This window comes from Cynocephalus volans, chromosome 10 (genome assembly GCF_027409185.1).
Source record: "Cynocephalus volans isolate mCynVol1 chromosome 10, mCynVol1.pri, whole genome shotgun sequence".
NCBI lineage: Eukaryota > Metazoa > Chordata > Mammalia > Dermoptera > Cynocephalidae > Cynocephalus > Cynocephalus volans.
The window spans coordinates 4,199,093-4,315,196 of record NC_084469.1 but is presented as its reverse complement, the minus strand read 5'-3'; the positions used below and the strand labels follow the sequence as shown (position 1 = coordinate 4,315,196).

General features: G+C 38.5%; 5 protein-coding genes across 7 annotated transcripts; all 5 read right to left on the bottom strand.

The window, feature by feature from the left end:
* Nucleotides 1-10,985: 10,985 nt before the first annotated feature.
* On the bottom strand, nt 10,986-16,802 carry KRT25 (keratin 25). The gene is made up of 8 exons (XM_063109667.1): nt 16,297-16,802; nt 15,929-16,011; nt 15,237-15,393; nt 12,900-13,061; nt 12,692-12,817; nt 12,103-12,320; nt 11,694-11,761; nt 10,986-11,346 (listed from the first exon to the last, which is right to left on the bottom strand). The coding sequence occupies exons 1-8, from the start codon at nt 16,723-16,725 to the stop codon at nt 11,237-11,239; spliced, it is 1,353 nt and encodes a 450-aa protein (XP_062965737.1). The 5' UTR covers nt 16,726-16,802; the 3' UTR covers nt 10,986-11,236.
* Nucleotides 16,803-21,712: 4,910 nt separating this feature from the next.
* Nucleotides 21,713-26,640, bottom strand: KRT26 (keratin 26). 2 transcript variants are annotated; one of them, XM_063110886.1, is made up of 8 exons: nt 26,200-26,640; nt 25,684-25,766; nt 25,120-25,276; nt 24,828-24,989; nt 24,617-24,742; nt 24,059-24,276; nt 22,494-22,561; nt 21,713-21,864 (listed from the first exon to the last, which is right to left on the bottom strand). In XM_063110886.1, the coding sequence occupies exons 1-8, from the start codon at nt 26,638-26,640 to the stop codon at nt 21,713-21,715; spliced, it is 1,407 nt and encodes a 468-aa protein (XP_062966956.1). The 2 variants fall into 2 exon arrangements, with proteins under 2 accessions (XP_062966956.1, XP_062966957.1); XM_063110887.1 differs by having other exon boundaries at nt 22,503-22,561.
* A 4,659-nt stretch (nt 26,641-31,299) lies between these two features.
* KRT27 (keratin 27) lies at nt 31,300-35,704 on the bottom strand. Its single transcript, XM_063109665.1, has 8 exons — nt 35,273-35,704; nt 34,724-34,806; nt 34,197-34,353; nt 33,769-33,930; nt 33,561-33,686; nt 32,002-32,219; nt 31,741-31,790; nt 31,300-31,624 (listed from the first exon to the last, which is right to left on the bottom strand). Exons 1-8 carry the CDS (start codon nt 35,702-35,704, stop codon nt 31,488-31,490), a joined length of 1,365 nt encoding a protein of 454 aa, XP_062965735.1. The 3' UTR covers nt 31,300-31,487.
* An 11,761-nt stretch (nt 35,705-47,465) lies between these two features.
* KRT28 (keratin 28) lies at nt 47,466-55,840 on the bottom strand. The gene is made up of 8 exons (XM_063110273.1): nt 55,391-55,840; nt 54,749-54,831; nt 54,057-54,213; nt 51,937-52,098; nt 51,732-51,857; nt 48,677-48,894; nt 47,961-48,016; nt 47,466-47,683 (listed from the first exon to the last, which is right to left on the bottom strand). Exons 1-8 carry the CDS (start codon nt 55,838-55,840, stop codon nt 47,541-47,543), a joined length of 1,395 nt encoding a protein of 464 aa, XP_062966343.1. The 3' UTR covers nt 47,466-47,540.
* Nucleotides 55,841-75,611: 19,771 nt separating this feature from the next.
* KRT10 (keratin 10) lies at nt 75,612-80,135 on the bottom strand. Of its 2 annotated transcripts, none has more exons than XM_063109750.1 (8): nt 79,489-80,135; nt 78,574-78,656; nt 78,045-78,201; nt 77,798-77,959; nt 77,582-77,707; nt 77,045-77,262; nt 76,315-76,679; nt 75,612-75,991 (listed from the first exon to the last, which is right to left on the bottom strand). In XM_063109750.1, exons 1-8 carry the CDS (start codon nt 80,092-80,094, stop codon nt 75,885-75,887), a joined length of 1,824 nt encoding a protein of 607 aa, XP_062965820.1. In that variant the 5' UTR covers nt 80,095-80,135; the 3' UTR covers nt 75,612-75,884. The 2 variants fall into 2 exon arrangements, with proteins under 2 accessions (XP_062965820.1, XP_062965821.1); XM_063109751.1 differs by having other exon boundaries at nt 75,902-75,991; nt 76,335-76,679.
* Nucleotides 80,136-116,104: the final 35,969 nt, after the last annotated feature.

Here is a 116,104-nt window from a genome sequence, read left to right as displayed (position 1 = left end):
ACGTGGTGGTAAGTCTCCTGGGGACAGTCATCGCATATGGCCACCTGCACTGATGGTCTCTGAGAGGGTGTCCTTGTCCGCCTTGATGAGATCCTAGCCTGAAAGGGGTCACACCTAAAAATATGAAGTTTGTGGGTAAAGAACATGGATATTCCAGTTTTTAGGATCCCTTGCACACGAAATTCAGTGTTGCTGCCTCAAATTCTGTCTCTTTGTGGTGGTTTAAAAATTGTCATTAGTTATTTTATATTTTGTAATATTTTATTTTTTGGGGGAAGATAAAGCCTCTGTGTGTGTGTGTGTGTGTGTGTGTGTGTGTGTGTGTGTGTGTGTGTGCGTGCGTGCGTGTGTGCGTGCGTGCGTGTCTGTGTGTGTGTGCGTGTGCGTGTGTGTGCGTGTGCGTGTGTGTGCGTGTGCGTGCGTGCGTGCGTGCGTGTGTGTGCGTGCGTGTGCGTGTGTGTGTGTGCGTGTGCGTGTGTGTGTGTGAGTTTTAGCTGTGACACAGACAGATAGAATAAAGCAGTTTTTAAAAATTAAAATTATAATCCTTTTTTATGAGTAATATTTTCTTACCTTTTACTCTAATTCCCCTAACTTTGCTTTCAGATGTTCCTTGTGAAACAAGTTTGGTGAAAGTTATAATTAAGCAAAACTTCCCATGAAATCTAGCAATTTTCCTATGACTCTCTGACAATCACACTGGTTTCAATAACCCAGAATCGTTTGGTTTTGGTCTTGGTGAATTCTTCTTAATGAAGTAAATATACTTTACTTTCTGTTCATTTGACATTAATCAGTGGCATAAAATTAAACATTTTAAGCCCACATTGAAGAAAAGATGTTACATCTGTTAGTTTCTATGCCTGCCCACGTTTTAAAAACATTTTATATATAATCGCTTTTTGTAGAATGAGTTTCAAGGTGTGGAGTTTTTTGAAATCCTTGCCAAGTTCAGGACAGAGTATTGGATGGGAAGAGCATTGGGCTAGCAGTTTGGAGACCTGGGCTCATGTTCTGTACTGTCACTTAATTGCTTTGTGACCTAAAACAAGACAGGTAACATCTCTGATCTTGATCTTGATCTTTAAATGGTCATCATACTTGTATTGTAGATTTTGTGAAGATCAGATTTTGTTCTGTCTGTATATTAAAATCCTAAAATAATATGTAAGCATCAAGTATAATCATCATTAAATTATGTCAGTGTTTGTTTTCTTGAATTTCATCTCTTGACTTTAAGAAAAAGGTGGGGGGTGCAGAGAGGAGTGGATTTTATGTCTTGGTTGATGAATCTTTATGTTATATTTAATGGAATAAAAACAGAGACACTTTCTTATAAGTGTGAGGCTCAAAGGGCCATGCATTCAGTGTAAGCATGATCTAGAAATAAACTCACTCTACTGCCAAGGAACTGCAAGGAAACGTTTCCTGTCTCAACCACTGGCATAAAGGGAAGAGGAAAAACTTACCTCTGAGAACATATAGTTACAAGCCAAACTTCAGACAGGTTCGTAGCCAAAATTCACACTATCTGGCTATTCTAAAATAACTTTAATCTGAGAATTTACTTTAAGAGAGTCCCTAACCACTGGTACCTCCCAGGGAGCCTAACAGAAGCAAAAGCAAATTCTCTTTGGATAAACTCATCAAGATCCTAGGCCTAAAGGATTCTCGTAAATAATATCCTAAGAAAAAAATGGCTGTTAATAATCAAAAATCACTGAACACAGGGGAACAAGGTACCATGAGAAAGAACCAATAGAAACAATTCTAAAATATATAATATGAAAAATGATTAATATATTTAAAGAAATGAAAGAAAACTTTGAAACATGGGCAGAAAAAAAAAAAAACTATACAGAATGGCTAAAGAGATATTAAAAAGAACCAAATGTCAACTTCTAGGTATAAAGAAGAAATGAAATTTAAAATATCAATGCCTACATTCAATAGTAGATTAGACACAGTGAGAGAGAGAATTAGTAAATTGTAAACTGTAGTGAAGAAATTATCCAGACTTCAGCACAGAGAGAAAAAGTTAGAAAAAATTAGATAGATAGATGTTAGATAGAAATATGGATGGATAGATAGACAGATAGGTATAAATATACAAGATTAAGAGACATGAAGGATAAAATGAGACAGCACCATAAAAATGCCATAAAAATTTGAACAACCTACTCTCTGAAAAGTAAATCCATATATTTAATAAACATATGTAATATACTTAACTTCGTTCAGTAATCAGGGTAATGCAAGTTAAAATTACAATGAGATTCCATTTCACACTCTCCAACTTGGTATCAAAAAGTTTTACTGTATCAGGAATGGATGGAGATGTGGAGCAACAGAATCTTGAATACTTTGTGAGGTCATAGATATAATTACTTTGAAAATTTGTTTGATTTATCTAATAAAGTTGGGTATGTACATATTCTATGCAAAGGACTGAACATTTATGTCTCTGAAAAATTCATATGTTGAAAGTAACCTCCAAGGTATTGGGAGGTGAGGTCTTTGGGAGGTAATCAGGTCATGAGTGTGGAGCTCTCATGATTGGAATTAGTGCCCTGATAAAATTATAGAGACCCCAGAGAGCTAGCTCAACCCTTCCACTAATGTGAGGACATAGCGAGAAGCTATGTAGGGGCCACCTAGAGTCACCTCATTAGTCACCTCCTATCACCCATGAAATTACAAGGGTTTTAGGATCTCTGTACCAGGAACAGGGGACAAAGACCAAATATTTATTTCTTGTTATGCCCACAGCAGGTAGTACAGAAAACTCAAGACAGTGCTGGCATCTGGGCACTAATAGGGGAGATGCCGTTGGGGAAAAGCAACAAGAGCTCTAAGATACAGGACTGTCTTGTAATTATTATTTAAAATACACAGATAATTTTTTAATCTTTTGCATGTAAGAGATTATACAGTAAAATAAGTTTTTTAAACCGATGCTAAGAAAGATGCCAAAAGTTTAAGTAAAGGAAATGACTAGATGACTAGAAAATAACAACGCTGTTGAGAAAAGTAGCAAATCAAAAGCGGATGTCAATGGACTGGGAGGGCAGCGAGTTTCATCTGGAAAATGGGTGTTAAAGTGAGGACAGTGGGTAAATTTCCTAACAGCAAGAGAAAGAAGCAGGGCAGGAAGGGAGGTTTGGGAATCCACAGGGGAGAGGTAACCACTGAGCTCCTGAAAGTAGATAAGAAGAAAGGACTCTGCAGAAGGTCGAGACCAGAGGTCAGGAATACACTGATCAGTGAAGAAGGAAGATGAATTAGAAAAGAGGGTCAGGGGACCCCAGGAGGGACCAGAGCTCCTTACGTCAGGAAGCAGCACCACGCATTCCCAGAACACACAATGCACCCTCGGTAAATGTGTGCAGAGAAGTCATTCCCTGCCAAAGAGAAAATGCTTTTTGACTTTATGGCCCTTGGGTTTCATGCTGCTGTTCCCATTTATTTATTTAATAACAATAGAAGATCTTCTTTAATAACAAGAATTTTCTCAGCAATAAGACTCTCCTTCAGTTATAATACGATTTCACTGGGAAAGCATTCTTGAAATGTAGTAAAAATTACGTTATAGAGAGACGACAACTTTCCAGAGACGTTTTCAGAGCTGCCACTAGTACAGCACAGCCGGTCTGTCAATAGTGTTCCCCAGTGAAGCTGTTTACCGTCTTCTGCCACCGGGACTGCCATCACGGCCTCGTTGTTGGTGCACTACAGGATTTACCCACAGCAATTATGAGGATTTTCAGGCATTTACATTGATGTCTTAGCAGATAAGGTCTTACTGCATGGAGAAACCAGATCGAATGAAATTGCACCTGTGTGTTACCTAGGCTTAAAGTTGTAGCCACACAGACCTGCATAGTCAATGAAATTGGTGGAGGTATATTCAGGTATGGGAATAATCTAAGAGGAAGGAAGAGGAGGGCATTGGAATTGATATTTAACAGTCTTCACCTTATCTCTGCAAACATCTCTGATTTGTTCTTTTAAAACAAATATCACTAGGCCATTTGGAGAGTGCTCACAAGTATCAACTGAAAACTTGCAGCTGGTGCATTCACATTTTTTGTGTTAAGGAATTCCCACTTGGTCTCATTTCTCTTTTAATCTTTGAAGAGGAATGTCGATAGGTCAGTCTGAGAAAAGACAATACTGTTGTTTGTTATTCATTGATTTTGTCAAAAAATATCAGTGAAGTGCCCACTGCCATCACAGGACTGGAGATCTACGGGAATCCAGACAAACCCACTCTCCGCTTTCACGGAGCTTACTTACTAATGGAGCGAGACAGGGCATAGGCAAGTGAACTAACCACAGGACATGAGATGCTGCTAAGTCCTTAAAGACAATAAACAGAGTGATAGTTTGGGGGCTGTATTAAAATTATACCCTGTATTTAATTTAGAGATATGACTGAATGAGGACACAGAGAAACCAATTCCATGGAAAGATTTTTATGACTTACATTTCCCGAGAGGAGGGGGCATATCAGCCCGCGTGGGGAGCACCAGTGTCAGCCAGGAGGCAGAAAGGAGTGAGGGGAAAGACTGACCAGAGCCTTTACTGGGCTTTCCACTGGAGAAGCAAGGCAGGGCACAATAAACCGCTTAAGATTACTAGTTTGAATAATTCCAGTGGGCTTTGGTCGGTAGGGGCGGTCTCTAGTAGCTGACCCTGGGATGATTTAGCGCAGGGCAAATATTGGCTTGGTGTGTGAGTGTTAGACAAGGAGACTCAGTATGGTTGGTTTACATAGAAAAGACATGTTCCTGGCTGAGCCCTTTGCTACCTGTAAGAATTGGCTAGCGCTTGGGGGGAAGGGGGGACATCTCTCCCCAGCCAGCAAGCTTTTTAAGATGTCAAAACACCAAAACACACAGGAAATAAAAAAAAAAAAAAAAAAAAAACGAGATTAATACAGGGGCAGGCTGGCTCCTGGAGTAGGGTGGTCGTCAAAGTCTTCTCAGAGGGGGTGACATTTGGACTGAGGTCCAAATGACATGAAGGAGCCCATCGTGGGAAGCTCTGCAGGCCGCTTGTGCAAAGATCCCCACACCAGCAGGAAAAGGTTGGTATATTACAGAAACAGAAGCATGGCCAGTGAGCAAAGAAGAGGGAGGGTCACCTGAGGTCATAGAGGAATCTGGACTTGTTCAGCAGGAAGCCATGGGCAGATTCAGACCACAGAGTGCCATGATGCTGGAAAAATCATTCTGGTTGCAGCGTGGAGAATGTAGGAGGGCAGGAGTGGGAGGCAGGAGGCTCTGGGAATCACCTCATGAGAGCTGGGGGAGGTGTGGCCTGGCTGTGGAGTCTCCTATGCATTCTCCTGTGGGGAGTCCTCCCAGAACACCTGCCCCATAGCACCTCTGGTCCATACCCTCAACTCTGTGTGTTGCACTTGCCCATTTACCCATTTATCTCATGACGTGGCTGACTATAAGCTCTTGAGAGCAGGGCTGTTTCTAACACCTCTGAATCCTTAGTGCCTGGTACAGTACCCGACTCAGAGCCGAATGAATAAATGATGTGACTCAGGCTTGTACCAAAAACAAATTCAAAGCTGCACCTAAGACCTAAAAGGAATTTAAACAATTAGTCACTGAAACTTTTAAATGCCAAAATAAAGTTGGGTCACTCCACCCTGTACCTCACTTAGCCTAATAAATATCCAAAGGCATTTATTAAAATTAGTGCAAGAGAATCAGATAATCAATCTCCATACCCTCCAGCCACCCCCCTCAACAAAACAAAACAAAAAGAGAGAGAGAGAGGATCAGATAATCAACTGGAGAATTGAATCATCGGTACTAGTTTTTCTGAGATAATTTAGGCAAAGATTTTATCCAAAATCTGTATTATAAAAGAAAACCTTTCCATTATAATGTGGCCAAACTGCAAAGAATGATTGCTTCAGTAATACTGTAAAGCAGTGATTCTCATTTCTGTTCAATTCAATGTGTGTCACCTTTGGGATTAACATGGAAACAGCATGCCAGCCCCACCAGGAATTCTGATATGCACTCCCCTCCTGGTCTGGTTGAAAATGTTATTACAGAAGGTTGCCTGTAAGGTGCCCGGCCCACACTCCACCCCCTAAACTGAGTGCCCAGGAAAGGAGGTGCCCTTTTCAAATTTGTAAAAAGTTACAGGAAGGGCTACAGAGGTACTGATACAAGTCATTAAAATATCAAAATATCTCAAAGGGCTGATAAGTAGCCACTGCCCAGAGCCCCCCTGAATTCTCTCAACTATGGTCCTTGCCCGTGACCCGCTTCCCACCATCCAGTGACTAAACACGCCAGGCACAGCAGAGGGCCTTCAGGATCCCACTGCAGACTTACCAGCTACTGGAGTTCATTGGACTCATCAGTGACCATGCCATACAATTGTTAAATATTTTGAATATCACACCTGGTTTTATCCATTTTCCTTTGCTTTTTTTCTTGTCTGCATGTTAGAAAAGCTTTCAGCAACCATTGGTAGGCACAGGAGTGGTCTGGTGGGTGCACATAGAACTATGTTCTACAGTTTCAGGTGATCAATTTTCAGGGCATGAGGCAGTGACCAGGGGCAGGAGTCTTGTGATGATTCAGAATAGAGCTGAGTGGTTCTGGCCTCACTGGCAGGTCAGGGCACCGTGACTTGGACCTTTTCCTCTAATTCGTCTAATTAGGGAATCAAATGAACATATCAAACTAAAGAAAAGTATAGTCACTAACTTACTTGCTAGAGAAGGCAGCATTGAAGAGTGTTCAGGGAGCAAGCCCTGACCTGTCTGATTTCAAAACAACTTCTACTTCTTTCTAGCTGTGTTTTCTTGGACAAATTATCTAACTGCTCTGTCTCTCGATTTCCTCACCTGAAAAATGGGGATAATGATAATGCCTACTTCAGAGGGATATCAAATATCCAATCTATGCACTTGGTAGAGTGTCTGGTTCACATGAAGCCCTCAATAAATGTAGCTGGTATGATAAAGAAGAAATAAAAATTAAAAATTAATTCCATGTTATCAGAGAACTTTAAAGATACTGGAGAGCTTAGAGACTATCTAGTCCACACCAAGTTTGCCCATGAGGGGACTGAGGCCTCATGAGATGAAGTGACTGACCCCAAGTTACCCCTGGTACTCAGAACCTCTTAAAGGTGAATGATAATTCTCCCTCCTTTACCATAAGGCTTAGGTAATGAATTGAATAAATCAGCCAAATAAAGCAACAGTATTTAGGAGAAAATGACCTAATTCCAATGAATGTGTTGCCAAAATGGCAAGTCTACAAAGAAAAGAGAGAGAGCACTGCTCCTAATCCTATCCTTTGTGATATTTATGCCCATGGGAATGTGGTGCCCAGCAGGGCCAAGAAGTTCCTGCTCAGGTGGGAGGTACGACCTGGCAAGGTGGGTAACGTGCTTGAACTTGTGTTGAGGGCAGGAAGTGGCTGCAAGCTTTCCAGAAAGGGGAGTGGAACGTAACTGCCTTGGTTCTTGAGGACCCTCACCCACTGGATGTGGAAAGGGGTATATGAGAGTACTTCAAAAAGTTTGTGAAAAAATAGAATTAAAAGATAATATGAGTGTTTCCACGAACTATCTGAAGTACCCTCATATTTATACACAGCACTGAGAGAACATGGCTCTATTTTTTAAATGATCAATTTAAAGGATTTAGTAACTTTGAAATACAACACCAAGTCCTCAGTCTCCACCAGTATACAGGATCAGTGTAGTCTTCACATTTCTATACTAACTTAATTTGCATAGTTCTTTAGTCTCCACCTATAAAACTACACACAGAACTTCCAGCTGCTAGCCTTTTCCACTATAATTTAATGCTCTGCATTAGGCCATTGATACTTGCAGGTTTCATGATAGGCTACAATTACTTGGAGGTTATCATCTGTAAAGGAAGAAGGGAAATACCTCTCCCCCTCTTCTCCAAGCTCTGTTCTGTACAGGTGTGTCCGAGGCCCCCAAGACTACCTTCAGTTTCAATGATTCACTAGAAGGACTCACAGAATTCAGAAAAGCTATTAAACCCATGGTTATGGTTTATTACAGTGAAAGGGTACAGATTAAAATCAGTAAAGGCAAAAGGCACGTAGGCTGAGTCCAAGAGAGACCAGGCACCAGCTTCCAATTGTCCTTTTACATGGAGTCATACAAAACAGCATTTTATTCTCTGCAACGATGCATGACCAGATGTATTGCCAACCAGAGAAGCTCACGCAAACCTTAGTATCTCAGGTTTTGATTGGAGGTCAGTCTCCTATGCATGGAGCGCCCACTGATTCCCCTCAGTTACTCCATCTCCAGCCCTCGCAGAGGTCAAACTGATATAGCATAGTCCAAGGACTCCACCATAAATCACGTTGTTAGTATAAACTCTCTGGCAAGGCCCAAGGCCCCAGGTATACTAAGACACTTTCATTGGGCAGGATATTCAAGGCTTAGAGCTCATCTCCCAAGACCTGGTAAGGACTAAACCTTTCTTTGGTATGTGCAGGTCCAAGCTTGCTGAGTTAACCCTTTCCTGCAAAAGGGGTCTCCCCACAGGGCCCAAAGATAGTACAGAGTTCAGCTTCAGCACGTTTGTCACCCACTACTCCTACCCCAACTGCCAGGACAAATGAGCCCACACTCAAGACCTCCACAACGCTTGGATATCCAGATCTGTCATCAAGTGTAGCTCACGACAGAGTCCATCTTCCTCAGAGGATGAGTTCTCTCTTAGAGACCTTCTTTAATACTTAGCACCTGTCAGGTCCCTACCAATTCTCTGCACACACATGTATGCAAAGCCCAATCATTCCCTCAGCCCCTACATAAAGCAGAGGATAAAAGCAATTATTTCTGGATATACCTCAATCTCCATTTAAGATCACAGAGATTTAACAGTGTTTTCAGTATTTTCAACATGTTGCTGAAGCTTCTAGGCCTAGGAATGCACGAAGAAAAAAATGAGGGAGGATTTTCTTAATAAAAATTTTTTTCTATGCTACTTTTATTTTTTTTTATTTTAACATTTACTTTTACATATTTGTAGGGTACAGCATGTTTCGATACATGCATATACTACACAATGATTCACTTAAGGTAGATAACGTAGTTTTGAACCTGTTAGTCCACCCCTTCTCCTCCCTCCCACTTTTCTTCCCTCCCTGCCTCTGGTAACCATTTTTCCACTCTCTACTTCTATGAGAACCACTTTTTTTTAAGGTTCCACATATAAGTGAGATCATGTGGCATTTGTCGTTCTTTATCTTTCTGTGCCTGACTTACTTCATGTAGCATGATGGTTTCCAGTTCTATCCACATTGCTGCAAATGACAGGATATCATTTCATTAGCTGAAAAGTATTTTTTTTATGCATTCATCCATTGAGGGGCATTTAGGCTGATTCCATCTCTTGGCTATTGTGAATAGTGTTGTGATGAACATGGGAGTGCAGGTGTCTTTCTGATATATTGATTTCATTTCCTTTGGGTATATACCCAGTAGTGGGATGGCTGGGTCATAAGGTAGGTCTATTTTTAGTTCTCTGAGGAACCTCCATACTGTTTTCCACAATGGCTGGACCAGTTTATGTTCCCACCAACAATGTAGGAAGGTTCCCTTTTCTCTACATCCTTGTCAGTATTTGTTACTCTGTCTTATTCTAACTGGGGTGAGATGATATCTAATTGTGGTTATAATTTGCATTTTCCTGATTATTAGTGATTTTGAGCATTTTTTCATGTTCTTGTTGGTCATACGTATGCCTTCTTTTGAGAAATGTTTGTTCGGGTCCTTTATCCATTTTTAAAATTTGGGTTATTTGTTTTCTTTTACTGTTGAGTTGTCTGAGTTCCTCATATATTCTGGATACTAGCTCTTTGTCTGATGTGTAGTTTGTAAACACTTTCTCCCATTCTGTAGATTGTGTCTTTACTTTGTTGAATGTGTCTCTTGCTGTGCAGAGGCTTTTCAGTTTGATGCAGTCATGAGGGTGTATTTAATGATAGGTGGGAATAGTGTAAATCACTTCAGCATTTAGACTATTACAAAATATTTTTCCAAAGTGGTTTTCTTTGAGATTGCAATGTTTTTGTTTCACATAATCTGATGGGGGACAGAAATTAGGTATTTTGGCTCTAGTGACCTCTGGCTAAAATTGCATCAGAGATGACAATAAAATTAATTCAGAGATAATTACAGTGCCCTTAAAAGACTCTATCATCTCTTCTGCTTCATATTTTCACATGGAGGCTAAAACAAATTTTCATAAAAGTACCACGGTATGGATAATCGATCCATAGAAGACTGAGAGTCAACTAAGTATCTAGGAGAAATATTTGATCTGAGGAAATTATGTTTTTAGTTAATCTAATTTATTTCCCTTTATTAGAGATGAATCCAGTGGCTAAGAGAGTTATACAAGTGACTCCATTACTATAACTTGGATTTTAAACCAGAGCTTTTGCTAACTTCTCTTAGATTTAGAATATTTTAAAATAAATATATCCAAAAGGGAAATGAGATTTGAAAATTAATCATTATAAATACGGAGCACTAAAAAATAAGAGTTAACATTCATTGAGCCATTACCCCATAACGGTACTTTACAATAATTTATTGGCTTAATCTTTACAATAACCATTTGAGAGAAGTAATTTTATCATCCCCATTTTATAGACCAAGAGCTTGAAATGCATACATTTTAGCTATTATAAAAGAGAACAGGCTTGTTATTATGTCAAAGTATGGTAGATGAGGGATTTAAGTGGAAATATTTTTATTCCTTCTGAATTTGTCTCATTTTGAATTATTGGGAGAGCCTCATGAAAATCTAGTGGGAAATCTGTTAATTATTTTTTTTAAAAAAGTTTTCATATAAATTAAATGCTGTCAGGTGTTCATATATCTGTAGCACAGTCACAAATATTTTAAATATAAAACAACATCGCTAGTGATAACTTGCTAAAGAATAAGGTTTATTGAATACAAAGAATTGACAACAGATTTCTACAAGGTAATCAAATGAGTCATCATATTTGTATGTGACATTCTTCCCGATGAACAGGGAGATACTGCTATTGATTGCTGAGAAAGAGAAAGTAACAGAAAGACAACAGGACAGACATTTTTCCTAGACTTGCTAAGTTTTTCAGGACTGATATCTAATGCCTTTTCTTCTCTGAGGGAATTTGGCATATGTTTTCTGTTGTGTCTCAATTTAATTGCTTTGAGATTTCTCTTCCAGGGAGTGGAGCCTGGTGGTAAGTATTTTGCTGCGTTGATCTACCTCCTCAAGAACTTTCTTAACCACTATGGGTTTGGCTGAATCTGAAAATTAAAATTTAAAAAGAGATGTAGGGAGCTAAAAATAGATGAATAAGAAATTATATCAATTAAAGGAATAATAGGGTTTTTATATAGGATGAACTATGCAGTAAGCACAAATACTTAGACTCATATTTGGTGAATTTTGATTGCTTGGTTAGGTGAAAACATGGTGACATGTTACTTTGTTTAAAATTAGCACACATCACTAAAGTTAGACATCTAGCACACACTGATACTACTACAAATCTTTATTATATCTATTCTTACTAAGGCATGGTAATACAGAGAAAAGCTGTGCATTGAAAATGAAGTAGTATAGCATAACAACAGGATTTCATTTTAATTACCTTTGACTTGATTTCCCACGTTTCCAGATCCATATTCCTTAGACTTGTAACCTCCAGACTTACAAGCCCTGTGAAAACAGCACAAAAGAGTGGTTTAGAGCGCATCCCTTCAATTCTAGATTCACCATGAGGTTTTCTTTAGCTCTTTGGCGAGAACAGACTCAGTGGTTGAAACTACTCTGCTTTAGCATTAAGAAAAGATATTTTTAATGTTCACCATAAACACAGGGCTTGTTGCGTTTTGGTTTCGTAAGGTATTGCTCATTTGTATCTTGGCAGTAGAGTGTGATGCTTAACATGTAGCACTCGTATTAAACGCACCCACATTAGTTCACGTTCACTTTCTAGGGATCTAAGTTTCAAGCAGATTTTAGTATTTTACATCTTTTCTGTAAATTATTTGACCTACCCATCGTCTCCTCCTATGAGGAGGCAGTAGGTCTCAATTTCTTTCTCCAGGTGGACCTTGATGTCGAGGAGCTGCTCGTACTCGAGTTTCTGGCCCTCGGTCTCGGTTCTGACCTGGTGCAGCTGCTCCTCCAGGGCCCCGATCTGAGCCTGGATCTGCGCCAGCTGCGTGCAGTAGTTGCCCTCGGTCTCTGTCAAGGAGCACTCCAGGGAGTGTTTCTGCCGGGAAACCATAAAAAGAGCCTGAGACAGGCATACCCATTTGCGGAAACTTCTTTGATATATTATTTTCTCCTCTTGTTAACTTTACCTTTAATTGTTTTACATTTCACATTGACACGTAGTTAAAGTGACTCTATGACACTGCTTTAAATGAGCAAATCTTTCTTTTTGGTAGACTAGATCTAAAGACATTGGTGTTGCTGCTTTAGCTATTTATTATATATGCAACCCTATTCTTTCCTTACGTTTTAAGACAATTAAAAACATATAAGTGGACATATTTTCAATACTGTTAAGGGCTTTAAAATCAACTGGCAGATATTTAAAATGATAACCTGGGAGATGTTAAGAAATTGTCCTTTTCATACCGTGGCTAAGAGGGACTGAAGTTCAATCTCCAGGGTTTGAAGCGTGCGCTTCATCTCGGTCAGCTCGTTCCGGGCTGAGGCTGTGGCTCCCACGTCCTCGGAGATCTGCTGCTGCAGCGAAGCGCTCTGAAAGTCAGGAACCGTGTTAGGCCGCCGTTTCCTGCATCCGCACCCAGGACCAGGTGAGCGCCCCCTAGCGTGGCTTCACCTTTTCGTTGAACCAGGCCTCGGCGTCCCTGCGGTTCTGCTCGGCCAGGGCCTCGTACTCGGCTCGCATGTTGTTGAGCAGAACCGTGAGGTCCACGCCGGGGGCCGCGTTCATCTCCACGTTCACGTTGCCTCCAGCCGCGCACTGCAGAACCTGCATCTCCTGGAGGCGGGAAAGTTCAGCTCAGCTACGCCGGAATCTCACAGAAAGTCTAGAAGCTAAGCTTTGGAAGGATTCTTAGAGTTCCTTTGGTTTCCCCCTTCCCTCACATTTTGTATTTTCTGTCCAGTTGACTTAACTCTCAAAGGTAAACTCACTCCCTGCCTCACTCTGCAAGAATTTTAATTGCTCCAGAGCTCTTAATCACTGCCCGCTAAACTCCAGTTACTACAACTCCAACTCATCGGTTTTAGTTCTGCTACTCTGAAAAAGTCTTAATTTCTTTTCCACATGAAAGTCCTTAAAGTCTTGAAAATGAATTGTCCTCGATCTCTAATTCTACTTGTTTATAGTGTAAATGTCTCCACCTTTGTGAACCGGTCTTAATTCCACTAGAGACCTGTTTTGATGCATTCTCAACTCAGCTACATCTTGACACAGACAGAATGAACATGGTCCAAAGGCTGTTTGAAAAGTTCCGAACAAGTCAAAAGATGATAAATAAATGTGTGTGTGTGTGTGTGTGTGTGTGTGTGTGTGTGTGTACCTTCCAGGAAAGAGCATTATCCTCTACAGAACCCCAGCTGTCTATTAAGCATACACAGGGACATTACAGTATCAAGTTGGACTTTGGAGTCAGACATATCTCTGTGTGAGTTCTGTTTCTGCCCTATAGTAGCTGTGTGAATTTGGCAAAGTGGCTTAACCTCTTTAACTTTTGATTCACTTGTCTGAAAATTGAGGATCATTAAAAATCCTTCTCTGGGTTGTTAAAAATGTGAAAGAAGTAATAATAATAAGACTTAATCACTCTATCTGGTATATAAATGCTAAACAAATGCTGGTTAATATGATTGTTATCATCATGAAAGCTGGAATCTATTTTGCAGTCAAAGTCTACACATTATTCTGTATGAGCTGCATGCTGTTAGGGTAAAGTGAGTCAATTCCAAGTTTGTGGATGGCAGGCATCACTGCTAAGACAGTGTAAATTGAAATAACACAGACCAGCTTATGTCTCTGCTGCAGAAAATTTCCTCTCTACCTATGGATTGGGTTTTTTTTTTTTTTTTTGTATCTTTGATACCAGTCAATGGATTAGTCTTAATGATGGTAATGTAGGCTTTCTTTCCACCCTGCAGCAAATCCCTCAGGCTATTCTAGCATTCTTTCCTCTCTGATGGGCCCTATATATTCTTTATCTCCAGATGTGGTTTTTACTTCTGAGGATTTAGTGAAAACTTCCTCAGTTCAAGCAGAAAAAGAAAAAAATAAAAAAGATATATATGGGTTGGCTCGTAAATGAGGCATTGCAAAAATCAATTATTGCTTTCAGTTCACCGAGAACTTATTAACTACCATGGGCTATAACCCAACTTGAACCCATATAACCAAATAAATGTTATTATTCAAGTAGTTATATTTATAAGACAGCCTTATGACTAATCAAGTAGCATTCCTGGTTTCCTTAGCTTGATCTCCTGCTTTAAGTATTTGACTTGACTGTGGAAATCTTTTGGCTGTTTAAAAATATCACATTTTCAAAGGATAAAGATTTTTTCCCTTTTTAGAAAGCAGTGGCTCTGGAAGCAGTCCCGAAGATGTAATGGCTACATGATGCAATTTTGAATCTAGCTCCCAACAGCGACCACTTTGAAAGTATACTATTTGCTTGGAAGTGTAAATTCTGGTATAACAGCTTAATTTTAGCCTCATTATCTTTATAGCTATACCTATTAAAAATATGTATTAATGTTAAGTATGTATACTTAATGTGTGTATGAAGTAAATGTTTTAATGTTTTAAATCTGCCACTGTAACATAGAAACTTAGATCTAGTTTTCTTAGGGTGTCCTTAATGTATACTTATTTTATCTAATTAGATATAATCTCCTAAGAGGACCATTTTTACTTAGCTATAATTACATAGCCAAAGCTCTTATAACCCTGATGGGTCTGAAAAGCGTGATTCCCTTTTTTTCCCGTGGGAAACTTGATAAGAGAACAAGGGTGCATCTGTACAAATAACTTGACACTTATAAGACAAGTTGACCCTCATGTCTGTCTGACAATGGGTCTTCAGCACCAACTTCTTATTTAAGAGGTTAAGTACGTGATCTCCTGGTAGGTGGACAGTGTCTGCAGAGGGACAGCAAAATGCATATGGTCAGCTCTTACCTCCTTATGGTTCTTTTTAAGGTAAGTCATCTCTTCACTCAGGGTTTCGTACTGAATCTCTAGGTCCGTTCTGCACAAAGTTATCTCATCCAAAACTCTGCGTAATCCATTGACATCAGCCTCCACACTTTGATGAAGAGCCAGCTCGTTTTCATACCTTAAAGAGTGTTAATGATTTTCCAATTTGTCACGTGGTTGGGGACATAATCACCAATCAATGATAAATGCTAGAATTCTGGAATTTTGAAGTGGCAGAGTTAGCCACAAGAGACATTTTCAAAGTTTATTTTGTAATCATTATTATTTTTACTTATTTTAACAGGTACTTGTACATATTTGTGGGGTACAATGTGTTGTTCAATACATGCATATATTGCACAATAATTCAGTTAGGGTAGATAGCATAGTTTTGTACCCATTAGTCCACCACTCCTCCTCATTATTATTTTTATTTTGAGGTATTTGACAGAAAAAAACTAGGGTATTGGGCACTAGTTTTATAGCAATTTACACTTCATATGTAATAGCCAAAGTATGAAAAGCTATATAACATTCTGTTTACTTTACATCCAAGTGGTTTACAGTTTTGGAATAGGAATTGGTAATATTTAATGAAGGGATTAAAAAATAAATTCTATTTAATGCTTTGCATTAATTGCCATGAATTCTTTTCACTCTGGGAGTCTACTTACTTTAGTCTGAAGTCATCAGCTGTCAATCTCGCATTATCAATCTGTAGAACAGCATTAGCATTGCTGGTAGTGGAAACAACGATCTAGAAATAGGGAGTTTGATTTTTTAAAGACAATTTAAAAAACAAACAAAAACTGTTTGTTTTTATTTAGATTAGGAAATGGAAATGATCCAAATTAATATAGTAACATTTTTACCATGAAGTTAACCAACTAAATCCACTTATCCTCATTTCCAATGCTAAATTAAAATCCCCTTTAAGAAATTAGAAGTAGGAGTGATAAATGTTTTTTGAATTCAGTGAGAAAGGAAAAGAAAATTTAGAAACAAAAGTATGTAAAAATGATTGTAAAATGTAATTTCTTACCTTATTTTTAAGATCATCGATTATTGGGAAATATCTACTATAGTCGTGATCAAGACCACGGCAAGAGCCAGGCCCAAATTTCTCATACCAGCCCTTGATCTTCTGCTCAAGGTCTGCATTTGCCTCCTCCAGAGCTCGCACATTCTCCAGGTAGGACGCCAGACGGTCATTGAGGTTCTGCATGGTCACCTTCTCATTGCCGGAAAGGAGGCCCCCCTCATTCACAGTAAAGCCAGCACAGGGGTTGCCTCCCCCTGCATTTCCTCCAGATGAGCTGCCACCGAAGGCACAAGAGAAGCCACTTCCAATTCCAGATATGCCACAGACATTTCCAGCCCCAAAGCTAGCTCCCCCGCTAGATAGCCTGAGTGATCCTGTGGTGGGACGGGGACAGGACCTCCTGGATCCACTGGAAAGTCGAAGAGACATGGTTTCAGGGCAAGCGCGGTGCAGAATTGTATTCGTGAAAGCCAGAATGTAGTGCCTTCTCTTCTCAGCTGTTTTGTTTGGCCTTTTATAGACAATTCCCAAGTGTGGATGAAATTCTGCCTACATGAAGTAAAACATGGCTTGCCAGTCTCAGCAAGTTAGCATAATTGGATGATTTTTTCTAATTAGTAACTAAGTTTGCTGGGCTCCTTTCTGTAGGAGGACAGTTGCCCTCAGGTTGGTGGTTATCTGAGAAATGGGTCTGGGTGGAGCAATGTCAGGTTCATTATTACATTTTACAATTGTGAGTGAGTCACTCTTCACTTCCATCCTTAGAAGATAAACCTCATTAGTCCATTACAGAATAAAAATTTAGCATCATGGTTTTGGGCTATTATGCCAAGGCAGGTTTTGATGTTTCTCAGACATTTTCTGCTTTTATTTTCACAATTCTTTCCACATAAGTAGAGAATAGGACGGTAGTCATTATTTTCCCAACCTTGTCCTTTAATCACCAGGCTTTATTTTATTTTATTTTTAAAATTCCTCTTGCCACTGTTTCTGATGGGCAGTTAATGTCCATTTTGACCGACGTGCATTATATTTTGTTGACACTTACTTATGATTGGGCTAGTTGTCATCTCTTATCCATTTCGGTAATTAGAAACACACCCATAATTGCTGTTGTGTTTTGTGGGGGTTTGGAAGGATATTAACTTATTTCCTGACCTTGCAAAATTTGAAGCAAACCTGGAAGGAACTATTTCATTTGTGTTTACTTCGTTGTGGTTTAGCTCAAGTGAAAGTCATAAGTAAGCTAACTGTTTACTGGGTGTGGATTCATGTAGATTTATCCAAAACCCTAAATACTATAGAAATGTTAAAAATTGACAAAAATTGTGTACATTTATGGTGTATAACATGATATTTTGATATATGTATACATTGTGGAATGGCTAAATCGAACTAAGTAACATATGCATTACCTCACATGCTTTTTTTTGGTGGGGAGACTATTTAATCTACTCTTTTAGCAATTTTCAAGTATACGATATATTGTTATTAATTGTAGTCACCATGTTGTACAATATGAACTTATCCCTGCTGTCTAACTGAAATTTTGTATCCTTTTACCAACATCTCCCCAATGCATTTCACTGATGATTAGTGATATTGAGCATTTTTTTCATGTACCTGTTGGCCATTTGTATGTCTTCTTTTGAGAACGCCTTTTAAATTGGCTTATTTATTTTCTTGTTATTGAGTTGCTTGAGTTCCTTTATCAGATATGTTGTTCACAATATTTCAATTAAATAGTTTCATTCATGTTGCTGAAAATGACAGGATTTCCTTCTTTTTTTTTTTTAAGTTGAGTAGTATTGCATTGTGTATATATATCACATTTTCTTTATCCATTCATCTATGGATGAACACTTAGTTTGATGCCCTATCTTGGCTATTGTGAATAATGCTGCAATGAACATGGGAATGCAGATTTCTCTTCAACATACTGGTTTCATTTCCTTTGGATATATACCCAGTAGTGGGATTGCTGGGTGGTATGGTAGTTCTATTTTTAAATTTTTGAGGAAGCTCCATACTATCTTGCATAATGGCTGTACTAATTTACATTCCCACCAGCAGTATATGAGGGTTTCCTTTCTCCACATCCTCTCCAACACTTATCTCTTGTCTTTTTTTTATAATAGCCATCCTAACAGGTGTGAGGTGATATCTCATAGCAATCTTAATTTGCATTTCCCTGAAAGTTAGTGATTTTGAGCATTTTTCTATATACTCATTGGCTATTTGCATGTCTTCTTTTGAGAAGTGTCTTTTAAATCAGATTATTTGTTTTCTTGCTATTGACTTGTTTGAGTTTTTCTTAATATATTTTGGATATTAATCCTTTATTAGATGTGTGCTTCACAATGTTTTCTCCCAGTCTGTGAATTGTCTCTTCATGTTTTCCTTTGCTGTGTGGAAGATTTTTAGTTTGATGCAGTCCTATTTGTCTATTTTTGCTTTTGTTGCCTGTGTTTTTGGGGTAAAATAAAAAAATCTTTGCCCAGACCAATGTCAAGAAGTTTTCTCCCTATATTTTCTTCTAGTAGTTTTACAGTTTCAGGTCTTATGATTAAGTGTTTAATCTATTTTAAGTTAATTTTTGTATATTGGGTGAGATAAGGGCCCAACTTCACTCCTCTGCAGGTGGATATCCAGTTTTCCCAGCACCATTTATTGAAGAGACTTCCCTTTCCCAATTGTGTGTTCTTGACACCTTTTTTCAAAAATAAATTTACCAGAAGTGCTCGGATTTATGTCTGGGATCTCTATTCTGTTCCATTGGTCTATGTGTCTGTTTTTGTGCCAGTACCATGATACTTTGATTACTATGAATTAGTAGATTTTGAAATCAGGTAGTGTGATGCCTCCAACTTTGGTCTTTTTGCTCAAGGTCTTTTGTGGTTACATATGAATTTTAGGTTTGCTTTTTCTGTTTATGTGAAAAATGTCATTAGAATTTTGATAGGGATTGCACTGAATTTGCAGATCACTTTGGGTGATATGGACATTTTAACAATTAATTCTTCACATCCATGAACATGGGATATCTTTCCATTTATTTGTTACCTCAATTTCTTTCATCAATGTTTTATAGTTTTCAGTGTATACATGTGGATTCATTTTTATCTTGTCTTTAGTTTTCCAATTGGTAGTTCACAATTAAGGATGTCCAATAAATGTTTTTGGGATCTATCACATATTGGTAACAGTATTTTACTTTTTAAAATTTTTGTTTTTTGCAAATACTCACTTTTTGGAAACAAGGAAGAGTACTCAAGTTTTCTAGCCTTCATTTCAAGGAGTACGGTTGTTTGTTAAAAGAATGCATTTTGGAATTACAGTTTATGCTTGTATTAAGTATAAATCTGTCTTATCTAGATAGACAAGTCTATTTATATGCTTAAGTAGGAAAGGGTAGATACAGAAAAATGGAAGTTAAATTGTTCTTGGAAAGAACAATAATTTTATTGGGAATGAAAAGGAATGACTAGTATTGGTGATCACAAGAGAAAGAGGGTCCAACCCTGTGTTTGTAAGATGATGATTTAGCCAAGTGTTTTGAGAGAGCTGAGGATGCAGCTCTAGTCTTCCAATTTTTGTGAAATAGAGCCTCTGACTGACCCTACTAGTCAGAATGAAAGAGTAATGAAGCATAATGAGGGAAACTATAGCCCAAGGGAGGGTGGCATCCAGTGACCAGGACTTAATCAATATGGGGGCAGAGGAGGGAGGTGCTGGGAGAGGAGCTAGAAGTGAACAGCTGCCAGAGAGATAAAGACCATGGGTATATTGTGGGCACCCTGTACTAGAAGTCATGCTCCTAGTTGTGTCATTGATGATTATGCACAAGAGTCTGCCTGATTGTGGTCCCTCTTGGGTGGCAATGGAATCTTAGTATGAAAACAGAATGTGCTTGAGTGAAATTCCTATGCTGATTTTGTTCTGTTCAGTGCGCTCTGGTCTCCACTGTGGAGAGGGCGATCTGGATTTGAAGCTAGGTCCCATTATACATCAGTTGTGTAGCCCTGGGGAAATTCCTTCATCTCTTTGAATATGTTTTCTCATATAGAAAATAAATATTACACCTACCTCATAGCCTTTATGAAGATTAAATTGGTTAACGCATGAAAAGAAAGTTAAAACACACTCAATAAATGTCAGATATTGTCACTTTAGTTCTGCAATTGAAAGGTCTTCTAACTTGACTTGATCCAACTCCATACCATTGAAATTATAACCTCCATCACCACAGTGGTGGCCATTCATCACAAGAAGACCCCAGCAAAGGAAATTTTCAGCTGTATTCATATCTCAAGAAACTATCTCCAGGCTGAGGTCAACTACCTTGTGTGGAAGCAGGAAATAATGGCAATCGAGATTATCTTTGAGACTTGGAGATGCAACTTCAGTAAGCCCAGCACCCTGAGATGGTATAGTTCAATGTTTATGGGCCATTCCGAATTCCACATTTTCTATGTACCAGTTGTCCGGTCATGCAAGTTGGAAATCCAGGTTATTGCAGAGCTCCCTGCCTCATTTAACACAAACTGAAAAAACTTTGTTAGCCTAGAATTTTGCTGCTCTTCAGCCCCTCGTGGACTTTCCAAAATAATTTGGTAAGGACGTCAGGCAGAATCTTGTGTGTAGGAGGATATGAGCAAGATTTAGAACTACCCGCAGTAGTAGCAGTGCTAAATTTGCTTAGTCATCACTATGGTGGGGGAAGAGAGATACATGTGCTATAAGATGGAAAAACAGTTATCCGGATTCAAATTCAACAAACTAACATTTGCTGATTATCCATGCAGGCTAGGCATTGTAAGAGTGAACAAATCCTAATAATCAATGGTATAATCTTCCTTTACTTCCACAGAAGCCCAAACCCAAAGAGATCAAGTCATTTACATAGTTAATATGGGACAGATTAGGGACCAGAGATTAGGGCTAGTGCTCTTTCCTATTTGCCCTGTTATTAATTGAGGTAAATATGACTGTGAAGCGAAGCACATTATCTTATTAGTATGTCCTTAATACTGTCACATTGAGATCAACCGTAAAAATAAAAAAGAACCGGATTTATAAAAAACAACTTGCAGCAGAATTTTTTAATGAAATGGCAAAAAGTTCTCCAAATAAAAACATAAACTAGGGACAGAGCAAGATTTTTGCTTTTCTTGAAAAAGATTACATACAAAGAACATGAGAAAAGAAAGGGAAGGAAAACAAAATCTAGAACTTTTATTTTTAAGAAGAGAAATGAATAATTTTTTGGAAAAGCAGGCTTTTTTGGTAAATGATTTATTCCTCATTATGGTGCTTTATTTATTTATTCTCTTTTGGCAACTGGCGGTAGGAGATCTGAACCCATGGCCTTGGTGTTATAAGTCTGTGCTATAACCAGCTAACCGGCCAGCCCCCGCTACGGTGCTTTAGAAGGCACTCGTTGCTCCATTGTAATGTTGCTTATTTTAGAGGATTTCTCTTCTACTGAGTGAACCCTCAGTGAAAGGACGTTGCCAAGTTGATCCAGCTCGTCAACCACTGTTTTGACAACAGTTTCTTCTGTTGATTCTAAAATAAAATCAATGAAAGTTTAGAGATCATTCTTAGCAGGTTGAAAGGTATTTAGTCATAATGGGTTTTTTTGAAAAAATGCTTTTTAAAAATGGTTTTTGCACGTTTGTGGTAAATTGAGATATAATACTGTTTGACATCAAGGCTTACTTAGCAAGACCCTGGACTTTCTTATATTTACCACTGTTTTTTTTTTTTTTTAGAGCAATGGGCCTTTGAAAACATAAATGAAACATGGATTAAAACAACCGAAGTGTCAGGCAAATATAGGCCTAAAGCAAGTAGTGTCGTCTTCTTTTAAGTAACCAACTTGCCTTATTTTTGTGTTTAAAGTAAAGTAGCTCTTTTATCAAAACGTTGAAACGGTGAAAAATAACACATTCCAGGTAAGAAAAGATGCTGGGGGATTGATTCCTCATTTCATTTCAGTGATTTCATTATTTAATCACATCTGTTCTATAGGAATACAAAATACAAATATTGAAAACTGTCATAATGACCCCTCATCCCTTCGTTCACTGGAACTAAACTTAGAAACAAATTTTATTTAGTTAACTAATGAGTGACTTATTTAATACAGCTGCTGGAGTTTAAAAGAGTTACATCAAGTAAGAAACCTTCTGTACCTTTGACACGATTTCCAGTATTTACAGGTCTAGATCCTGTTGATTTATAACACGTGGATTTGCTTTTTCTGTGAAAAGACGAGTAAATTACTGCACTTTTTTCTTTCATTAAGGAGCTCATAAATAATTATAATTTGGGAATAAAAGATTTGGAGTCTAGTTTCAGTAAGATTCAAATTCCTCTTATGAGAGTTTTGGTTATCTATTGCTGCCTAATAAACCTAATAAACTGGAATGATCTTTTTAAAAAACAAAACAAAGGCCGGCCCGATGGCTCGCTCGGGGGAGTGCAGCGCTGGTAGTGCCAAGGCCGCAGGTTCAGATCCTATATAGGGATGGCCGGTGTGCGCGCTGGCTGAGCACTGAGGTGAAGGTTTTGATCCCCTTACTGGTCAGGAAAAAAACAAAACAAAACAGAAAATTCCTCTTATGTTTGAGGGACATTAGTAAGCTTTTCATAACTTCGACATAGTCAAAGAGGAGATTAAATGTATGTTTCTGATCAGAAATTTCCTCATGGCCAGATATTATCTGTTTCATCTAGCAACAGGGGGACTCCAAGTTCTCATTTTGACTTTTCAGTTAACTGGCCAGTGAACATGTTTGGAGTGCCTGCTGTGAAGAAGGAGCTGGGCTAGGTGCTGTAGAAAGTATAGAGCTAAGACACAGCAGTTTATACTGTTGGAAATAAAGTATACTCATGTAAAAAGTTATCTGTAAAAGGTGCAGTAACTAAAGTGGAAAGTGAAGGAGGTAATAAGTACTCTGTTCTGAGGAGGGAGCAATCACTGTTGGATTCCTGTAAGAACAGTCTGTAGAGGGCTGACCCTGGCCTTGGAGGATGCATACTACTACATGAGTAGATGTTACCTCCGCATGGTGTGACCACGAGCAAACATTTAGTAAAAGCCACTGATTACCGAGTGCCTGTTGTGTGTAAGGCAGTCACAAGCACCTTACCTACAAAGTGAGACACTATCGTTAGGAGTAATCAAGAGTATGGTGTTGGTGTTATCATAGTTTCACCAATGAGGAAACTGGAGTTTAAAGGGGTTAAACAATGTGCTCAAATTCACCCACTGTGTGATTCACACCCAGCTGTGGCTCTTGGCTAACAAACTATGGTGCCTCTCCAGTCAAATCTTTCTGTATCTTCATTGCTCGTCTTTAATACAGGGTGCACGTGGGATAAACTAGTGAAGTAATAATAAGACAGAGTAAATTATTATAAGAAATGTGCTTAATCTCTAAGTCACAGAAAACAATTTTTCTCTTGGATCAGAGTACTGGAATTGTTAAATATTTTATATTTAAATGATTTTTATATTATTATACCTACAAATATTGTGAAAAGAATAGTAAATTATTGCACTTTTTCTTTCATTAGGAATTCAATGATATACATTCCTGAATGTACATTATTTTCACTTCACTTGAATGCAATAATGTTCATTCCTGAGGATATATATGGGTGTGATCTAGAGTGAGAAATTCTAGGATACAATATTGGTATACAGTATAGTGAGAAAACCTAGTTGATGTGAGGTCCACAAGTTAATATTTACCTTCCTTCTCCGTCTAGTAAGTAGCAATAAGTTTCAATTTCTTTTTCTAAAAATATTTTGATATCGAGAAGCTGATCATACTCCAGCTTCTGGCCTTCTGTTTCCGTTCGAATTTGTTGCAGTTGTTCCTCTACTGCCCCAATTTGATCCTGGATTTGCTGAAGTTGAATGCAGTAATTTCCTTCAGTCTCGGACAAGGAGCTTTCGTAGGAATGTTTCTGGAAGAACAAAGTAAGGCTTGAAAATGTCAAAGAGGAAAGGCATATTTATATTTTAAACATTCTCAAGGTGGAAAGAAATATTTGTACAAGGTCTAAACATCTTCAATTGAAAAACAACATTAGCAAGATCTAAAAAAATTTTTCTCCCCATTGAAAAAAGTCATTTTTTCAAGTTTTGGGATTGGTGAGTCAGAAGTAATGTTTATGGATGGAATTCTTGAGGCTTACTAAATTCATATTTCTAGTTATATGTAATCACGTCTATGTATGTTTTTATATATGCATTTACTTATACACGGGCACACACATATTCAATTCAGTGGTGATTCCTCCTTACCATAGCCATGAGGGACTGAAGTTCTATTTCGAGGCTTTGCAGGTTGCGTTTCAGGTCTGTCAGCTCACTTCTGGCTGCGGTGGCTGCTCCTTCATCGTCAGAAATCTGTTGTTGCAGCGATGCACTCTGAAGCATAATTGTCAGAAGGGTTAGTGTTCAGCTTGATCGTCTACTGAACAAGCCCGTCATGTGTCATTTGTCCCAGATGTACCTTCTTGTTAAACCAGGCCTCAGCATCTTTGCGGTTCTGCTCGGCCAAGTCCTCATACTCGGCCCTCATGCTGTTCAACAGAACAGTTAGGTCCACTCCTGGGGCTACGTTCATCTCCACATTCACATTTCCCCCAGCTGTACATTGCAGAACCTCCATTTCCTGGAAAAGGGATTGGTATTCATCCTCAAGGGAGGGTTTTGATTGATATTCACACCCTGCTATGAAATAAACAGTGAACTTGAAGGAGGAAATTGGGCATTGTATTAAGCCATTCTGCAGGCTTCCTTACCTCCTTGTGATTTTTTTTGAGGTATATCAGTTCCTCACTGAGAGTCTCACACTGTATCTCCAGGTCAGTTGAACAAAGGGTCAATTCATCCAACACTCTGCGAAGAACGTTGGTGTCAGCCTCAACGCTCTGGTGCAGAGCAAGCTCATTTTCATACCTTAAAGGTTATTAAAGTGCTTGAGAATTGCAATCAGAGGCACAGCACAACTTTTAAAGACATTTTATATGCTGAAAATTATAATGTTCTGTACACACTTCTGACGCTTCTTGCAATGGCAAACGGTTAAAACAGTGTGAGATAACTATTGATTTATGAATATTATTTTGGAAGAGTTATTTCTTCAGGATTGATTTCTATCATCTAATGTGCTTAACAGTTAAAAAATATTTCTAGATTAAAAAGCATTTACAATAGCTCTTTTTATAGGGGCATATTTAATTCAGTTTCTTCATTGATCTAGTCTGGCTTTATAAAAACATTTTGGTTTTAAAAACAAAAGACGAGTTCTTTAATCAACTGTAATATTTTTACCTTTATTAATATAATCAATTATTTTCACCTACTTCAGCCTGAAGTCATCAGCGGTCAGTCTGGCATTGTCATTTTGTAGAACAACGCTGGCATTAGAGGTGGTCACAGAAATAACCTAAATAGGGTAGATTGTGCAAAATGTTAAGTACCAAAAAGTCAAAGGAGCCTCCAGATTTCAGTGTGATTCTAAATCTTCTTAACCTGTCAAACATATGTGTCAGTATCATTTTTTCTGTATTAAAGGAATGTGGATTTTCTTCAGATAACAAATTTCCAGAGCTTTGGAGTCACATAGATTCTTTTATTACTCATGATCAAAAGGTATGAGCTAAACCTAAGAACAACAGAGTGGTTATATCTAATTTGAAACTATTTCTCTTTCATTGTTTAATTCTACAAATTTTTATGGCCAGGCACCTTGCTTAGCATTGGGAATACAGAGTGAATAAATTCTATATCACATAAATTTGTTAAGCCTGTTTTATATTTTCTCTTCTTTATGTACACCCAAAGTCTGTAGTAAAAGTATGAAAATTCATTTTTCTTACCTGCCTTTTAAGATCTTCAATGACTGAGAAATATCTACTGTCATCGTGATTGTGTCCCCGGCAAGAACCAGGCCCATATTTCTCATACCAGCCCTTGATCTTTTGCTCTAGGCCTGTGTTTGCTTCCTCCAGAGCTCTCACGTGGTCCAGGTAGGATGCCAGGCGGTCGTTGAGGTTCTGCATGGTCAACTTTTCATTCCCAGAGAAGAGGCTATGCTCATTTCCAAGAAAACCAGCACAGACACCACTTCCCAACCCTCCACCACCATTGCAGAAGCTTCCTCCAGAAGAAACATTCCCAAGAGTACAAGAAAAACTGCTTCCTGCCCCTGACCGAACACACATATTCCCAGCTGCAAAGCCTATTCCTCCACCAGACAGCCTAACAGACTCAGCTCGCGAGCAGATCCTCCTGGATCCACTAGAAAATTGAAGAGACATGGCGACAGCACAGCCGAGCGACCCTTCCCAGAGAGGAGCAAAGCCAAAGAGTTTAGCTCCATTGGCCTTTTATAGGATTCAGTGGGTTATTTCAGCCTTAACTATGCCAATCTGTAGTAAAATATTGCTCGCATCCTAATTGTTGTTTTTCATAATTGGGGGATTTTTAATAGTGTCCAGTCTGTAGATGGAAAGGTGCCCCAAGGATATTTTTTATATATGAAAAAAGTGCCAGGTGCAGTAATGTCAAATCATAGCCTCCAAGGTCAAAATTAAATATGAGTAAATGTACATCTTTTTGACCTCTGGAGTACAGTCTAGTTCTCTGCCCCTATATAAAAAATAATAATTCAAATGAGAAATATCTACTGCTTTTGTCCTGCAAATGCTCATAGACTACCTCTATTATTTCCAGTTTATCAAGTGTTTTCTTTCTTATTGAAATGAGAGATTTTCAAAATCTAGTGATCTTTTAGTAGTGGGAGTTTTTAAATTGATTTTTTTAAAAATAGAAAACAGATAATAAAAGTCCTGTAGTAAGTTGCTTATCAATATCATTAAAATTCATAAATATGTGGTGTTGATGGAGAATTATTTATATTGAAATTTCTTGGTTTGATACAGGGGCAGAATATCAATTCCACTAACTTCTGAATCTCCAAATTTTTCACTTCCCTACCTCAAAAATAGTTTATTGCCTTATAGTGTAAATATATGAATTTAAGGCATTATAAATTATTTAGAGAAGTGAGCTTCATATTGATCAGTGGGGGGTAAAATATATGAAGGAGAGAGATGTTTTCATGGCTACTTAGGAAACTGACACTTATGGCATTCTAGATGGAAAATTAGTTGTCATAGGGAAGAAAACTTTTTATTCTCTTGCATTGATGTTCATGGGAAGTTATACAGTCTTATTGTGCTCCATTTCCCTACTAGGCAAATGAAATGATAACACTGAGCAGTCTCAGATGAATGCTGAGCTGCTCCGATAATGAGTGACTACAAGACAGTCTGAAGGGCATGGACATTTTGTAAATGTTAATTATTTAAATTATTATAATAAAGTGGACATGTCAGACAGGATCAGGTCTCTGTCACTCGTAATAGTACAAATTGATTCGGTTGACTGATTGCAGGTTTGGTTTTGAAACAGTAATTTTTTTTCTGAATGAAATTTTTCAATGTTCTGAATATTGTATACTCTGAAAAACATAAAACATTCTTGTCACTAGAAGATATGAGATATTTGATGGCCTGGAATGCATGGATGTTTTTGATCAAAATGTTTAGAACAGCAGGGCCGGCCCCGTGGCTCACTTGGGAGAGTGTGGGGCTGGTAGCGCAGAGGCCGCGGGTTCAGATCCTGTATAGGGATGGCCGGTGCGCTCACTGGCTGAGCGTGGTGCAGACCACACCGTGCCGAGGGTTGCGATCCCCCTACCAGTCAAAAAGAAAAAAAATGTTTAGAACAGTACATGATAAGTTAAGAGATATGGCTCATATTCAGAGACTTATTACTGATTTTGTTGTAACCCAGCCAAATATTTAATCTTTTGTCCTGTTTCCCATGAATAAAACAAGAAAAATAGAATATATTGTCATTGTAATAGTTTATAAGGCTTGAGTTTCTTTGATAAGAGATATTACCACACTGCAAAGTATTATTAACATAATCTATTTATCTCTAGATATTTTATAAATACTACTTAACTTATCTCCTGTGAAATAAGTTAAGCATACATATATTATTAGAACTGTTTTGGAGATGAGTCGGCTCTGAAGCAAAGTGGCAACACAGATCACAAAGTAATTGTATATCAAAGCAAGACTGGAATGTATGATGCTTAACTCCATCTCGAAACGTTGTTGCCTATTTACTCATATGGGCAAGTCTCTTGAGTTCTCTTAATCATAGATTTACCCTAAACTAATACCCACTATAAAAGTTTAGATATGCTTTAGTCCTTTCTGCAAGTTGGGGATAGATTTAAGAAATTCTCTGGACCACTTCTATCTATATATTTCCTCCCCGAGAGTGGTTTTATTCATGGTAAAAAACTGGTATTGAGCAGTATATCATTAACCATGTCTTGACGATCTACTAGGTATTAGGGCATTACATAATATGCATATTGTAGGTATCCAAAATAATTGAATGGAACTAAACTTTAAGTTATGCAGTGGTAATGTCTCCTCATTTCAGAATGAAGTCTTTCATTACGTTATCTTATTGTAATGATCATATGCTAATTTCCCCCCGATAAATTTATTGGTTAGTTTCAAATATGCTGTTATTTAAAATTCACAGTCTATATTTCTATTAGCCAAGTTTAGAAAACCATTTTTCTTGAGCACGAATGAGGTTTGTTTTGTCACTAGATTCCTAGTGTTTTTCTGAGAATCAGATTCGGTGTGCTAATTCCTCCCACAAAATGGCTTCCCTAGTGTGTTTGGGAAGGAGACTGATGGTTCTGCTAATCTCATGCACTTAGTTTCTTTATCCCTTCTCTTGCTAGAAGAAAGGTGGAGTCATAGGGTTCTCACTAGGGTGGTATTATGTCATGGTTAAGCACACAGACTCTGAGACATACTGCCAGAATTAGCATTCCAGCACCTCCCGTGGTTAGCTGTGTGACCTTGGGCTGATGACTCAACTGCTCTCTGTCTCAGTTTCCTTATCTATAAAACGAGGATGATGACAGTATCTTCACACAGGGTTGTTGTGAGGATTAAATGATGCTTAGAACAGAGCCTAGCACATAGTAAGTGCTGGTTATCAATTACTGTTGATTCTTTCCTGGAAGTTACGTGAAAAGTCCTGAATATGGCCTGGTTCTAGCAGAAAGAGTTGATTCAAACTGGTTCTAGTAAAAAGAGTTTGGTCCCTGAGTTATGACGAGTTGGTGGTCAGGCATCTCAATTACTGAATAAGTCTAAGTACGTAAAATTTTTTTTGAAAAATTCAAAGACAATTTCTTAGAGCAGTTTTAAGTTCAAAATTGAGAGGAAGATACAGAGATTTCCTACACACCCCCTTCTCCCACACCTGCACAGCCTCCCTCCTTATTAACATACCCCACCAGAGTGGTACATTTCTTACAACTACATTGATGAACCTACATTGACACATCATAATCACCCCAGATCCATAGTTTTCATTAGGGTTCACTGTTGTTGCACATTCTTTGAGTTTGGGCAAATGTATAATGGTACATATTCACCCTTTTTGTATACAGAGTATTTTTACTGCCTAAAATTCCCCTGTGCTCTGCCTATTCATTCCTCCCCCAACACACAACCCCTGACAACCACTGATCTTTTTAGTCTCCATAGTTTTGCCCTTTTCAGAATGTCATACAGCTGGAATCATACAATATCTGGCCTTTTCAGATTGGCTTCGTTCACTTGGTAGTATACATTTAAAGGTCCTTCATGCTTTTTCATGGCTTGATAGCTCATTTCTTTTTAGCTGTAAATGATATTCCACTGCCTAGATGTAACACAGTTTATTTATTCATTCACCTTCTGCAGGACATTCCAGTTGCTTCCAAGGTTTGGCAATTATGAATAAAGCTGCTACAAACATCTAGTGCAGGTTTTTATGCAGACGTGAGTTTTCAACTCCTTTGGGCAAAGGAGTAAAGGATCCAGAGATTCTCAGATTGTGTGGTATGAGTATGTTTAGTTTTGTAAGAAGCTTCCAAACTGTCTTCCAAGGAGGGCATAAGCTAACTACTCTTGATTAAGGAACTATTTGGAAAGATGTTTTCTTCTCCTAATTTTGGTGTAAGGGTACGTGATGTGAGAATGGGTTAATCAGAAAGTTAAGCAGGAAGGAAGTATTTGCTTTAGGTTTACCCGGGTATTATTAAATGCACGTGGGAAAGAGAGGAATGAAGACAGCTTGAAGGTGATTGTAGTTAAACTGTGAACTAGTTCTGCAGAGTGTATGTACAGTGCTGGTTCCAGAGAAGAGCAGGCTGGTTCTGTTATGGGGTTGCTGTGCAGAAGCCCAATTCTCTCACCTTCAAATAAGCCTAAGGAGGTTTTCTGCTGAATTTGCACCCTCTGCAGCCCCCACGAAGGCTTGAACCACAGTTAGAGAAATAACTTCATTCATGGTAAGAGCTGAATATTTTTTCACTGAAAGTAATATTTGACTTGAGAGACACATTGCTCTGCAGTCGTAGATGGCAAAAACTAAGTACAGTACTTGTGAATCCCCGTCCTCATGGTGGAGTGATTAAGATGATGAATCAGATACCCTCTGCTTATGCTTGTCCCAACATCTCTTTCTTTTCCATTCTACTTTCGAATATTACCATGTATAGTATTTCCTTTATTTTTAGGATGTCTCCAATTCTTCAATTCCTTATTTCCACTTCTGTGAGCATTTTGAACTCAGGGATTGGATTTTATTAACTGTTTTATCCTCATTACCTGGCACTTAGTGTATGCTCAGTAAGTATTTATTGAAGGGTGGAAGGAAGACTAAATTTTACAGAGACGTAAAAAAAGACTCCAACTAATTTACATGTTAAATGTATTCCTAACTTGTGAAGACTATTGACTTAAACAGAAGAAATTAAAGACAAAATTCAGCCCCCATTGGAGGGTATTATTTAAAATTCAAGCATTGATCAGAACCGGGGAAGATGATTTGCCACAGGAAGAACTTTTATTGAAACATCACCATAGAGAAAGCCAAGGAAATATTACTACTCTAAAAACAGCTTGTCTTAATTCCCCGGAAGAAAAGCAGAAAAATAAGAGGGCCCTTCCTTAGGAAACTAGTTTCAATTAGGCATTGTAATTCAAGGGCCATTCTTTTCGGGTGCTTGAGTTCAGGAAGGCACCTTCTGTTCACTCTTGCTGATTTTGGTGGATTTTTCTTCCACAGTTTGAACTCTGGACGAGAGAACTTTGCCACGAGGATCAATTTCTTCAACAACTGTTTTAACGATGGTGGTTTTAGATGAATCTAAAATGACAGTTATGAACAGGTAGAATTTATCAAATTCATAAAAGGGAAATAATTAACTCATCATCGAAACATATGCAAATAAACATTGAATGCTTAACACAGCTTTGGTTTACCTTTTATCTGATTTCCTGGTCCTTTGTAGCCTTTTGATTTAGAACAAGAGCTATAAAAATATAGAGAGTTTACATTAATTATTTCACTCTGTTTGCTGAGGAAACTGAAAGACAAGGATTTAAGGTGAGAGTTCATTGAATTGTGAAGTAACACTAGAAGGGCTTTTATCCACACCAGATCTGGATCATCGTTTGTACTTTATTTCAAATAATCTTAATAACCTTAAAATAAATTGTTTCATCCATGGAAGCAGCACTCACCCATCATCTCCATCTATCAGGCGGCAGTAGGTCTCAATTTCTTTCTCCAGGTGGACCTTGATGTCGAGGAGCTGCTCGTACTCGAGTTTCTGGCCCTCCGTCTCGGTTCTGACCTGGTGCAGCTGCTCCTCCAGGGCCCCGATCTGAGCCTGGATCTGCGCCAGCTGCGTGCAGTAGTTGCCCTCGGTCTCTGTCAAGGAGCACTCCAGGGAGTGTTTCTGTGGTTTGGTGAGACACAGTTTAGTTGAAAATGTCACAGAATTGTTTTAGAATAAGCCAGAGCACTTAAAAGATAGTTAAGAGAGTTATCCTGACGTAAAGCAAATAATCACATTTATCCAAAAGATTCCATTTGTTCAATATTAATTGTTGCCTTTATTAGATGTCATACTGTTTTTCTATTTGAGGATGATGCAGTGGGTGGTGGATGTTACTCTTGTGCCCCGAAGTGTTAGAAAAGATGAAATTGTTTCTTCCTAGAGCACAGTCTAAGATCCCTCCCCAACCCCAATAGAACCTACACTCGAAGGGTCTGACACAATTTACCACTTTCCCGAGGAATAAAATTCCCCTACACTTTGCAACCTCATTTCTAATCACGTGACAGACTGTAGCTCTTGTATTAAAAAATAATCTTATAGTCAATTACATAAACTTTCCATGAGTAGAATGAACCAAAGAAGAGAATTGCCTTTTTAGGCTTTAAATAGTTTGATTCACTGGCTTGTGAATCCAGATGGGTTTACATAGATCCACAGAGGGAATTACTTGCTGTAATTTTACACAGAATGAAGATGGGTGTCTTACCCTTTCATCTTCAAGTATTTTTATATAAAGTCCATTTGTTTTATATGCATTCATAGACCCTTTTGTGGCTAAACTCCGGAGGTTTACTAGCCATAGTGGGAAAAGTATAGGTTCGGGAGTTAGAAAATTTGGAGAGAAGTCCTCGTTCCTTCGTATCCGAGTGTGGGATTCTGGGAATTGCTTAACTTCTTCGAATCTCAGATTCTCTTTTTGGAAACAATGACATGAGTTATAAAGTCTGTCCTGCCCATGCCTGGGGTTATGTGTGGGTGAATATGCCAGGCAAACCTTTAATGGAAAAGGTTATTACTATCATTACACGTGTTTAGGTTTATAGTCAACCTTCATGCCTCTACCTTGCTTCTTGTTTATGTCACTTAAAAAGGAACTTATAATTAAGTGGCCAAAAGGAATGCTAGATGAAGACTCTAGGAGGGATGCAAATGTATTTTTGTCCTCCACTGACAGTAGTTTTTGATCTTTTGACCTGGGAGGGAAGATTCAGGGTAAAAATTATTTTCTTTGTTGAGTACCTCAAAACAATTGTATTTGCTAACCGGTAAAGTTTCACAATTATTAGCATCTAGGTATGATTTTCAGGCAGAGGATTCTAATTTGCAAAATGCAAATGCGTCTTGCGTCAAACATAGAACTTACTGGATAAAAACTAAAATAAGTAATATCTGGAAGAAAATTCTCTTTACATTTTTTCTCAGTTTCGAAAACAAATCTGTTTTGTACTTTTCGGTTACCGTTGCTAAGAGGGACTGAAGTTCAATCTCCAGGGTTTGAAGGGTACGTTTCATCTCAGTGAGTTCATTCCGAGCTGAGGTAGTGGCGCCAGCGTCATCAGAGATCTGCTGCTGCAGCGAAGCGCTCTGAAAGTCAGGAACCAGGTTAGGCCGCCGTTTCCTGCGTCCGCACCCAGGACCAGGTGAGCGCCCCCTAGCGTGGCTTCACCTTTTCGTTGAACCAGGCCTCCGCGTCCCTGCGGTTCTGCTCCGCCAGGGCCTCGTACTCTGCTCGCATGTTGTTGAGCAGAACCGTGAGGTCCACGCCGGGGGCCGCGTTCATCTCCACGTTCACGTTGCCTCCAGCTGCACACTGCAGAGCCTTCATTTCCTGAAAGGGATTTGTTTAACTGAATTAGGGTCTGAATATTTTTAAAGGAGCCAGCCAGACAGGATCTATATGGTTAGAAACTTTTTAAGGGGTTTGCTTCTTTTGAGAGGGATGAATAGAAATATTTCAAACATTCTAAGCCATACACAGAAATTGCCAAGTTCCTTCTTGAATGTTAATTTAAGATATGATACTTATCACCTGAAATGGGTTTTAAATTTTGGGAGGGTGGTGGGTTGTGAAAGTCAAGGAGGTAGAGCCTCTACCTCCTGGTGATTCTTCTTGAGGTAAGCCAGCTCCTCGTTCAGAGCTTCTAGCTGGATCTCCAGGTCCGTTCTGCACAAGGTCAACTCATCCAGGACTCTGCGCAAACCGTTGATATCTGCATCAACGCTCTGGTGCAGGGCCAATTCATTTTCAAACCTTAGAAAAACATTTGATAGTTCTATCATTAGTCATCAGACATTAGTCACAGCACTTTTTAGGTCATCGTAAAACTCAAACTAAGCTTTGAAGTAAAACTGTTAAAAATAACACCTGAAACTTCAGTTAGATCACCCATAATGCAATAAATACGTTTCTTTGAAGCAAGGGAATGGGAATACTCAAAATTCTCTTTCATATGACCTTGACAGTCATTTGTGTTAGTCTCCACATTTCCCAAGTAAAATGTTATTCAGCTAGTCATTCTAATATGCATTTGGTTTAAAACAAAGAAATGAATAAACAAAACCAAGGGATTGAGCCAACCTCAAATAGCCTAAATAAAAGAGGAAAATGTAGCCCTACTTACTTTAGTCGGAAGTCATCAGCTGTCAGTCTCGCATTATCATTTTGCAGGACAATATTGGCATTAACTGTAGTTGCAGAAATTATCTGATAAATGGAGAGTTAATTAAGAGTGAGTAAATATTTTAAAAAATTCAAATTTCCTTGAAATAAAGTAACCTTTTACATTATAGCAATATTTGTGGCATCTGTCTCTAATAAGAAAATGATTCTTTTGAAAATGGGAAATTTAAGTATGGCTGCTTTTATTCCCCACCAATAAAAAAACTCTTTCTGTGGGAAAGCTTATAAATATATAGCTGGAGACATTAGGATTTTTTTTTTGATATTTTAATATTACTAAAAGCATACATGAATACCCAATACCAGATAATGGGTGGGCCATGCTCAAAGATTAGAATTTTAATATGTTATTTTTAATATTGATAATGAACTACCAAAATTTAGAAGCTGAGAGCAAAGCCCTGTTGTTGGGATAGATTATACATCTGTGTGTACGTGTGTGGCTAAATGCTCTCATGAATGTTAACGCTCATGACATTGTGTTTCTTACCTGGTTCCTAAGGTCATCAATTATTGGGAAGAATCTGCTGTAATCATGATCAAGACCGCGGCAAGAGCCAGGTCCAAATTTCTCATACCACCCCTTGATCTTCTGCTCCAAGTCAGCATTGGCTTCCTCTAGGGCTCGAACATTCTCCAGATAGGAGGCCAGGCGGTCGTTGAGGTTCTGCATGGTCACCTTCTCATTGCCAGAGAGGAGTCCGTGTTCATTCCCAGTGAAGGCAGCACAAGAAGCACTTGCCCCGCCGTAGCCTCCTGCAGATGAGCTGCCCCCAAAGGCACAAGAGAAGCCACTTCCAATGCCCGGCACACCGCATGCATTTCCAGCCCCAAAGCCTGCTCCCCCACTAGAGAGCCTCAAAGAGCCCGCTCCCCCACAAGAACCAAGCCGTCTGGATGCAGAAGAAAAGCGCACAGACATGGTGGCCAGACTGGACTGTTTCCTCCTGGAATGATGCTGTAGTGACGAATGTCCTGTTCAAACAGTTTAGTTTGCCTTTATATACACATTATTAGGGTGTTTCATGACAAACTTAGCTACTCATAGCAAGATGTTTGCCACCTCACTGTGAATTATCCATAATTGGGTGTTTTTTTTTTTTTTTTTTTTTTTTTAATGAATGCCTTTACCCTACTGTGTTCATCTTTGTAGGTGGATAGTTACCTTGGGGTTATTTGTTATCTCTGGAATTGTTCAGGGTGGAGTATTATCAAGATTATTATAGTGATGCATTTCAAATTTAGTATGAGTAACCCTTCCTGTGTTCCAGGCTTCAGAATTATAAAATTCCTATAAGAATAAAAAAGTGTGGTAGATGAATTTCTCTTTTCCTTGTCCAAACCAACAACATTGCATTTTCTCCAGCAAGTGAAGCATCATAGTCATAGTTTTCTATCAGATACATTGAAAATAATTTCAAGACCACGGGCCGTGGTACCAGAAGAAGGAAGCCAGGTCCTAAATGAAAATTGAGGAATTAAATGGAATCTTCTTTGGAGACAGAAAGTCTTCCCTCGAACTTTATCCTTCTTGAATTGTCATTTCATCTGTACTGGTTTTCTGTCTGAGCTCTATTGCTAACCAGGTTAAGTAAGGGAATTGGTTAACCTCTCTGGGCCTTAGTTTCTTCATCTGGAAAATGAGAGGACTCGATTATGGCCTCTGTGTTCTCTTTCTATCTCGAAATGTCTCGTATTCTATTTTTAGAATACTTTTGTGCATTTTCTTCCCCCACTTTTAACCTCCTACTTATTCCTGATTTTGGTCCCACCACTTTACTGAAATTAATCTCTCAAAGGTTGCTAATCACTGCACAACTCCAACCCAACTGTTGTTTCTTCTATTTATTTTCCTGTACCCTCTTGGCCATGTTTGCTGTTGACCACCTCAGTCTGATGGAGGTTCAGACAGATCCTTTCTGAGAATTCCTTTACATCTCTGGCTTGCCTTTTCTCTCCCATTCACAGCTTCTGTGCTCTAAATTTCGTCATTTCTTGTGGTTTTCTGGTTGGCATTTAAGACTCTTCTTAACATAGGTCTTATCTCTCTGATGTTTCCATTCTTTTATTTTACTACTCCCCTCTTTCCCGCTTTGTCTTTTTCTTGGTGTTCTTTCCTCCTGGTTTGTTTTCTTCTTAAAATTAAAAATTATAAAAAATTATTTGAGCTCATTCATTTGCCAAGAACTGACATCACTTTCAATCATATAGGTTGAAAATGAAATGGGTAAAAATGTGAATTTTCTTGACCTAATAAGTGAGTTTGCAGAAAAGAAATCAAGAAAAATTTTGACAATCAAGAAATTATATTATTAAAGTATTATAATTGATTGTATTACATAGAATTATAACACCAAAAGATTTTTTTACAGTGTGTAAGTTTATGTTGTTATACATGTATCAATATTATCCCGATTGCATGTTATAAGTAATAAGATATTTTTAAAAGAAAAAGATTTATATTTTAGTATTTCTAAGTGAACTTTTTCCTGACTTTTGAACAAGGGGTCCCACATTTTTACTTTGCAATGGGTTCCACAGATTATGTAGCCATCCCCGATTGTAGAGTCCTACAGAAAAGACCTCCAAATGCAGATATTTGAGTGTTCCCCACAAAAGGAAAGTCACCACACAACCACCCTGGAATGAAATACAGACACTCACACACAGAATCTGAAAATATTTAAGGCCTTGCTCTTGAAAATGAATGGAATTTCAAAGATTACCATACATTGAAAAACACCCCAACACGAAAGACAGAGATTCAAAGAAACAACCAAAAAATAGCACTCGAGGGAAATAGAGATGATACAGGAAGCTGAAGAAAACTTTACAAAAGAAATTGCATACCCTTAGAAGTAACAAAAATATTGCATATTCAAAACGTGGGTAGAATATCATTAAAACTGAACAGTAAGTACAAGAAAGAGCCCTGAGAATGAAAAATTAACTTTCACAATAAAACTTCAATAGATGAATTGGAAAATAAATATAAAAACTCCCAAAAAGTAGAACAAAAAGGTAAAAAGATAGATAAAAGAAAATATTAGAAAATTACAGGCTTGGTCCAAGAAGAATAGCATTAAATGGTCTTCCAGAAAGAGAGAAGGAGGAAATGATTAAGAAATTATTTTATAAACATATTCTAAAGTGCTGCTCAGAACTAAAGAACCGAGCTTCTAAATTCATAGAGACCACCAAGAACCATGAACAATAAATGGAAAACAACTGCAGGGTGGCATGTCCACGGGATATTCCAGAGAACCATGGAGGAAAAGGGAACATTTAATATGTTAGGAGAAGGGGCTAGCTGGTTGCTCAGTTGTTAGAGTGCTGTGTTGATAACACCAAGGTCAAGGGTTAAGATCCCTTATTGGCAAGTGGACAAAAACCAACCAACCAACCAAACAAAAAACCAAAACAGGAGACAAAACAACACATATCCAATGATAGGGATGCCATGATTCTAATGAAGAATACCTTCAAAATGCTAACCAAAAATGATGTCCAACCTAAAATTTTCTACTTTAGCAATCACAAGGGAGGGTGAAATAAAAATATTTTCAGACATAAAAAGTCTCAAGAAATTTGCTTCCCTTGTGCACGTTGTCAGGAAGCCATTAGAAAGAAAAGCTTAAGATGATCCAGGAGGTGGGGTTGCAATGTGAGTGCATTGAGTGAATGTTCCCGAATGACAGCTGGGTAGCGGGTTTAAAAGACAAATAGCTCATCCCGAATAGAAGGATGGGAGATTCTGAAAGGGAAGTCTTTGCAGGGCTACACAAAAATGATTGCTTCATGATTTTAATTATGTAAGAAAGAGGCATGAGAGATAAGATACATAGAAAACCAGATTAATACAATATTAGAAAAATACTGCTTGCCTAAGGAAAAACAGTTGTACAAGGAAGCATAATTAGTGTAGACTCATACCACTTGACACAACAATAAACAATATTTTGTTTATAAACAACTTAGTCATAATGATGAAAATATTGAACATTGATTTACTCAAATCTTATGGTATAGCTACATAAGGAAGAAGGCGAAGGTGGGAAAGGACAAATTCTCAACTTCCTTTCTAGAGAACAATATATAATGTCTCAAATTGATAAATCAAAAAATATTGAACAAGACATACTATTTTAAAATATAGAGAAAAAGATGACAAGAAACAACTAAAAGAGGTTTAAGTGGTTGCCTGTAGAAAGCAGGACTTAAGGTGAAAGTAGATAGGGAGCAAGAGACTGTGCTGTTTTACGTTTTGGCTTTAAAGCAAAGTGCATTTATTACTTTAATAAAAAGTAAAAATCAATTTAAAAATAACCAAGGAAAAGTCCCAAAGGTACATTAGAGTTTTCATTGTAAAATTTACAAATCAAACTGATACAAAATCCAATTTAAAAACAGACTCCCGGTTTTTTTTTTTTGGTGGCTGGCTGGTGCGGGAATCTGGACCCTTGACCTTGATGTTAGAACACTGTGCTCTGCCCAACTGAGCTAACCGGTCAGCCTTGATATTTTTATGACTAGCAATTATACAAGACTAGATACTTTGAGTGTCCTTCCACCACAAAATATCCTAATGCTAGATAAATTACAGTAAATGTACTTTTAAATTCATTGCTAAGTTCAAAAGAAAATAAAGGAAGTCATAAAAAAGAAGGAACAAAAACCAAAAAGCTGAAATATGAGTGGTGAGTAAACACAGACACTCGAGCTGTCCTGGAAATATGCTCAAACCAGAAACAGATCTTCTGGTTAAGAGCCCCACTGAGGAATAAGATTTAGAGCCGACCCAGTGTCAAAACTGAACTTGAGACCCTGTTTAAAGCTGTACACTCCGAAAGCCTATATATTCAGTAGAAAAGATGAGTTAGGAAAATCTGCATGCTGGCTAAGTGGACGAACTAGAAAATCACTCTGTCACTGATGGCACTGAGTAAAAAATTCAATAATACTAATATTATTGGTATTTGATAATGACATAGAGTCATGGCCCTGCTCTTATACAGTCTTGTAATTTGAATTTATACCTGCTCAGTCTGAGAAACCCCAATCCAAGAAATTAATTTAAAATGTTTTGAGTTGGTATTGCTGCATAGTACCCAGGAGGAAGCATCTCAGTCCTGGCCCTGCAGGAGTCCCCAAGTTGAATTTCAACCAATAAGCTCATAATAAAATAAAGTAAACATGTGAAGAAACAAATAACATATGGCTAAGAGTCAACACTAACTACAGACTGTAGAATAGGACATAAAAGATCATGAGCGATAAAATTACAAGAAAGTACATACAAAAAAAGTGTGTTTTAGTGTTTAGGAAGTGAAAGAGAGAACTGAAAGTGTTGCAAATGAATAAGTGACTAAAATACTTGGAACGGGGTACTTTGTAAGAAAATGAAATTTATTGCCTACAGTTTCTGAGGCTGAGAAGTCCAAAGTCCAGAGAAAACATCTGGTGAAGGTCCTGGTGGTGATGACAGTGACCCAGAGTCTCACATGGCAGAAAATAGCAGAGTAGAGAGAGACTAACCTCTCGTGTGCTCTTCTTTTAAAGCCCTTTAAAAGAAGACCAGGTAAATTTTAAAAATTCTTCTTCTTTCCAAGAAGACCAGGTAAATTTAAAAAATAAATTAAAAATACAACTAAAATTGAAAATTTAGCTGACATATTAAACAACAGATAAGACATAACTGAGAAGAAAATAAGTAAACTGTGGGAAAGAGAAGGATATTATTCTAGGTGTGTGTGTGTGTCGAAAGAGAGAGAGAGAAAGAAAGGATTTAAACTGTGGGAGAGAGATTAAGAGATGCTGCAGATTGATTGAATTGTGTCCCCAAAGTTCATATATTAGAAGCTTAATTCCCACTGTACCTGTTGAGGGTGGGAAATCCTACTACAAATTGAAAGGTGGTGCCTTGAAGAGGTGATTAAATTGTAGGAACAGGCTACAGTGAACGGATTAATAATGGAGGTCGGGGCGTGGTTCTGAGGATTTTAAAAGAGCACATGAGAGGTTAGTCTCTTTCTGCTCTGCCACTTTTTGCCATGTGAGACCCCTGTGTCACTGCTGCCACCACCAGGACTCTCACCAGATGTGTTCCCTGAACTTTGGACTTCTCAGCCTCAGAAACTGTAGGCAATAAATTTCATTTTCTTACAAAGTACCCAGTTCCAAGTATTTTGTTATAAGCAACAGAAACAGACTAATACAGAGAAATAGATGACCCTGAAGAAGTTTCAACACACCTTTCGCTGGAATTCCCATAGGCAGAACAAAGAGAATGGGGCAGAGGATAAGAATTTTCTAGAATGAATTGGAACCATCAGCCCTCCAATGTAAGAGGCACAGAGAATTAAAATTCTGCTTCTAGTCACATCACAGTGATGCTGCAGAAGACCAAAGACAAGGAGAAGATCTTCAAGCAGCCAGAGAGAAAGCAGAGATCATCTACAAAAGAACCGCAATTACAGCATCAGTAGCTTCCCACTAGCAACAGTGGAAACCAGAAGACACTGGGATAATCTCTACAAAATACTGAGAAGAAATAATTATCAAATTAAAACTGAATATCAAGCAAAACTATCAAGAATAGGCATGAATTTCGGGAAATAATGGCAATAGTGGTAGAAATTTTGAATCCTCACATAAAAATCCTACAGAACAGTCATATCACAAAACCAAAGACCCATTCACAACATTTACAACAAACCCAAGTGGCAGTGTATCGCCATGAATCCTAACATAAAAGCTGGTGGAACAAACTACCATTAACCCAAAGACCTGCATGTTATAACACTTCTGTGGAAAGAAGAGGGATTCCAGAAGCATCTGAAGAGTTTGATTATAAGAGAATCCCAAAAGAGCCAACTGAAAATAATAGCAGGTAAAGATGGGGAGTTTTGCTCATCCAATAGGGGGTGAGTGAAAAGAGTCCTGCACAAGGTCAGAAGGGAATGGAGAAGTCTAGACCTTGTGAATTGTCAGGACTGACCAGCCATGGTTCCCTCCCAGGAGAGTACCCCACAATAAGGAGAAACTGCTGGGAGAAGGATCAGAGTTAAGCAGGATGGGATCACAGAGACAAGGAAACAGAGGGTCTAGATCCACGTGGGGGAGGGGAAGAGACAAGAAATTTCAGAAATCAGGCACCATATTTTATTTTATTTATTTATTTATTTTTTAAATTAATTTATTTTTTTAATTTTGTCGATATACATTGTGGCTGATTATTGCTCCCCATCACCAAAACCTCCCTCCCTTCTCCCTCCCCCCTCCCCCCCAACAATGTCCTTTCTGTTTGCTTGTCGTATCAACTTCAAATAATTGTGGTTGTTATATCTTCTCCCCCCGCCCCGGTTTGTGTGTGTGTGTGTGTGTGTGTGTGTGTGAATTTATATATTAATTTTTAGCTCCCACCAATAAGTGAGAACATGTGGTATTTCTCTTTCTGTGCCTGACTTGTTTCACTTAATACAATTCTCTCAAGGTCCATCCATGTTGTTGCAAATGGCAGTATTTCATTCGTTTTTATAGCTGAGTAGTATTGCATTGTGTAGATGTACCACATTTTCCGTATCCACTCATCCGATGATGGGCATTTGGGCTGGTTCCAACTCTTGGCTATTGTAAAGAGAGGCACCATATTTTTGAATCCCAGATAAAAACAAGAGCAAAAGGAGCTCCATGAAGTTAAAAAAGATATTTGGAATTATACCTCATTCTAGAGGTTAAGGAATATGAATTTCCAATAAAAAGGAGCAAAAGGAAAGGATTGAGGTAAAATCCTACAAAATGTTAATAGGCAAAAGTAAGAAAATGAGGAGCATGCCAGAAATAAAGCCCACGAAACAGATTAACATATAACCTACTATTTCAAAGTGACTTAAAATCATTAAAAATGACAGACCAAAAAAAAAAAAAAAAAAAAAAAAAAAAAAAAAACCAAACCAAAAACCAACCAACCAACCAACAAACAAAAAACCCCAACATAAACCAGAATTAGAAATACTTAGAAGCCAGGTGACAGAACTTAGGAAAGGATTAGAAGTAAAAGAAAAATCTCCCACTGAACTGAGTAAGATACAATCACAGGAAATGAGAAGTTTAAGGGAAAGCAGTCCCCAGAGAAAAGACATATTCTAGAAATACACACTCCTGAATTAAAATATTAGCTAATACAACTCAATAGTATATTAAATAAAAAATAATATCCCAAGAGAGTTATTTACAGGAAGTGAGGATGGCTTAATATTGTATGGAGCAGATAAAAATGTCATATGACAAGAGTCATATGATCATCTGAAAAGTACTAAAAGAAAACATTTGTAGTTTTGTTTATGATGTTGGTTTGATTAAAAAAACCTTTCTCAGCAGTTATAAAACTCAGAACCTATGTATGATGGAAATTTTTAAATAAATATAACAGTGAATTAAAAATTTCTGTATGATGTTCAAAAAATCAAAAGATAAATATAAATATTAAAACATTTGCAATGCCCAACAACAAGTGATAATTTACTTCCATTGTGAAAAGCCCCCACATATATTGGATGTTCACTAAAAGAAGGTATAGCAGTTTGTGATTTCCACTTTAATAACCACTCTAGAGCAGTGGCTGGATTCTTTCTCCTTCGGATGGAGACTGATTCCTTGGAAGTACCTTCAATGTAGAAACTCACTACAGCAAAAAGCAGCATGAACCTTCAAGGACTGAGGGAGAACATGCAACTATTTAAGAGAACTCCTAAAGAACTCAAGAGTCCTAGAATTCTGCAGAGCAAGGGAAAATCACACAAGGACAGATTCAAGACCCTAAAGCCTGGGAATTGGATATTTCCTTCAATCTTGCAAACTCAACAGAACTTAAAGGAAACTCATCCAGAATTTAATTTTACATCCATTCCTTTGTTGAATGGATACAACAAGGAATTTTGGCTTATTTCTTAGGCAAGATGTGGTGAATTAGAATTATTTGCTTTCCTTCTTAATCTTTTCACATCAACAGCACCCTTACCACGAAGTGAAGTGCTGTAATGGGCCTTGCCATGGAAAACAGATCACCATAAAGACAGTGTTTTCTAAAATCAATATGTTATGAGCATACCTGACAAGCAGGGCTGACTCCATGGGCATGAGACCTGTGCAGTTGCTGGAGGTCTCATGTTTAGAGGGGCTCTGTACTTGGTTTAATACTCTTCTATTGCCATCTTGAAATTCTTAGTAATTTTATCTTTGAGCCTATGTCTTGTAAGTGAATTCCGATGGGACCGTGGGGCATGTGAATGGGCAGAGGAGAATGTGAGATATGTTTGTCTGCAGTTGTCCCTTACTGCCTCAGTGGTATATAGTGTATGCAGTGCCCATGTGCACAGCATTCTGGTAGACCCATCATGTGCAAGAGTCCCAGGAGACTCAGAGTACACAGTAAGTATGTTATGTCTATGACGGAGTAAGCCAAGCTTTCCACTCAAACCAGAAGTTGCTTGGAATGTAGACAGAAGGCACCATTGTTCTAAGAAACACGCATGACCAAGGATCCCTATCATATACTTACTCGTGCTACTTTCTTGTATTAACCAACCACTTTATGCTGAAAATAATGGCATAAAAAGATAGGGCTACCCATAGTTTCTTTTCCTTTCAGTCTTTTCTTGCTCATCAGTCAGCCAAAGGTAGAAAGTGTTTGTAGGATGAGTGAATATGAAGAAATGAAATAAAAACAGTGGAGTGTGTTTTGTGCAGTGTTTCCACTGTTTGATAAGAACAAAATATATATGTATGAATGAGCTACAAAATATGAACTTTGTAATTTCAGTGATTCTACATAAAAGTTCTTATATTTGGATTTAAAACTGACATTGCATGATATAAAAATTAACAGTATATCTTCCTTTGAGAAATGCCCTATTTAGCTCCTTTGACCATTTTTTAATTGGGTTATTATTATTATTTTTTTTGCTGTAAAGTTGTTTGAGTTCCTTGTATATTCTGGATATTAATCCTTCATCAGATGTATATTTTGCAATTATTTTTTCCCACTGTGTTGGTTGTCTTTTCACTCTGTTGATTGTTTCTTTTGCTGTGCAGAAGCTTCTTAGTTTGATATAATCCCATTTGTTTATTTTTCTTTTGGTTGCCTGTGCTTTTGGGGTCATATTCATGAAGTCTTCCCCACTCCTACTTCCTGGAGTGTTCCCCCTATGTTTTCTTTAAGGAGTTTTATTGTTTCAGGTTGTATATTTAATTCTTTAATCCATTTTGAGTTGATTTTGGTATATGGTGAGAGGTATGGGTCTAGTTTCATTCTCCTACATATGAATATCCAGTTTTCCCAGCACCATTTGCTGAAGAGGAAGTCTTTTCCCCAGTGTGTAGACTTGGTGTCTTTGTCAAAGATCAGATGGCTGTAGGTGTATGGGTTGATTTCTGGGTTCTCTACGAATGGCCAACAGACACATGAAAAAATGCTCAACATCACTCAGCATTCAGAAAATGCAAATCAAAACCATTTTGAGATACCATCTCACTCTAGTTAGGATGGCCATTATCCAAAAGACTGAGAATGATAACTGCTGGTGAGGTTGTGGAGAAAAAGGAACTCTCATACACTGTTGGTGGGACTGCAAAATGGTGCAGCCTTTATGGAAAATGGTATGGAGGTTCCTCAAACAATTACAGATAGATCTACCATATGACCCAGCTATCCCACTGCTGGGAATATACGCAGAGGAATGGAAATCATCATGCTGAAGGGATACCTGTACTCCAATGTTTATTGCAGCACTATTTACAATAGCCAAGAGTTGGAACCAGCCCAAATGTAACCATCAGATGAGTGGATAAGGAAACTGTGGTATATCTACACAATGGAATACTACTCTTCTATAAAAAAGAATGAAATACTACCATTTGCAAGAACATGGATGGACTTAGAGAAAATTATATTAAGTGATACAAGTCAGGCACAGAAAGAGAAATACCACATGTTCTCATTTATTTGTGGGAGTTAAAAATAAATGAATAATTAAATATACAAACAAATAAAGCATGTGTGTGTGTCGGGGGGAAGAAGACATAACAATCACAACAATTCCTTGAACTTGTTAAGACAAGTGAACAGATATAATGTAGTGGGGGAGGGAGGGGAGAGAGGGACGGGGGAAAGAGAGGCAGGTAAAGGGACATGAAAACCAACTGTACGTATATTGAGAAGTTAAAAAAAGATATATACTCAACAGTAAAAAAAAATTAATAGTAAAATTTATGCCAATAACTTAAAATTTTAATTTTTAAAATTTAGAATGACATTAAATGGCAATAAACAAACAAACAAACACCCCCACCCACACCCCCAAACAAAACTACAAAAACGTAGGACAAGCTGAGAGTGCAACTGCAGAAGAAAGGAAAATGCTCTATATTTTAGTACCTTTAATGACACATTTTTCCTGATTTTTGAACAAGGGACCCCACATTTTCATTTTGCACTGGGTCCTGCAAATTATATAGCTGGTCCTGTACATTGTACATTTGGGAAGTTATTTCCCCATGAATTTCTAATATTTGCTTCATTTGATGACTTCTGGCTTAAGATTTTGTAAATTTCCCATTCTTCACCACTTCTTGAACTTCTACGTGACTGTTGGGTTGTTGGGTTGAATTCCTGCTCTCACTGGAGCTTTTTGTTGTAATCAGGCTGTATACTACAGAAATAAAAGAACTGCTTTTCTTTTAGGCAATTTAATATTTGTTGGGAATCCTTATCATAAATTTTGATCTAGAAAGATAGAAAGATACAGTAACCATAATGTTCATCCATCTCATGAGATTTTAAGTTCTAGAACAGGTGTTGGTGGGTTAAATCTGGCCTGCCTTGTGTTTTTGTACAGCTCACAAGCTAAGAATGGTTTTTACATTTTTACATGGTTGAAGAAAATCATAAAATAATAATGTTTTATGATGTGAAATTATTTGCAGTTAAAATTCTAGTGTCCGTAAACAAAGTTTTATTGGAACACAGTCTTGCTCACTGGTTTATCTATTTCTATGGCTGCTTTCTGCTTTAATGGCTGAGTTTAGTATTTGAAATAGAGACCATATGGCCTGCATTGCCTAAAATATTTACTATCTAGGCCTTCACAGAAAAAACTTCCAACCCCTTGTCTGGAAAAAAAGTCATTAATAGCGGGCTCATTACTGTGGATCTTTCGAGATTCTGTTTAAATGAAAAATGATATCCTGGGATGTATCCAGATCCCCACAAGAGTTTGAGATAGGTACTTGGTAAAATACCGGAATGTGCTATCTAGCAGTTAGACTTTTCAGTGACAGGAGAATTTCTGACATTTTCCAGATAACTTGCCCATGCAGACATGGTGGGATATAAAGATTATGCCTAGTGAATGTCTAATATTTAAATGCTCTGTGGTGATATTGACTATTATTTAAAACTGAAGTGAAAGGCAATTAAAATATATTCCATAAATGTCTCCCTATGAAATAGATGTAGAAAAAAATAAATCACAAATAATTATTTATTGGTCATCAGTGAATAGAAATGGGTACACATCAACTTTTTTTTATTTATTTGACAACAAATACCCAATATCCTGTAATAGTTAACTAAGAAAACAGGTATTTTTACTAAGCAACTTATCTTTAAGAGTAGAAAGTGTTTTTATTCTCCCTGACATTTAGAATAATGTAGTCGTGCAGGATCCTTTCCCAAATTATTCTTTTCTCAAAAAAGACAACTAGAAGGGAACCCTTTGTTCTGTCTTGCCATTGGTTATTTTAGATGTCTTTTCTTCAATGGACTGAACCCTCGATGAAACAACTTTACCACGCTGATCTATCTCTTCAACCACCGTCTTTACCAGTGTGGTTTTGGATAAATCTAGAAATAAAACACATGTGAATATGTACATATATATTCAACCTAAAAGATTGGACGACAAAGAATTCCATTGCTGGTTGTATTATGCACATTTTTGGTGAGAGAGTAAGTATAGATTTATATTAATAGTTTGGGATAGCTTTTTATCCACTCAAAATAATACTTTCAATTCAGAGCACTTAAGTTAAAATTACTTAAATACTGATTATAGCCACAGTGTATGACTCATTAAGGTGATAGTATTTGCTGCAATAGAAATAGAACTAGATTTTATTACCTTTAGATGAATTTCCTGAGCTTCCTGACCCAAAGCCCTTTGATTTGGAGCATGAACTGTAAAAAACAAAAAGCAGAAAAACAACAAAACAAAACAAAACAGTTTATCCTTTCATATTCCTGTTTACTATTCTTAAGAAATATTCATTGAATCAATGAACTTAAGTGAGCTTTGTATGCCAAAAACAGATCTTAGTTTTCTATAGAGGAAAATATTAAGATTTTTGTGTGCAGGAGCTGAAAATATTAAGATTTTTGTGTGCAGAAGCTGAAAATAATTAAATGTTATCTAAAGAGAGACTACGAAAAAAACCCCACCTTGTTTCCATTTGATTTTTTTTAACCCAATAATTTAAAATTTAAGGATCCTGGGGGTTTTGTATCGAGTACATTTAGCTCAGGGCAGCAGTGATATGAGGAATGAATTGAAAGAAGAATAAAAAGTTGGGTGGGAGAGTCGGGGGAGTCTTGAAATCAACAGTGATTAACATGGACAGGAAATGGGAACTTCTGCAGGACAAACTGGAGTCATCCAAGGCAGATGAGGGGACGCTGTGATGTACAGAGCAAGGAAGAGATGACAGCAGTGGCAAGAGATGGACGTGCTCTTCTACAGTGGGAATAAAAAAGAAAAGGCTTGGAGGTGTGGAAGGTAATGAGCAGTGCATGGCTGTAGTTTAAAAGACAAAAACTGAAATTTCAGGTGGTTTTCCTTACTTGCCATCTCCATCTATCAGGCGGCAGTAGGTCTCAATTTCTTTCTCCAGGTGGACCTTGATGTCGAGGAGCTGCTCGTACTCGAGTTTCTGGCCCTCGGTCTCGGTTCTGACCTGGTGCAGCTGCTCCTCCAGGGCCCCGATCTGAGCCTGGATCTGCGCCAGCTGCGTGCAGTAGTTGCCCTCGGTCTCTGTCCAGGAGCACTCCAGGGAGTGTTTCTGAGGACATCAAAGGTGCCATAACAAGGGATGAATCCACTCTGAGGACCATATAGACCAGTGTTTCTCAGCAACAGGCAGAACTGCTCCCTAAGCAGGTTTCGGAAATTTGTGAGGCTTATCACAGTCAAATGGGAAGGGGAGGAGGAGACAAGGCTGGCATTTACCTGGTGGGGGCGAAGCGTGCTGGATTACCTGACATGGGATAAATGACCCTTTTCCCACAGGACTTTTGTCTGTTCCACTGGACATTCATGATATTTAGGTAATAGTTCCTATTATGACATATGCATATACTAAAGCAATTATTTTGGGGTAGCACAATAAGAAATCAATATGGGAAAACTTATATTTTGAAATTACATATTTATTTTTGGGTCGTTTGTTGTTTTCTGTCTTATTCTGTTCCTGTCCCCACAGATCTACTCCACGACGGTTCTGAGGCCTTTTGCACTACTATTTCTTTTTCTAATCCATCTTCAATTTTCTGCCACCCCCAAAAGGCCTTTTATTAAAGCACTTGAGATAGAATGAATGCCTTAATAGGGGTAAGGTTTCAAGACAAGAGATGATATCTCATAAGACAGCACAGGTCATTATTTTGACACTGTTCTTATGAATATTTTACTTCCTCTCTTCTATTGCCGTAGTCTGTAATTTGTCTTGTCATGTGAACCCTGCTTCAATTAAGGTAATTTTCCTCCTTCCCTTATCATATATAGTCTAGGCAGTTATTACTTTTTCTCCTGATATTAGTTATTATCTGAGTGTTCACCCCCACTTCCACTCTTTCATTTTCCTTTTCTTCTTGTATGTAGCAACTCTTGATCTTACATTGTTGAAATGAAATGTTTATTAAAAGAAGATGTGAGCCTCTGTCTCTTTCATTATGTTTTCTAAGACCCAAATATTTACAGAGTAAATACATTTTATTTTAAAATACCTTCCTTTTTATTTTATTGCAGTTATAGCATTATACTTTTTAATAATTTTATTGCAGTTAAAGCATTATACTTTTTAATAATTTTGTATATTGCTTAATATATTACCTGTTGATTTCATTCTAGGAATGCAAAAAGGGAGTTATAAAATATTCATCATAACAGGCAGACATTGGGTCTAATGAAGCTGGGAACTTAAGACTGACTTAGAGCAACTGACTTAGCTGACAGGTGCATTGTGTGGAGAAGGCTGGGTTTTGTGGGAGCATTTGAGTGGAAGGTGATCAGGACGGTAACGGGGAGTGTGTGGCAACAAGTAGCAAGATGTCAGTGAGGTGTGTGCTTGGCAGTTCAAAACTTTAATTTCCCCTCTAACGAGTCCTCATAGGGTCCTCCTTTTGAAGATTGCTAATAATCTTATAAGTCAGAGGGGACAACATCTCTATTGCACAGCCTTTCACTGTGAAGCTGGTTTGTCGATGAGGACGTAGAACAGGATGAACTTGGAAGTCTGTATACTAGAGGAAGCAAACACGTGCATGTTCGTATATTCAGACTACTCCCAACTTACAAATGACTTGTGCTCTAACTATACAAAACTGAACTCATCTTAAGACAAAAGAATCTCAGGCATGGAAGTTAGGTTCTATGCCACCGTTATTCTATAATTCAGTTATGTTATGTGTTAAAGGGCTTTTTTTGTGTGTGGATCATCTTAATGAGCCCAAACTATAATACTACTGGCTGCAACGTCATTGCTTCTATGTGAAAATGCTTAAAATTCTGATCTGGGAACTCAGGAATTTATTTCCTTCAACATAGCTCACAGATAGAGGGAGGATTCACTCACAGGGCTACTGTAGTAAGAACAGGGTCCTCAGGGCTCTGGTTTCAGGGAAGAAGGGAATGTGGAAGAGAGGAGGGTTCCAGGAGCCCAAAGTGGCAGGGAGGGTCTCGGTACAGCTAGCAGCAGTGATGAAGGAAATAGAGACATACTGGTTAAGCTGGGGTCAGTCAGTGGTAAAAACAAGGCTTCCAGATAAATACCACATAGCAAGAAAGCACTGCACCTTTTTAGGGTGTCTAAATCAAAAGAACCTTCCTATTGTTTTGAGCCTAATCCTTCTCGGCTCCCTGCACTCATTTGTATATTAAATGTTCTTTTTGTGTGTTACAACCTGGTGTCCTCAAGGAGCATGAAACCTCTTGTGAGGACAGGAAATCCTTAGGCCATGTGTGTGCCTTAATTCTCAAAATCAGGCCTTTTGGGTGCTCCCAGCTCACACCCAGAAGGGAAGCTGCTTTTAGTCCTGAGCTGTCTCCATGGTAAGCTTTGAAGTAATCCAGGTGTGCTAAACTGTGCGGAGGTGGCTGTATGCCCCACTGTATGGGTTGTGTCCTCTGGGGTGGAACCGCTGCCCTGGACACTGGGGATGAAGAGACTGACAGTGTCCCTGTGGAGTTTATGTGTACCCTCTCTTCCTCTGCCTGGTGAGAAGCACAAGGTGACTTTTCACACGTCTTCATCAATATTAGGAGATGTTGGTGTGACCTAGCTCAGCCCCCTGTGGTCGCGTGACCGTAGACTTGCCACTTGATTTTTCAGGTGGAGCCACACTGCTGCGGCTTGCTCTGCGGTGCTGACACGGACTACCCTAAGGAAGGAACTATGTGGAATGTTGGTTATTTGCCTGAAACGAGCACGGAGCACCGGCCAGGAAGGAAATCCTCCGTGATGTCAAGGAGGAGGAAAACTCCTGTCTCTCCGAGTCTCTCTGGGTCTGTCTTTCCTGCTCTCTTCCACTCTCTCTGTTAAGTACTTGCAGGGAAAGCTATACAACAGGGAAGATGAGAAGGGTTTCTCTTTGGCTTTGCAGAACCGCAAATCTCACCTACCGTTGCCAGGCGGGACTGCAGTTCAATCTCCAAGGTCTGCAAGGTGCGCTTCATCTCGGTCAGCTCGTTCCTGGCGGAGGTGGCCGCGCCGGCGTCGCTGGAGATCTGCTGCTGCAGAGTGGCGCTCTGCAAGGAGGCGCGGAGGGGTTAGACGGGATCGGTACCTGCCACGGTGCGGTGCACAGGCTGGCGGGGGGCACCTCACCTTTTCGTTGAACCAGGCCTCGGCGTCCCTGCGGTTCTGCTCGGCCAGGGCCTCGTACTCGGCTCGCATGTTGTTGAGCAGAACCGTGAGGTCCACGCCGGGGGCCGCGTTCATCTCCACGTTCACGTTGCCTCCAGCCGCGCACTGTAGAACCTGCATCTCCTGGAGGGAAACACGAGTGTGACTCTAGGGGCATTGCATGTTCACACGCAGTCCGAGAAGAGTTTTCAAAGGTGATACTCTGCGTCTCGGTTGTGATCAATTGTATGTTGTGTGGCACAAAAAATTGTAATTGACTTATTCCATCCATGTTCATGCCAATTACCTAATTATTTAATTAGTTATTTGCTCATTAGAACCACCACCACCACCACCACCAGAAACAGTTACAGCAAGCAAGAGAAGTTTTCTATTCTTTTGAATAAGATGGGGCTATAAAGACCAGAGAGTTATTCAACGCATAGTTATTTACTAAATGTCAGTTGATGAGAATAGAGCAGTGGAAAAAACAAATAAAAATCCCTTCCCCCATGAGCTTTTATCTTAGGGACCACAGCTATCATTTATTGCGTGATTAGTCGATGTCAGGCACTGTTCCAAACACGTTACATAGATTAACTCATTCAAGCCTTTTAACATCTCTTGTGTGGTAGGTGCTATTACTAGATTGGGAAACTGAGACACAGACAGGTAAAGGAACACGCTTCAATTACGTGGTACTGGAAAGGGCAGGGATTTGAATGTGGGCTTTGAACGTGGCACTGTGGTTCCAGAGCGTCTGCTGTCAGCAGCTACACCCCACAGCCTTTCTGTTCTGGGATATACCCGGGTCAAATAGTTAACCTGTCTGACCACGTCACAGAAGGGATTTGTGGACAAATAAGCGTATCAATGACCTGACTTTATTTCTTTAGATAGCTGATCTTTTTTCATTTTAATAGCTTTTGAGCAATTGGTATCTCTGCTTTCTTAAACTTCTCTTTTTCTGAGCCCAGATCAGTGACTTTCCACGGTCCACCAAGAGTGAACGATTTACGTCGCCCAAGGAATCTTAAGTAAGATTCATGTGAAGAAAAATTCTTGCTGCTACAAAAGTTTGAAAATTGAATTGCTCGGCGTTACCGCTAGGGGCACTGGTCACAGGGAGTAAATACCACACTCTCAGGGGAAGTTGAGATGTGAGTGGCTTTTTGCCTTTACTCTCAGCGCATTCAAAGCTACCTTCTTGTAGTTGGTGCATCTTCTTTCAGGGGGACAGTGAATCGTGCTGTGATCCCTGCCTTACCCTGCATGCCCCCCGCCGGCTGCGCTGCTGAGGTTGCCGTTTCTTCCCTTCTTTCCCTGGGCCTGTTTCCCTTCTTGACATTCTCTCCAAGCAGGACGGCTCTTCACTCTCCAGCTGGGACTCTCTGGTGGGCTGACTCCGCAGCGCTCTGCTGAGACTCTTCCCTCTCTAATTTCTTTTCTGTTTTAATTTTTTTCTTTTCTAATTTTCTTTTTCTTTCCCTTTTCCATAATTTTCTCATTTGGGGGAAGGAGATCTTTTGTTTTAGCCTATTCAAACCAAAAATCAGGTACTTCCTGTCACAGGGTGTTTTATAAAATTTGCAATTACTTTTGGGACAATCTCCCCCCCACCCCCTCCACGGGATTGAAGCTGCCTGGTATTCCGTGTCAAATAATGGGTTTATGATTATGCAGGGTTCAACATTAAAGTTAACCCAGGCTCATTAAGTGGAGAAAAACATCAAATCTTTTCCTAGTCAGAGAGCTCTTTTGTGACACGATTGACCTCAAAATAGACCTATATGAATGAAAGAAATAATCTAGTAGAAAGAAAGATGATTGTATTCATGCAAAAGTAATCCATTATTTTCAAATGCATAGACCATTGTATCGGCCTAAGAATGGAAAAATACCGATCAAATTATTAATATTTATTACCTTGGGGATAGGATTAGAAGGGCAGAGTGGGAGAAATGAAATTTTTTCTTTATATCCTTTGACATAAATGAATCATTGCAATCAGCATGAATAACTACTGTAATGTTTACTCCTCCTCTCCCAAGTATTTAAGACGTACAGAATTGTGATTTGACAAGAAGTAAAGCTTCTCCTACCTCTTCGTGGTTCTTCTTGAGATACGTTATTTCCTCACTCAGGGACTCATACTGCAGCTCCTGGTCGGTCCTGCACAGGGTCAGCTCATCCAGGACTCGCCGTAATCCGTGGATGTCTGCCTCTACGTTTTGGTGAACGGCAAGCTCGTTTTCATACCTTGGGGGTCATTTAAATAAGTTTTAGTGCAAGTTAGTCTATCTCAAGAAATGGAAAAATAAAACCAATTGATTTAAACTGAAAATTAGAAATTGAATTAGGATTCTAAATATTATAAAAATATACAAAGAAAGCCCTCCCCCATTTCCCCCACTGAGTTCTATGCAGGATAATTGTCAGTTATTTTTATCACAAATCCCAGTAGCATATGTCAATTAATTAAAAATATGCAATTTTAGAATTTTATCTTAGTTAATATTTTTACTTAGTCAACAAATACTTACTGAGCATTTACTGTGTTTGGCACTCTTCTAGAATTCTAGACAGGCTTAGAAATGCATTGATATTTTCTCCCAATAATGTAATAAAAATGTATAAATTGTAAATCTAGTTGATTGTAGTATTACAACCTAAATAAGTTGCTTTCTGCAATCTTTTAGATTATAGTTTATTCTACTTGGGATAAAACTGAAATTTTATTTAACAAATTAAATAGAAAACTTTTTCTAGAGCTTAATTATTTTCTATCACTTACTTTAGCCGGAAATCATCGACAGCCAGTCTAGCATTATCAATCTGCAGAATGACATTAGCATTGGCAGTAGTAGTAGAGATAATCTAGAAGAAATCAAAAGGGCAAACACAGCAAATAAGTTTGCTTTTATAACTTATTCTTTAAGAAAATAAAAAGTGATACACCATTAATCTTTTGCATAAAAATCTTACTTCCTATGTAATAATGAAAATACTTAAAATTTAATTTTTAAAAATTAGAGATATAGTTTTATGTATCCTCATTTAGTTATTTAACTTTCAGAATGTAATTTTTTCTTATCTCTGAATATATTTCAGAATAAGCAATGAGACTAATAACGTTTTAACTACATTGAAATCTGTGAATCCTAGTGCTTATTTTAGACTTTTTTTTTTGGCAACTGATTGGCATAGGGATCAAAACCTACACCTTGGTGTTATCAGCACCATGCTCTAACCAACTGAGCTCACTGGCCAGCCCCTGTCTATTTTTGAGTAATAGGAAAAATTATTTATCAAAATGCATAATAAATAAATGCATGCAAGTTACAGATAACAGTCATGAAGAGTTTCTTGTATGTCTTTTGCCAGGTATTTCTTAGTTTTAAATACTTTAAATAGTTCCAAATTTGTGATTTCTCACCTTATTCTTAAGATCTTCAATTGTTAGGTGATATCTGCTATAGTCATGATCAAGTCCACGGCAAGATCCAGGTCCATATTTTTCATACCATCCCTTGATTTTTCTCTCTAATTCAGCATTCGCCTCCTCCAGAGCTCGCACGTTATCCAGGTAGGATGCCAAGCGATCATTAAGATTTTGCATGGTTACCTTCTCATTCCCAGAGAGGAGTCCCCCTTCACTTCCAGCAAAGCCAAGACAAACAGCATTTCCAAGGGCACTACCAGCATGGCTCCCACTGGGAACATTGACCAAGCCCCCTCCCAAGGCACAGGAAAATCCACTTCCAGCAACAGAGCTTCCACGTGCATTGCTGCCTGCAAAGCCTGAGCTTCCATTGGGTGGTCTGACAGATCCAGTTCCAGACCGTAAACAGACATGCCTGGATCCACCAGCAAACTGGAGAGACATAGTGTTATGAGAAACACTTGCTTTGTCTGTAGGTAGCTGTAATATCAAAGAAGAACAGAATATCATGTGCCATAGGTTTCTTTGGGCTTTTATATACGATTACTGGGGTGTTTCTATTTGAGTTGTGTATGCCAAAAGAAAAATGGCATCATTTAGATTAGCATAAAATTATGTATAATTGGGTGATTTAAAAAAATAATTAATGTCTGACATCCCTGGGTATTGCTTCGGGATATTTGTTATCTTAAGTATAATAGGGTTTGTTTTATATTAGGTTGATTATTTTAACTTCTAATTTTGAGTGAGTAATCCTTTGCTTTCATCCAGACCCTAGAAATATAGCATCAATGTCTGGCACAGGGTATTATCAGATTTTAAAAGTTAAGTAAAATTACGATAGGGTACCATCAGGTAGGGTCTCAATTACCACTGAGGTGTATAAAAGACTATTAATTATAGAAACAGACATTTTATCCAATTAGAGCAAAAAACCCCGTGTTATTTAAGAAGATATGCTCCTGGTAACTTCTCTGTTGTTACCATGATTATTACATCTATTTGTTACCTTGAACAGTGACACAAATATTGACTTATTCCTTTACTTAAAATGTATGACTACTATGGCTAGTGCTCTATGCTAAATGCAAAAATGAAAGACATGGTTTTAAATAAATGTAGAAATTGAAAAAGATATGATTGCAATCTTTAAGAAATCTACTGTCAGTTCCAGACAGGGCTGGATCACGTGTAGCCTTCTGTGCTAGTCTAAAGAGTTTGGAATAAATCCTCAGTAAAAAACAAGGGACAACATAATCAGGTTGAAATGAAACAAGAAGGCCAATTACAAGGTTAGAACAATTGTCCATGTGGGAAGGAAGAAGGCACTGGGGATGGAGAAAAGGTGGAGTTGAGAGGATATGGTAATTGATTAAATTTGGAGAGTAAGGAAGAAGGTAATGGAGATAGGGAAAATAGGAGGGGGAAGATACTGAGTTTAGTTGTGGACAAACTGGATTTGAGGGGTTGGTGGAATGTCCCAGATGAAGATGATTCACAGGAAGTGCGAATGTTTAGAATAAGTCAACCAAACTGTGAAAATACCCGACTAGCAATGATTAAAGGCATTATCAGGAAGAACTGAGGGTCCAGCTCTCATTTGTCATGACATTCAACTGCATATTTGAAAGTAGTCCTAGTGCAGGAATAGAGAGGGTGGTGATCAGACTGAAGTGGGTTTTGAGATTTCAAGACAAGTTCAGAAGAAGGAAAAAGTGGCAAAGAAGTTTCTGGTGCTCTAGACAAAACCATTGAGGTAATGGACCATATGATCACATAGAAAGAAAAAAGCAAAACCAGAGGAACAGATAGATAAAGGAAAAAAACCAGAGATTGAGTGATTGGGCATCTTTATGAGGCGATGGAGCAGGCAGAATGTGAGGAGGAGATTGGGAAAGGGAGATGGATTTAATTTGGATAGTCGCAACCGGAGTTTAGAGTTTTCAAGTAGGTACAGTCCCAGGTGTTGGAAAAGTCCAGAGAATAGATATGGGTGGGCCCAACAGTCACTGGAATAAAAGGTCAGTGGTGGATAGATCTGAAAGTCGTTGGAGTAAGAGGTCAGGAACTATTAGATTATGATGTTAAATGGGTCATTCATATAGGTTTGGAGTCTCTTGTGAGGGCAGGCAATGGGAGAGAAGTGGACTGTAAGCCAGGTACCAACGTCCTTGGATGATGGGATGGGGGAAGTTGTATGGTGAGGGGCAACTGGATGGCATTTGCCTCAAAAGAGGAGTTTTAGCATGAGAGCTAAGTGGTAAAAAGCTGGATGTAGCTTTGGGGATCTGAGAGTACAGGCAGTTCCTTGAAATCCATATATTAGGTGTGTGGAAGTGGGAGTGGAAAGGCATATGGAGGGTGAAGAGAGAGGAGGGAGAGGAGATGAGAATGGAAAAATGTGAGAGAGAAGGTAGAAGTGGGGAGAGAAATGGGAATAGAGTTGGGGACGAACGACAAGTTTCCAGCAGAAAAAGTTGCTAGGACAGTTCAGCAGAAAGGTACCTTAGATGGTTAATGCTATAAAAATTATATTTTCAGGGCTGAGCCCATGGCACACTCAGGAGAGTGGGTGCTGGGAGCGCAGCGACGCTCCCACCGTGGGTTCGGATCCTATATAGGAATAGCCGGTGTGCTCACTGGCTGAGTGCCGGTCACGAAAAAGACAAAAGAAAAAAAAATTATATTTTCAATTGAATTCCTTTACAGAGAGGCCTGCAGGAAAGGTTAGTAGGGTAGTTGCCAGAAAGAGTTTCTACCTCACACATTTGTTGAGAAACTAAGTGAGATCATTTTGGCACAGTGTCTGGCAAGTGGGAAACTTTCAATGAATGGCAGCTATTATTGCTATTACTATTGTTGTTACTAACTGGGTGTGTGTGTGGAGGGGACTGGGAAGGTCAAGCTGAAAGAGAAGGAGAGAGGGACAGGGAGAGTCCTCCCCTTGGGGTCATAGCTGAGGAGGGTGGGAGTGAATATGGTGGAGAGGACAGGAGGAAGGAGGGATGAGAGGGGCTTGATTTCAGGTGCAGGTGGGGAACACAGGTCTCAGGTTGGTTTGCCACCGGGACGGTCAGGGGTATCCCTTGGAACTGAGCCTGAAGCCTGGTCAGCTCATGCTGTGGTCAGCAATGGCAAGGCCTTTCAAAGTATTTTCTGGGCAAAGTTGTAGGATGTTTATAAGGTTGCAAAGAACCCTAGGCGTCACTTAATTCAGCCTCTTTATTCGGCAGATGATGCAACTGAGACCCAGAAATGTTAAACAATTTGCTCAGAGTCATAAGACACATACCAGGTGAAAACTTGGCCTATGTTCACGATGGCCGGAGGTCCTGGGATCATCAGCATATTTCAGATGTAATTAATTACTCTATGGTGAGCGTTAATATGAGCACCTACTTTATGTATTGCCATCCACAGTCTTAACATGTATGAATTGTAGAATTGTTCTTTTAATTGACTTGTTAAAATTGAAATATGAAAGAATTGTAAACGTCATCAGTGCCTGATTATTACTTAATTCCGAATAATAATTAGACAATTACTTGGTGTAATGTGTCTGCATCTTTCATATGAAAATAAAATATTTCGAAAATAACTTTTGACAACAAAAAAGAAAACAACAATGTGTTGTATACTTGAAAACTGCTAAGAGAATAGATTTTAAGTATTGTCACCACAAAAATATAATAAATAACACCCTGAAACAATAAAACTTCTTAAAGAAAACATAGGAGAAACACTTCAGGAAATAGGACTGGACACAGACTTCATGAATATGACCCCAAAAGCACGGGCAACCAAAGGAAAAATAAACAAATGGGATTATATCAAACTAAAAAGCTTCTGCACAGCAAAAGAAACAAGTAACAGAGTTAAAAGACAGCCAACAGAGTGGGAGAAAATATTTGCAAAATATACATCTGACAAAGGATTAATATCGAGAATATATAAGGAACTCAAACAACTTTACAAGAAGAAAACAAGCAACCCAATTAAAAAATGGGCAAAAGAGCTAAGTAGGCATTTCTCTAAGGAAGATATACAAATGGCCAACAGACATATGAAAAAATGCTCAACATCACTCAGCATCCGGGAAATGCAAATCAAAACCACATTGAGATACCATCTAACCCCAGTTAGGATGGCTAAAATCCAAAAGACTCTGAACGATAAATGCTGGCGAGGTTGCGGAGAAAAAGGAACTCTCATACATTGTTGGTGGGACTGCAAAATGGTGCAGCCTCTATGGAAAATGGTATGGAGGTTCCTCAAACAATTGCAGATAGATCTACCATACGACCCAGCTATCCCACTGCTGGGAATATACCCAGAGGAATGGAAATCATCAAGTCGAAGGTATACCTGTTCCCCAATGTTCATCGCAGCACTCTTTACAATAGCCAACAGTTGGAACCAGCCCAAATGTCCATCATCAGATGAGTGGATACGGAAAATGTGGTACATCTACACAATGGAATACTACTCAGCTATAAAAACGAATGAAATACTGCCATTTGCAACAACATGGATGGACCTTGAGAGAATTATATTAAGTGAAACAAGTCAGGCACAGAAAGAGAAATACCACATGTTCTCACTTATTGGTGAGAGCTAAAAATTAATATATAATTCACACACACACACACACACACACACACACACACACACACACACACACACACAAAAGAAAAAACCGGGGGGGGGGGGGAGGAAGAAGGTGTAACAACCACAATTACTTGAAGTTGATACGACAAGCAAACAGAAAGGACATTGTTGGGGGGGTGGGGGGGAGGGAGAAGGGAGGGAGGTTTTGGTGATGGGGAGCAATAATCAGCCACAATGTATATCGACATAATAAAATTAAAAAAAAAATAAATATGTGAGGTAATGCGTATGTTAATTAGTTTGATTTAGCCATTCCACAGTGCACGCGTATTCCAAAACATCATGTTGTAACCATAAATATATAAAATTTTACTTGTCAATTAAAAAAATTAAAGGAGCATTAAAAAAAAGAAAACAAGTTGCTTCTTTAAAAGGCATAACCTTATGTAACTTGATTCTCCTTTCAGTCAGCCTGTCATTACCCGGTGATCTCACGTTGCTGACCACACTTTTCCTGCCTTCTATTTCCTCCAGGGGGCAGGGCTCCTCTTCAAATGGGTATTGCTGCTCAGATGCAGGGGACTGAACCTCCATTCCAGCCTGGGTCTCACGTGGAGTTGATTAAACCCCTCATAAGAGGCAACTTCCACATTTATCTTCTTGAAGTTCTTGAGCATTATGAGTACAAAGACAAGATTTCCTTACATTTTGGTGGTGCTTTACAGCTTCCAAAGGGATTACTTGTATATTAATGATCTCAATTGAAGCTTACAGTGAAGCTGGGAATTAGGAAGAAAGAGATTTCCTTTCTCCCTTTTATTTTTTTATATTTTTATATTTTTATTTTTGGCAGCTGGCCAGTACAGGGATCAGACCCTGGACCTTGGTGTTATCAGAACCATGCTCTAACCAACTGAGTGAACCAGCCAGCTCCTCTCCCTTTTGAAGATGAGGAAACTGAGGAAAAGGACTGTTGAAGGATACACAGTATGAAATTGGGCAATCAAGTCCAGACTGGGTCTTGTGACTCAGTGTGGTGGTCCTTTCAGTATATATAATTATCTTAGGGTCAGGTAAAAAAACAAAAAAAGAAGCAATGCAAGACTCTCTTTAATGAGGAGCATGAACATATTTCTTACAAAATTCTTTTCAGAATTTCAAGTTAATAGCAAAATGAAACTTTTGGCTATAGTCATGCTGCCTATCAGGCATCATTCATTTATTCACTTGTTCATTCGAGAAATATTTAATGAGAACCTAGTATGTGCCAGGCGCTGTGCTAGTAGCAAGTGATAAAGAGGGTAAAAAATAGATGCCTTCCCAACTCTCATGGAACTTAACGTTTAGTGGGGATTGGGCCTTAAGTAAATAATCATAAAATTATAAATTGTGTTAAAAATTATGGGGGGGAGGAACATGGAACTATTAGGGGAGGACCTAATTTAGATTGGGGCAATCCTTCTGAAGAAATGATATTAAGCGAATACCTGAAAGATAAAAAATGATTTCCAGGTAAGGGGGTGGAGGGGCATTCTGGGACGGGAAGAGAATATAAATGAAATGTTTATTTTTATCCTGAGGAGAGAAGAATTGTGGTAAACTGGAAGAAGAAGCAGTATTGCTGGTGGTGAGTGTGCAGGGAGAAGGGACAGCAGGGGGCAGCCCATGAAGAGACTCACTGGGCCAGGCTGGGGATTCTGAATTTGATCTGAGCATAAAGGGAGACCACTGAGAGGTTTAAGCAGAGGAGTGATTTTAGAAAGGCCATTCTGGCTGCCACATGAAAATGGGTGGGAGGGGAGGAGAGGGGGTGTGGGGAAATCATTAGAAAGCCAGTTGCAGTTGAGACATTAAGGTGACTTGAGTTAGGGTAGTGAAGATAGAAGTGGATGGGATTGGGATAATTTCGAAGATAGGCTCGATAGCATCTCGTAACGACTACCTGTGGTAAGGATGGAGGGACAGGAAGAGAGAAGAATCAAAGATGATTCCTGTGGTAGGCAAAACAAGGCCCCCCCAAAGACGTCCATGTTCTAGTCTCTAGAACCCATGAATACATTACTTTACATGGCAAAAGGAACTTTACAGATGTGATTACATTGAGGATATTGGGATAGGAAGATTATCCTAGATTATCTGGGTGGGCCCAATGTCATCATAAGGATCCTTAAGAGGGACGCAGGAGTGTCAGAGTCAGAATATGTGATTGGACAACGGAAGCAGAGACAGAGATTGGAGGATGCTATGCTGCTGGCTCTGAAGATGAAGGATGGGGCTATGAGCCGAGGAATGCAGGTGGCCTCTAGAAGATAGAAAAGGCAAGGAAATGGACTCTCACCAGGTGACGAGTGATGGTGCTAGCATTTGAATACAGGCAGCTTGCAACTGTGTTTGTTTCCACTGTGTTGTGTTGTCTTCTGGGATTGTGTCACCATTATCAATAGCAGTACTTTCAATAATACTATTGATCAGAAATAAAGATTCTGTAGAGATTTTGTTATATGAATCACAGTTGTGAAGTTGGGTACCTCAGTGTATATTTTTAACTATACCCCTAGGTTTTCTAGAATGATTTTCTTACCTTTTTAAATTATTCAGTTTCTGCCATCCTCCAAGACTTTGTTCAAGAGCCACATCTTCTAGCAAATCTTCCCCAACACCTCGTTCTGATTTGGGTGCCATGGTGCCTTGTCCATGATCTTGAGCCCCAGACATATACAGCTACTACAGCATCTATCATGGGGAATGGCTATGTCTTATTTAACTTTTTATCTCTGGGGCCAAGCATGTAGCCTGACAAATGGTGCTCAATCATGTTTGTTGGATGAATGAATAAATGTGATCCACTAAATTAAAGTCCCAGGGACTCCGAATCTCTTTCCCTCTTCTGGCAGGGTCATGGGGATAATTGTTCTGTAAAGGTTTCCCTGACGGTTCTCAGTTATTGACTTGGTTCTGCAGCTTTGTCCTTTTTCTGACACAGCTATTTCTGCTACACCTTTTTGCTGCTCTTCGCATATATTCATGACGGGGAGGGTTCTCATTGTACCAGTGTTTACAGATTTTGTTGGACTCCTGTAGGGAACTTTTCATTTCAGTCTTTTCCTTCTCTTTTGATCCCTGGAAAACAGGGAGGGAAATAGCCCCAGTAAATGAATGGAAAGACATTTGAGTGACACTACCCAGATTTGCACTTAGAAGGTGTCCTCACTGGTTATGATCCAGTGTCTTAGTCCCCTAAAATCACCTACGTGGGGGGAGTTGCTGTTAACTGGAGAGGGGCGTTCTTCCCGAAGGTTGGAGACAGCATTAACAGAGATGGATATTTACCATGAAAGACGTTCTGAAGATGGAGAACTAGCAAAGTTCCTGGCACATGGGAGACCCTGGATGACATGAATGCTCTCTCCCTTTTTTGTTTTTTTAACCCCAGCTTCTCTGGATCTGTCCTGAGAGGTCTTGTAGGCCATTTACTCACTTGCAGGTGAGTCACTCATTTTGTCACTCACTTAATTAATATTTATTGAGCCTTAACTATTTGTGTGCTTGTAACTTTCTAGATGTTGAGTTTGCAGTGACGATTAAGGCAGATATGGTCCCCATTTCCTTGGGATTACAATCTACTTTACAAAAGGACGGCCCAAAGGATTCCAGGGGAAACACATGCTGACAAGGTTTTTCTAACGGGAGCTCTTGATACACAAGGAATGAAAGCCTAGTTCTCAATCTCTATGGAGGGTGACTGCCCTCAGGGCATGTTTTGTGCATGTGTGTGTGTGTGTCTACACAGGTGTGCATGCATGTGTGGTCATTGTAACGACAGGGGCCATTGCTGGCATTTGGGGAGTCAGGGATGCTAGATATTTTGAAATGCATCATACAGCTCTGCATGTCAAGGAATTGTCCTGTGTTCCACATGACTTTTGAATCTCCTATGTGGACATTCATAAAAGTGAAAAACCTGTTTATAATTATCTGAGTCTGGGAACTAATTCTAGTTTATGTAAAAACACAAGAATTTTTTTTTGCAGTTATTACGTAACTGCTCTATAAATCAAGGGAGTGTTTTATTTTATTTTGTCTTAAATTTGATTGAGTTGTTTGAAAACCTGCATCACCAACAGCATTGCTACTGATTATATTTGAGCCAGCAATGGGCTCATGTTTTATCAGTCTTTCTTCATTCGCACCTTTTGCATTTACCTTGATTTCACATGTAGGTACGATCATCTGACTACTTCATTATTCTGGTACAGTCATGCTCAAATAGTTCCATATCGAAATGCAAATATTTTTTATTATAAGTAAATTTACTTCTGTTTTTCTTTTACCTTTACCATTAACCTATCTACACAGCATATATTATATTTATAACCATTGATGACATAAACTTTGTACACATTGTTTCTATATGTGATATATATATATATATATACAAAAGATATATGTGATATATATATTAAATACATGAGATATCTATAGTACCCAGTCCTGATTATGCTTATACTAGGATAACCTGTGTGTTGGAAAGTTATATTATCTATGAATTTCATTTCTGGATAGTAAAGGGGGTGAATAAAAATATTTGTTTCAAAAAAAGAACCTTAAGTCAGAACCGCTGGCTCAGTATAGGAAGGGGCAGGTTTGGGTATGATGGAGCACTCTTCTCCAAGTGGGATGTGAACCTCTGTGAGGTGCAGGGCAACCCATTTGGTTGTAGGAAGAGGATGTAGAACTTCTATTTAAGTTTTTATCTCAGAAAATAAGTATTAAATGAAGCTTTCCCCACATTTATAGGAATGACACTGGCACTCTGACTTTATCTGTATGTCAGTCTCTCATCTCAATCAGCTTGAGAGATATTCTGAGAAAAGAATGGGTACCTCACTATGTGGAGAAGTGGATAGTGACATCATTTATCTGCTTTCAGTGCATTGAGACATTGCAGTTTATGCATGTGTAGTCGAACGTATTTTAAAATTGTTTTTGCTGCTTTTAACAAACCCTTCAGACAAGTGCAAAGAAACAGCAGTTGGAAGTTGATAGAATCATGCAAGCATGAATGAATAACAAAAAATGGAAGCGCTGATATTTTCACTTGTATTAAGAGTTCTTTATTGGCCACATTATTGGGTAAAATAAAATACAATAAACATTATGATATTTTTCAAAAAGTTCTTGGAAAAATAGAATTAAAAAACAGTATGAATATTTCCACAAACTTTTTGAAGATCCCTCGTATTATATTCCACAAGAGATCAGCTGATAAAATTTGCAGTTTTCAAGAAGATTATTTTAAATGTGAATCTGTGTCTACTGTCTTTGCCTTAAATATATGTTGTGCATTGAGCTGATGGTACATATATTTACATGTATTTATATATAATTTTAAAATAAGTAAATATATACATCTTGGGAGTGTGTACCTAAAATGTTTTTACTGATGGGAATCTGCAATAAAAAATATCTGGAAATTATTGCTGTGAAGGAAGGAGCTCTAGGCTTGAAATCAGAAATCCTGGATTCAAGACAGCTCTGCCACCTGCTGTCTGTGAGGACTTGGGGAAGTCATTAAGTATTTCTGAGCTCCACAAATGTGTCATGGTTGTTTTGAAGGTGATTTCCACAAGGAGGTGTAAAGTATTGAGAGCTGTAAAGATCTACGCACACACAAAGTGTTATTGTTCTATATCACATCTTGATAACAGAAGTGAAGACTTACTCACTTTGGTATGTCCTTACCACATAACACAGTATCCTACACATGGGGATAATTAGATATATAATTCTAAACAGTATTTATGAACATTGGAGTCTTGTAACTGTCTAAATGCTTTACCCTAATTAGAAGAGTGTAAATTCCATTGTGACTATTTCATATCTCCCCTCTTAACATAGTTTCCACAAATAAGTACTGTAAAGCAGATGTCCTTCCTTGCAAAGATGTGACATCTTGGTCTTTGTCACCACTTTTGAGGAAGGTAATCACCTCTACTGACAAGGCAGATGGAAAAGCTGTGAAATGATAGGAGTTTTAATATGACTGTGTATGTAGATGCCTTGTAGACATTTCAGAAGGCACAGGTTACTGAGATTAATCTCAATTGTACAGGGAGTACCATTGCATTTCAAAGCTCCATAGCAACCTGGGCTTACTTCTCTGTAGTGCTTTCTACCTGTTGTCTGTGTAGTTGTCAATTTCTACTACTTATAGGCTCTTTGAGGGCAAGGATTGTGTTTCATTCATTATTTTGTCCTCATTGCCTGGCATGGTGCCTGACACTACTGAATGAATGATCAGTCAATAAATATTTGAATATGTACTGTGAGCTAAGGTCTGTGATAGGAGTTGGGTTAATTATATCAATTACAGTTATTTTTTAAAAAGGCATAAAGACAATGGGTGGGTTTGCAAAGAAGTGGGTGAAAGGGAATGGGTGATGGGCAGTAGTGAGAGTGTTATTTCATTCTTTTTCCAAAGAGACAAGCTGGAAGATGAACATTTGGTTGGAGAAAGACCTTAACAGGGAGGTCACCATGGAGCATGGATGGGTGAGGATATACCTAAGTGAGAGGAGACATTACTATGAGTCTTCATATGTCTTTTGGCTTGCCATCAAGTAACATTTACCTACCAACTCCCTTTGTCTCTTCCCACCGTAAGCAAGCCAGTTGTCCAAACATTACTCATCCACGTTCCCAAGCCAACTACCAAAACAAAATTCCAGGAGAACAAGGAGGAGGAGTTCTAAAGTTTGTGTGCTATGACACTTCTATGTTTTCTTTCTAATAACAGGCTACACAGTACAGACAGGCTATGGTTTAGCTTTAATTAATCTCTAGGTTTTGTAGATTAAGTATAACTCTTGAAATATGTTCAGTAAGAAAATTATTACCTGTGCTATATTCTCTGTTATAAAGAAGTTTTCATGCTCTACAGTCCAAGGCTTATTTTTTGGAGCCAAAATACAGTAGAAACTAACCACACTAGAAAAATGAAAAGCTAAATGTTCAGTTACTTTTTAAAAATTTTCGCTTTTTATAAAGTCAGGTTTATTGAGGTTTAATGTACATAAAGTGAAATTTACCCTTTTTTACTGTACAGTTCTATTAATTTTGACAAACAAATTCAGTTGTGTAATGGCCATCAGAAACAAGACACAGAATATTTCCCTTATTATAAAAAGTTCTCCTATGCCCCTTTGGGGTAAATACTCTCCTTTACCCTCTGGTAACCTTTGATCTGTTTTCTAGCCCTCCAGTTTGATCTTTTCTAGGATGCCATATAAATGAGATATAGCATATAGCCTTTTGAGTCTGGCTTCTTTCACTTAGCATAATATTTTTAAGTTTTAAGCATGTGGAATAGTTTGTTTCTTTTGTAGTATTTCATGTATGGATGCACCATATATATTTTTTCCATTTACCAGTTTATAGGCATTTGGGTTGTTTTCAGGTTTGGTGGTTATGAATAAAAGTGCCCCAAACATTCCTTGTAGGTCTTTGTGCAGACATACCTGTTCATTTCTCTTGGGTAAAAGTCTCTTACTGGGATTGCTGGGTAGTATGGTAAGTATATGTTTAACATTATGAGAAACAGCCCACCTACAATGTTGCACTCCCACCAACAATATCTAGGAGTTCCAATTGATCCACCTCCTTGCTTATACTTGGAATTGTCAGTTAAATTTGTTTTTCAGTCCTAATAGTTACATAGCATCTAATTATGTTTTAAATTTATGCTTTTCTAACGACTAATGATGTGGAGCATCTTTTTTATGTGCTCATTTGACATTCATCTCTCTTCTTTGATGAAGTGTCAGTTCAAATCTTTGGTCCATTTTTTTTATTGGGTTGTTTGTTTCCCAATTATTGAGTTGGTGGAGTTGTTTGTATTTATATTCTCGATGCCAGTCCTTTATAAGATTTGTGTTTTGAAAATATGTTCTCCCTGTCTACGGCTTGTCTTTTTCTTTTCTTTTATTTTGGCAGCTAGCCGATATGGTCTTTTTAGTTTTGAAATGGTAACTTTCAAAGAGCAGTTTTTAATTTTGGTGGAGTCCAGTTTATTACCATTACCTCGGGAGTGCGTTCTCCTCCCTTGGGTGATCTTTCTCTTGTCTTTCTTTCACGGTCTCTTTGCCCTTCTGTCATGGGATGCCTTTCTCCATGTGATGACACAGCAAGAAGGTCCTCACCAGATGCTGGCTCCTTGATTTTGGACTTAGCCTCAGAATTGTGAGCCGATTAATTTCTGTTCATTACAAATCACCCAGTGTTGAGTATTCTGTTACAGCAGCACAAAATGGACTAAGACAGGGATTATAGTACTTAAAAACAAGTACTGAGAAGAAAATCTAAGAGTTGGGTGCCATTCCGTAATAAATATCTCCATGCTCACATCATGCTAGCATGCTGAAATTGTTGTAAAAATAACAATACATCCATTATTTCTCATCTGAGGCTCAGAAACCACAATCCATATTCTCATGACATTCCTGTGGGGCAGCTCATGTTGTTCTTATAAACTACGTGACTATAAGACCTGCTTTAGGGAAAGTCAGATCAGGTGGTGTGTATCTAGCTGGCCGTCTATTAGATGGAGAACTAAACACTTCATCTAAGCAAAGCAGCATATTTGTTATGCTCATCTACCTTATCTCTTAGAAAATTAACAAACTGAGGCTTGAAAAGTTAGTTGTCTAAAGTTTTTGTGTTACTCTTGAGAATACTATTAAAAAATTCTAGCTTACAAGAGCCTCGTTCCATTTCCATTATGTGAGAGGAAACAAATTAAGAAAAAACAAAACAAAAACAACAACAACAACAACAAAAAACTTACTGAAGCACCATTTGGCATCTGGTTTCAAAACTTTTACTTTCACTTTCAGTAGAAAAAGGGCTTTAAATTACACCCAGGAAAGGAAAGGAAACCCAGAAAGAAACTCAGCATAATACTACAATAGGAGCTGGGTAGACAGAGAAGGTGCATCTTTGTCCAGAAAGCATAGAACCTGTAGCATTTTTCATCTCTTCACTACAAATAATTGGCTCCTTGAGAAACTTATTTAATCAAAATTATCATCTTCATTATTTTAGAAAAAGAAGTAATAAAATCTGCCACCATTTTGGATTTGGGCTTGGTCTTGGAAGCTCAAATCTTCCAGAGATAAGTTATTGGTACTACTGTATTTTGTTTTCCTGCTATTGGTTCTCCATTCCTTCCTCTTTCCTTCCAATATTTAAAGAGCACGTACTACCCTGCCAACACCCTGATTTTAGACTTCTAGCCTCCAGAACTGTAAGACTCTTCTAAGAAGATGAAAAGGCAAGCAATAGACTTGTAGAATATTTTGCAAACCACACATCTGACAAAGACCTTATATCTAGGAAAAACTCTCAAAACTCACCAGTAAAATACAAACAAACAATTTAATGGGCAAAATACATAACACATGTTTCACCAAAGAGGAGATACAGATGGCAAGTAACTACATGAAGAGATATTCAACATCATTTTCTATTACAGAAATGCAAATTAAAGCCTAAGTGAGATATCATTTCATACCCACTAGAAAAAAACTGACATTACCAAATGCTGGTGCGAATGTGGAGAAACCTGATCTCTCATTCATTGCTGGTGGCAGTATAAAATGGTACAGCCATTCTGGATAACAGTTTGGCAGTTTCTTATAAAACTAAACGTGCACCTATCATATAACCTAGCAATTATATTCTTGGACATTTATCCCAGAGAAGTGAAAACTTACACTCATACAAAAACTTGAATGCAGACATTCAGTCTCAAAAGGTTACATACTATGTGATTACACTTATGTAACATTCTTAAAATGAGAAAACTATAGAGATGGAGAACAGATTAGTGGTTGCCAGGGGCCAGGGACAGGGAGGGGGATATAGAGGCATAGATGTGCATACAAAGATGTAGCATGAAGGAATTTTTTGCAATTATGGAACATTTCTGGATCTTGATTGTGGTGGTGGTTACATAAATCTATACATGGGGTACATAGTCACACTCACATACATACAGATGCAGATTAGGAAAAATGATAGTGACATACCAATGTCCATTTCCTATTTTAAATATTGTATTCTAGTTATATGCCACTATTTAGGAGAGCTGGGTTAAGGATACACGGACTCTACTTTTTTAAAGAACTTCCTATGAGTCTATAATTGTTTCAAAATAAAAAGAGAAAAGGTGATTCTATAAAATATTTTTCTGCTTTTCTTTGACTACTTTTATGGGTGTTTAAAATATTAATTTGGACTTCTTTTTGGTATGTTTGTTAGGGATTTCATAGTTTACCATTTATTGAATAAGCCTTACTTTCCCACTATTTTGAGATCCTCCTTTTATTACTATTAATGTGCACATATCTGTGAGTTGTTTCCTGAACTCTTAATTCCAGAGATTCATTAATTTAAATTCTGTGCTTCAGTTCCCTCATCTGTAAAGTGGGATAACAATAGTATGTATTTCATCGAGTTCATTCCTTCAACAAATATATTGTTGGTGCCTAACCCATGCCAGTCACTGTTCTAGTTTCTTGGGATACATGAGTGGACAAACCAGTCAACGATCCTTGTCTTTCTGGAGTGTATCTTCTAGCAGTGGAAAACAATAAATAATAATAATTACATTGAACTCATATAGTAAGTTGGAAACTGTGCTATGAAAAAAGAAAAAGGGGAGCATGTAGGGCAGTCAAGAGGACTGGGGGTAAATTTTTAAATAAGGGGACAGGGTAGGTCTCAAAGAGAAAGTGACCATTGTACAAAGGCTTGAAGGAGGTAAGGAAGCCAGACCCATGTCTATCTTAGTGAAGAATATGCCAACCAAAGGGAACACCAAAAGAGAAATGGAGAGACATTAAAGGGTTTTGATCAAATGAGCGATAGAAGACTTACCTTAAAAAAAAAACAACTGTGGTTCTATGTTGAAAATAAATGATAGGATGGTTGTTAAGATGAGTTCATATGCATATTACACACACTGGGTCAATCTGTCTATCTACCATTAATTTACTGAAAACAATGCCTGACATATATTAAGCATGATTTAAAGGCTATAATTATTTTCATTGTCACTACCAGCAGCAGCAGCAATTTTTATACAAGTGCCAAATTATTTTGTTACTTCAATAGCTTTATAGTAAGCAACATGTACAGTTTCATTATCAGATTGAAGGGAGAACCTTGGGAAAATTGGATGAACTCTTAAGATTAGGCAAACTTATAAAACTGAGTTCCTAAATTGAAAGTACAGACACCTGTGAAGTCTGTACTCAGATACCCCATTCGCTTTTATTCTTACAACTGTTCAATTTATCAAGATGTATTCTGGTGCTGTCTTGTTTTATATTCTTTCCTCCAAATTTCTTAATTTACAGAACCTTACAGAGTCTCTATAGGTCAAAACTTTTAATGAGAGTTCTTCTTCCAAAAGGGTCATTATCTTGGTTATGGTTCAGCTCACCTTTGAACCCATTTATTCATGCTTTCTCAAGCATTTCTCTTGAGACAACTTATTCTGAGTAGAATAAGTTGCTTAAAAAGCTTTAGTATGTGACTTACGGAGGTACTTCAAAAAGGTCCTGGAAGAATAGAATTGTAAGATAATATGAATCTTTCCGTAACTTTTTAAAGTTAAGTTTTTCTTTACTAAAATCTTGAAGGAGAAAACTATTTTCAGAACGCTACCCCAATTCTTTTCTGAGATACTCTTCAATATTTATACCAATTTGCAATAATTCCCTCTGTTTCTCTTTTTAAAGTTATTTTTTAGCATATTCATCATTACAAATCACAATCTTTCCCCATGCCCACCACCTGACCTATCACTCCCCAACCCCCCCTCCCTCCCCCTCCCAAGTCTAGTATTCTTAGCTTTGTTCTCTCCTTCTGAGTTCCTTATGTATTCTGGATATTAATCCCTTGTCAGATGTAGTTTGCAAGTATTTTCTCCCATTCTGTAGGTTGTTTTTCTGCTCTATTGATTGTTTCCTTTGCTGTGCAGAAGCCTTTTAGTTTGATATAATCCCATTCATTAATTTTTTTCTTTTGTTGCTTGTGCTTTTGGGGTCTTATTCATAAACTTTTGCCAAGTCCTATTTCCTGGAGTGTTTACCTTATGTTTTCTTTTAGTAATTTTTTGGTTTTGGATCTTATATTTAAGTCTTTAATCTATTTTGATTTGATTTTGGTATATAGTGAGAGGTACAGGTCCAGTTTCATTTTTCTGCATATGGATGTCCAATTTTCCCAGCATCATTTATTGAAGAGGCAGTCTTTTCCCCAATGTACATTCCTGTTGCCTGTGTCGAAGATGAGTTGGCTGTAAGTGTGTGGGTTGATTCCTGGGTTTTCTATTCTGTTCCATTGATCTTAGTGTCTGTTTTTATGCTAGTACCATGCTGTTTTGAATACAATAGCTTTATAATATAATTTGAAGTTAGGAAGCATTATGCCTCCAGCTTTATAATTCTTGCTCAGGATTGCTTTGACTATTTGAGGTCTTTTGTTGTTCCATATGAATGTTAGGATTGCTTTATCTGGTCCTTCCCACATACTTTCATAAACCTCTTGCTATATTTTATTGGACCTCTGGTTCACAGGACTAGATGAGTCATAAACCTTTGTGATACACTCTCACCATTGTTCCCACTGACTGGAATTTAGTTTTTCAGTCCTAGGACAGCAACATGACCTTGTTCACTACCTCTTGGAAGACTGTGTTAATAATCACCTACCCTAGTAATTTATAGTGATGCTCATGTATATCTTTGGAGAAACTATGTTGTTTAGTCAATGGGCATATTTCTTTGAGGATGAATAGAATACTGTTTCTTCAGTACCTACCATATGGTAGGCATTTTTCTAAGTGCTTTATAGGTATTGACTTACTTTAAGCACAACTATCGCATTCTTTATCCTTATAGTATAGATAAGAAAACTAAGACTCCAACAGGTTAAAGTAACTTGTCCAAAGTTACATAATTTTTAAATGCCAGTATCAGGATCTAAAGTCCAGGGATCACTGACTTTGAAATACATGCTTATAACCATGAAAAACGCTTTCCCTAATTCTCACTCTCAAGATGCAATCTAGGTGGAAAATACTGGATGCACCCTATTTAGTTAACCTTAGCCAAGTTACTGCCCTGATAAAGGTAACCCTAACAAAGCTACTTCTCTACTCCTACATAAAATATCAAGCTACCATGAACATCAAGGTCAGGGTACAAATCTCTAAGGCCTTTAACAGCATGAGAGAACATCTTTGCAGAGACAAACTTTTGCTGTTATAGTATGATTCCATGGGTGCCAAATTGGCCCTGCCAGTCTCATTGGGCACTATCCTGCTGAAATAGCAGGATTCTTCAACAACTTTAGGACCTATGAGAATGCATACAGGATTTTTTTTGGTTAATAGCTACATGACAAATCTATGTAGTAAAAATAGTGACCTTTGCTATTTGTTATCTTTTTTATAATGTTATTTTTTTTTTGCTATAAATACCAATGTCCTTGTTAAAATCAAGTTGTTCATTTAGAAAGATTGTCTTTATTAAACCATAATATCAGAGTCCAGTCAAGGAAGCAGTACACTATCAGAGATAAAGCAGTTACTTTATCAGAGAGAATTTGATATAGACAATTATTTAAGGAAGTATTGGAAGATTGAATAGGTAAGAAGAAAGTACCACTATGTATTCAGACTTTTTAGGAATGAAGGTTTGGGTCATCACTCAACCAGATAAAGAACTCTGACCAGTGGAGATCCTGTTTGGGGGGGAAGAGGGCAGAATGGGTAGAAGAGACAAAGCTTAATAGTAAGTATGACTATCTCATAATAACTGATGGAGTTTGGATATGTTGCCCCCCCAAAGCTCATTGTCAAAATCTGATCCCTAATGTAGCAGTGTTGGGAGCTGTTTGGGTCATTGGGGTGGATTTCTCATGAACGGATTAATGCCCTCCCTGGGGAAGGAGTAGTGTGTGAGTTCTCATTCTACTAGTTCCTGTGAGAGCTTGTTGTTTAAAGGACCCTGGCACCTCCCTCTCACTCTCTTGCTTCCTCTTGCCATGTGATCTCCCATCTGCTGGCTGCCTGTCACCTTTCTCCATGTGTAGAAGCAGCCTGAGGCCTGTGCCAGATTCAGCTGTCCCAGAATTGTGAGACGAATAAACCTCTTTTGTTTATAAGCTACCCAGTCTCAGGTATTCTGTTACAGCAACACAAAAATGGACTAATACAATAACATATTTGTGTTTGTCTCAAATCAGTGTTTTGAATATGAAAACATTTATTTCTTCAGAATGAGAAGAATGGCCATCTCAGCTTATGAATAATATAATAGGTCCCAGGGACTTGGTTAACTTTATTAGATAAATATTATGAAAGATAGTGTTTCTGAATAGCAGCCAGTATAGGACTATATACACAGTAGGAGCTCTGAGTCCTTAACTAGCAACACTGCATGTTGGGCCTTCAACAGTGCACCTTAGAAGACTGGCCCCCAAGAAGGGTGGCTGGTGCAAATATGCACATATAAAGGGGGATGTGAACTAAAGTAGAGAGCCTCTGGGCTATGGTAATACTTGGTGCCAAGTAGGTTATGGAGCCCTGTCAATAGGGAAGACCATTATCATTGAAATAAGGCTCCTGTCATCAATTTGGGGTACAAAGGGAAGACTCTACACAGTAGAGGGAGTTCCAAACAAATAGCATGGGGATCAGGGCTCTTATTCTGGAGACAACTGAAGCAAAATACTGAGAATACTGAGGGAGGCTGCTGCTTCGTGGACATGGGGAATCCAGCAACCCACCAGGGAACACAAGGCAGTCTTAAGCACATATTAACTCCAGCCCTGCACCCTCCCCTCTTGCTCCTCATGGTACCCCTAGCAGAGTATTAAGTAATGTCAGTTGGGTTCTTATTGGCTGAGGGATGTGATTGGGCTGATGACCCTGAGAGTACCAAGTCCTTATCACTAATCACTGGACAGGGTTTGGGAAGACAGAAACCTAGTGGTGCCCCTTTGCTTACACTGGCATCACCATATGGTGACAGTCCTTCTTACGTTCATCTGATGGACACCAACTAAGTATGTTGGGAGAGAGATGATTTTACATGGCTGGTAAATGTTGGAAGATATTTCAAGGTGTAGAGCAACTGGGAAGAAGTAATACAGTAGTTGGAAGAAAATAAGGGCAGGCAAATATGAGAAGTCAGGTAATCAGAAAGTATGAAATTTCCAGTTAGTTTTATTTTTGGGGTCTTATTGGAGATATTTCAAAATTTCTAGGATTTAAAGCCAGAGAGCCAGGGGCTTTCCACATATTGTGTATCTTTAAGAAAGAGTAAGATGGGGTCTCATGGACTTTTTCAGTCAGTGAGGTCACTTACATTGGTCTAAACATACCTACAAAATTAAAAATCTTACTCAGAAGAATCATGACAGTAATTCCATCTTCAGAATTTCTTGATAAATCAACCTTCAAATGCTATAGTTTACTAATCTTTAATTAAAAAAGTATTATCTAACTTAAGTAAAGATAAATTCTGACAAATTTGGATAGTTTGCATCAGTAAGAAAGTTTATTGAAATTCATTAGTAAATGAGAATAGAAAGTTTTTCTTTTTCTTTTCTTTTTTCCATTAAAGAACACTTTCTGGCAAAGTGAAAAGAAATACAGAAACCACGAAACACCTTTTAGACACCTTATTTTCAAGGAGTGAACCTATTTCTATAGACCATTAAGACTCAAGAGTTTTCTTGGGGATTTTGTTTTCCACGCATCTGTATATAATGGCCTGTGTGAAGGGAGACTCTTTCCTCTTGAGGTAACTTAGTAGTAGTGTTTCTTGGTTTCTGATTCAACCATAGATGAAAGGACTCTACCATCAGGTGCCACCTCTTCAATAATTGTCTTGATTAATCTGGTTTTGCTAGTATCTGTGTGAATAACGAAAAAAAAATCAGAATTTAGACCAAGCAATTTGTAGGGGTCCTTACTAATTACCAAACAAATATTTTAAAAAAACAAATACATTAAACTTTTTAAAGAGAAGAAAATTCAACTTTTTTACGTTGTTAAAAAAAAACCCCAAGCAATTAAGTTATGGCATTTCGATCATGCCATTTTTCCTTCGAAATTGGTCTCAAGGGTACAGTTCGTTAAAACATGCAAATAGAAACCCTAAGATTTTAATTTTTAAACAGCTCTAGAGCTTAAAAAGCAACTAAAGCGTTTCAGAAAGTTAAAACTAATTGATTACCCCAGCTAGTTTCTGCTGACCTGGGTCCCTTAGATGAGGACTCTCCAGCGGACCCGGAAGACGAGGACTTGTAGCCGCCGCCGCCGCTGGAGCTTCCGCCGCCGCCGCCGGAACTGCCGCCGTAGCCGCCGCCGCCACCGGAACTGCCGCCGTAGCTTCCGCCGCCGCCACCGGAACTGCCGCCGTAGCTTCCGCCGCCGCCGCCGGAACTGCCGCCGTAGCTTCCGCCGCCGCCGCCCCCGGAACTGCCGCCGTAGCTGCCGCCGCCGCCGGAACTGCCGCCGTAGCCTCCGCCGCCACCGGAACTCCCGCCGTAGCCGCCGCCGCCACCGGAACTGCCGCCGCCGTAGGATCCGCCTCTGGAACTGAACGGAGTGAGGGTTACGTTCGGTTGCCTCTAACATTGGAAGACGGCGGGTCGCTTTCCAAATTATAGTTACTTTAGAAAATAAACAAATCTTGTTCTGAGAAAAATCAGCCCTGCCAAGTATGTATTTTATAACCCAGCCTTTAAAAACGATCTTACGAATACACACCCCTAAGAACCATTCTTGGATCAAATTCGTGAGACGGCGAGACTGTGGGTGCACACGCCTTTTTCTGGACTCTGCCTCCTCCCGCCTGCCCCCTTCCTCCCGTCCTCCGGCATGTCCTTGGGATGTGGATAAGCCTTGCTATCCGGAATACTGAATAAAAGCAACTGAGATGATTTTTCCAATTTTAAATTTACCTTCCCTCTCCTTCTAGCAGGCTGCGGTAGGTTTGAATTTCATTCTCCAGTCGGATCTTGATATCCAGAAGTTGTTCGTATTCAGTATTCTGGCACTCGGTCTCAGCTCGGATCTGTTGCAGCTGCTCCTCCAGAGAGGAGATCTGGCCCTGAATCTGTGAGAGCTGCACGCAGTAGCGACCTTCTGTTTCTGCCAAGGAGGCTTCCAGGGACTGTTTCTGATAAGAGGATTTGATCGTGGTTTAGCGATCTCATCATTCAATTGAGTATAGTAAAGCTCATTTAATTATTTAATAAGACAGCATATCGAAGAATAAGGAAAATGAACAGAATTTGTGTTTTATGTTTAATGGCAGCATTTCAATTTCAGCACTTCTAGATCAATGCTAATAGTACTTTTCCTCCATTAACGTAGAGCTCCAGTTTTATTTCTACTTTCTTACCCCCAACTGCATTTTCCTCTTGTGTAGCATATTCTTATGTGAACATGAAACTTAGTATGATAAAGGTGAAGTCGTTTCATGAGAGTTAACGTACCAGGGCCAGCTGGGACTGTAGTTCTATCTCCAGACCTTGTATGGTGCGTCTCAGTTCAGTAATCTCAGTTTTATGGCTGGACATTTGTTCAATGTTACTGTCAATTTCTGTAGTCAATTCCTTGCTCTAGAGTATTAAAAACAAGAGAGAAGATAAGAAAATTCTGAAATGATAACAAACCGCCATGGGTTTCACTGTGAGGGAAGATTAATTTACCTTTTCATTGAACCAGGCTTCAGCATCTTTGCGGTTCTGTTCAGCAAGTTGTTCATATTGGCTTCTCATGTTATTCAGAAGTTGAGTCAGATCAACACCTGGGGCAGCATTCATTTCCACATTCACATCACCAGTGGACACATTCTGAAGATCTTTCATTTCCTGTTTGAGGAACAAAGATTTCATGACTGCACCACGACCACAGTGAACTCTTTTTTGTCTAAGAGAATTATAACTTTTGTGTCACCTCCTCATGGTTCTTCTTCAGGTAGGCCAGCTCTTCAGTCAGGCTCTCGATCTGCATCTCCAGGTCAGCCTTGGTCAGGGTCAGCTCGTCCAGCACCCTGCGCAGGCCGTTGATGTCGGCCTCCACACTCTGGCGCAGGGCTACCTCATTCTCATACCTGAAACATGTGTGATAAAACTACTGGATATAACTTATATAACAGAGGTGTACTTGGGCAGAGACTGTTTAAAAAGCAAATATAGAGTTGATTTTATATCATGGCAACATTTACCATATGATAATTCACATAGTGATATTAGTGGTTCTTTAATGCAGAGAAGTTTAGCAGATACTTTAAAATGCATTCTCTTCCTTTAATATTGCCTGACAGAAAATATTGAAATTGAAAATTTCTCAGACAACTCCAATACTATACTGACTTTTGACGAACTTAGGAAACTGTAAATGCTATTGTGGGCATCCAAAGTCATTATTAAAAACAACTGATGTATTTGTTATGATAGTATTGTACTGCATTCACTCAGCTTACTTCAGCCTGAAGTCATCAGCTGCCAGCCTGGCATTGTCGATCTGAAGCAGGACATTGGCATTATCAGTTGTTAGGTTGAACACCTGGAGGGAGAGGCACAGTTATTTAAAAAGAGGTCAGATGCATAGATGAACTGCCTTTTTATGTTGTTTTTATAGGGGCATAGATCATTTTTATGTTCTCTTACAAAATCTTGGGGGGTTATTTTAAATATGAAATATTGCAGGCTTACCTATATATTTAAATTTGAATCATTTTGTTCTCTTGAAGTTTCTATACTCTTCTATTTCTTTCATCCCTTTGTAAAAACTAACTGGAATTATACAGATGTCTTCCTGCATATGTGTCTCCTCCTTTGTACTCTGTGTTTTCCATGTATTTCAGCTAAACTTTGATTGACTCACACCGGTATTTAACTTGTTATAACTACTTATAAGTAAGTATACTTTGAACTGGTACACAGTAGGTACAGTTCACAGATTCTCTAGAGGCAAGCAGTATCCCATTTCCATACTGGAGAATTCATGTTTCTTGCAGTATTGGTACTGAATAGGGCTTATTTGTTATCAGTCTGAATAATCTTTTGTTCTTATTTGCTTAATACTGTTTTCAGTTCTTACATTTGTAAATGATCGAGCGTATTTTAACTATGCACATATTATATGCTCATTTAAAACCTAAAAAATTCTCAGTAATCTGTCATCCTATAAGACAGACAACACCCATGCTGGATGAAAGTTGTCTTGATCATACCTTCACAAATATTTGCCTTTGATGAGACTGAGTTATTTTTGGAAGGAAGAATGTAACATAGGTAAGCAGTGAATTGCCACACTGTTCTTAATTTAAGATTCATCTGTCTGGATTATATTGATAAGAAACAGGCTTAACGTTGGTTTTAAAAATGCCCCTTACCTGGTTTTTAAGGTCCTCAATAGTTTGGTAGTATTTGCCGTAGTCACGAGGCTCTCGCCGGCCTGTGTTGCCATGCTTTTCATACCACTCCTTAATTTTGCCTTCTAGCTCATAGTTTGATTCTTCCAGAGCCCGAACTTTGTCCAAGTAGGAAGCCAGGCGGTCATTCAGATTTTGCATGGTTACTTTTTCATTTCCGGATAGAAGGCCGCCATCTCCTCCAAATCCACCACCAAAACCTCCAAAGCTGCCTCCACCAAAGCTGCCCCCACCAAAGCTGCCTCCTCCAAAGCTGCCTCCTCCGAAGCCGCCTCCTCCATAGCCGCCTCCTCCATAGCCCATACCAAAGCTGCTGCTCCCATAGCCTCCACCAAAGCTACCTCCACCAAAACCTCCTCCTAATCCTCCATAGCCACCTGATGAGCCCCCAAAGCAGCCCCCACCAGAACTCCCGCGGCTAAAAGAGCCACCACTGTAGCCCCCTGAGCTAAATCCTCCACCAAGGGAGCCTTTGCTGCTCGAAATTCTGTGGGATGATCCTCCTCCTCCCCCCCCTCCACTGCGGGAGGAAGAGTATTGCTTGCTTGAGCTGTATCGAACAGACATGGTGATGCTGTTTAGCCCAGGGAGTGGCTGCTACCAAGGACAGTGACAGGCCTTTATATACTGAGAGGGTGTGTCCCACTTGCGTTAGGGTTTGCTTACTTGCATGGTTTTCTTTTTGCCAACTTAGCATCTTTGGTTTATGATTGCATAAATTATCTTCTCTAATAACCAATCTCAATATGTATGGTTTTGAATTTGCCCTAAGAACAAACAGGAGGTTTGCTATGTTGAAACTGAAAATAGGTGGAGTTCAGATGAGCATATGTTTCTTTATGCTTTTCACTTTTTGAAGAACATTGAGCAACTGTTAAAATTTATTTTTCTCAGCACTAATTCAGGTTGCACAGAATGTTTGCAAAGTTTGTAAAAAAAAAGAATTTTAGCTACAAAATTATAGTTAAAATAATACTTTTCACATTCATGTTTTAAGCAGTTTTCATTGGAGCAATAAATAGCATAAAGCCTGCCAGAATCACGCATAATAAGGATTTTGTAGAAAACTGTAAGCAACTAAAAAGAAAATAAATAACTTATGGTAAACCATTTAGTGTTCAAAAGTTGCCATATGAAAAAAGTTAAAGCCTTAAATGCACAATTTAAGAAATTGTGTGTGTTTGTGTTTGTGTGTTTGTAGGGAATCTTTTAATTTATTTGCAGAATGCGAGCATATTGATATTTTGCCTAGGAAATTGGAAGTGAGTAATGATTGAGGATTCTTTTAACTTAATGATGGCATTATTTTTAACATTAAAAAAATCATAAAGTCATCCTGTATTATTTTGCACTTTTAAACTTATTGTAATTAAGGTTTATGTGAAGACTGTGATGCAGAAATTCTTAGCACAAGATGTGAAGAATTAACTCTAGTATTTTACACTAAGTTCTGATTAAGTAAAAAGGGAGAATTTCGATATGTTATGATTGTAAGTAAAAATTTGCTTGCGAGAATATAAATCCAGATTAGAGAGTGATATTTGCCCCCAGCATTATGAACTAGACTGTGTATATATGTTCCCGTGCTAGGTTCTGGTTCTCATTAAAAAAAAAAGCACACAATGCCTTGGATATACTGTGCACAGAATTTGGTATAACGGTTTGTCTAGTGACATTGTTATTGCTTAAAAAATGAATATGAATATATTCACATACATTTTACAATTATGTAGTGCTATTTGTAATACTGTGATTTTAAAATCTCTTGAGCAAGCTGCTGGCATAGGGATAGGAGTTCTTATATCTAATTTATAGAAGACAAAGTTGAAGCTGAGAAAGTTTATGATTTTTCCTAAAGATATATACATGGTTGAACTGTGATTAGAAACTTGGTCTTTTGACTCCTGGCTTTTGACTCTTTCTTACTTACATGTATATGTGGTGTCTGCTCTGGTGGATTTGGTTTGGTAGAACTGAGTCCCTCTAATTCTCACCATGAACTTCTCCACATGGGAAAAAGTAAAGCAAAAAGAGCTGGGAGCATGAAACTATCGAAAAGGTAGAGAATTAACACACACTCTTCCATTAGTAATTGCCTTTTCAAATTAAATTTATAGCTGTGCATTCCAGTTTATGAAAACTATAGAAATAGTTTCTGCAGGGAAAGGGAGTGTGGTTGGAATCATTAATGAAGTGTTGTTTGTTAGAATGGAGGTTACTACCCAACAAATTGCAGCTCTCCCAACTTGTTAGCACATGCAGATAGGGCAATAGTTAAAAGAAAAAAAGAAACTAACCATGGGACTTGATTCTTGATAAAGATAACATACAGTAAAGGAAGGCTATGATAAATCAGAATAGAAAAAAAAGATTGCAGTAGGTTCAGAGAAGCCTTGATATTAACGAAATCTATTTGGAAAGAAAAAATTTCATTAGAGATTTAGATTGATTTTACCCATAAATATCACAAATTTTGGATCTTGAACCTACCAGTTTTGCTTCAGTATTAGCCTTTAATTCCTCCTTCCCCCTCATCCCCCCCCTCCACTAGAAAATATAAAAATCTCTATCAGTTTTCAGTTAGTTAACAAGTGGTGTAAGGAGATCTCTGTTACAATCATGTTAAGCCAAAGAATATGTGAAAGGAAACCTTTGCATAAAAGTACATGGGAACACATACAAGTGTGGAGGCCTTCTAATATTGTAGCATTTAATTTAAGCTCCCTTTAATGTTATTACCAAAGATTACCTATTAAATTGTATGATCTAGAAATTGATTTGTCTTTATTTGCACTGTCATTTGTTGAAATCAGCCTTTGGCATCAGTGAAATTACTGAGGTGCCAAAATAATTCTAGAGCTAAATTGGATGAAAATTTATGATTCTAGTCCTGACACCATTTATATTTGATTGCTATAATCAATCCTCTGTAACTGTAATTTCATTGTTCACAGTTTTTATTGTGTCTCTATGTAAATCATATTGGTAGGTGTTTAAAAGATAGAAAGATGAATGAGATTCAGTTCCTGTCCTGAAGGATCTCACCAGTTGGTGTAATCTAATTGAGGAGACATGACATGTACTGTCAATTTAAGTGCTATGTAAATGGTAAATGATGGTGGGGGTGGGGTCTGGGGAGGAATTAACATCTCCTGAACATCTGTTATGTTCTAGATTGTTTATTTTCCTTTAATTGTCCCCCAGATTATCTACAATATTTATTATTTACCTAGTTTTATAGCTGAAAAAACTAAGCCTTTGAAAGTTTTAGGAATTTGCCCATAGTTTTATAGCTAGTTTATTCTAGAACCTGGCTACAAAGATGATTGTTTTCATGACACTTAACTAGCACTGTAAGACTAATTTAGAGCAAAGGGTCATGTTGGAATGTGATCATCTGACAAGGTTTCATGATGCAGGTGGAATTTAAGCTGAGTCTTGCAAAGGATTGGTAGGATTTTTCCATGCATGCAACAGCACAGAGAGGACTGTTCTGGGAAGTGGGGACTATGAAAATGCCAAACGGGTGGAGACTCTAAATGGACCAGTTTAGCTGGAACAGATTGTCTGTATTTATTTATTTATTCATTCCTCTAACAGGTTTTATTGAACACCTGCAATATGACCTGGGGATACATAGGCAACTAAGATACAATTCCTGCTCTTCATGGACTTTACAGTCTAGTTGGAGTGGCAAACAAACATACCCACAAATCAGGGTTAATGAGATGAGCATAGGGTAATCAAGGCTACTTTGAGGCATGGACAGTGTGCTGGGGGAGTGCAGAGAGGGGTTCTAGCAATCTGGTGAATGTGTGTGTAGGTTGTGAGCACACATTGGAGGAACGGTGAAGTCAAGTTTTGGGGAGAAGATGAGTTTGGTTTAAGATGTGTGAATTTCAAGTAATACCAGGATATTCATGTAAAAAATGTCTTCCAGCAGTTAGACATTAAACTGCAATTAAGGAGAAAGGTAAGAGCATCAGACTTTGGGGGTAACTAGGATCCCTATGGGAAGAAATTTAGAAAGCCATGAACAGAAGGGCTAATCCTGTGCACTGCAGGGGTTGGGAAGGAGTGGAGCTAGAGAATAATACTGAAAAGGAGAACACCTAGGACTGGAGAAAGGGGAAAGAGGATTATCAAAACCAAGGGAGGAGAGAACCTAGATAAGGTGAGGTGGTCACCAGAGAGAGGTCAAGGAGAAAGTGAATTGAAGAAAGCAATCAGAAATCATTGACATCCTTCCAAAGGGCAGGTTTAATAGAGTAGTGGTGGGGCAATTCAATATTGGAATTGATGACTTTGATTGTGGTGTTTTATTTTCATGTGGTTTAGTCTATCAGTTTCTTCTTTAATTGCTTCTGGATTTTGAGCCATGGTTAGGATGGGTATAGGTGTTATTCTCATGGGAGTAACTTGGCTGGGGCTCTGGCAGCATGTATTGATTCAGCTTTGTTATCGGTTTTACTTGTCTCCCTGTTGGGATTTGAATCTTTCCTATTTCTTCCTTATTTTGTTTCAAGTAAAATTGTTTTTTGAAGTTACTAGCTGAAAATCTATTTGCAAGTTTCTTCCTCTGATTGAGTAATTAATAAATAATTTAGGTAGTTTCAGAAGGATGAATCTGGTAATGCAGGTTATATCTCAAGATGACAAGGTTGATGAGCTAAATGTTTAGAATTTTCTATTGTTTATCACATAACGTTTGAGAGTCAGGCATTTTCTTTTTCTTTTTTTTCAATCTTGCAAAGGTTTTAACCATTATTACCTTAGTCTATTTTAAATGATTCTATGTACAAGCAAATTAGCATTTATACTTGTACCTTCCTTTACAAAGAAAGAGTTTCTGTGGAGTTATGTGCAGTGAGCATCCAGAAAACACTCTAGGAAAATGCATTTATCCACCTCTCAGTCTTGATCCATTATAAAGGAAAGCTTGGGGGTGCACAGCGCCTGGCTTTTCATAAGGACAGAGGATGGCAGCCTTCACGAAGATGCTTCATGCCACAGAGAAGCAGGGGAGAACCTTTGAGGCTGCAGTGTCTTTCTTTCTATTTCCAAGGCTTAATCCTGCCACTGAGAGAGGCAAGTAAAAGCTAAAGGAAAGTGGAAAGAGAAATAGAAAATGGAGAACCTGTGCTTTTTATATGTACCCTTTATGCTAAGGTTTCACACTTAATGGGGGGGGGGTCCTAAGGGCTGGGGAATGAGGCTCACTCTGAACTACTTTCCCCACCTCCTCCTTACTGTTCGTAAGGTAAGAAAGGAGGTAGATAAAGAGGAGAAAAAAAAATTTTTTTTTTCTGGATTAGCATTCTGGGAACTATGATTTTTACTCCCTATCCTGCTCTGGGACACTCATTTCTACTATCTCAAAGAGCGAAAGGCAGAGAAACATATTCGTCAACAAGTTGAAAACCAAACACCTTTGGGGCTTGTAGGTTATCTGGGACCCATTTCTCCTTTCCTTTTTTTTTTTAAGCTAAAAGGGAAATTCATTTAATGTGAGTACATTAATAAAGAAGAAAGATCTCAAGTCAACGAACACCTTTGCATCTTAAGAAACTAGAAAATGAAGAGCAAACTAAGCCCAGGCCTAGCAAAGAAAGCAAATAATAAAAATTTAGCATAGATAAAAGAAATAGAAAATAGAAAAAGAAAATAGAGAAAATCAATGAAACCAAAAGTTGGTACTTTGATGAGATCCACAAAATTGACAAACCTTTACCTAGATGGACTAAGAAAAATGAAAAGACTCAACTAAAATCAGAAATAAAAGAGGGGTCATTACAACAAAATTTACAGAAATCAAAAGGGTTATAAGAGAATACAATGAATAATTATTGATCAACAAATTAGATCATCTAGATGAAATGAATAAATTCCGAGAAACATGCCACCTACCAGGACTGAATTATGAAAAAAAAAAGGGAGTTTGAACTGAACACAGAGTTTGAACTGCGCTAGTAAGATGAATGATTATCGTTTTTCGGATTTCTGACGCAGGACTCCCTTGAGGATTTCTTGCAGGGCTGGTTGTATGGTGGCGAACTCCTGCAGTTTTTGTTTGTCTGAAAAATACACTATTTCTCCCTTCAGAAATTCACATTTCTGAAGGATAGCCTTGCTGGGTATAGTGTCCTTGGCTGGCAGTTTTTTCTATTAGTATTTTGAATACATCATCCCATTTTCTTCTGGCCTGTAGAGTTTGGAGAAGTCCGCTGTTAGTCTGATAGTGGCTCCCTAATAGGTGACTTGATGCTTTCCTGTTGCTTCTTTTAAGATTCTCTCTTCGTCTTTGGCTTTGACGGTTTGACTATAATGTGTCTTGGACAGGATCTTTTTTGGCTGAATCTTTTTGGGGATCCCTGAGCCTCCTGAATCTCCATGTTCATGTCTCTCCCTATACCTGGGAAATTTCCCATTATTATTTCATTGAATAGGTTTTCCATGCCTTTTCCTTTCTCCTCCCCTTCTGGAATACCCATGAATCAAATGTTTGTGCACTTAAGGTTGTCTGCTAGCTCTTTTAGATTTTCTTCATTTTTAAAAATTCTTATTTCCTTTTTTTTTGTCCAACTGGGTTATTTTGAGAAGACTATCTTCATGATCAGAAATTCTTTCTTTTGCTTGTTCTATCCTGCTGCTTAAGCTCTCAGTTGTGTTTTTAATTTCATTGAGTGAATCTCAGTTCCATGAGTTCTGCTACATTCTTTTTTAAGGTATTAATATCTTTGTAAATTTCTTCCTTCATATCCCGAATTTTTTTTTTGTTTCATTATGTTGTCTAATTGAGTCTTCTCATATCTCAGTGAGTTTCCTTAAGATTGTTGCTTAGGATTACTTTTCAGTCATTTCAAGGGTTTCCCGTTCTCTAGGGTCTGGTATTTGAGAATTACTGTATCCTTTTGGTGATGTCATATTTTCTTGGATTTTCATATTTTGGTGTCTTTACATTGATGTTGTGTCATGTTGTAGAGCAGTTGCTTCTTCTTTTATGCCGGAGTGGGCTTTGAGGAGAGAGATGTCCTCTTCTTTTTCCAGTCTTTTTGTGGCAGCCATGGCTATGGTGGGCCACCCACGTGGAAGTGGTGCTTTCAGTGTGCTCCTTGCCTGTTTCTGGGTGGGGAATGCTACCTTTGGCTCCTGCCTTGGACCCCAGGCATGCTCTGTGTCTTGCCTGCTTCTGGGTGGAGGGGGCTGCCTTCAGCCCCTGCCTAGGACCCTGGGCATGCTCTGTTTCTTGCCTGCCTCCCAGACATTTTCTTTTTGAATGTTCTGTGCCTTTGTGATTTGTACCCACAGAGTCAAAGCATAGTGGAAAGTTGTACAATTGATTGATGGATTTGGTATCCCCCACCCAGATAGCTGAGTAGTTAGGACAATGAAGGTATTAATAAGGTCCATGTCTTCTCATTGGCAAACTTCTAAAATTCAGGGATCTAAAATCTGCAGATACTCCTATATCATACAGTTTTCCCTGAAACTTTTGGGATTGTGCTGTGATGGAAGCCACCAAAATATGAAAACTGCTTGAAGGCTTTTGAGGGCAGTGTAGCGATTAAGTGAGTGGGCTCAGGAGTCAGACTGCTGGGGTGACAATCTAGGCTCCACCACTTACTAACTGTGTGACTTTGTCTTAGTTTCCTCCTCTCTAATGTAGGAATAATAATTTTGCTTACCCTATAGAGTTGTAGTGGGAGTCAAATGAGTTAATAAATATAAAGCACTTAGAACAGAAAGAGAAAAGTGGGAGCTAAAAGAAGAAAGATACAACAATCACAATAAGTTGTTGAACTTTCAAAAGTAGAGAACAGAACCGAGGCCACCAGAGGTGAAAAAGGGGGAGGAAGAGGGGGTCTTAGGGAGAAATTGGTAAAGAGCCACAAAAAATGATTACGTTGTGTGATGTTGAATATACTAATTATCCTGATTTGAGCATAACATATTGCACACAAGTATTGATATTCAAAGCTGTACCTCACAGATGTGTACAATCAATTATGTTTCAATAAAAATTTATGTTACAAAGAAAGAAGAACAATGGCTGGCATACTTAGAATAAGCACTTAATAAACTTTTGTTATTGTTATTATTGTTATTGTGCTGTCTGTTTCTCAGAGCCTAAACCACTGTCCACCCCACAGTAGGCCTGCAAAATGCAAATGAATGAAAAGATAGGGCTAGAAGTTGGAAAATGGCTAGTGAGGAGGAGAAAATGGTTGGGGAGGACAGTAGTGTGGGGGAAAGGTGTTCAGTCTGGTAACTTTGTGGTAAACCATGTGATATTTTGCTTTCATTTTTGACTTCATTCTTTTATCTCCTGCATCCACCAGGGCACTAATTTTGTCACTTTTTCTTTGTCACCTCTGATGTATTTGTTTCTTTCTGTCTAGTTCTACCGCAGCCACCTTAATTTGGGCTTTCACCCCATCTCTCATGGATTACTTCGCCAGCTTCTGAAGTGGTTTTTTTTGGCTTAGCACTATGTCAATTAAGATCTATTCTGTTCACTGTGGCAAGATTAATGTTCTTGAAACAGCATTGTCATCACTTTGTCAGTATACTCAAGCCTCTTGTGGATGGATTACGTCTTTTCTGCCCTTTACTTTTTCTTGCCCTACTCTATCTGTCCAGCCTCATGCTCCCCACGGTGAGAAAGGGTGGTGGACTGGAAGGGGTTCTGCCTTCTCCTCACAAAGCAATTATGCGGCCTTGGGCAGGACACTCAGCCTTTCTGTGTCTTGGTTTACTGCTCCATAAAATATGAACAATAATAATATTAAATATTAGAATATGGTTAATAATGATCCACAATCCAATTAAAAAATATGTGTTAGCATTTTCTTAAAAAATCCTTTAATTACTTAATCCCTTAAGCAGGGATTTCTTTTTACTCTTGGCAAAGACTGTGCTTTGTTCCATTTTAAGGCCTTTGTTGCTCTTGGCTTGGAATGCCCTTCTTCCACGTTGCTGCTTAATCACATCGTTCTACCCCAACTCCAGACTCTGGCCTAAGTGCCGTCTCCTTCATGAGACCTCCCACCATTAGTCTCACATTTCCTGGGTTGTACTACGTAGCATTTTATACTATGTGGTGGTATACTGGCCTCCTCATTGTTGTTCCCGTTTAAGGTTTCTTTGGAGAGGGAGGGTGTCTTGTACTCTTGCTGTACCTGGTACTCATTGTTCTCTGAGTGTTTTCACGTCACCTCAGTGCCTTTTCCCACTTTCTTGTCTTTGCCTTTATTTTGTTCTTTAAACTCTTGTCCCATATGTTTTGGCAATAGTGCAAGTTGAAAATTTAAATAAAGACTGGTTGAAGACAACTAATTTAATCTTGCTTTAAAGGAAATTTTGATATTTTTAGATGTGAGAATGTTGTGTAAGAACATCTAAGATTCTGCATAGGAATTTTAAGATATCTTAAAGTAAAATAAAGATATATACCATAGGATAGATATACTTTATATATATTAAGAAAATATTCTGCCCCTTACTTTTTCCTGTTCATTAAAGGTCATTTTTTTTCTTGGATTTTGGATCTGTTGAGATTATCTTGATACTAGTAAACTGCTGAAATATACCTGTAGTTCTATTCTAAAATTTAAATTTTTTCTTTTCATATTAGGAGAATTGGCAATTCTAGTTGATTTTATGGCTAGCTAGCTTATGAGTGTGATGTAATTTAAGAATTAAATATAACATGATTTAGCCTTTAAATTTCGTTAATGTATCATAGATTTCTTTTTGGTCAAATTAACTTCATTCTGTGAAAGACAATTTTGCTCATTGTGAATTAGCTGCATGATGAGGAGAATTGATTGATGAAGAACAGAAAATAGAAACATAATATTATTTTTAGTTTTGATAAGAAATAATAAAGCTATGGGCTGGTGGGTTAGCCCAGTTGGTTAGACCATTGTTTTATAACACTGAGGTCAAGTGTTCGGATCCCCATACTCACTGGTTGCCAGTAAAAAAAAAAAAAAAAAAAAAAAAAAAAGAAAAGGGTAAAGCTGAAAGTAGCAAGCAAACCAACTAACCTCTACAGACCCCAATCTTAAAATATTGAAACTGAACATTGTCAGTTCAGTGGCATTTCCCCCCCACTCATAAATCCAAGAAAATTCCTTTAGGTCCAGTTGTGGTTGTTTATCCAAATTGATCATTTCAAAGGTGGTTGGATTTCAGAGTAAATAACTTTATTATTGGGTATAACTTATTAATTTTTGCTTAGGGAGTCTGGGCAGATCTAAACAGAATAGAGAAAATTGTAGATTAGAAATTGTAACACACAGATGTTAGAGTATATAGTGAAAGCAGTAATTTTCCCACTCTAATGATTTTAAGTGAATGTATGTAATGTGCTTACATTAAAAAAAGTCTTATGAAGCTAAATTAATCTCTTAATTTTATTGTTTAGAGATTTTTAAAATACTTGATTTTTAAAAATCAAACGACCTTGGCACAAACTGTTCTCTCTATTAAAAAAAGATAAAAATCAAACAGCTGGTCAGTTTCATAAAAATTTGAGTTCTTTTTCTGAATCACTTTTGGGGGGTGGTTAAAAATGGCAGAGGAATTGATTTAAATAATTATTTACATGCAACACAAAATATCAACAGATAAAATTTATTATAACCATTCTATGGCCTCCCTCCTCAAGGTTGAAGGTTGATCATGCCCAAAGAACTTTAATTTCTTAGATTAAGCCCATTAAACAAATAGGCAAATAACATTAGCAAAGTCTGTCTTAAGAGAGAGTTTATAGAACTTGTTGAGACTTTTCTAAGTTCCAGGGTCAGTGCTAAGCACTTTACCTGTATTTTTGTCTCATCAAATCCTGACAGCAACTTTATGGAGTAGCTTTTATTTTACCAAAGAAATTAAGTAGCTTGCCCAAAATTATTTAATAAAGGGGCTTTGCGTACAGATCTATGTTCAGTTACTCCTCGAGTAACTTAAACTCTCTTGCAGTGCACCAAAATTGTATTGTCCAGTTTTGTGACTTGGAAAATTAACCAGAACATAAAGGATTGTATTTTCTTTCTCCAACTGGACAAGTCTTCTATATTATCCTTATTTTTGTAATGAAAAAATAGACTAATTTGAAAAGAAGAAGTACTAATGGGGCAAGATTTCCTGCCCTTGAAGAGGTCAGACTTGTAGGTCTTGTCTGTATCAGTCTAGTCTCTGCTCTAACATTTTAAGGGTTCCTCTTGCTTGGGTTTCTGGGGGTTCCAAACTCTTTGGCAGGATTGTCCTCAGCCCTAGACCTCATTGAAATGACAAATCACAGCAATTAGCCACCATGCATAATTGAGGTGTTAATCCTTTTATAATACTGGCTTTTCCAGATGGAGCTAACATCCATTATGGAGATTAACTACTTTTCATGAGGTTTTTTACTCTAAGTCTTGGGGGTTTTTACTCTAAGTCAATGATGAGCACATGATATATACCTGAATTGATTCAATAGTAGACAATGACGTGGAGGGGTTCTGTTGCTTTGGAATTTTCCAACTTCTATAGATTCAAACGCTAGCCAACTTTTTGTTGTCTCTCCCAAATATTTCCCATATTGATCATTTTGGTTAAAATGTGGAGTTATTTAGAATTTTCTCATATTAAAGCTTAGATAAAATGAGTAGATATTTATAGAGCTGTAAGATGTATTTTTTTTTTCTTGACATCTGGAATATAAATGCTGCAATCTAAATATGATCTAGTTAGTAGAATTCTTTCTTTATAACTTTCTTTTTCTTTATCTTTTTACAAAACTATCCAAGGATGAAGACCGCACAACCTATACTAGATAACTGTATTGCAACAGTCCATCATATTGATAGCCATCAAGTCGCTCTAAGCATAAGAATAGCATGAGTAACAAGAACTTTCACTACCTTTTATCACTAACATTTATTCAACATTTACTCTGCACCAGACACTCTATTAAGGGCTTTATGTACATTTACTCCTGCGGCCCCCTTAACAACCAACCCTATGAGTAAGGTACTTTCATGTCCCTTACCAATTCCTTCCTCCCCTTTCCCTCTCCCCTGTCCCACCCATCAACATCATATCTGTTCACTTGTCTTAACCAGTTCAAGGAATTGTGATTGTTGTGTCTTCTTCCCTGCTCCCCGCCGATTGTTTGTGTATTTATTTATTTATTTCTAGCTCCCACGAATAAGTGAGAACATGTGGTATTTCTCTTTCTGTGCCTGACTTATTTCACTTAATATAATTTTTTCTAAGTCCATCCATGTTGCTGCAAATGGTAGTATTTCATTCTTTTTTATAGCAGAGTAGAATTCCATTGTGTAGATATACCACATTTTCTGTGTCCACTCATCTGATGATGGATGTTTGGCTGGTTCCAACTCGTGGCTATTGCAAATAGAGCTGCAATAAACATGGGAGTACAAGTATCCCTTCAGCATGATGATTTCCATTTCTCTGGGTATATTCCCAGCTATTTCACAGCTGGGTCATATGGTCTATCTATCTGTAATTGTTTGAGGAACCTCCAAACCATTTTCATAAAGGCTGCACCATTTTGCAGTCCCACCAGCAATGTAGGAGGGTTGCCCTTTCTCTGCAGCCTCGCCAGCATTTATCATTCTCAGTCTTTTAGATATTAGCCATCCGAACTGGAGTGAGATGGTATCTCGGTGTGGTTTTGATTTGCATTTCCTGAATGCTGAATGATGTCGAGCATTTTTTCATGTGTCTCTTGGCCATTTGTATATCTTCCTTTGAGAAATGCCTACTAATCTCCTTTGCCCATTTTTTATTTGGGTTACATTTTTTTTGTTATAAAGTTGTTTGAGTTCCTTGTATATTCTGGAAATTAATCCTTTGTCAGATGTATATTTTGAAAATGTTTTCTCTAGCTCTGTTGGTTGTCTTTTAACTCTGTTAATTGTTTCTTTTGCTGTGCAGAAACTTTTTAGTTTGATATAATCCCATTTATTTATTTTTCCTTTGGTTGCTTGTGCTTTGGGGTTGTATGTATATGGAATTACAAAAGACCATGAATAGCCAAAGCAATTCTGAGCAAAAAAAAAATAAAGCTGGAGGCATAACACTACCTGACTTTAAACTATACTACAAAGCTGTAATAACCCAAGCAGCATGGTACTGGCATAAAAACACACGGATCAATGAAATAGAATAGAGAATCCAGAAATCAACCCATACACCTACAGCCATCTGATCTTTGACAAAGGCACCAAGTCTACATACTAGGGAATAGATTGCCTCTTCACCAAATGGTGCTGGGAAAACTGGATATCCACAAGCAGGAGAATGAAACTAGACCCATACCTCTCACCATATACCAAAATCAACTCAAAATGGATTAAAGAATTAAATATACACCCTGAAACAATAAAGCTCCTTAAAGAAAACATAGGGGAAACACTCCAGGAAGTAGGACTGGGTACAGACTTCATGAGTCAGGTTCTTTTATTAGCCCCTTTATACAGAGGAGGAAACTGAAGGTTAGAGTGTTATATATTGTACACAGAGTAATACAGCTAATAAATTAGTAGCCAAGCCAGAATTGAAATGAGGTCTGTCTGTCTCTAGATCCTACACTATTAACCGCTACCTTTCTCTGCCAGATGTTTAATTAAACTTTGTTTTATGGTTTCAAAGACTCTCCCAGAAATGTAAATTACAGTGGTGAGGAGCCTTTTTATATAAGAAGCGCTGTTTTAGGGTAGGCTTATATTTGCTACATATAAATGAACTAAATGGAATTCTTAAGGTAAGGAGGTGTGAAGAATGTTCTTCTTTAACTAATCTTAATATATTATTTTTCAAAGTCGTTCTGCAAACACTGTGATGTAGATATGTTCTGAGGGTAATGGATTTGACTGGGTTAGGATGGGTCAGTCACAATGGTAAATTATTTTATGGCAAGTGGTATTTGGCCTGATATTCTAGGTTTAAGTAAGTATACACAAACAATTTAAGAACTGAGCATTTAATAGAAGGGCTGGGATTTTAGTGGATTATTTATTTTACCATTTTCCCAGACTCTCTGTTCATTAGTTTACATTACTTTTCAATCCCATTCACCAGTCCAGTCAATCACGCCCAGAACTTGTTCATATTCAACCTTATGACTTTCTACTTGAGTACTGATTTGTTGAACTTGAACCTGCAGATTGCTGATCAATTCTTGCATTTGTTAAAGTTGAGCACAGTAGTTACTTTCAGTTTCTGTTAAACTAGATTAAAACAATTGTTTCTGAAGGAATGGAAAATAAAAGTAAAAAAATGATTCATCAAAAATTGCAATGTCGGAAAAAAAAAAACCAAACAGACCAGAATAATATAATCTAAATGACTACCAGATAGAAATTAATCTGTAATTTTAAAGAAACTGTTATGAATGTATTTCTCTTGTGTATTGTGTCTTTCTCTTCTGTGCTGATTTACTGTTCCTCTATTGTTTAATCTTAAACAGAATTTAATATATATTTTTTTACAGTGCAGACATTATGCTATGGAGACATAAAATGGTTTGAGAAATCTGTGACCAGTTACATAACTTTCATGTGTGGATAAGCCACTTGGACTTTCAGAGCAGCATGTTGCAGCATTCTTACCAGAGGCCACTGGGCCCAAAGCTCCAATTCCAGTGTATGGAGAGTCCACCACAGCTCAGCAATCTTACTCCTGTTGGTATGCATCTGCAAAAGCCGGTATATGCCCATTCAGTTCTTCACTTTGAGGAATTAGAGTGAAATGAAAATGCAAACACTTTGTAGGAGCTTTCATAAACTCTGCGTAGTATTGGATGATTTTTTTGGTGGTTGCAGGTTTACCTTTCTCTGGCTTTGTTGTGCCAAAGCCTCATATTGCATCTTCATCTGGTTCAGCAGGACAGTCAGGTCCACCTCCCAGGGCCATCTTGATTTCCATATTAACTTCAATGTGAGGTACCTTATCATTGTCACTCTCCATTTCCAGATCCAAAATAAAATAAAATGCCCCAGGATGCTTGGTTTTGCATCTGGAATATGATTATTTAAAAAAAACAGTTAAAAAGATGAAAACTGGAAATGTACAGTTTAGAAATCCTTTTTAAGGTTTTAAAACATTTCTAGGAGATTACAAAATAGTGTTACTAGATTTAGCAAATAAAAGTATAGAATGCCCAATTAAATTTGAATTTCAGGTAGTCGTTGAATACTTTTTGTATAAATATGTTCCATGCAATATTTGGGATATATTTGTACTAAAATATTATTCATCGTTTACCTGAAATTCTGATTTAAACTGGGTATCCTGTATTTTATCTAGGAACCCTATTACAAAAATATTCAGGGCCAATATAAGGGAATAATATTTTTACATTTTACAAAACGTTTTAATATAAGTAATTCATTTGGTCTTCACTGTCACCCTGAGAGGTAAGTTTTGCTTTACAGTCTGTTTTGCGATAAGAATATCTCTTATAATGACATCCACCACCACCGTATCTTTACAAACACTTATATCCTGAAACTTTTGATTCAGTTCCTGCAGTTCCTATCTCTTCATGATTCTTTTTGAAGTAAGTCAGTTCCTACGTCTGGCTTTCCATTTGTAACTCTAGATCAGACTTGTTCAGAGTCAGTTTGTCCAACACTCTGCAGGTCCTTGCCGCCAGCTTCCACATGCTGGTAAAGGGCAGCTTCACTGTGATATCTGAACAAAGCCCAGTGAGAAGAACGAATAGAATTGTCCATCAGTATCTGTGGGGAATTGGTTCCAGGACCACCGACAGATACCGAAATCTACAGATGCTCAAGTTTCTTATTTAAAATGGTGTAGTATTTGTATATAACATATGCACATCCTCCTGTATACTTTCAATCATCTCTAGATTACTTATAATACCTAACACAATGCGTAAATGCTCTGTAAATAGTTGTTATACCGTATTGTTTAGAGAATAATAACAAAAGGTTTGCACATGTATACTAAAGATGCAGCCATCCATTTTTTTTCCCTAATATTTTTGATTTGTGGTTGGTTGAATTCATGGATGCAGAACCTATGGATATGGAGATTTGGCTGTACAACTTAGATAGTAATGGAATTCTCCTCATCTGGTAGTAATAAAACATCCCGCGTAGTGGAGGCTATGAGCTCTGGTTTTATATAATTGTCATGCGTGCCTCTTGATCAGAGTTCCTTGTAAGCTCAATATCTGCACATGCATTGATTTTAAATATCCATGCATAATTCCATACAGAATTGCTGGTAGGGTTTTGGTATGTTGTCCCCCAAAAGCTCATGTCAGAATCTGATCCCCAATGCGGCAGTGTTGAGAGCTGTTTGGGTCCTAGGGGGTGGATCTCTCATGAATAGATTAATACCCTCCCTGGGGGACAGGTAGTGAGTGAGTTCTTGCTCTATTAGTTCCCACGAGAGCTGTTTAAGGAAACTGGAACCTCCCCCCTCTCTCTCCTTAGCTTCCTCTCTCCATGTGATCTTGCACCTGCTGGCTGCCCCTGCTGCTTTCCGCCATGAGTAGAAGCAGCCTGAGGCCCACACCAGATGCAGCTGAGTCAGAATCGTGAGCCAAATAAGCCTCTTTATAAATTACCCAGTCTCAGGTGTTCTGTTATAGCAACACAAAAAGGGACTAATACAGTTACCTTAGGACAAAATTATGAAGTTGTTAAGGTTTGTCTTTGGTATCTCTAACCTCTTTTTTCTTTCCCTTTTCTTTGCTAGGTTGAAATCTCTCTCTGCACTTCATCTGAAGCTATAGGCTTTCTTGTGCTTTAACTTCTTTTTTCTGTATAGTCAAAAAAGATGATATTGTTCATTTACACTAATAGAAACACAGCCTAAGGCACAGTAGGTTGTTTCAAGAACCTAGGCATTCACATTTTGAGCTTTTCCTTTGTGAAATGAAAGATTGTTCCTGTGACAGGAATTTTAATTCTTGGTGAGAAGGAGGAGAGAAATTATTTTGGGTGAAAACCTGCCGAAATCATATTTTGCTCACTTAAGGATGCCTTAAACCAAAATGTGATTTAGTTTTCTTAGAATGCATGTGGGTGAGTAGACTAAAGAGAGGGCATACATTTTCTTACTTTTACCCACTCCTTGCTCTATGCACAGATGTCTTCCAAGTCTTGTGCCCACTCCTCAGAGTTCTGTTCCTGGAGTCTCTTCTGAATTCCAGGGAGTTGCCTCTTCTCCATACTTTCTTCTGCCACTTCTTCTTTGCTTATCTAGCCGTCTAGCCTAAGAATCCAAAATGCCTGCAAATAGAAGCTGTATGCCACCCCATTCCCCTTGCATGATCTCTACCTCAGTCTACTGCATCCCATCCCCACAGCAAGGAGTTATTCTGCTTTTTTGATGACAGCCTCCTATGGCCCTAAGGGACCATAATTTTGTTACAGTTAGGCACACAGGATGGAGAGGGTGACAGTTGCTCATGATGTTAGAGAATCCCTCAAAGGAGGAGAGGAGAAATGCATGGAAAGACAGAGGTGTCTTAGCTTCCATCAGAGGTTCAAGAGGAGACAGTGATTATAGGGAAGTTAGACTCAGGACAACTTTTTAATTTTTTCAATTATTTATTTATTATTTTTTATTTTAACTTCTCAATATACATCGTAGTTGATTTTTGTGTCCCTTTACCCATTCCTCTTTCCCCCTTCCCTTCTCCCCTCCCCTCCACTACATCATGTCTGTTCACTTGTCTTAAGAAGTTCAAGGAATTATGATTGTTGTGTCTTCTCCCCCCCCCCTTATTTGTTTGTATACTTATTTATTTATTTACTTTTAACTCCCACCAGTAAGTGAGAACATGTGGTATTTCTCTTTCTGTGCCTGGCTTGTTTCACTTAATATAATTTTCTCTAAGTCCATCCATGTTCTTGTGAATGGTAGTATTTCATTCTTTTTTATAGCAGAGTAGTATTCCATTGTGTAGATGTACCAAAATTTCCTTATCCACTCATCTGATGATGGACATTTGGGCTGGTTCCAACTCTTAGCTATTGTAAATAGTGCTGTAATAAACATGGGAGTACAGGTATCCCTTCAACATGATGATTTCCATTCCTCTGGGTATATTTCTAGCAGTGGAATAGCTGGGTCATATGGTAGATCTATCTGTATTAGTGTATATATTGCTGTAGCAAAGAGGAATAAGAGCATGAAACTTGCATGCATCAGGAAAATCTATGAATAAAAACACTAACATAGCTACTTGAGAACTAATTCAACAAGAAAAGAGAAACTAGAAATTAATTTTCTGCATGCCTGTAGCAGTAATAACCTAATCCAACCAATACACATTGAGTGGTGATCCTACAAAGCTGTTTGCCTCTACAGAGCCTCTTTTCAACTTTCTCTGTCTTGCTCTCTGTCCCAGGAAGATAACTGTGCCATCTGGCTTTCGTTATGTTTGCCCAGTGGGGACTCCATCAAAAAGTTGGAGGGAGGGAGGAGAATAAGTTTGGGATATTTATCCCCTTGGTCTCCTCTCATTGAAAGCTACAGCTTCTCTCAAGATGGCCCTCTTTATATGACTTTCTCTAAGTTCCCTTCCTTTGTCCTTTTGGGCGTGGGGGTGATAATCGTTACCCCTGATGGTTTCCCTACACCTTAGCCACATCTTTAGAAATAGTCCTTTTATTAAACTCTCCTCAATTTATCCTAGTTTGAGCATACTGGTTGTTTCCTGGTTGAACCCTACTGTGTGATAGGACTTGTATAGAGTTATTACTTGCAAGGCGATTAATGAGAAAATGAATAATTACAACACCATGAAATAAGGGTTTGTAAAATGCTTATCAAAGAATAAGATTATGAGTAGAGACCATATATTAGTCATGTTTCTCTCCTGACACTTAGCAGAGTGCCAGGTACAGAGTAGATGCTAACCAAGGTGGAAAGGTAGAGGTATGTAAAAGGGTGGGGAGAAAAAGCAGAATGTAATTGAGTGACTTGTTCCAGGAAGGTTCTGGTAGGTTTCACAGTTTAGCTAATTATGGTAGTCAGAAACAGATTCTGGTTGCATTAAACAAAGGAATTTACTGGAAGGATTTCAATGGCTTCTAGAATCAGTGGGAGGCAGAAGGACAGGACTTGGAAGATAGAGCTGGGGTGCTCTGAAGGGCTGGCTTGCAGAAACCACAGCACAAGTCACACATTCAGTGTGACCTTCAGTGTCTATTTCCACATTCTTTGTGTCTTGTACAAGTTTCAGTGTCCTGACTGGCTGAGGGTAATTGGTAGGAGGGGCTGTCTTGCACTAGTCCTGCACACAGTGAGGGATTTCTTGGAAGGGAGGTAGGAGCGTTCTGCTTCATGTGGTTTTTCTTATTGCATAGTTGAGATGCTAACACTTTCTTGGCCTTGGGAAATGGTCTAACACAGACATGTGTATTTTAATAATTTAGGTGAAAAGAACTGGTTTCTGAGACAAAAGAATAACTTCATAAACTCTCTTGGTTTTTTTTTTCCTGTCACGATCAAGTGATGTTTATTTTATGCCCTATCTGTTGTATCTTCTGCTGTTACCAAATTCTTTAATGGTTTAAAGTATTGGTTTACAGAACCTTCACATCTTAGAGCTGGAAAGGGTCACAGAGATAATCTTTCCCAATTCTCACAGAGGGATAAATATCGCAGGTGCTCACTCATATGCAGAAGCTAAGACAGAAAGGAAGGAAGGAAAGAAAGACAACAGTAGTGCGTTGGTCTTACAGAGGGAGGGAACATTTCTAGGGCTACCAAACGGACTAGGGGGAAGGAGGGGAGGGGAAGGAAGGTCGGGTTGGGGACATGGGGTACAAAAGTAATTTCTGGTAATGGGTATGCCCCCAGTATGAATCTGGCCCTCACATCATGGGCACGAGGGGTGACAATTAGCTTTGTATCTCATGAATATTCTTAAAAAACAAAAAACCCCCCAATTCCCTTATTATAAAGAGGAGTAAGTGAAGGTCAAAAAGGTGGAAGTGACTTGCCTAAGGCCACATCTTAACCGAGTAGTGGTATTCTTTCTGTTTGATATAGTACTTGTGGTTGTTGGTGTTAGAGGCTGGGTCAGATATAGTGGGGCCTATGGAGTATGTGGACCCTCAAGTCAGTATGGCAGTTTCCCTTTGACCAAATTGATGCCAGAAATATGTTACTGTCCTCCTAGAAAAGGATACAGAGATTTCTATCATAGGAAGAGATAAAGTGGTTGAAAAACGATATCACCTTCTCTCTGTAACTATAGTACTCTGTATGTGCCTCTATTATTCTACATATATTTTAAAAATTACATTTGTTTACCTGGAAAAGTTTCTCCAATTATATACAACATAGCATTCCCACCCTGAGGTTTAGAATCCATCCCCTCTCCCTGCCAAGCGCCACTACAGGTAGATTTCAGCAATACTGGGATTATTTTGTGTCCTTGAGCTGCTTTGGGAAGGAAAAAATGTATTTAGAACCATTAATAGGCAATATGGAACTTCTCATGACTTTCGAGTAGGGTCATGACTGAAGAAAAGCATTGCTTTAGAAAGATTGACCTGATGGAAGTGTTCTAATTGGTTTGGGAGGGGCTGGAAGCAAGGGGACCAGTTAGGAGAATGTTACAGTGTCTAGATATGCCATTATGGACATAGAAAAAATGTCAATTGAACGAATAATAATTACTGTTTGATTATTGATGGAATATTGAGGTGGATAAGACCAAAAGAGTGGTCTTTTGGCAGAATAGGACAGTCAGGAGAAAGAGTGGTGTAGAAATCTAGATGCAGCATTATGTTCGTGGAAGTGGTGGTGGTACATCCGCGTGGGCAGCCCTTTTCTTCACTTTCCTTAAGGTGTATTGGTGCAGGTTTCACAGGGCGGAAAACCCTCCTGGATGTGTGTCATGTTTGCTGTTTGGAAATGTTCTGGGCTTCCTCCTTTCACTTCTTCTCTCAGAAAGCCTGCTCACTGCTGCAGGTAAGGTAGGAGGACAGAGAATGTCTTAGTGAGATCAGGTAATGAAATAAGATGAGATCTAATCCTCTGTGGCAGCCTTATGTTTTGGGACTGCAGAAACCAGCTCACCCCTCTCTTCCTCGCCTCCTCACTAGATGAAAGGAAAGATACGGGGACAGTAGGTGGAAACAGTTGTTAGGTTACAAGAGTTAACAGGAGTTAAGTAACAATGGATGATGAGCTCTTTCCCTGAAGAGCCAAACCTGTGTGCAGAGGTGGGACTGTTCTTGCTGAGTGTGAGAGAAGGTGTTGCCCCCATCTCTGGGGAGGAGTAGAGGAACCTGTACCTACCAGAGTTTCTGCACTGAATTTGGACCTTTGTTTTGCCGTCCTCTTCCTCTCTGCTGCACCTACCTCCCACTCCAGCTATCCTGTGCTCTGAAGTTGCTCCCTGGTACCCCCAAGGTCACATCTCAGTTCAATTTGTCTTCCCTTGACAGACTTAATTTTCCTGTTTTCTCTTCCTTTCCTACTGAAACTTCTCAGCCTGCTTTGGGAATATGTATTTGGATAACCATCTGGTTTGTCTAATACAGTCTAAGGTGTGGCTTTCTTATTGACAAAGGTTGGTAGGGGTGGAGAGGTATTTACTGAAGTCATTTACATTTAAAAAATGCACCTTTACTTATGTGGAATTTTGGGCACTGGGGTGGTAAAATTTTTGGAGAAAAGATTTACCTGCATTTTTCAACTAAGACGACTTGACTGTAAGATTAGCTGTAGCAGGAGAGGTAAAGAGGGCTCTTTGTTGTCTCTAGGCCTTTTTTCCTTACCTTCTTGAGGGAAAGTGCAGTATCTTGGCTCCAGTTTTCCTGTTTTTGTACAATAATCATTCACTGAACACATATTACATGCCAGATATTTTACTGGGGCCCTGAGGATGCAAAAATAAGGAAGATGTGGTCGTTACCTTCAAGGAAGTCATATCTTGCGGGGTGGAGAGTAGGGGAAACATCACAAATAATTACAAAATAGGATAAAGAGTCTGATAATACAGATTTATATAAAGCATGTGAAGCACCAAGAAAGAGAAACCAGTTTCTGGTGGCCTTATGGAGAAGCCATGTGAATGGTGTCTTAAAGAACGAATGGGAATTCATCATGTGGGAAAAAAAAATCTAGGCAGAGGGACTAGCATGTATGAAGGAGATATAAACATGCATGACATATTTGAAGAACTGTGAAAAGTCTTGTTTGGCTGGAGCATAAAGTTTATGTGAGTGGGTGCCGAGAGATAAGATTGGAAAATAGGTTGGAGCCAGAAGGGGAAGGGCCTTTAATACCATTCTGAGGAATTTGGACTTGGTCCCATAATCATGGAGTAGACCACTGAAGATTGCTAAATAGGGGATGAACATGATCTTAATTTTTAGAAAGATAACTTTGTTGACAGTGTACTAGATGGATTGGAGGGAAACTGGAGACAGGGAGTTGAGATGGGAAGATGTGCAAGGGTCTATGGGGAGGGGAAGAAACAATGGGTACTTCAACAAAGTAGCAGTGGGGTGGTAAGAAAGGGAAAATAGAAGATCGAAATGGTGGCATTTGACTATTGCCTGGTTGCAGGTTGATGGTTGGGGGAGTCTAAGGTGACAAGAGGTTCCCAGCCATTAACTGAATGCCATTAACTGATATGTGAATGCAAAGGAGGAGCAGGTTTTGTAGGAAAGATAATGAATTCCCAGGAGAGGAAAGATTGGGGGTGAGGTGCCTGTCAACATTTAGGAATGATATTCCATAGGCAGTTGCAGAAATAATATCAGACTGGATAAATTGACAGAAATGATCAGAATGGAATCATCTGGACCGTTCACACATTCACTGTCATGGCTTCAACCAGAACAGAATTTGCAAGGGACCTTAGAGGTCATTACCAGGTCTCAAATTCCAGCTCTGCCTCTTACCAGGTGTATGGTAAATTACTTAATCTCTTAATTTTCGTTAGATATTATTAGAAATAATATCTAACTCATAAATTTGAGGCTGCTATTTAGGTAACACATACAAAATCTCTTACCCATGGTAGGTGCTCACAAATGTTAGTCCATTTTCACTTCTGTCATTAAATACTCAACATAAAACAGAACCCCCTTATCAAATATCTCCAACCTCTACTTGAATATTTCTAGTGATAGAAAATTTATTGTCTCATGAGGCATTCTATCTTTTTTTTTTATTGGTTATGAATATTCGTGAGATACAAAGTTGATTGTCCCCTCCTCGTGTCCTAGATGTGATGGCCAGATCCATACTGGCAGCATGCCCATTACCACAGATTGCAATTGTACCCCGTGTCCTCCTCCCAATTCTATCTTTGAGGTGCTCTAATTATTGAAAAGTTTGCCTTTATGTTGAACTGAAATCTGCCACACAATATGGCTTTTATTCTGCAACACAGAATATAGCTCTGCTGATGGAGAGTCTTTTGGTTACTCTGTCTCCCTAAATCTTTTATTTTCCAAGTTAATGGATCGTCAGTTCATTCAGCTCTTCCTTAGATGACATGGTTTTCACTTTCATTATCATGTAGGTTGCCTTTGCTTGGATTACTTCTAAATCTGTAATATTAATCTGACTCCCTCCCCCCGTTTTTAGTACTAGCTTAAGGATTTTTTTAAAAAAGGAATTCATGCTAACTGTGTTTTATCTCACTGCATCAGTCTCCAGCATAATTCTACTTCCAGAGATAAGAATTTCTTGCTTTCTTATGTAAATTTTTTGAAATTATTTAAATTTAATAATCATTAGTAGCATAAATGTCTCCCTGCCTTGGTTTCAGGGCTTGGTTTCAGAGTAATTCCGGTGTCTTGAGCACATTTGTAATGGAAACTTGTTTTACTCACTTTTTGGGTTTACCCTCTTTTCTTGGGTGTTGGGCCAAGGCTTGTCACTCAGACTTTCTGATCGTGGCGTTGATTAACTAATTGGCTCCTAAGCGATAATTATCTTCCTTCCCCAGTTAAAGTCACATTTCTTTATTGCCACATGTAGTTATTGCAAAATCTAGCAATACACATTGGATTTTTATTTCAGTATAAGCAAACTTTCCCTGACTATTCATATACATACATACATACATACATACATACATACATACATACATACATACATACATACATATATATATATATATTTTTTTTTTTCTGAGTTGTTTAACTGTTAGGTGTTGCTCTAATCCCACTGCTGAGCTGGACATCCTTCCTAAAAAAGATTGATCAGTGTGTGCTTTACAATATTGTTAGTTTTGTTTCCCTGTGTCTCACTTGCTGTAGCATAGTGATAAAAACACATTAAATTGTCATTCCCAGAGTTTAGATTTGGGTGACTCATATATCTATGTGACAGCATAATTGGTACCGAAATGAAAAATTAAGTCAACATATGCTTTTATTTTAAATTGTGCCAAATGACAGGCTTAGTTAATCGTTTTCACTGGATTTCAGCCAGTCCTTTCCCTGAATTTTTCAATCATGTGTGAACAATGTATAAACCTAATGTGATGTTTCTAAACATAGTGTCAACCAACATGTATTTGGCATACCGACATTCTGCCAGATGCTGCAGTAAGTCCTGGGGATTTATTTCTGAATGGTGAATAATACAAGGGGACTTCAAAAAATTCATAGAAAAGTGGGATTAGAAAGATAATATGAATCCTTCCGTGATCTTTTAAAAGACTCCTTGTACACGGTCCTGCTTTTGAGGAGGAATCACACAAAAATTCAACTTCTAAAAATAAAGTGCAGACCACCATGGACAAGGGACTTAGGGTTCTTAGAAGACAGGCACTTAGTCTTGTGGGAAAGCCTTCCAGGGAGATGGTCTTTGGTCCTGTTCTTGCCTATCCACTCCCGTTTAACATCATATTTTGAAATTTTATGTACTCCTCAAGGCTCTGCTCAGATACCTCTTCTGCCATAAGAGTGGTCCTCATAACCCACCTTTTCCAAACATCTGTAGCAGCTCATCCGCATTTTCTCTCATAGGCAGTTCACATTATATCTCAAAGTAAGGTTATTTGCATGCATGTCTGTGTCTGCTCAGAGTTACTTCCAGAACACCCTGTAAATACTAATGTGATGTAGAGAAAAATGTATTACAGATGGATCACCTCTGTTGATTAAGGGGAACAAGTTTTGTTTTGATCTAGATTGCCAGGAGTATTACATTTTCAAACTAATCTTTTTCATGCAAAGCCAGTCTTCTATCATTTGCTTTAAGAGAACTCAGTTTTGTATCCATAGTTAGTTGGTTGCCTAGATACAAAGCACATTCTCATGATAAATTAGAGGATTTTAATGTTGCTTTGATAAGTGAATGTCTGCGGACATATTTTTTTCCCTTAAAAATGCTGTATAGAAACCAAGTTACTCTATTTTGTGAAAACAACTTCTAGTATTCTTTAGATGTATGGGAAAAAGTCCTCAGGTTAATTTCCTTGAAAAAAAAAAAGCGTCACGAATTAAAAGACTGCTTGTTGAAACTGAAGATCACTTTCTACTGAGTCATCAGATATTGAGCAACATGATTTATATCAATATGCCTTGTGAAATTTCCAAGTTAAGGTTTGTATTTTAGGTAAAAAAATTTTTATGTCCCCATAGAGTGTTAAGTATCTTGAGGGCTTTCTCAAAATATTAATTAAATTAAACAAATATATGCAAATGATATTTTGCAAACAACTTCTTAGTGGTTGTTCCAGTCCCTGACAATTAGCTTAATTCCTTTGTTAAGATTTAAGAAGAAAGTAAGTGGAATTCATTTCCATGTGACTCAAGCGTATTTTAAATAGAGTAACCAAAACAAATAGATTCAAATTAAATATATTCAAGGCATTTTCTTAGTGCCTACTGTGTGATGAACACTGCTTTGCTGCTATGTCTTGATAAGCTAGGGTTTGCTCATTTAGTCTTACCAAACATGACTGGCAGAAAATTTAGGGTTAATGAATAGATAAAAGTCTGATGAATTTTCCAAGAAAATAATAGAAGAAATATATCACCACCTTTCAATATTTATGCAACAAATGTATTGAGTACCTTTAATGTGGTAGCCCTGTGCTAAGTACTAGGGCTACCCAGAGAGTAATAACAGGCATTATTCCAGCTTTTGTTGAGTGAATGGTCTAGCGCTTGCCCACAATTCTGTGCACATATATTCAATGAGTATTAATTGTTTCCCATGCAGTGGGCCAGATGTGCTGTTTCATGTACTGTTCTAGATGCCAAGGCTATGGTGGCTTGCAAAACCTTTGCAAGCTTACAGTGGGAGAACCAGACATTATTTCAATAGTCATACAAATAAATATGTAATTGCAAATTGTGTTAAGAGCTATGAAGGAAAACTACAGTATACTATAAGAGTGTCTAATAGGAGAATGTCACTTGGTTAATGTGGGAGAAAAGGGAATAGAGGCTAATCAAGGCTTCTCAGAGGAGGTGACATTTGAGTTAAGACCTGACTGGTGAGTAGGAGTTAGCCAGGCCACAGTGGGGGAGGGAGCACATTCTAGGCAGAGGGGAAAAGTCTGTGAGAAGGCGCTGGAGTGGGGTTAAGATTTACTTGACTATAGTCATCACTTTACTATAGTTTTATATCAAAACATCACCCTGCACACCTTAAGTACGTACACACACACACACACACACACACACACACACACACACACACACACACACACACACACAGCTAAACAACACACACACACACACACACACACACACACACACACACACACACACACACACACACACACACACACACACACAGCTAAACAAGGTCAGTGGGGCTGGTGAAGATAGAAGGAGAGGGGGCACACCATTTGAGAAAGGAGAGAGGGGCCAGACCAGATCTTGCTGGATTTTGGTCTTTATTTCAAGGAATAGGAAGCCTTTGAAGGGTTTTAAGCAATGGGGGACAGGATCAGCTTTGTGTTTTCAAAATGATCCTTCCAGCTGTGGTGGAGAGAATGGAAGCCGGGGTGAGGGGGTGGGGACGGTGGGGGTGGCGTGGAGGGGGGGGAGGGTGGGGGGTGCAAGTGGAAGCTGCGTGGTCATCCAGAGGAGAGACAATGGATGAGCAAGGTGGAGGTGGAGGTGGGGAAGAGCAATTATATCACAGATACTTAGAAGGCAAAATGCCAGATGTGGCCAGGATATGCTTAGAATATTTGTTGAATGAATGAATAAATGAATCTATGGATTCAGGAGACACGGAACTTGACTTAGTTTAAAAGCTACAGCTGAAGGATTTTTAGACCAACATTGATGGAGGAAAAGCTTTTCTTTTCTTTAAATTTTTTATTAGCATATTCATTGTTACAAATCATACTTATTCTTTACGTGCCTTATCCAATCTCTCCCTTCCCCCTCCCCCTCTCTCCTTTCCCCTCCCCTCCCTTCTTCCCCCTCTGCCTTCCCCTCCCCCCTCTAATAGCCATAGATTTGTTCTCTCCATCTGATAGATTAACTTTTCCTCTGTTGATTTGTTGCTTAGATGATCTGTCCAGTACTGAGACAGGTGTGATCAAGTCCTCCCCTATTATTGTAAATCAAATGCTTCTCTTACTCCCCAGAGTGGTTTGTGGAGAGAGAGGGCCTGTTTTCTTTGGTCTCCACTGGTGCCTCTCCTTGATTCAGTGCGGCGGAGAGTCTGGCGTGCCATCTGCATGGTGGCTGTGGCTGCTGCTATAGAGACTAGCCACTTTTGTGACAGCCATGGCAATTGTGGTGGTTATGGTGGGCTACCCGCATTAAAATGGTGTTTTTGGTGTGCTCTTTACCTGGTTTTGGCTGGGTTCGGCTTTCCCCAGCTCCACGCCTCAGGGCCCAGCAGGGCTAGGACAGTGGCGGCAGGAATAACTTTTCTTAGATTGTTTAGCTGAAGTTCAAATTGACTGAAATGTAAAAATCTGTTAAAATAATGCTTTCTTATTTGGTGATTTTTTTTTTTTCTGATCAAACATAAATGATCTATAAAGATCCTAACATATTTGTGGTTCAGAGGTAAATTATTATGATGGTATAAGATATTTGGATGTATGTGTATATAACAAGTGTTTTATGATACATATTACACATTTTGGGAACATAGTTTTATATGATTAGGTGTTAAGAGTGCTGATTCATTGGGAAATGCAGCTCAAAAAATCTCTCTCCAGATATAATGGCAAGTAATTGTGTAACCTGCTACTTTAGCTTTGTGTCTTGGGAATTACAATATTATATTGTCCTTTAACTCCTCAGAAATTATCTCTGTCATGCAACTGTTTGCTGTGTACCCTGGAGGTGACAGATAATCATGATACAGATGACTAAAATGTTCATTGGGTTCTCCTCCCTGTTGAGACCTTCCTTCCCCTTGAGCGATTCTCATTTTCCCACTGGCTGGCATTCGGTTCCTGGCTCTTTCACCTCTACAAGCTCTAAAACCCTTCCAGAGTCACATGGGGAAGAGAGAGCTTCCACTGAAGACTCCAGTGGGGAACTGAGTCAAATTCTCCCTACTTCAGGTCATCACCTCCTTGGAGGACTTTTCCTTATTTCCAGCTTCCGCATAACGAGACGGGGAAACTAGACTTCGTTGTTCTCTGCCTAGAACACCGCTGATGAATTCTGGTTAGGCTGGACGTAGTTCTGCAGTTTTTGTTCCAGAATTATTTCTTGATTGGATGCTGATTGTGTGTTTGTTTTCTTAAAAAATAAAATGCCATTTTTAAAATGAAAAAATTTTATCTTATTATTTATTGGCCTACTCAGTCGCTTATTAGATAAGATAAGGAAGTTTAACATTAAAGTTACTTGTATCACTTGCAGTTGGCACATAAGGTTGTTGAAGACGGGTGTCCAGTGAGAATATCATGGGTGTCCATGAGAATAAGATATAATATAGAAGTAATTAAATATTTGAGAGTATCATATTTTAAAAATGTTCCCCGGAAATATCTGTTTAAAATACCTGCTCTTTTTAAAACTAATAAAAATGAATGAGGAAGTGTCATATCTTCCAAAAGAAGTTGACTGCTCCTCCTTACACCTTTGTTAAGGAATCAGCATCTACTATGTTTGGGTCCATGATACTTTTTGCCAATTAAAATGATGATGACTTACTTTATTCCATTTAAACCAATGCGATAAAGAAAAAAAAGTATGAAACTTTATCATGTTTTTTGCTTTTAGTTCATAAAAACTGAGGTTATTTTCAATGGACTATGTAAGGACTTACATATAGTTGGGGCTAAATAAATATTTGTTGAAGGAATGAATACACTCATACATGAACATGTGATGCCCCACACGTATACATAAATGTCAGCTGTTATTTAAAAAAATAAAAATTGTACTTCAATTGTTTAACAAAAGTTGTTTTTGTAGAACTTTTCATTTAAACTGTGAAATTGCAGCCTTAAATGATTTTTTAAAAAATCCTGTGGTATTTACAAATACAGTAAATGAAATATTTCAAAATGGTTACACTTTTCTCAGCAGAAACTTCGTGTGTATGTAACTCTAGGAGGTGGTTTCCAAGTCAGTAGCTAGAATAAGCATATTCTGACCAGCCAAGGTCCTACAGAGTTTTTCACAGTTCCAAAATGCTGGGCTAATGTAATTAAATGTGATATTATTGTTGTCTTTTTCTAAAAGGTGAGTCATCTCAAGTTGAGCAACTTGTTCTGAGTAAAATAATGACTCACTGAGCAAAGCCTGAAACACCATCTAGTTTCTGTTAGATCTCACTGCTTTGTTAGTGTGGTTTTTTTAAAGGTCTACTTCTAAATTGTTTATGTTTCCATGATTTCGAAGAAAAAAATTGCATTTTATCAGCACCGCACTCTACCAAGTGAGCCACGGGCTGGCCTAAAAATTGCATTTTATGAGGACTATATACATAGTGAAGCATTAACAATGGTGATTTTTACTAGCTAAAATTCATAATCAATTTAATTTTAAGAAAGACCAGATTGCAGAGTGTAGAAATTGTTTCTGAAGGGCTTGATGCTCTTTTTTAAAAAAAATTCTATGAAGTTTAAATATCTATTGTGAGTTTTGTGAACGATCTATTGCATGTGTGTAAAGCATTGCATTTATTCATGATTTTGCTATGTTATGCTACACTATTTTAAGAAAAAGCTCCTAAAATTGTGAGTGATGGTTCCCAAGAGTGCTAAGGTTTTCCTCAGTCTTGCTTTATGTGCTCTATATTTACTTGTAGACTCGTCCCCTGCAATTTGAGCAGCTATGTTAATATTAGCATCTTACAGTTCTGAAGTGCTTTATCCACGGTATTTGTGTGTCAGTCGTTCCATCCTTTTTTACTGGCAGGTTGTATTTTATTGCATGGATTTGCCACAATTTATCTATTCACAAGGTGATTATTTTTCAACCACGAATTTTGTCTAACTAAATCCTTTTATAAATATGTTGCTGATTTTTCCAGCCATAGCCTTTAAAAGAAACTGTAGTGGTGAAGAGATACAATTAAAACACTAACTTTTAAAGTTTGATACTTATATTAAATAATGACATTTAAATCTTAGATTCAGTTCTAAGATTTAAGAAACATTTACTACTCTATAAAAAGCATTTACTCAGCTTTGTGAATGAATATTTAATCTCCACTTGACATTTGAGTAAAGTTTTTTAAAGACTGAGTAGTTCAGATTGGCTGTCTTGTGCTCTAAACTCTAAATAATTACTTTTTAAAAAACTATATGCCTTATAGAACTGCCTCCTTACTGGTGGAATTTCTGGAAACTAATTATTAGTTAAGTAAGATAGTTTAAATTAAGTTGATTCTTTTATAAAGGTTTGCCTTTCCCCCTTCTTTTATTTTTCTCTTTCTTTATCTTAAAAATTTTGTAGTATTGAGTTCCTTGAACTTAAGTGAACAGATATGATGTTGATGAAAGCGGGGGAGAGGGGAAGAGGAATTGGTAAAGGGACATGAAAATCAACTATGTCGTATAATGATAAATTAAAATAAAAATTTTTTTTGTAGTACTGTATACATCGAGTGGCTTGAACAAGCAGAGATAAGGTTCATTTCCTAGAGTTTCCAGCAGGTGGCACTCTTACAAAGCCTAACAAAGTACTGCTTCGGTAAACTTTATTTTTCTAGGTGGTTCCCTCTCTACTGTGACCTATTTGCAAATCCATTTGTTGTGGATAATTAAAATTCAATTTTTTTTTCTGGTTATCAGAGTCATACATGCTGTCTTTAAACATTTTTTAAAATGTGTGAAAGAAAAAATAAAATATTCTCTGAACTCCTTGCTAATCTCCAAGAGATAACTACGATTACAGTTCAGTATATACAATATTTTCCAGACCTTTCTCTAGCAATAAACACACAACAAATGCATATAAAAGTAAAATTTTAAATTCATAAAATTTCATAAGATACTCATAAATTCATAAGATAATCATAAACAATATGCTTGTCTTTTGCATTCTTATCCTTTACTTGGATTTTTCCTTATGAGTTCTTTTCATTAAAGACAGACCTTCCATTTCTGCATTTCATTACAGTTGGCCCTCATGTCCATGAGTTCTGCATTCTCGGATTCAACCAACGGTGGATTAAAAATATTGAAAAAAAAAAAGGTAAAAAATAATACCATGATAAAAAACAATATAAATAAAAAACAATGCAGTATAACAACTATTTATGTGGCATTTATATTGTATTAGGTATTATATTTTTTAATTAAAAAAATTTTTTTTAAGTTTAAAAATTTTTTTATTGATATTATTTTGTTTTACGTTCTATGATGTTGCGGAGCAGTTGGGATGGAGGGGGAGAGGAGAAAGGGGAAGGAAATGGGATGGAAGGAGGGCAAAGGAGCTAAATAGACATTTTTCAAAGGAAGACATACAAATGGCCAACAGGTTCATGAAAAAATGCTCAACATCACTAGTCATCCGGGAAATGCAAATTAAAACAACATTGAGATACCACCTCACCCATGTTAGACTGGTTATTATCAAAAAGACAGTGAATAACAAATGCTGGTGAGGGTGTGGAGAGAAGGGAACCCTCCTACACTGTTGGTGGGACTGTAAATTAGTACAACCACTACGGAAAACAGTATGGAGGTTTCTCAGACAACTACAGATAGATCTTCCATATGATCCAGCAATTTCACTTCTGGGAATACACCCAGAGGAATGGAAATCATCATGTCGAAGGGATACCTGCACTCCCATGTTCATTGCAGCTCTGCTTACAGTAGCCAAGACGTGGAGCCAACCTAAATGTCCATGACTGGATGATTGGATAAGGAAACTGTGGTACATATACACCATGGAATACTACTCTGCCATAAAAAAGAATGAAATACTCCTATTTGCAACAACATAGAGCCTGGAGAAACTTATGTTGAGTGAAATAAGCAGAGCACAGAGGGATAAACACCACATGTACTCACTCTTATGTGGGAGCTAAGAGAGAAAGAAGGAAAGAAAGAGCACAGGAGTGTTTGGAATTGCAGAGGGAGAGAACATTCCTTGGGCTACCAAGTGGAGCTGGGGGAAAAGGGGGAAATGGAGGTTGGAGATAATTGGGACATGGGGTACAGATGCAGTTTGTGGTAATGGGTATGCTGCCAGTATGAATCTGGACCTCACATCATGGGCACAAGGGGTGACAAGCTTTGTATCTCATGAATATTCATAACCAATAAAAAATAAATAAAAAAAAATTAAAAAAAATTTTTTTTATTAATTTTTTTTTTACATTCTATGATGTTGTTGTAGAGCAGTTGGGATGGAGGGGGAGGGGAAATGGGAAGGAAATGGGATGGAAGAAGGAGGAAGGAGAAGGGGTGGGATTGAGGTTTATGGCACCCCCCTCATTCCCACAGGGGAGACCAGGGGGCTTCCAGCAGTGGCTTGATCATTACCGGACTGGGTGCAGATGTCAGAGGGCTGTGGCAAAAGCCTTCACCCTCCACCACCCCAGCTCGGGAACCTGGAGCCCTTCCTGCTGCAGCTTGGTGGTCGTTACTGGGCTGGTTGCACATGTCGGAGGGTTGTGGCCGAGGCCCACAGCCCTCCACTGCCCCAGCTCAGGAGAGCCCAGGGCGCTTCCTGCAGTAGCTCGGTGATCATCGCTGGGCTGGTTGTGGATGTCAGGGGTGTGTGGCCAAGGCCCTTGACCCCCACCCTTGGGACTGATTGTGGGTGTTGGGGGGCATGACTGAGGTCCCTGGCCCTACCCCCTTTTTGGCTTGGTAGTCCAGGGGACTTCCAGTCCTTCTAAGTGTTATAGGTGTTCGTTGGTGAAGTGAGACTTTTACTAGTTAATATCAAACTTTGTCTCTGGTTGTGGGTACTTTGTTTATTCTTTCAGTTCTGTGTTGGATTATTTGCTGTTCTCACCACTTACACTCTGTGCTGGAACTAATTTGTTGTCCTTTGCTTACTTACTTTATTTATTTATTTTTATTGAATCATAATTGATTATACATATTGGGATTCAATGTCAACATATGTTGATCAAATCAATATTACTAGTATATATATTGTTACAAATTGTACTTATTCCTTATGCCCTTTGTCCAATCTCTCCCTATCCCCCTCTCCATCCCCCCTCCCACCACTGATAAAATGGGGGAACTTCCTGTGGGGACTTGTACTTGAGCTCTGTGGTTGAGCTAAACTGCTGCTTTGCTGCTGATTCCCTAGGGAAGGCTTTTTGTGCAGCTTAGATTTTAATGGTTGACTTTACAGGTACTTCTGGCTCTCATGAGATCTAGTACAACTGGGTTGTGTAGAAACTCTGGTCTGGGCCTGAGTCTTCTCATCAAATGGCACCACATACAATTCTGTATTCCTGACCAGTCTCCTCTGAGTGGTCCTGTGCTGATTGGGGGGCAGATCAGCTGTCCTTGCTGTGCCCCAGTGTTCTCCTGGCAGGTCTGTCTCTCCCACTGCCCATGCTGCAAACACTTCTCAAGGGGTGGGTCATGTTCCAGTCCCTTGCGATGACTCGCTGGCCTCTGACTGGCTCCTTTTTTTCAGTTGTTGTGGCTCCTCGCTCCTATGTGGGTCCATGGGAACCCTATTAAAGGTCTTGCTGGCTTGGGGGACACCAAGGCCCTCTTCTTCCCTGCATCCTCCAAGCAGCTCCATCTCAAGGGCACAGCTGTGGCTTTTGCCAATTCCTGCTCTGTGCACTCAGCAGATCCAGCCTGGACACGGCTGGGGCTCGAATTGGTTGGAGTGGTTCTTTCTCTCATTGTGGCTTCTCCCACCCTCATGCACTCTGCAAGCCTCTCCTCGTCTTCCCCTGAGCTCTAGTGGTCCCAGTTTGGCTGTCATTGCTTTTTTATAGTTGTAAATTGGTTGATTTGTGGAGAGAGTGATGCTGGGGACTGTCTATTCTGCCATCTTGACTGGAAGTCCTGTTAGGTATTATAAGTAAGCTAGAGATGATTTAAAGTATATGGAAGGATGTATGTAGGTTATATGCAAATACTATGCCATTATATGTAAGGGACTTGAGTGTCCATGGATTTTGGTATCCTTTGGGGTCCAGGAACAAATTTTGCTGAGTCCAAAGGGACCTTTTATGTCTGTGTTGAATTAGGACTTGTGATTGAGCGCTGGAATCCCATGATAAGGATACTTCTATGGTCTGAATGTTTGTGTCCTCCTGAAATGCCTATGTTAAAACCTAATCACCGATTTGATGGTATTAGGAGGTGGAGCCTTTGGGAGGTGATTAGGTCATAAGGGTGGAGCTCTAGTGAATGAGGTTAGTGCCCTTATAAAAGAGGCTGCAGAGGGTTGCCTTGCCCCTTCCACCATGTGAAAATATAGTGAGAAGGTTCTATGAACCAGATTGTTGTCGTTTATAAGCCAATGAGTCTAAGGTATTTTGTTATAGCAGCCTGACAGACTGAGATAGATGCTGTGTTAATTGCATTTCTTGGCAGTGAGATATGGTAAAGTGAATTTAGATAGTAAGAAATCTAATGCTTCCTTTGCCAAGTGAAGACTATAAGATATTCTGACTGAGAAAAAGAACTTTTATTTGGGACTTGCTGGCTGTTCCATGAAATCCTAGCCATTCAAGCTTCAGTGGAAAATTTTGTGAAATCTCTGATTTTTTTTTTCAGTTTTTCCCCCCATGGTATAACCTTGTTGGCAGCTGAATTCCCCCTGAGTGTGCAATCCAAGGGACCAAGGCAGAACCTAAATGCTTCTGTGACTACCCGTGGAAGTCACACATGTCAGTTGCTCACTAGCTCTGCTGTCTATTCATTGTGGGAGGGGACTACACGAGAACATGAATACCAGGAGGGGCCCTTTTGGGGGCTACCACAAGAAGCAATCAATGTATACATGGCATTTAAAAGCCACAGGATTAGATGAGATAATCCGGGGAGAGAGTGTAGAGAGAAGACGAGGACTGAGCCAGCATTCAGAGGTCACGGAGAGAAGTCTGAGAAAAAGCTTCTAGTGACATGGTGTTTCTGGGAGCCCTGTGCAAGAAAAATAATTCCAGAAAAAGGGAATGCTGAGAAACGGAGATAATAGCTAAGAATGGTGACTGGATTTGTACTTGTACAAGACCCCTTTCTCCTTTGAGTCTCACACCATTTAGATGTAGTTGTAAGGAAACAGCTGTCACTTAAAACAGTAACTATTTGCAGGCACTTTTGAGTTCCAGGGAAGTGGCGTCATTTACACTTGGGGGCTATGGACTTTGTTCAGGAAAAGACGTTTGTAATCTCTTTGGGTCTGAAAGGTTAAGTTCTCCTGGATGTATTCTGGAAGATGAGGGCCAAATTGAGAGCTGAATGCATAATAAAGTGAGATGAACTGAGGACCTGAAACCATTAAAAAAATTAAAAGGAGGCATGACTTCAGAAAGCTGCATACGGAAGCAGGTCAGCTTAAAATGGCATAATAACCCTCCGTTGGTTTCTGCACTCGGCTCTGGAATTCCTCCCAGGCTTGCATGACCATACCACAAACAACATTAGGACATGAATATTGAGTGCTTTCTAGGCGACAATACTTTCTAGGTTCCTAATGCTTTTTGTATATAACCTTGTTAGTCATCACAAAACTCACCCCATGAAGCAGGTACTATCATCACTATCATTTCCACTTTAAAGGTCAGGAAACTGAGGCACGCAGAGGTTAAGTGACTTGCTATCAAGTAGCAGAGCCAGGACTTGAACCCAGTCTGGCTTCAGAGCCCAGGCTCTTAATCATTAAACCCCGCTCTTGTTTTCCTTTTAAGGTTTTGAATTTGGCAAACCAGATTGAACCACCATCTACTCAGGCTTAGACTTTGGCTGCCTTCTGCCCCAACACAGGACATGACTCCTGATTCTGACTTGTGTGTCTGACCCACTCCAGCGGAAACCTCATCTGGGGCTTACTGCTGCCGACAGTAAAGAGCAAAGCAATGGTTGTTCACACCCTTCCCCTGTGTCTTTTCACATGTATTTGCTTTGTTCCCTTTCTTCCTTCTCTGCCTGGCTGATTTCTCCCTGTTCACTTCCTTCTCCATGGGTCCTTTGAACTTCTATTTGACCTGTCTC

Coding starts and splice junctions, on each gene's coding strand:
- KRT25 (XM_063109667.1), bottom strand. CDS start 16,725: ATGTCTCTTCGACTTTCCAGTGGATCCAGGAGGTCCTGTCCCCGTCCC. Junction 16,012..16,296: donor TCGATGATCTTAAAAATAAG/GTAAGAAATTAC, acceptor CCCTATTTCTAG/ATCGTTGTTTCCACTACCAG. Junction 13,062..15,236: donor TTAAAAAGAACCATAAGGAG/GTAAGAGCTGAC, acceptor TCCCGCCTCCAG/GAGATGCAGGTTCTGCAGTG.
- KRT26 (XM_063110886.1), bottom strand. CDS start 26,640: ATGTCTCTTCAATTTTCTAGTGGATCCAGGAGGATCTGCTCGCGAGCT. Junction 25,277..25,683: donor GCTGATGACTTCAGGCTGAA/GTAGGTGAAAAT, acceptor ATAACCTTTAAG/GTATGAAAATGAGCTTGCTC. Junction 24,743..24,827: donor AGGCCTGGTTTAACAAGAAG/GTACATCTGGGA, acceptor ATTATGCTTCAG/AGTGCATCGCTGCAACAACA.
- KRT27 (XM_063109665.1), bottom strand. CDS start 35,704: ATGTCTGTGCGCTTTTCTTCTGCATCCAGACGGCTTGGTTCTTGTGGG. Junction 34,354..34,723: donor GCTGATGACTTCCGACTAAA/GTAAGTAGGGCT, acceptor TGTTTTTCTAAG/GTTTGAAAATGAATTGGCCC. Junction 33,687..33,768: donor AGGCCTGGTTCAACGAAAAG/GTGAAGCCACGC, acceptor CCTGACTTTCAG/AGCGCTTCGCTGCAGCAGCA.
- KRT28 (XM_063110273.1), bottom strand. CDS start 55,840: ATGTCTCTCCAGTTTGCTGGTGGATCCAGGCATGTCTGTTTACGGTCT. Junction 54,832..55,390: donor TTGAAGATCTTAAGAATAAG/GTGAGAAATCAC, acceptor GATTTCTTCTAG/ATTATCTCTACTACTACTGC. Junction 52,099..54,056: donor TCAAGAAGAACCACGAAGAG/GTAGGAGAAGCT, acceptor GTTTCCCTCCAG/GAGATGCAGGTTCTACAGTG.
- KRT10 (XM_063109750.1), bottom strand. CDS start 80,094: ATGTCTGTTCGATACAGCTCAAGCAAGCAATACTCTTCCTCCCGCAGT. Junction 78,202..78,573: donor GCTGATGACTTCAGGCTGAA/GTAAGCTGAGTG, acceptor CACATGTTTCAG/GTATGAGAATGAGGTAGCCC. Junction 76,680..77,044: donor CTGCTAGAAGGAGAGGGAAG/GTAAATTTAAAA, acceptor CACTCCGTTCAG/TTCCAGAGGCGGATCCTACG.